The sequence below is a fragment of the Anopheles bellator genome, chromosome 2, assembly GCF_943735745.2.
Source record: "Anopheles bellator chromosome 2, idAnoBellAS_SP24_06.2, whole genome shotgun sequence".
Lineage (NCBI taxonomy): Eukaryota > Metazoa > Arthropoda > Insecta > Diptera > Culicidae > Anopheles > Anopheles bellator.
The window spans coordinates 8,615,654-8,752,355 of record NC_071286.1 but is presented as its reverse complement, the minus strand read 5'-3'; the positions used below and the strand labels follow the sequence as shown (position 1 = coordinate 8,752,355).

General features: G+C 49.9%; 16 protein-coding genes across 17 annotated transcripts; 6 read left to right on the top strand and 10 right to left on the bottom strand.

Moving 5' to 3' along the window:
• Positions 1-16,016: 16,016 nt before the first annotated feature.
• Positions 16,017-16,499, bottom strand: LOC131212409 (protein atonal). The gene has a single exon (XM_058206267.1). It carries the CDS (start codon positions 16,497-16,499, stop codon positions 16,017-16,019), a length of 483 nt encoding a protein of 160 aa, XP_058062250.1.
• An 18,311-nt stretch (positions 16,500-34,810) lies between these two features.
• On the bottom strand, positions 34,811-52,346 carry LOC131210008 (uncharacterized). The gene is made up of 11 exons (XM_058203188.1): positions 51,759-52,346; positions 51,539-51,693; positions 51,242-51,481; positions 50,992-51,170; positions 40,664-40,782; positions 39,529-40,594; positions 39,289-39,446; positions 39,068-39,224; positions 38,504-38,992; positions 38,122-38,449; positions 34,811-38,058 (listed from the first exon to the last, which is right to left on the bottom strand). The coding sequence occupies exons 1-11, from the start codon at positions 52,344-52,346 to the stop codon at positions 35,154-35,156; spliced, it is 6,384 nt and encodes a 2,127-aa protein (XP_058059171.1). The 3' UTR covers positions 34,811-35,153.
• A 2,552-nt stretch (positions 52,347-54,898) lies between these two features.
• On the bottom strand, positions 54,899-56,272 carry LOC131209817 (large ribosomal subunit protein uL1m). Its single transcript, XM_058202961.1, has 3 exons — positions 55,987-56,272; positions 55,304-55,922; positions 54,899-55,233 (listed from the first exon to the last, which is right to left on the bottom strand). The coding sequence occupies exons 1-3, from the start codon at positions 56,181-56,183 to the stop codon at positions 54,970-54,972; spliced, it is 1,080 nt and encodes a 359-aa protein (XP_058058944.1). The 5' UTR covers positions 56,184-56,272; the 3' UTR covers positions 54,899-54,969.
• A 287-nt stretch (positions 56,273-56,559) lies between these two features.
• On the top strand, positions 56,560-58,576 carry LOC131209787 (adenylyltransferase and sulfurtransferase MOCS3). Of its 2 annotated transcripts, none has more exons than XM_058202927.1 (3): positions 56,560-56,670; positions 56,734-57,000; positions 57,292-58,576. In XM_058202927.1, the coding sequence occupies exons 2-3, from the start codon at positions 56,857-56,859 to the stop codon at positions 58,501-58,503; spliced, it is 1,356 nt and encodes a 451-aa protein (XP_058058910.1). In that variant the 5' UTR covers positions 56,560-56,670; positions 56,734-56,856; the 3' UTR covers positions 58,504-58,576. The 2 variants fall into 2 exon arrangements, with proteins under 2 accessions (XP_058058910.1, XP_058058909.1); XM_058202926.1 differs by having other exon boundaries at positions 56,569-56,670; positions 56,722-57,000.
• Positions 58,577-58,942: 366 nt separating this feature from the next.
• Positions 58,943-61,137, bottom strand: LOC131210218 (mediator of RNA polymerase II transcription subunit 17). Its single transcript, XM_058203430.1, has 3 exons — positions 61,003-61,137; positions 59,157-60,924; positions 58,943-59,092 (listed from the first exon to the last, which is right to left on the bottom strand). The coding sequence occupies exons 1-3, from the start codon at positions 61,089-61,091 to the stop codon at positions 59,012-59,014; spliced, it is 1,938 nt and encodes a 645-aa protein (XP_058059413.1). The 5' UTR covers positions 61,092-61,137; the 3' UTR covers positions 58,943-59,011.
• A 402-nt stretch (positions 61,138-61,539) lies between these two features.
• On the top strand, positions 61,540-62,964 carry LOC131210044 (histone deacetylase 11). Its single transcript, XM_058203231.1, has 3 exons — positions 61,540-61,917; positions 61,984-62,456; positions 62,525-62,964. Exons 1-3 carry the CDS (start codon positions 61,585-61,587, stop codon positions 62,793-62,795), a joined length of 1,077 nt encoding a protein of 358 aa, XP_058059214.1. The 5' UTR covers positions 61,540-61,584; the 3' UTR covers positions 62,796-62,964.
• A 333-nt stretch (positions 62,965-63,297) lies between these two features.
• LOC131211140 (RIB43A-like with coiled-coils protein 2) lies at positions 63,298-64,520 on the top strand. The gene is made up of 2 exons (XM_058204506.1): positions 63,298-63,420; positions 63,498-64,520. Exons 1-2 carry the CDS (start codon positions 63,298-63,300, stop codon positions 64,518-64,520), a joined length of 1,146 nt encoding a protein of 381 aa, XP_058060489.1.
• A 206-nt stretch (positions 64,521-64,726) lies between these two features.
• On the bottom strand, positions 64,727-67,491 carry LOC131209328 (nicastrin). Its single transcript, XM_058202372.1, has 4 exons — positions 67,355-67,491; positions 67,192-67,287; positions 65,163-67,107; positions 64,727-64,904 (listed from the first exon to the last, which is right to left on the bottom strand). Exons 1-4 carry the CDS (start codon positions 67,422-67,424, stop codon positions 64,877-64,879), a joined length of 2,139 nt encoding a protein of 712 aa, XP_058058355.1. The 5' UTR covers positions 67,425-67,491; the 3' UTR covers positions 64,727-64,876.
• A 334-nt stretch (positions 67,492-67,825) lies between these two features.
• LOC131209858 (exocyst complex component 2) lies at positions 67,826-71,102 on the bottom strand. The gene is made up of 5 exons (XM_058203007.1): positions 70,903-71,102; positions 70,002-70,831; positions 68,282-69,927; positions 68,148-68,204; positions 67,826-68,079 (listed from the first exon to the last, which is right to left on the bottom strand). The coding sequence occupies exons 1-5, from the start codon at positions 71,009-71,011 to the stop codon at positions 68,004-68,006; spliced, it is 2,718 nt and encodes a 905-aa protein (XP_058058990.1). The 5' UTR covers positions 71,012-71,102; the 3' UTR covers positions 67,826-68,003.
• A 1,108-nt stretch (positions 71,103-72,210) lies between these two features.
• LOC131212397 (adipocyte plasma membrane-associated protein Hemomucin-like) lies at positions 72,211-73,777 on the top strand. The gene is made up of 2 exons (XM_058206251.1): positions 72,211-72,651; positions 72,729-73,777. Exons 1-2 carry the CDS (start codon positions 72,342-72,344, stop codon positions 73,775-73,777), a joined length of 1,359 nt encoding a protein of 452 aa, XP_058062234.1. The 5' UTR covers positions 72,211-72,341.
• A 5,792-nt stretch (positions 73,778-79,569) lies between these two features.
• On the bottom strand, positions 79,570-86,695 carry LOC131209483 (F-box only protein 11). Its single transcript, XM_058202560.1, has 6 exons — positions 86,605-86,695; positions 82,121-84,565; positions 81,806-82,050; positions 81,535-81,715; positions 80,267-81,341; positions 79,570-80,184 (listed from the first exon to the last, which is right to left on the bottom strand). The coding sequence occupies exons 1-6, from the start codon at positions 86,693-86,695 to the stop codon at positions 80,055-80,057; spliced, it is 4,167 nt and encodes a 1,388-aa protein (XP_058058543.1). The 3' UTR covers positions 79,570-80,054.
• A 5,011-nt stretch (positions 86,696-91,706) lies between these two features.
• On the top strand, positions 91,707-102,383 carry LOC131208839 (myotubularin-related protein 13). The gene is made up of 14 exons (XM_058201744.1): positions 91,707-91,761; positions 95,358-95,443; positions 95,522-96,459; positions 96,601-97,653; positions 97,738-98,864; positions 98,958-99,662; positions 99,879-100,661; positions 100,737-100,959; positions 101,065-101,343; positions 101,414-101,569; positions 101,639-101,860; positions 101,939-102,063; positions 102,135-102,223; positions 102,291-102,383. Exons 1-14 carry the CDS (start codon positions 91,707-91,709, stop codon positions 102,381-102,383), a joined length of 5,934 nt encoding a protein of 1,977 aa, XP_058057727.1.
• A 2,292-nt stretch (positions 102,384-104,675) lies between these two features.
• On the bottom strand, positions 104,676-111,639 carry LOC131210976 (uncharacterized). The gene is made up of 6 exons (XM_058204311.1): positions 111,104-111,639; positions 109,804-110,066; positions 108,626-108,745; positions 106,801-106,941; positions 105,337-106,729; positions 104,676-105,273 (listed from the first exon to the last, which is right to left on the bottom strand). The coding sequence occupies exons 1-6, from the start codon at positions 111,637-111,639 to the stop codon at positions 104,676-104,678; spliced, it is 3,051 nt and encodes a 1,016-aa protein (XP_058060294.1).
• Positions 111,640-112,096: 457 nt separating this feature from the next.
• On the bottom strand, positions 112,097-116,964 carry LOC131211845 (dual specificity mitogen-activated protein kinase kinase 4-like). The gene is made up of 5 exons (XM_058205485.1): positions 116,298-116,964; positions 115,486-116,204; positions 115,265-115,405; positions 115,102-115,187; positions 112,097-115,030 (listed from the first exon to the last, which is right to left on the bottom strand). The coding sequence occupies exons 1-5, from the start codon at positions 116,329-116,331 to the stop codon at positions 114,838-114,840; spliced, it is 1,173 nt and encodes a 390-aa protein (XP_058061468.1). The 5' UTR covers positions 116,332-116,964; the 3' UTR covers positions 112,097-114,837.
• Positions 116,965-117,518: 554 nt separating this feature from the next.
• On the top strand, positions 117,519-119,652 carry LOC131209846 (zinc finger and BTB domain-containing protein 24-like). Its single transcript, XM_058202991.1, has 4 exons — positions 117,519-118,181; positions 118,248-118,756; positions 118,821-118,913; positions 118,992-119,652. Exons 1-4 carry the CDS (start codon positions 117,552-117,554, stop codon positions 119,647-119,649), a joined length of 1,890 nt encoding a protein of 629 aa, XP_058058974.1. The 5' UTR covers positions 117,519-117,551; the 3' UTR covers positions 119,650-119,652.
• Positions 119,653-119,783: 131 nt separating this feature from the next.
• LOC131209909 (protein O-mannosyl-transferase TMTC4) lies at positions 119,784-122,344 on the bottom strand. Its single transcript, XM_058203066.1, has 3 exons — positions 122,137-122,344; positions 120,458-122,071; positions 119,784-120,389 (listed from the first exon to the last, which is right to left on the bottom strand). The coding sequence occupies exons 1-3, from the start codon at positions 122,167-122,169 to the stop codon at positions 119,964-119,966; spliced, it is 2,073 nt and encodes a 690-aa protein (XP_058059049.1). The 5' UTR covers positions 122,170-122,344; the 3' UTR covers positions 119,784-119,963.
• Between the last annotated feature and the right edge of the window lie 14,358 nt (positions 122,345-136,702).

Sequence of the window (136,702 nt, the reverse complement as noted above, 5' to 3'; positions counted from 1 at the left end):
CTGCGAGATGGGCACTTCATAGAAAACATAAACACCGAACGGGGAAACGGTGGGACACGGCTTCAGCGGCTTACCGGGCCCTTTTGTGGTCCCTTTCCTCCACTGGCTGGCTGGCTGGCTGGCTGGCGGGTGTGCGTTCAAACAAATTTATTAAGTGAGAAAATTTCGCCCCATGCGTAAATCACAACAAAGACCAACCCCCGGAGGACCTGTTTCGCCCCGTTGTTGCCCGCTTGTACGGCCCCGCTGCGGAGGTCCTTTCACGCAGTCTTTTGTGCGCGGCCCTTTGTAAGGACCTCCGGGGTGCGCCAGCCCTCCGAGACGTCGGGAAATATTAATCGTCTCCGGAGGGGTCTCCGTCGGCGAGCGAACAGCCGCGCAAACCGTGGCCAATTTTATCGCTTTATTAGACGCACAATGAGCCGAGGGACCACAAGGCTGCGTGCGGAGGGCACGCGGGAAGGTTCAAAGTGAGACCACCGCCGGTCGAGACGGTGAGGAATCCGGACTCTAGTCCGGCTTCCCGGCTTCTGGGCCTGGATCGCCGCTCTGGTAAATATTGGCAAGCAGACCAGGACACCCAAGGCTAAAAAAGGATTATTGTGGGCCAATGTTATGTCAGCACTCCGCGTGCTGATAGTGCAACAGCCAACGGGTGCGTGCCTTACGCGAAATGTAAACCAATCCCGGCCGAATCGCGGTCAATAGCTTCAGGCGATCGGAAGGATGCTGTAAGTTGTTAATCAATCTTTCTTTTCGCCGCTCGTGCTGGTGTATGGATTTTAAAATTAAACTATGAGGCTCTTTCGCTCTCTCTCTTTCTCTCTCTCTCTCTCACTCGGGCTTGAGAATCTCGAATGACTGCATGTTTATTCCTCTTCATTCCCGAGGGCTGTTTACCGTTCATTCCTCAATTAGGGTGCGCGTGTTTCACTAATTGTAAAAGAATAATTTGATGCTCCGTAAACACTGCGTCCAAAGCTGTTTACTGTGGGTCGTATCATAATTTGAGTTATGATTAACGCTCACGGCAAAAATCGATAATTCAATCCCTGAGCTAAAACATTGTATGCAAGTGTCATTCATCTCTCGACACCCAACGAAGCGAAGAAACTGAAGGACCTTTCATTGTTTTTAGCAATCTTATAACATTAACATAGTTCAAAAAGCTCTTCACCCAAATATGCACCTTATTTACGAAAGTTAAGTTAAGTTACTCGTTAAGTGAAAACCCCTCCTATTCCGATACATTAGAATTTGGTTGACCTAGATCAATCGCCGAATAATCGTTGTTCGCCGGCAGCGCTCATAGAACAGAACAAAACGGGGTTGGGTTGTTGCCCAACAATGTATGGCCCATCGAGATTGCACTCGAAATATTTTGGAACCGGCTTCAAGCCGGAGCGTCCGGAATGACAGGAATGTCTGTCGGTCAGATCAGAACCGAGCCCGGGGTTGGCCGGGCCCGGAGTCCCGGCGGACTGCTTAGCGTAATGGCTTCTAAATGTGGCGTCCACCTACCTGTGGCTCGGGCGGCCACTCCACTAACCTCACGCGCATCTCCAGCTCAAGATCGGTGTGCCGTTCGCCTTCCAGAACCTTCCGACCGGCTTCCCAAGTCCTCGATGGCGTGCGGTGATACGACCGCTTAAGGTGATCATCCTCCGCCCATCGGATCGGTCAGGAGGCGCAACACCACGCACGTACTTCGTCCGGCAAGTGCAAAATCGTCATTAGAAAAAACGATATCTCCATCCGCTGTCCAGTGTCCACTGCCCGCTGGGACCTCGCCGCGGCACGTTGGTTCCTCCGGTGAGGTGTTAAATTATCTTTTAATTTGCCAAATTCCACACGACCCGAACGGGGCCCCCGACTGGACAGTTGGCATCGCATGCAATGATACAATTTTACCACATTCTAAGTATAGAGCCATCAATCATATTCGGAACCTTGAAAGTACCCTGCGTAAGGCCTTCGGAGAAGATCGGCCCGGTGTTTGGCGCGCACATGTTTCGCACACGCCACCACGCCGGTTGCCCAACACTTGTTCACGTGTTGATTCTGACTCGTTTCCGACAATTCAGGAAACATTGTCAATCGTCAAACGGCCGGGCCAAAAATCAGTGCGGCAACCGGGCAAACCCATCAATTAACCGGCAGCCACGTTGGACGTTAGTGGTGCGCACGAAACACGAAAGCATCACCTTCTCCACTGGAACTGTGTTTACGTGGATCGATGCGAACGATCGATCGTAATTAGACCGTAATGGGGCGGGTTTTTGGACGCTGCAGTTCCAATTTCAACGCCAAACCCAACCTATCGGAACCTTTCATCTGGCTCGTTAGGCAACGTGAAACGATGACAGATGAAAAACCGAGAAAATTGCCTCACGGGGCTGAAGAAAGTTTCCATTTTTTGTTGTGCGGCTGATCCTCGGACTGACGCCGACCGGAGTGCGGACGTTCGATGTGGCCGTGTTCCGCCTCCCGATCCCTGTAGGCCGATAAGGCTTTCCGGGTTCTGGGAGGTTAACGGCTCGGCGGATTAATTTAGCGAACCAATTCGATTACAATCACCGCCAGCCAGCGCAGTGATCTAAGGTTTCGTTCTCGGAACCTGGCCACAACTAGCGCCATCAGGTTGTTAGGTCATTAGAGGAAGGCACTCGCTACGCGGCGCTGATCGGCTCACTCTGCACACACAGCACAGCGAACCGGCACTCCACTGCACTCGAGACAAGTGAAACCACTCCTGATGTCTCAATTTTGTTTGTTTTTATCCCGAACAAACCCCGATAGCGCCCGATCGCGATCGTACGCCCTTAATCCTTGAGAGCGGTTCCGTTGATTCGTTGTGTTCCCATAAAAATCCAATTCATCACCCTTTCGTCAGCTTCTCCGGCTTTCCAGCGTCTCCCGATGAAGGGTCTCCGCGCCCGGCGCGTAATCGATTAAGTCGACGTCTCGATTTCCGTTCCCCCCGTGGACCGCCAGGAGTCCGAAGGAGCCGAAGTAGCCGGCTTCGGAAATTATGAAATCCCAATTTCTTCCAATCAATCACGGCGTGAAACTTCGCGGCACTTTCGTCAGCTATGGTGCCGGATTCGGCGGGAACATATCGCACCCCTGCGTCTGCGGCGGCACCGTGGTCGAAATTGGAAGGTGCCCGGCACGGCACCACCCGAACAAAAAAGTCACTCACATTTTCCATACTGAGATGAAATATCTGAGCGCCGATTCGTTTCTCACCAAAGGCCAGAAAGAAAGCGCAACACCGAACAACTTTTTTGTCTCTGTCACGCTCATGTAGCATCCAGTCCGGCACTCCAACGCCAAACTGTTAGAAACTTAGTTTCATACAAAACGTACGACGCACGACGCAAGCAATTCGAAGAGGTTCAAATATTGGTGTAAAAATAATGTTTAATAGTGAATTCTAAGCTGTTGCTTATTTCGGTAAGTAAATTTAAGCATCGGGAAGCATTTCTTGAGAGGTATTTACTTCTAAATCGTAAAAGTAAACCGCATTTGTTTACATTTTCAGCCGACCATGAAATGGAACAAAATGTCATCCTGCTATTGAATGCCGACAACACAGCGGACGATTACGATGGAGCGAACGATACGACGATGCAAGCGGAATATCGAAAGCGACAACGCAGTGCTAAACATTTGCCAAAAAACAGTGCCATATAGAAAAGTGAAACAATTGTTCAAAAATCGTTGTTGTAAAAAACTGAATAAATGCAACACTTTGTTTACAACAGCAGAACGATTTGACAGTTCATTGAGAGGGTGTATGGGATGAGGGGAAGAGAGAATAAAAATGTAGGGGAAAACGCTCACGGCGCCCATACGATTTCTTCCGCTATAAGCCTCAGGATTCCGCTATAAGGCACTCCCTCGCATACAGTCTTCCGCTATTATTTGCCGGAACTCACCTTATAGCGGTAAAACCGGCATACTGAGAGGGGGCATCTCACGAGTCGAAATCCGCGGCTAGAAAAATGAAAAATTGAGCGATTTTTTTGTTCGGGCATTTTGCGGTGTATGCTTCGAGCGCCCGGGCGACTCGGTTGCTGCTTCTGGTTCTGGTTCCAGGCCACCGCCGCCGGCCGTTTACGATCGAACTTAATTCGTTACTCTTGTGGCTAAAACAAATACGACCACTCAATGAAGATTGCCGCGCCGGACGCGATATGAAAGGCGCACCCGATCGTCGGATAACCCTCCGCCGTAGGACGACGTGCCCTCCGAAGGGGTTACTTCGGTTCCCCGCGAGGGTCTGCCAATTGATGATGATTGTGACCCACGGTTTTGGCCACTAAATTGGCAGGTTGCTCTAAAGGATTTACCGATTATACGGTGCAAAAAAAAAAATTCTACAGCGAGGAGTGATGCCACAGGATGTAAGGATTATGCTCGAATCGATTCGGGATGCTCGGGACGGTGAATGAGGTGATTGAGTAAAACGATAAATTATACACCTTCCGTTGAATTATGGTGCTTTGGACCGTGAGCGTGTCGTCGTTTTGCTCGGAGCTGGAAGTGATTCATTCACGTTTTTATGCACGGGGAATATTGTTTTGCTTCAGTAAGTGACGCTGATGTGTTTACAGGGCTAGGGCCATGCATGAAATTGGATTGCCCTTATTAAATTCAAATAACAAACAACCGTGGTTTACTCTACACACTTGCAAAATTCAGTCGACATGGGCTCACTAAGCTGATTTAATGTGAATTGATTAACCAACTATGCATTTAACAAGTTTTACGTCCATTTATTCCTAACAACTAAAACGTGGACCAAACATCGATTAGTATTATTATCTTGCTTGTGACTTCTCTTTCGGTGAACGATTTATTTTGGTTTTAATTTGTAAAAAATATGACATGTATATTTTCTCACAATAACTCGGTTGAAGGTGAAGGTTGAATTGCCAGATAATGAACACCATGTGGCTTTACGCGTTACACACAAAAGAAACAATAATGGTTTTCCGCATAAAAAGGGCATGGAATGGCACACATTACACACATTATTAAGGCCATTCTACCACATCTATTTTGATGATGAACAAAGATGTTTTAATTTTAATGAATTTAAACATGTTGAAACACGCTCTTCTTAACTTCATTCTTACTAGTGAGTTGGTTGTGACTCTTGTGATCATATTATTTATTAGATTATTATTACTCCTTAATATCATTCCTTTATTAGATTATTTGAGCTACAAAAACCAACACAATATTCTAATTAAAAAATAAATCTAATAAACTTACGCTTAGAGTAACTTTGCTGGCCAGGCAGGCTGCTGAAGCATTGCTTTCCGTTCGAGCGATCCTTATTCCGGGTTCGCTCTTTTTATGGAGTACTATTCTCTGGCATTAAAATGTGTACCAACCAACCAGCCTTGGTACTATTATTTTCTTTCACCTCAATCTGGAATCCCCTATTCTTCGGGAATCGTTAAATGACGGACCGAACCTTACCGGTTATCGTAATGATGAAAATTCCGGAGAATTTCTTTCTAAAACCGCCCCAACAATATTACTGCCTGATCGGATCCTACGGAATACGCAGGCATCGAAAACAACGGCGGCCCTTACGCATCCTCATAGATGTGATTTATAACTCTATCGATCCTCCCCACCGGGCTCTAGAGGGTCCGTTTCGGCTGGGTATTCCAATCGAGGTCATCGATAAATTTTAACCAAATTTAGCGTAACCAGTTGATCCCAAAACGTGCCTGGTGGTCCGGGGATTGAATTTATGTTTTCTCCATCCTTTGTGACTCTGCAGACGGCCACGTCGAGTCCAATTGAAACCAATGACACGCCCGTTTAGTTCGGAACATTCGCTGAAACCCACCGTGTCCTTAAGAGGATTAGTGTTGTGGCTGTTATTTTCACACCTACCGACGACGGCTGGTCACTAGCTCTGAAGTCCCGGACCTACTTGTGGACCTACATCTCCTTGCCACCATGGACGAACAATGAAGGGCCTAAGGAAGCGAAAACACACCGACAGCTCCTTCGATCTGATACCCGCATCCTTACGCCTTCTTCCGGAAGGCCTCGGGCGGCACATGCCCGACCGCCTACTCATTACGGTAGCGGTTGCTGAAATTCTTTTACGTTTTCGCGCAACCCACAATCCCTGCCATCCGTCGGTTCGGCCTAGGGTCGGCTTTCACAGATCCGATGCGGTAGGCAATTTGTTAAAACAACACTCCCGATAGAATACTCTTGCGGTCAACCGAAGCAGCCGGAACAGGTCCCACTTGTTTGCTTTTCGATAGTGACCCACGTGATTCGACCACCGGTCGGCAAGTCGGCAAAAAGATCTGAAGCGATAGCTCTAATTAGTGACGATAAGTGGTCGCAATACTGGGCCACATCCTCAGATCGAACCGCTCTCGACCGTACCCAGGCCATATTGTCATTGTGGCGTGCCGTCAAAGATCAGAGTAACCTGCCGACCACGATTGTGGCACGTGAAAGGTGCCGAATTAGCTGCTTCCGGACACCAGTGGGATCGAACAATGGCAAAGGAAATTCGGGCACTTTCCCAAACCAGCCATTCCTCCGATTTCGAGTATTATCAGAACAGATACCTTTCCGGTGCTGGTGTCCTTGTTTTTCTAACAAATTTGATGAAATCGAATGAAGATTGATAGATTTAGAAACCAGTAAGATCATTTCGAAATTTTAGTCAGCACACATTGAGAAAAGCTTACGATTATCGAAGGGACGCAATCTTCAGAAGGAATGTTGTTAGGGCTGCTGGCTGTAGCATTTATGATCAACGAAAGATTAAGTAAAGTCGGTCATTTTTGGTATACGAAACCATTTATATACGGATTGCCATAAAAAAAAATCGGCAAAGAACATTGCTTGAAGAAAAAAAGAGTGTTTCAAAATATTCACATTCAAACTAATTTAAGTACATTCGAAAACTAAAAGTGACTTCTTTTGAAGATACAACCATTCGAAGTTTAAAATTAACTGTGATTGTTTGTCCCTTGTGATATGCAGAGCTAAAAAACAGTAAAATAAAATAAAATAAATTAAAGTGTCCTTATTATGTCTTTCTATTATAAAAATAAGTTTCCATCATTACAAACTATTTAATCAATCTTAAAAACCGTTTAATATAATCACTTTAACCACCGTATGCTTAATTATGTTAAATGAATACCAACACCGTGAAATGCTGTCATCGCTTGTCACTTCCAATCACTGCCACTGCGCACTTCTAAAAGGCCGCAGCTCCTTACGCGAGGCAGCACGCGTAGACCATACGTACGTCGTGGTTTAATGTGTAAAATCAATTTCAGCACAGGCGCCAACGATCTTCACCCGCGAAACTAGACGCAAATAAAGGGTTTATTTCGTCGAGGTAATTGACACGAAGCCCGAGGATCGTCCGCTTGGTGTCGATCACCAGCGAGCGATATCCTTGCTAGCGGGTTACCGGTAACCGATACTTTCGCTACGATCCTGTGGATCGGAATCCGTAAAAAAACGATAAAGTATCAAGCCGATTGCCATTGCTCACATCGCTGGACAGCGCTCGAGATAATCCTTCAGGACTCCAACAACTGACCGGTGGACCGGTGGGCGAAGGATCCGATCGAACGGCTACGAGGCTTAATTGCGATCGGTGAGGGAAAACAAATAAAAAGCATCAAACATATGTCAGCACGTGCTCCGAGCATACCGGCGGCAAAGCGAAGACGAACTGGGCTTCATCGGTGTTGGAAGTGGAAACAAAAACCGAACCACAGGACGAATGAGGCACCAAATGAACTAGTAAAGTGATCTAGGCCAAGGGATCGTGCTGCTTCACTTGATACAAATCTAATGACCGACTGGCCCGAGCGGCTCGAACCGTGCTGACCATACGCGATGCACACGTGGCCAGGATCTAGGGCTAGGGCTGCTGGGCTCCTTGCTCTTCATTATCCTTTTTTTCTCTCTCCTCTCGTAAAGGGTCCGAAACCGGCGTCCGGTTCCAGCCTGAGCTGCACCCCGTCAGTTGGCCGAAGCCACCGCCAAGCGGATCAAGGGAAACTGATCCTTCTGGCCGTCGCTTCAATCTTTCAGCTGGTGCCCAATCCGGAATAGCTTTTCTTTGCTTTTTTTGGTGGGTTGCAAAAACTGCTTTTGTAGGTGGCACTGGATTGCCAAAAACACGAGAGCCCCCGCCAACAGGTGATCGGAAGTGTGGCCTTAGCCACACGGGGTGAGCCACACGTTTTTTGCCCTCTTCCTGTTGCTGCGATCGGGCTACGATCTGTCTGAAATTGCTCACCCCTGGCAGTTCGTTTCCGTTTCACCGCGGGACATTTACCCTCTTAATGGTGAACTCCGGAACGATTTCGGTTCCCCCGAAATCAGGGGGCCACACTGTGCGAGCGAAGGATGGAAGGAGCGATTTACATAACCAAACTTCCGGTCCGGGCGGCCGAAAGCTTTCCACCGGCGTGAGAGTACTTTCTCATCACCGACTCATCTCATTTCTCACTTCTGGGTGCGATCGGAAGTCATAAATAATCCGGTCACTGTGTGGCTCAAAGGGTTCGCTCGGGATATAATCGGGCGTAACATATCCCCCGGTGCCACGGCCTCCCGACGATCCAGCGCATTGTCACGCCGTGACCTGGCAGCTTTAGAAGCACCTCCTACCGATCCTCAACATTTATCGAGCATCGCTAATGCCGGGCGCGCGGTTTTTGGGTGCATCGGAAAGATCGATGCGTCGATCTTTCTTTTTCGTTGCTGACTGCGGCTTCTTTCGCTTCGGGAGGATCTACAACATCTGTTATCACACTGCGAGCGAGTCCTCGAGCTTTCTACCTCCGTTGAAACGCTGCACAATCCGGAACGACGATGGACGAATCGGGACCGTAGAGTCGTCGATTTGGGAACCCGGAATTAAATTAATGCTTCCTCGTTCGGTGAATCCTTTTTCCTGTTGTGTCGGCGTGCCGGGGACCCTCGTTTTCGCCATGACACGCCGTGGCACTCTAATGATGCCACTTGCCTTTCCGTTCGATGGCCCGAAACCGGAAATCGATTTTAACCCAGTTCGGGGGTGACTTAATGACTATCATCAGGCATCGAAATCACGAGAACCCGACCAGCCCGATGGGGTTGGATTGGATCAAGCGGATGGCCGATCCCTGATCGGCTAATTTCGGTGCATTTACCAGTTCGGTGGACGAATCGGCACGGATTGTTGTTTTTGTAAACTGTTCCAATTTCATTATCGGTGAGATCGGAAGAAGAAAAAATCCTTTAATTGGTGTGTGCTGTCGTAATTCTTAAGGGTAAAAGGACATCATAATCGATCGGTTGAAACTACGATGACTGTCGATCATCGAGGCATCCAATTCAGTACGCAATCAACTACAGAAAACCTTGACGTTAATGTTAAACACATAACAAGTCAATACATAACCCAACATTTCACAATTAACTGTGAGCTGTGTTCTTTATCTCAAGTGATTTTTTGTAGTGTGAATCATCGTCATGAAAATTTTTAGCTATATTGTCACTAAATTTGGTTTAGGGTATATTCGTACAAAAATGGCCAATTAACCATAAAATTCTTTGCCTCTACCCGATCTAATGCACAATTCAATTAAAATGAACAAAACGAGTGATTCTGCAACAGACTATCGCTCACACCTCGGAAACCTCCACCGAAAGTAGCTCCGTAGCCTGAAGCTCTCACTGGGTTCTGCTTATCCTTTAAACATCCCACAAGTTCGGGATTCTATCGGGATCCTTTCGCGTCCCAATAACCCTTCTACGGCTCAACCATAAAGTCCGTGGCGTGGCGTACAACACTTTCCGTCAAGTCACGTCCGCAAACCTTGATTCTCGGTTGGGGTTTACCCTTTTACCCGAAATCAAATCCGAATAGAGTTCTCACCGCGGTGCGATTCAACTCCTTGACAGGCCGGCGAACGAGTCAATTCTCATCGCGCGCCCTAATCCTGCTTTTGGGCGCACCTCGAAGTGTCGCAGCACACTCGAGGGTGTCGGAAAGCATTCTTTGTGGCCCCGTTTCTGTAACCTGCCCAAATTGATTGAAGGCACGAGAATTTTGACGACCTATCGCCAACTGTAAGGTCTGTGGTTGGATAAATTAATTTCTAGTCTACCTAAAACAACGGCAGTCGGCAGCGGTGTTTGTTTACTTTCTCCTCGTAGGGGCGTATTGGGAAGCGAAGCATAACCCAAACATTCAATTTTTTTTTGTTTATGGGGAATGTAAACCATAGCTGAACCATCGAGGCCTCGCGCTTCAATTAATTTCTTCATACAGTCCGTCGGACCGGACCGATCCTTTTTTACGTCTTCGGCGAAGGAACACACGCTGCGATAATCACAAGCACCGACGCAATCCTTGCGTCACATTTAAATATCCTTTCCTTGGTGGGCATTTAGCCCTCGTTATGACTTCATTCTGACCGCGCGGAATCGACTGGACTGGTTTGGACCATCGCTGAAATTCCTGGAAGTCCAGTACCAAGGGGTAAGATGAGATCCGCTCGAAGCCGATCGACGCACGGGCACGCACCACCACAAGGCTCTCCCGCAACATAGTTGCGACCGCGAACTAATTATAGGGTTGCTCTGCGATGGTTGGCTAGGCCGAGGCAGGCTGTTTACAAGCCCGCACGCCGACGATTAATCTTCACGCAACCCGAAAAACCCGAGCCACGCACCTTCGCCATCGATCGTCGGAACGTATCGGCGTGTGCGGCCCGGACTTCGCCCAGACTTCGCTCGCCAAAACCAGCGTCCGCGTCTAGTCGCCAAACCGGGCGTGTTTGTCAGTAAGCTGTTTGTCTTTTCGAACGGTCACCCGGTCCCGGCCTTTGGCACTGTTTATTATGACAGTTATTTGACAGTGATTGGACCGCGGCCAGGTCCATCCTGACCCGCCGTGTATGGTGGTGCACTTCCGAAGTGGATTCCCGGGCCCACGTGCTGAAGTGGACCACGCTGCATCTGAACAATGTTTAATCAGGCGCAATGTGTGCCAAGCGATGCAGCCTTTTTCTCTGCACTTGACTTCCATGAGCACTGGGGCCCGCTCGGCCCCAGGTTGCTGCCGGGGGCAGAGAATCGATTAAATGCCCGATGTATGCCCGTTCTTTTATGCACTCATGAGTCTCATCAACGTGGTACCAGTATCGGCTTTAATATTTTATGGCGCACCTCTCATCCCGCAATGGTCGGGAAAACAATAACTCCCGGGTTCCGGAGTGTGTTTACCATCCAGCGGATCGGGAGCGGATGGACCCGGGGATTATGCAAACCATTTCCTAACGACTTTTTCGCTACATAATCGCACCGCTAATAGTTTCACCGATTGGCGCAACGAATCCGCCGAGCATAGGTCACTGCCGGGCGGCCGGCGTGGGTCAAGTGAAAAGTCAAGTGAAACCACAACCTCCGGGCCGGCGGCCGTGGTCCGGCGACGATCCAATTAGTGCGTCAATCACGGCCGCCAGCGTCGTGGTAATCGTCACGGCAGCGCGGACCGGCAGCATAGCCAAAGTCAATAGCGAGTCCGCCTTCCGGGCGCGCGTTCTGGCGAACATGGCGAGCATATTCTCGGGCCCAGGGCCCAGGGACTCGGCGACGTGTGTTTGGTCAGTGTAAATAGTGGAAAATTTCGCGTCCAACTGTTTACTTGGCTCCCGCGGGGATGAAGCGAAAGGAAGCAATTTTCGTGTTTTTTTTCGGAATAATAGGAAACAATTGAACCGGCGAGCCCGCTTTCGATTCGAGTTATGCACATGGTTGACAAAATAATTTCACCATTACGCTGTAGCATATAGGGAAAAAAAATATCAGGAGATGGTGAAAGATCACTTCTCGTTTTGTGTTGTGCATTCTACAAGGGGCATTGTTTTGAGTTCGGGTGTTTCATCCTAGGGGACGTCCGTTTTTTAACAAACCTTGTTAACTGCATATTTTAAAACTTTATATCCACAGTTCGACTATTCGAACACAATCGAACATAATTAGAATTCAATTCGATGTGGCTGAGTAATAGATTTTCTTTATTCTTTGTTGGGGGAATATAACTGAGATCTAATGGTTGCTGTTCATTGTAGGCATTCATTGCTCTTCCTCATAATGGAACAATTTCAACGTTCCAGCAAACAGTGTCGTATTATCAATTGTAGAAGAATTTAATTCGTTTAGAGGATTCCAAAAGGTCTACACTGTAAAGAAACTGAAAGACAAGCTACAACTAATCATCCGATCAATTTTGTAGACCTTCGAATCTAAATCTATTTCGTTTTTTTTAGTCTATTAGAGCGAACAGAGCTGTGTTAGCAACCAACTTTAAGTTGCTTTAAGATGCACTGTCCGGGTTCGAACTGACGTCTGTTGCTTAGAAACCGATTAATTGGCGCAGCGAGACGGATGACCTACGAGTGAGCCACACCTATTTCGTTAGTACGTTAAAAATTTGTTGAAAATATATATATTGGTGTTCTTTATGCATAATATGGCTGTCTACTTATTGGCCAAATTACATTAAACAAATTGCAATGGAAGAATGAAAGCATAAACGCGAACGAATGTTTATCAAAACTATCTACTGTTCTACTGTCCACTCGGTATTAGAATACTGGATCGATCATTCGATTGCCACTTGGTCATGAGACTGCTTCGCCGATCGAACCATAACTAAATGCTGCTTTCATGCGTCGTCAGTCGATACATAAATTGATGGATTAAACAAATTTATCAGTTCTTTTTGATATTAGCGCAACGGCACAGAGTCATTCCGGTTATCGGTTTTATCCTGTCCGAAATTGTTATGTTCCATAGCATGGCGGTCTTAAGCTAAATAAAAAAAATACAACAGTATAAAAGTAGTATAAAAGTACAAAATTTAACATGACCATGATCGTCGGTCTATGCCTGGTTCGACATACTTAAGTTAAGGAAAGTGTGTTTACGATTACATTTGTTGATTTAATTGTTACGATGAAGCGACGTAAAGCCAAGTCAATACCAGCTCCTTGTCTTCGTTAAATTAAAGTGCGCAAATGTGATTTTTTTAAAAATATTTTAATAGTTACTATAATATATAGTTTTTCACAAGTTTAGAAGCGTTAGTTCACGAACTCTCGCAATCAACGAAATGTTCCCATCAACAACAACAACAACAACAACAAGTAGGTGTAGTATTCGTTTACGTACTTTGTCGAAACACTTGTTCGCCTCCAGCTCAACGGCGGCCCGATGCCACGCGACTGGCACACGCTCCAGAATACAAATGACGGCCACACACAAGCACGCCTGCGATGCCCAGTCATGCGTAAGCATTCGTCGAATCTTCCGGACACACGGGGCCAGTATGGCGTGGTCGATCCCGCCAACCACTAAACCGCAACCGCATCGCAAAAGGATGCCTTTTTCGGTTCCTCACGCGCGCAGGCGCAGGGCCCCCATTAGGCAAACGCGTTCGTGCGCCTGCGTATGGGTAAGTTTTCTTCCTTTTCCGAGACTCCTTTCCGAGTGTTTTCTGCGCGGCTGGCGCGAAGGGATCAAACTGCGGCGAAGAAGTTCTCCAGGTTTTCTTCGTGGCGTTGTTATTATTTCTTGGCCGCTTCCTAAAGTCAGTCCTGCAGCGCCTATCCGTTCCCCCGAGCCCATCCTTGGGTTGCACCCAAAAAAGCCGATGGGGAAAAACTCATCAGGATCCGAAAGAGCAACATATGTTGCCATTCTCCGTGTGCCGAAGAACTCACAGTAAAAGCTCGACGGCAGGAAAAAAGTGCACCCAACCATTGAACAAGTGACGCCTTATGCTGTCGACAGCTCGGCGTAGTGGCAGGACCGACCCGACCCGAACCCGCCACACGGTTGACAATGGAAGCGTGGCTTCGGCGGGGAAGCGAAGGGCTAGCAAAGGGGTGTCGTTCCTATACTGTGCCTAGCTTCCACTTCCGGAACGACCGGCTGACTCGGAAAGGATCAAGAAAACCCGCGAGACTTAGCCGAGGCTCTGGAGGCGATGGACGCAAACGATGGCGTAATTCTGGAGTATTAGCACCGGAGGATGCTCCGCCCGTGCTATGATGCCCATTTTGCGTGTCGATAAATGTTGAAACTAATTTTCGGTGATTTTGCTCTTCGCTCATCATAACACGCCAAGTGATCGGGCCTTAAATTAAGTGTGCCCGTGGCCAGCGCCAACACACGTGCGGCAAGCCATTTGGTTCGGTCACTTCTGCCACAGACTTCCTATTATTTCTTGCTCTGATCGACTACATGCTGTTGAATGCTCGTCGGCCGTACCAGCTGAGCGCAGGACCAGCGACGAGTGAATCTCGTGCTTTCATCCCCCATCAGCCATCTGCGAGCCAAGAGTTGCGTCACATTAGTTCCAGCTTCCTTCGTCAGGCAGCGTAAACGCCAGGGTCCCGGGCAACCAGCATTTGGCGAACTGTTTTGGCGAACCCGAACCTGAACTACCTGATCGCACACTTATCTTATCCTGCTCAGCTCATTCCGGAGATAATACAGGCCCATCCAGGCACACGTTCGTCCTTTTTCCTTCCGATCCGATCGTGCACCATATGTTGGAGAAGCCCATACGTTACGATGATGTTTGTTTTGTTTTGGCCGCAAACCCGAAACCTTCTACACCCACGTGTCGGGACCGCATGTCGCCGCCGCCGGGGCGCTTTGAAGAGATCCGTACCGAAAACCCGCCGTTTGGCATGATGAGATATTGGTTTGGCACCTTGGGCCGATTGCAGTCGAAAGGCGCTTTGCAGTTGGAGCCAAGTGGTAGCGAAATACGCTAAGTGAGATGGATGAACGAAGGGATCAACGATTTCAGAAGTTCTAGGCTCGAATCCTATGGTCTTAATGCTCTTTAATTTATTTACAAGAAGGTTGACTAGTTATTGGTGAACTTTTCCATGACAAACACCATATACCAGTATTTTATTAGGACCATTTCGCTATTTTAAATTAATTCTACTAAAGTCATCGGTTTTATTTCTTAGCCAGACGTCTCACTTTTGAAAGTTATAATATGTTGCTCTCTAGAAAACACGCTGGTTAGTGAAAATGTTTAGTCCAGGAATCTGTTGAAAACAACATAAGATTGATTCTTTAACGCATGTGCGTTGAAACATGAAATGATACATAGTCAAATATGATAAAAATGCTTAGTACAATTCCCTTCTAAATTCAAAATAAAGATTAAACAGCTTCAAGATACATCGATCCTATTAAATGCTTTCCATTCAATTAAACTCATTGCTGATGACTTCGTTTTCAGTGGGACAACGATTTAAACTTTATAAATACGGCCCGGTCCGTCCTTCTAAGACTAAAAAAACGATTTAAACTATGGACTGAATAAAAATACTGTAAAAACAACATTAAAGGACTTTTGCCAATAACGTTCTAAATCCCTTTGCCTATTTTGCCAAACGATAAAAAAATTATTGAAAATTGTCATAACAAAGATGAAGATAAAACAAATTTAAGATTGAGTTGGTCATTAGGTCTGGGTTAGTTGGTGGTATCTGGTTACTAATTTGATGAAAATCTGCTATATTTTCGAATCGTTTTTACTGTTTTTACGGAATAGACCTCCTCGTCCCCGTCCTCGTCTACTAAGCAGTTAACAAATGATTAATTGGTTGTTGTAGTCAAAACATCGAATAAGTAATTTGTGCAATATGAAAAATCCCAGAAATATAGATTACTGGACATTTTTCTTATAAAACAAACAAAAGTTAATAAACCGTTTTAATCAGCTTCTTATTATAAGAACATTTACTTTATTTTCAACCTTTCGTAACAGATTGTTCTACTACATACTACCAATTAAATTACACAGTTTAACAGCAATAAATAACTTAACTATTGCCATGCCCTTTCTCACTCCCTCACGTTCCTTGTCTCTCTCTCTCTCTCTCTCTCTCTCGGTTCCCTCCGTATAAGAGGCTTCATTCGAGCAGTTCCACCAATGCGCTAATGTACGTCTGTGCCATCTGCAGGGTTTCGTGCTTGGAAAACTGTCGATCGTTGCTGAGTGAGGGCAGATACTGGCGCAACCGATCGAACGCCTCGTTCAGCCCCTTCATGCGCTTCCGTTCGCGTGCGTTGGCCGCCAAGCGTCGGGTTTTCCTCACGACCGTCGGAAGTGAGCCGCCCCGTTTGGCTTTGCTTTTCACGGCACCGGCAGCCCCAGCGTTCGTAAGGACGTCACTATCGGAGGTGCTACTGTCGTGCTCGAGGTTGACACTGCTCCTGCTGCTGTCCCCTTCATTGACGGTGCCCGTGTAGGCCGGACTCGGTAGGTAGTGCCTCTGTGCGTAGTGTCCTTCGGCGAACGGATACAGATCGTTGGCACCGGCGATCGACGTAACCTGCTGACCGGCGTATCCTACGTAAGGCGATTGGAAGTTGAACACGTCCGCTGCGCTCATCGTTGCTCCGTCTTTCGTTGCTTTTTTCAAACTAACCTGCCGCAGGATCGGGAACATGCTTTATATACCTGCCCCGGAGCTCGGTCGGGGCTCGGAACCGTTCGGATCACTTCGGCCAGCAGGAACGGGCTGAAACCAGAACCGAAACAACTTCCCCGCCAACACTGTCGGTCTCTCGGCCCTTCTCCAGCCGGCCGTGCCTTCGGGGCACACGTGCCGTGTCTGAACCAATCATCAGCTTCGCACCGTCGGGTGCGAGCAATTGCGCAAAGGGGTCAGTTCGGCCAACACTTGCTTCTCCCTCGACTATTTGGGTTCGAAGCTTCGAGCCATTTTTAATTAATTTACTTTCCCACGGGAGCCCCCAGGGGGAGTAAAGCCGAGATTTCATCAGCTTCCGTGCTGTACCGTGCAAGGATGGGACCAACGTGGGGCTGGAGGTTAAATTCTCACGCATCCTGCGAATCCTGTCGGTCGGGTCCTCGGACTCTGACCTCGATCGCCGATTCGATCGATCCTTTCGGACCTTCGGTTGCTGAGGGCTTCCAAAAATAAAAACCATCCCGTGGGAGCTCCTTAATGAGAAGGCGGTCCAGCAAAAGGGTCCAGCATTGCAAAATTTCTCTCTTCCCTTCTATCGTCCTCTGTCTGTCGGCGTGTTGGTTTTCTCTGGCCAAAATCGTCACGATCACGCGGAGATAAGCGAAGGTAGCGGAAATTAAATTCCTACTCGAACCCAATTTCCTGTGGTCCGGCTCGGGGATCTGGCGGCTCCGAACGCCTATTTTCCGTTTTGTTTTCGCTTTCCAATACTTGATCTTCCCGCCAAGTAGTCCCTAGCCGCCCTAGACACACCCTCGGGGGCAACCCCGTTGGCAGGTGCGCCGCACCGAGGCTACCGTGCAGGGACGAACGGGAGCCGGCCGGGACCGGAACACTGCCCTCGACTATCTGCAATCGAAAATCAAACTTCCAAAGCGGCTTTGACAAAGTTCGGGAACGTTTGCGTTCCCGGCACGAGGTCCGCGCAAAAGGGCGCAAAACGAAGGGACTACCGTTTCGGGGTAGTCCCTCGTGGCACATAAAGAAAAAGGATACTCTGCAGCCGTCCCCGTTTGTCATGCCGGCGGTCGGTGGCGATAGTTTGATACTGATACGCCTTGAGGGGATTATAATTTTATGATTATCGATTTGACAAAATATCATTCAATTTGTCCCGCGCGGGTGCAGCTTGGCCGTGTGCCGTCTGCAGGCGCGGGTATTCAAAATTCTGGGCCCACCCGATCGGTCTCTCTGTGTCACGAGGATCTCCCCCACGAAGGGTTGCACCTTTTTTGCGCCCTCGATCGCAATTTTATATCTTTATGGGGCCGTTTTGACATCGCGCAGCAGGTCCGCTCCGAGCGCATTGTCCTGTCCGTCAGGGGGGTTGGAGCATCGGTCAGCGAACTTGAGTGCAAAAAAATGCACTCACTCCGAATGCACCGAAGAAATTTCCACACGGCACCAGGGCGTACGCTAGGGCGACAGGTGATCGTCGTTTCCCCAGGTCGAGGTCGAGGCGATTCACATACACGCTGCGGGAAGGACACCGCCACCACAAACGCCCCGGGAACGCCGACGGTGACAGAAACGGTGCAGGGTTTATTTATGAATTCGAACCCGTCATCTACGGTGGCCACCGTGTAAACGGATGGCGTAGGAGTCATCCAGAGCCCCGAGCCCTAGGGCGGAGCTCTGCCGGCAGAATGACAAACTACTACGATTTCCAATTCAATTCAAATAAAGTTCAGATTTGTCATCCTTTCGCCGGGTTGCGTGCTACGGGTTGCTGTTGTGGGAAAATGCCCCCAAACGCCTTCACCGGCGGTGGTCTGGCGCCATCCATTCGCAGGCTCATTCCCACTGTCAGGGCGCTTACGTGTCGCTTGTGGTTTCTCAGAATTTATGGCAAGGTTCTGGTACCTGCAGCTTCTCAACCTGCGCAACTTGGAGAGTGTAGAACCCTCGAAGCGAACGCAACCAGACGACGACAAACGTTGGGCCGATGCCACCCACGGGTACGGCCGATCGGGAAAGGATTAAAACAAGAGCTTGTCATTCAATACCCTTGTCCCCGGGGCGCTGTTTCATGTTGCGTTAGATGGCAGGCAACAGTGGTGAGCGAAAACCGTATTAATGGCATGGCTGATCGCTGAGTGGTGTGTAGACATAATTTATGCTGCCATTCCTCGTATTAAGGTTATCATATTGATCGAAAAATGTTATTAGTTTTTTTTACAACATTTTTAAATTTTTTAACGCCCTAGTCTTAGGTGATCCCATTCTATTTTCCGAACTAAATAGGCCAACGCAAGGATCATGGTTTCGTCCATCACTGTGCCCATTGTTTTTGTTTTATTAACGGTACTCCCTAGCATTCCCCAGCAGGCTTGTAACAGGTACCCCCCCACGGGGGCGGCACCTGGGACTAGGGCCTGCCAACCTTAATTGATTAGCTTTTGTTTTGATCCAACCCAACACTTTCAGCAAAGCGTAAAATTCGCCACCAAAGCCGTGGGTCGTTGCGTGCGCGAGCTACGCACCCATATACGCAGATGTGCGGGGTGCGTAAAGTGGTTTGGTGTTCCTCCTCTTCTTCCGTGCTGTTGTCCTGAACATCAGATTTCAACATGGTTCTTGGCGGGTTTTTCTTTTCACCGTCGTTCGCCCAGTAATCGAATCCTTTCGCTCTAACGGTTCTGGCGCGGCAGCGCGGTGTAGAACCTTGACCGCGCGCTGACGGGGGTACCTTCTGGGAAAGGAACCTTCGAAACGGGGTCGTACCGTCCACACCGTGTGCCGCTGTCGGTTCCAGAACCTACCGGGGGTCTTCCACTCGCTCGCTGTGCGGTGGGAACGGTGCGTTTGGGTGAAACTTCCGCCCCAGCCGAAAGAGATGCCCTCCACAGGAAGTCAGGCTCTATGCGTTCCGAGGGACACTATTAAAATCACATCTTCCGATTGGAAGATGCGGGAGACCTCCAGCAGGATGCGGACTCACTGGCCACTTTTCGGTCCGCTCTTTACCGTTTTCGATGGCCGTAAGGTTCTGAGTGGCTTTTTGCTCCTGGGGCTGCGCGGAACCTCTGGAAGGAACGGTGCATCTAGATCATCGAAAAATTGCCCCTGGCCGGTAATCTCAAGTTACGCCTCGGCCTCGGCGTCATCTCTTTTTTGTGCCTACCTCGGAGCATCCCACGGACCCCACACACTCGCGCGTTACGCCTCGGTGTGTGGTTTGCGACATTTTCCGCCCCGCCGCCATTCGACCGGAGTGTGTGTGGTTTTGTTGGTTAAAACATTTATGGTCATAATTAAGTGATGCTCCTTTTTCGGGCAATTTCGGTGTTCTTCTTCAGCACGCACGCAAAATGTACGCCCCAAAACGCTTTGTTTGACACGATCGATACGGCAAATCGTTATTTTTTTCCCATAACTTGGGGTTTCGGTCACACCCGGCCGTATGGAGTTTCGCTCTTGCGGCAGCGTGCAAGTCACCGGGCAAGGGACAAAATCAATTTTCCACTTGTACCACGGTCCACCCGACGTGTGTTTCCGGGACATCCCGGCCGGTAGGTTTGGCAGTCCTCGAGCATAAACTATGATTAGCGAAACAATAACACCAATTACGGGCGGCGTAGGGCAGCATTGGCTTGGCTTGACAATTCCGACTGCGAGACAGTTATGATTGGCCAACCTCCTCGAGCCCGTAAGCCCGAGGGAAACCATAATTATAAATCAATTTCTTCGTCCTTGAGATTCACGTCCGGTGCCGGCGCAGGAGTCGGTTTCCGTGGTTGAGCCACGCTTTTGTCCGCTGGGAAACCACGGTGTTGTGCCAAAGCTCCAATCTTCCACTTCCTGAAGCCCTGAGCCTGAAGTGCTCTCCTTTCCTTCCGCTTCGCAATCTAACGTCCTCCCGACGAAGACCCGAGCATAATCACGGCACCTCAATTCAAACTGGCACAATAGCTGAAACAATTATTTTCAAATAACCGCTGTTCCGTGTTGTTGTTGCCTTCGGAGTCGTGTTATTTTTTGCTGCTCTTCGTTCCCGGTACCTGCTCTAGTTTGGAGTTTTTTTTTCTCTTTTCGGAAATATTCTCGAAAAATCCTGCCGCCTTCTACCTGATCCGAGCTCCGTGGTCCTTTCGGGCAGCGCACTTGGCGGCATTGACAGCAGCGGCGGGATACAGCACTTCAGACGGTGAGATTTCGGGGTGTTTTTCGATTTATGAGGTTTTCGTTCGGCGTCGTTCAAAAATAACCTGCCCAATCCCGGCCGGGCGCCCCCGGGATGAGCTTCCAATTTTCGGCCCATTCATTGCGGTGTTCGATGGGAATGTACCCGATTTTCCGAACGCTTTTGACAAGCTATATTTTTCATCAGCGACGATCAAACGCCGACCCCTAGAAGCCCCCGAGTTCCCCGAGAGGTGGGATGAAGATTTTATTTCCCACAACGAGCCAACGTTGTTTGCCAATAATCGTGGCCGGTTTGTTTTGATGTTTGTGGTTTGCAGGTCAAAGTCATTACTCGGATCGACCCCGTTTGGTTGCCGGGGTCGTTTTGAAGGCGTTGACGCCACGCACATCAAGGAAATTCGTTGCGTGTGACAAAAAACTTGAGCGACACCGCAAGCGACGAACCCACGGCGGCCGCCAGATGGGAACAGGTAGCGAAAGGATGAAACGAAAGGATGCGGACAATCCATTTCTAGCGACCGATGACACTCCGGCAGTGGATCCAGGACCTTCCCGGCCCGGTGGGAAACGAAACCGAAACGGGCCTCAATCTTCAACTGCTTGTTCGGTGGCTTGTAGACAGCGGTAGATTTTATCAGACGGGAAACCCAAACTCTGGAGGCGTGATAGTGTCCCCGGGTACTATTGCATGGTTAGAAGTGACAGAACCAGTGTCCTTCTCACGACGACCACGGCAGTAAGGAAGCGGATCGTTAGCCCGCCAACCATTAAAACCAGCCACCAGCAAGACAAGTGGCGCGATAAAAGTACAAATTTATCGACCCGTCGACTTCGGTGAGACTTTTACTTTTACCATACACGCCACCATTCAGAAACACAATTTTATTGGCCGATTCAAGTTCGATTTCATTCATGCTTTTCGATTTTTATTCCCGTGGGCCACTTCCTGGTTCATCGTCGCCTGGCTACCGTCGTGGTTTGGGCCGATCGCCGAAGTGTGTGAGAACCGCCATCGAATGGTATTCTCAGAAGATCCCGAAACCCCAGCCCGAAACGCAGTGGCCGGGGGCAGTGATTAATTCGACCCACCGAAGGGTTTTGGCCCAACGCCATGCGAATCGGTAAATTGGGAACGTGAAAAATAGCCACCGCCAGGTTGGGGCGACGATCGGCAGGAGCAACTCGGCTTGTGCCAAAGCGCTGCGCTCCAGGTGAGCATAAATCATGCTTAACTACGACCCGCCGGAGGAGCGGGTATCTGGAGCAAGTTCAAGACTTTCCCTTACATCATCGCACAGCGAATGGTGCCCAAAGTCCCCGTCCCAATGGAAGGCCAAAAGGATACACTTCCAACGTGACATCACGTTCCCCTTTTTTGCCACGGCCAAGGGACGATCATTTGCGATGCTATTGTTGTTGCAACATTATTCAAACCAGCAAGCTGAATGCAGTCGTTTCGATGGTCCCGATATCCTTCGCCGGTCGGTCGGGCGTGAGTAAGGTGAACGTTTGAAAAAGGGCTCTCCCGTGGACACAAGGAGGTCAATCAACCTGAAGGCAACCCCAACTTCGCCCCTCTTGCTGTGGTGCAAAATGGTGCAAAAATAAGATCGCGAAATGGAAAACTTAATCTAAATTAAGACGTCGAAGGACGCTAATAGGACACGCGGCTCGAGCGAACCCGGCCCGGGGCAGTTCGAAAGGTGAATCACTCATAATTCACGCGGCCGAAGCACCCATTAATTAGCACGTCTCAGCCCGGGAACCTCGCACCCCGTCGACGCCCTGCACACTGCGGTTGAGTTGTTTGTTTAACGCCTTCTAATTTGCGACCTCCATCCGACCTGCTCGGAACTCGCTGCGCTGACAGTGGCCCGGCAGTGCATGCAATTTCAAGCCCAACAAGCTAATCGGTGTGAGGCGTAGCCTGTTAGGTCTGCTGTTTTTTGCAACCTCTTACGGCCCCCGAGCCGTATTCTAGGAAAGGTTTCGATCGCGCAGCACCCAGCTACCCTTGCAGGGCTTCGCGACAAGGGCCATGTGCGACCTTTCGTGCGGTTCCGTGCCCCGAACGAAGATGCGCTTTTTTGCGTGTGTTGCCGAACTTGTCGGATCAATTTTCGGCACACCGTTGCCAAAGACAAGTAAGGTAAGGAGCACTTTTTTTTTGTCTCCGGATCAATATGCTTCCCCTAAACGGGGCTATTAAAGGTACATCGTTTGCCTATATTCCGGGAAAGGCGTAAAAATCGGAAGCGCTAGAGCGTTGCCTAGAGCGAAAAAAAGTAGGAAGCAAAATTCAGGAAGCTTTCGTTGAAGGATTTTCGTTCCGCACCAGCTTGAACTGCTTGAAGCAAATGATTGAGGATCAGTTTGATTTGGGTCTCAAGTAGCAGGTACTAGCTAAAGAGCTTGGATATCGGATTAAGTTAAGGTGTTGCCCCAGACGCCGAGTGGACGAACGAATTGTGTTGTTTTTGGAACATTGAAAAATAATAAAAAATTGATAAAATAAAAGGATAAAATCATACTAATATTGGTGATAAAATAAGTATGAAGATCATTATTTGTAAACAGTTTACAGTTGAAATCAAACAAATATGAAATAATAGACCCCTTGAGGATGGTACAATTCTCAACACCGTATCGATCAGTCGGCCCGATGTCGAATCCTTGCACTTTTTGAAATGAAAGAAACAAACATTGCGAATGAAAATAAATCTACTATTTGAACACAAATTAAAAAAACATCACTAACGTAATTAAGAAAGACCAAAGATGTTCTGTAAATCCATCCAAGTAACCTCGAAGTAATCCGGCTTGGCTAACTTTGTATTAATAAGGGGTTTGTTATAACGAACTCAAGCGTATCCACGTGCTCCAAAATCACCCGATGAATAACGATGCTGCCATGATTTCTAAAAACCTGCCTGCCGTTAATCATTCGCGCCTAACCGTATCTTCCCTTCACACCACAATCCATCGACCGGTACACTTCCGGTGCACATCCTTTGCACCGCGAGCGACGTCGGTGCATGGGTGCAATATGTAGCCAATTGATTTCACGGGCCACCGAATGTTCTATTCAACCACCATACGCTAACGGTATCTCACGAGCATATCCTTCGCATATCGTCGAGTGCCTCGGTCTCCATCACGAACGGATGAACCTTCCGAGCCGCCCGGACGGACACCTTTCGAAGGTTTCTTCCAAATATTTACCAACAGTGCATTATTAATGCACCGTGCGGATTAATTATTACACTCCCGAAGGAGAAACAGAGAGAGAGAGAGAGAGAGAGATGGGGAGTATGTGTGTTGCCTTCCGCCCGAACGGTTAATTTTTCCTCAAGAAAGGGGGCCGAACAAAAGCGGAAACCGAATTTTCCACTTATTAATCGCTACTTCCTCTCGCTTTTTTGCCTCGTTTTTTGCTGCCCATCTCTGCGGTCGGCCACATCCGGTGCCACCGCCCCGCTCACGAAAGATGCGGAAAAAGGATATTTGTTGACCTGTCGCCCTGTTGTACGGCTTTGCTGGAGAATTTCTCAGTCACTGGTTCGCTGGATGTCCCCGCTCCCGAGGACAGTATAGTTGCCGAGCTTCGGGTGCCAAAGAGGACCGAAAACAGAACACCACCAACAGAGCGGAGTCAGCGACTGTCAACGAGTGAAAGTGAAGACATAATTCGGTGACCGAAAAGAGGTAGCATGGGAATCGCGACCAAACCCGGCATGGAAGGTGCATGTCCCACACTCAAACCCTTTGTCACCTGTGTAGCTAATTTATCTCCTGTTTAGTTTTTTGTACATTTCTGCCTATTGTCACTCTTGCGTGGGTCTCCTTCATGAACCCGCCAAAGCGCTTAGGCCCGGACCCCTGAACAGTACAAATTAAAAAACGATCAAAATGACAAATGGCAGCTCATTTGTCGTGCCAAACGGCCTAGCGCCAATCCCCGGGACACTATCGGCGCGCACCGATCGGGCGTTGAAAGTGATCAAGTGTCGTACCTTCCCGGAAGCTGCTGGCCCGAGCTGACCAAAAACAAGATAACGAGGGTGGCAGGGCGAAAAAAAAAACCAGCGGCCAACAAACAAATCCGAGAGAAAGTGGCCGACAGGACGCACCTCGCCGGTGGGTCTCTCCATTGCCCAGTGTCGGTGGCGCTACTTCAGCTGTGGCGCGATCGCGATCTACAAATCGGACTTGAAGTGCTCCACTCCAGGTGTCATGTTGTGACTGCGCTGCTCCAGAAGCTACACCCAGGAGTGGATGGCTTTCAATTATCACAACCCCTTCTACCGACCACAATGGGATCACTTTTATTGGAGCAATTACGGCGTTCTCAGTCTGACACGTTCTCAGCTTCCGAAACCTCAGTTCGTGCTCCTACCGAATACATGCGGCCGACACACACTAAGGCCAGCTTATTGTCCAATCTTTCTCAGCGGTGGCCCCCGGTTAGGAATAGGGCGAAGGCGACCAATCCAATGGGATTCGTCCGGGAAGAACGGGAATCTGCCCAAAAGTGTTATCCAAATACGCCGCGCCCGACGAACACGGGCAAGGAGCCCGCGCCGGAATTTACATAATCTCGATGGGCTCCCGGCTGATGGCGGTGATGATGATGATGTAGGATGATGATTAATCGGTTTTCCAGCATATCGGGAAGAAAGCAGAAACCCTTGTATCGCTCCGATGGAACTGGCTGCGGAGTGGGAGCGCATCATCTTCACCGCGGTCAAGGTGTCGGCGATGGTGGGGCGTTTTTGTTATGATTATTTTTATTGTTATTCTAACGAGAGAGACAAGAAGAGAGAGAGAGAGAGAGAGAGAGAAAAGAGGCGAACGGACGAAGCCTCACGAATCGAGAAGATATTCTTCGATCCTCCCGGGGATCCTCGGGCACTGGGAATCAAACAGAATCTGCTGCTCTAGTGGGTGCTCGTTTACATACTTGTGGCCGCGGCAGGGCTCTCAGCGGCCCTGCCGACCCAACGCCGTCACCGTTGTCGTCATCCAGCCACCAGCCACGTACGATGCGATCTCGATCGGTGAGGCTCTTCCAGGGGCCCCCACCGGTATGGGCTTCGCTACTTGAACTCTATGGAATCTTACCATTCCCGCGATCGGTTCGTGATTGCGCGCAGCACCGAGGGGTAGTCAACATTCCGCTCGCGCCCGCGGCCAGTCATGGTGCCCGGTGGACTCATCGAAACAGTGGCCACTTTGAAAATTGCCCGAAAAACTCGTCATCGTCCGACCCGGTTCGACGTTCGAACGAATTCCAACATTGTAGGCCCACCGTTCAGTAAAGTGATTCCTAACTTCGGAGGACCCGAACGACGGGAACTGGGAACTTCCTGGCGTCCGCTGGTCCCCTCCGGGGACAGAACAGGCGCAATTTAACACAAATTTCCGACTCCCTTCCGTAAGCGGACACACTCAGGTGCTCGCAAATCGCTTCTCCGCAGGCTATTTGCTTAGCCAGTTGCCGTGCCAACTCGTGCCATCGGGAGCGTATGATGCCGATCCTAATAATTGGGACGCCGCACGCCTGCTCCGGATAACAAACACACGTCCGAAATCCAGCCACAGCGCGTTGCACGCAACCCTCCGAGTCGGCGGACCTCATTTGCATATGTAATGAAAGTGAATCAGGGATCGGTGATCGGGATCTGCGGTACGTTACCGGACCGGACCGAGAATCGGTGGCGAAGAACCGTGGCCTCTCCGTCCAACCGAAGGCGCACTCCACGCACGCTCAAGCCTGCCGCCCTGAAGAGCCCTCTTGTCTCGATTCGGGAGAAAAAAGGGAACACTGGGGGCGGGCCCAACCCATAACGAACCCGCCGAGTGGCCCGCGTCCAAGAGACGGTGGGAGACGATTAAAGAAGAAACCACTTCGGGGCCTCGCAGCGCGTCTCGTGTCGGGGAATAGAGTGTTTTACTTCATCCAAAGCCCGGCCGTCCCGGGGTCCTGCGTGATACGGACTGACGTGCACTTGTGATTTTTATTGGATCCCGGCTTCTAATCGCATCAAACGCGCCAACTCCACGCCAGATGGCTACTGTGACGCCTCCGGCATCCTTCAGCTCCGGACACCGGATTTGGGAGAGCTGGGCGAGCGTCCGAACTTGTAGTAAATCGTTCCCAGCAGTAGCAACGAAAGTGTTGCCTTGGCGACCTGCCGTGGACGACGTGGATCGGTTAGGGGTTAGGGTTCCAACACGCGCTGCGGTTCAACTTACATTCGCACGGCCCCGTATCGTGCGGTTGTTGAAGTACCGGGACCACCCGCGAATCGACGGATCATCGATCGGGATCCCGTCCTTATCGGTCCGGAGCTTCGGCTTCGGTTGCGGCTGGTCCGACATGCTTCCGAACGCGATACCTGCCGTGGTGCCGTCTCAAACGCTTCCAACCTCGTCACAAACCGGACGCTCTATGCCTAGAGAGTCTCACTTTCAGCGGCCATCGGTTGCTGCGATCGGTTGCTGCTGGTGATGGCGAACGTCCCCTACTATGCATCCTAGTCGAGCTACCCTTTTTGGCACCAGCACCTCGGCCCGGTCCGGCCGAGCAAGGTGTTTCCTGGAAATGCACCTTTTGCCCGCACAGGAACCGAAATCCGCCTCGGTGGCCGGCCATGCGCTATGACCTGTGGCGCTGACCCCCGGGCGCAAGGTGGGCGCCGAACGAGCGAAGCGTTCGCGTCCCTTTTTTGCTGTTGTGTTCCGTTGCTACTCAAGCGGAACGGACGTGTCCTACTCGACGTCGTCGTCGTCTTCCCGTTCGGGGTTGGTGGCATACTGAAGTAGCTGAAATTTGATCGATTTCTCGACGTAGCCTCACCCGGCAGCAGACGCCATCCAAACCGCTTCAGCCGGCGCTCCCAACCGGTGCGCTGACTGCTGCTTCTAATTACGTTCAATCGGTGTTCGGTTTGGTTCAGCCAGAAAAAAAAACAGGCATTACAGAGGCAGGTCTCCCGAACGCTACCAGTGCTTATGTAGCTGACGCATTTTTTTATTGTTTTGTGCTGCAGCATCTTTCTTGCACATAAGTGCGGAAAAAAATGGGCCGAATATGGCATAAATGTGCATGCGCACTTTGCTCACAGTTTGACATCCCCCCCGCCCGAAAAGCGAACCCATCGGAGCGGAGGCACCCAAACTCTGCACCAACTACACTAACACATGGGCTGAAAAATCCCTGGCCTAACCCATAAATAGCGCTAGTCTTATTGCATTTATCACTTTTCTACAGGGTGTTCCATCACGACCCATACTATTAAAAGGTTAAATAACTCCGCCATTTTTCAAACGATTTTTACAAATCAGCCACATTTTGAAATTTTAATCAACGCCGTGTTAGTCATGAATCAGTTTACGTAAAAAAGCGGGCTGAAATTGTAGCTCTCTGCACTGAAAATAATCGTTGAACAGTGATAACTGTGCGTGCTTATCAATGCCAAAATACTTCTGACTTTGTTCTATGGGGCTATTTGAAGAGCAAGGTTTATGCCAGCCATCCGAAGACCATTAAAGAACTGAAAGCTAACATCATGTTGTCAAAAACGTTGTCAAATACGATGAAAAATTGACAAAAAGAGCCGCATTTTGTGTACTTAATGGAGGCGTTCATTTGATCGGTATTGTATTTTGAGTGAATTGCTAATAAACGGCATTTCATACTGTAAAAAATTTTTGTTCATTTGTTAAAATCAACTGACAACTGACTTTTGTTAATTTCATAATAATAATTTCGTGTTTTAACGTTACACTTCTAGATGGGAAGCATTTAAAGCTTCTAGACGGGATTCATTGCTCCAGCGAAGCAATGGCTTGAAAAGTGTTATAAGTACTCCGCTCCATCACAAAATTTCGCCCAAATGAAGAGGTTGCCACTGAAACTGAGGGCTATTTCGAGGTAAACTATACATCGTTCTACAAAAGTGGTATTGAAAATGATTATGCTGCTCATGATGGAGATTACGCTGATGAATAAATTCAACTTTGACCAAAAACAATGCGATAAGCCCGAACAGCTCCTTAAGACCAGGGATTTTCAGCCCATGTATTCCACTGTCCCGCCGTAACGCCACGGGCGTATAAAACGGCCTGTCATATGCTACAGAGGGGCGAAGCAAATTTTTGCGTGACCACATTTGTTGCGGTGAAGCGTGCTTTGAAGCACGTGCGCCAGGAGGTCCAAACCCAATTGGCATTAGTCCACCAGAGGGCGGCAACATTGTAGTGCCTTGTTACGTGTCGTGATAACATGCTAAATGCCTTGCAGTCAAAACTAGAATTTGGCACCTCCTTTACCAGGGCGGCAGATGATTAAAAGCTACTTACCGCAGCGCGATTCAGCATTTCATCCACCGGGCGCAACCGAACGCAATGATTGATGGCACCGTGGCACTGGCCGCGTGGACGCTAGCGCTAATCCCAACACCGTCAAGCAAGCGAAACAATAAGAAAACATACATCTTATCGGAGGGGGGACTGCAGCTGCACCTTGCCAGATAAATCGGCCCAAGCCGACCAAAAAAGAGGGGCCACAAAAAACACCGACGTTTATCGGGGAAAATTCCCACAAAAAACGGGCGACCAGCCACCGTGAGCGCTGCTCCTGGCTAAGCCTGGCTTTTGATCGCTGAATTAGTGACGTCTCGTTTGGCAGCGTAACGTTCTAAGCCACACACAGTTTATCTGTAATTTGACACACCAACCCAAGTCCAAGCTTTGGCGGTGCTGCTGCGTTGTTGCCTGCAGTTGACTGCCACCGCTTCTTGGGCCATGTACAATTTCTTATGACGCAACGTGTGTCGATGCCCTCGTGGGGGTGATCGTCTGTTGGCTTTTCGCTTGAGAAAAGTAGCCTTAAGTTGGCCGCTTGCTAAACGGTGGCGCGATCGTCATTCAGCAAACGCAATAGAAGATATCGGGAGGGATCGCCAAGTGACACCCAAGTCATAAAACATTCGTTGACACAAGTAGTCATAAAATTAAGTAGCCATTCGTTTCGCAACAATTAGAACGAGGTTCCCACACGATAAACACAATCGTAAACCACGAAAGGCGCACGTGGTTGTTGCAGCAGATAAGTTTGTGTTACTGATACGAGCTTCGCCGATGGCATTTTTAACGGCAGACCAACCTAATTGAACGTAGATAAAAACTAATCCAAATTACACAAGTTCGAAAAAGAAGAAACCCAAAAATCGTGACACGTCGATCGATTACTTTATTACATTTCACCACTACGAACAAGTTTCTTCATAGTTCCGTTTTTTTCCTGAAAGTCATGGCGCTACCAAACAGGACATCGTTTTGATAAATCAATCGAACGGCGGTCCGACGGTCCGAGCACCATCAAAGGACGGGCGGCGCTATCTAATCGAACCCGAAGCCCTCCGGCCAGGACTATTAACGATTTCACACGACCATTACCGGGTTCTTTCCTTGTAATTTCGAGAGATGGCCGCAACACCGCCCTGACGCTCCGCAAGGACATCGGGACCACCCCGGGTTCGATTCAGAACCGGCGTGTATCCTTACGAACTTTCTCCCTCCGATCGAAAGCAAACAGCACCAATACAAATTTCATGCATGCAAGCGCCAGCGATCCCCGAAGGACGAATGTATTAAAATTTTATTATTATCGACACCGGTTGGACACAGGCACAAAGGCAGCGCGAAGGGATCGAACGACGAACAAATGATCGTGGCTGGCTGGCTGGCTGGCTGGCTGACTGGCGTATCCTTTCCTTTCGCGGTGAGGTCCTGGCCGCGTGAACCCCTTTCCGCGGGGGCTGTTCTCTTTGCGTACAGCGGTGCAGCGGCGGCTGGGTCGGGATGGATCGTAAAACTTGAGTTATTAATCTCTCCGAGCTCCGGCCGAAGCGGTCCATCATAAACAGCGAGCCGGGCGTGGCACGGGCGTGTGGGTGAGTGGAATGTTTATTTTTATTTTGGGAGCAGGATATTAACAAAACTACCCTACGGCGTCCCGAAACGATTACGGCCACACGAGAGCGGTCGCGTTGGCTTTTATCGCGCGCAGTGCGTGCGGTACACGGTCGTATAATTATCCTGCGGTTAGGGCCGCTTCCTACCTGGCGGCACGGCGTTAAGGACACACGGCGTTCCGCTAGTTCCTTTCAAATGACCGAAAAAGAGGTTCCACAAAGTACGTAATCTTGAACAAACATTCTAACCTTGCACCTAACCTAATTTTACCGCTATGGTTTTCTTGTTAATGACAAATAATAGAAATCTCTCCAAATGAACAGGTTTATTAGGCTTCTGTAGCGTTGGGCACAGCTAACAGATCAAGAGTTAACGTATAATGTAAACTTCTACTTCTGGTAACTGAGAAATACGTTTTATTGGTCGAAAGTCAATATTTGCCTCGTCATAGCGACGAACGGCCAAACGTATCAAGAATGATAGATTTTGAAGAGTGTAGATAGTGAACCGGTTCGGTCGGCTCCGAACCGGCTGAAAGCTGCACAAGTTGCCTACTTTCAGGGGTCAGCGATGCTGGCGGGTTCACTTGTCTCGCGACAGCCCGAGAGTCCGGCGCTCACATCGATCGTTGATTCAACTAGTATGAATTAAGTCGGAGAAGTAGAATCTCACTTTTCTGAAACTAAGCGATGAGACCACTACTCCACTTATTCCATATCGTGATTTTTGAGAGCGCTTGTCGGGCCCGCCGTTCAGTTTCGCCGACCCTGTGCAAGCACGCACCCAGCCTTTCCGACGATGCCGACCACGCCACCATTCATGGGTATGAAGTAGATCTGACAAATGGAAAAGCTCCGGGGGCGACCCCCTGGCACTGGCAAAGGTATGCCAGTGTCGGGAGCCGCTCCCGCGAGAGCCTTCGAAAATGGATTTGTCGACGACCCAAAATACCCACGATCGTAGCGTGATTCTTGTTCGTTGGTGCGGCCCACCCTGATCCGCTCACGAAACGGCCAAACACCTCCTGGAGTGGTCACGAGTGAATCACTGAACTCTACCGTCACAAAGGCGTTCACTACACCGCCATCCCGAAGTGTCGTTATCGCACCTCTTGGTGCCCAATTCCGACCGTGCACCACCTTCTGCACTTTCAAAAGGGTTGCCACGTCGGCACCCTCCCGGCCAATATTCCGATGACACTAATGCCGCTCCGATCCGTTCTGCACCGACTGATCCGCGGTTCTAGGAGAGTTTTAAACTTTTCATCGCTTTTTATGCAACGCCTGGCGTACGCGGTTCCGGCCGCCGGTGAGTCGTGCGTCTCCACCAATCAATGGCCACGGTTCGCTTCCTGTGTTGGTGTGTCCGTTGATCAGTTGACGAACGTTATCAATCCTTTGCCGGTGTTGCGGAATCGAACCGGCACACACCACCACGCATCACCTGGAGGGTTGACTCAATAGCTCAGGGTGGCCAATAGATAAGAAACGGCCGATACGTTGTGCGCCGCCACCGCGAACCGTGCGTCACCCATACCCGGCCGGCAATCACTCATATCTGCCTCCATCACCGGTGCGTCCCGCCACCCCGCAAACGACTGATAAAACCACACCCCAACTCACACGCGTAGATCAGCCATCGATCCCGACGGCCGCACCGTTAGGCGACATTTTCCTGAGCCCGGCGACCCGGCGAACTCCAACGGCGACGGTGACACCACCACGAGCGACTTTCGGTCGTAAACCCATCGATGGTATCGACGGTGAAGCAACGAAGGTTTCCAAGTAAAGCACGGTCGGTAATGTGATTCCCGAAAACTACGTCGAAAGATGTCCGCTAACCTTACTCAAACAAACGGTGGCGTTGCGAAATGGACCGAAATTGGAAGTCGTTATCGGAATCACACGACGAAACCATGAGTTGCAGGTTGACAGCACACACAAGCTCACGGCCATCGATAGCGGCGTTGCGCCAGAGGACATTCCGAGACCACGGTGGAGGCGACGGGTCAGGTTGAACACCGGCTTTAGCTTTAACCCTGGTTGGTTTCGGCCAGGGAGCGTGGATAGGATATAAAATTCAATCATGCCGTTGCGCAACTTCACCTCCAGACACGGGCCACAGCGACACTGCAGGGTTTCTAGGACGGTGGGAGCTTATCGGTTTGCGTTGTCGCTTTGCGATTGTGCAAGAATCGGTCGGCCTCGGCCTGCGAGAGGATAAGAAATCGACCAAAATCTTCACCCGAGTGTCCACCCAGGGTAAAGTCCGCATGAAGGTACAGGAAGACTTTGGCTGGGGGAAGACATCCTGTGAATGTGATCAGCATTGACCACCAGCTATGGTAGCTCGGCAGTATTGTCCGTTTTATCATGCTCTCATTTGCCGCATTGAATGATAAGCTTTGATGCACTGTTGAAGATTAGGTAGTAGTTAATTAGGTTAGTATTGAAATTAATGATGTGATGATAGGTGATTCATTTACAAAATACTCACAAACAACATAAAATGAACTACTTTATGAGTTGTGATCATGACACCCCGTTTCGTTCCTTCGTTCCGTGACCGCTGTTCCTTAAGAATGTCTTGAGACCGATCGTACTATTAGTACATCGGGCATTTTATTCCCTAAGCACTATGGCTCTCGTGTTACAGCAAAATATGCTGCTCCATCATTGCCACCATCGGGTTCGCGCAATTTCGATGCCGACGGCTCGGGAATGTTCCGCCGGGAATCGCAGCACCGTGCCCAACAACAGGGAATTCTTTTATCGGTCTGTAAAATGATTGATACATAGCGCTACTTTTTTCTGCCATAAAACCGAAAGCTATTCGTTCGGTCCATTTTGGGTTGCGCGCACCGATCCATTCTATTTGTGACCCCCGCCGCCCCCTACCCTGCCTTCCTCAGCTTCCACTCGCCCTAAGTAAACACTGGCACTGATAAGATAAACCGAATGTGTTCTTTTTTCACCCCGGGGGCCGTTCAAACGTTCAAGTGACAAGTTTTGCCGGAGTTTAACGGCCGCCAGTGTACGTCCTCCTCCGTGTAGTGGTGCTGCAAATATCGCTTTTTCCCAAAGCCACGGCCAACCGCTGTGGCTGTGTTTGTGCACGCGGACCCCAGCGGGGCTGGAACGTTGTTGGAAACTGTCTCACCTCAATTCCGTTTCCGATCTCGTTTCCTATTTGTCTGTCCCATTTCGCAAACCATTCGTTTCTAGGCGGCGGCCCCAGAGAAAACATGCCCAAAAGGGTGGCACTGGTCGCGAACTTTCCCGCAGCACGGACATCCGGCTCGCGTACCCGCCGCGCAGTGTGTTAATCCAGTTCTACCCTGTCGATAAGATATGGCGGTATCTCAAATCAATGGTGCCTTCTAAGTTGGCCTAAGCCAGACCTGGAGCCCCTTCTGGAGGCAAACATAATCATCATCGTATTTCGGGAACGGTATCATAAAACGGCAACATTGGGAAACCAAAAATGTTTTATATCCGGACCAAAGTTGTTGGAAACTACAGAGCGACTTCAGAGGCTTGCCCCACTACACGGCAAAATACAGCAGGTCGACCCATGGACGTTGTTGATCCTCTCTGCCCTCTCCTAGCAGTTCCCACCTGCTGATAAGCCCTGCAGCCGGTGACATGCTGTCGATAGGGGATTTTACCTTGATGTATGCATGCTTATCGGCCGCCAGTCATTCCCAAGTGCAATCGCCCCGCCAGTCTCAAGGGCGAGAGCCAGAGTTTTCGGCGTTTGCCACATCACTTGTTCCCAAATTAAACACGCACCGTACCCGGGGGATCTAAGAATGTTCGATAAGCTCCAACGTACACGAGCTAAACTGTGCTGTTTTGCCCACCGTTTGAACCATTGAACACCGCCGCCTACTTAGTTGAAGATGACAGTGGACATGACATTTGAAAAAAAGCAACCAACTCTGATAGGGTATTAACGTTTGGCTCATAATCTCATTTATTTTCCTTGTGGTTTGAACTAATAAAAACGAAACATCAACTATTCGCCCCCATTGAATGGCAAAGCACGTAGAGAGGTTGGAAGTGAAAACGACCAACGGGACGAAACGCGGCAGTGCCTAATATCATTTCCGGTTCGGTTTCGCTCCCTAACGTCAGACAAGCTAGAGTCTGTGAAAACGACTAGTAATACGCGCACCCGGCTAATTGAAGGAGCACGTGGACATCCCCACCCAATCGATCGCGTCCTCGCGTCCCACGGGATGCGCTTCAGATTGTGAGAGAAATAAGATACACAACGGAACTGGGACGGAAATGTCGCCGGTCCGCTCGTAGGGAAGTGTACAACTAACCAACCGCACCGAACGGCCATCCACGGCCTCGGCTAAGTACAGAAGCGAGATAATATTTTCACATCTCCAGGCTACAGGCAGCGCCGCGCTAGGCTTCACCCGGAACCCTTCCGATCGGGCTCCAGAAATCCCAGACTGCGGCTCTTCTTGAGCTCGTCGCTACGATCGCCGGTTCGCCGGAACCGGTTACAGATTGCCTGCACGCTGCCGGACTTTTTGAGCGGCTCACTGTCACCCTCGCGGTCCGCCTCGTCGGTGGCACCGAGGCTACTCCGCGGCGACCCCAGACTGTGGGCGCTACCGAGTTTCGCGGCCTCCCCACTGATGTCCACCATCAGACTCTGGCGGCAAAGGGCCGAGACGGCGTGCATCTTGCTGAGATCCTTGCTGCTGCGCCGTAGCTTCACCTTGCGCAGCTTCGACGCCAGGTTCGAGAGGCCTCCGAAACGGCCACCACTCGTCGTGCTGATGCTGTGGCGTGACGACGATCCGCCGCCGACATCTGGCCGCACCTCGCCGGATTCGTTGCGGCGTAACGAGACGTCGGTAACCGAGGCACCGTCGACCACGCCCGCACTGGCACTCTTCATCAGGAGCAGATCCGGACAGCCCCCCGCGTCCAGGGCACTCGAGGCCGTACTGGTGGTGGCACTGATCTGGCTCAACCGGTTGCTCCAATCGGACGCGACCGGCTCGGGCGTGGACACGGCGGACCGATCACCAGTGGCCAGTGGGGCCCGCAGGAGAAACTCTTCCTTGGCCTTCTGCAACTTCAACGCCCGCTGGCTCAGCGGCACGAGGATACTCCGGTTCTCGTCGAGCGGTGTCGTCGGCGCCGATCGCGAACACTCGCCCGCCCGCTGCTGCAGCTCCAGATGCCGCCGGCGAGCGATCAACCGTGGGCTGGGCGGTTTCAGGGCTTTCGATGAAATCAGCGCCTCCGGTGCGCACTCCTCGTTCGGCACGGACCGACAGCGGGAGTACTTTTCGCCCCGGGACACCATCGCGGATCCGCTCGCCGCAATCGGAGACTCGGTGCGCTTCTTGTACAGACGCTCCTTGCGGATCGTTCCGGTAGCCGAGGCTGGCGGAACGCTGGCGTCAACCGTCGCGGAGGGCGGTTCGGAAGATTTCGATTGGGCTGCCTCGCGGCTTCTTTCCAGGCGCGACAGCGTGTCGCGCCTTCGCAGACTGTCACACGCCAGGAAGGTGGCCAAGAGTTCGGGAGATTCCTCTTTGGTCCTTGGACAATCGCGCAGTTCGGTCCCCTTGCTGGTCGTACCCTCGATTTTGCTCGTGCTGGACGATTTAATCACCGGCGCTCGGTCCTCAGCCCCCAGTCGATCGCGCCTGCCAAGCAGAGCGCCCTGCCCAGCCGGCAGCCCCGGACCGTCTTCCAGATGCCGCAGGGACTTGCGCAAGCTGCCGGCACTGGCCGACTTGGAGAGCTGAATCGCGTCCTGATACTTTTCCGTCTGCTTGCGCACGCGCCGATCGAGAACGGGCGATCGCCAGGCGACCGGTGAGCAGGAGCCCGAACTGTGCGGCGAGGTGCCCGGCTTCTCCGTCGAGAGCCGCTGGTTGTACTTGGCGATCATGATCCGTATGTTCGGCGACAGCTCCTTGTTCGGGGCCTTCTGGTGGGAGCCGTGGTGGTGGTCATGCAGCCGTCGCTGCATGCCCGGCGACTGTGGCAACGGCGGCAGATTGGTGACGCGGCTCTGCTCGGCCGCACCGTACGGCGTCGCGACCGTTTCCGCTTCGTTCCGATCCGAGGTACCCGAGCCGGACTCGAGCTCCTGGCTGATGGCGACCTTCGGAGCCGCCACCGGCAACTCACCAGGCGGGAGTGCCCCCGGCTCGAGTGTGGTGAAAATCTTTCGCTTCGTTTTCACCAGCACACTCGTCGTGGCCGCACTGGCCACGGTAGCCAGCTCCTCGACCAGGGGCTCCACGCAGTTTCCCGGCGGCGAGACGAGCACCTCTTCGGGGCCGGCCATCGTCATGAGCGCGTTCTGGGGCTGCGGGTGTTCCAGCTGCTCGATCTTCTGGCCCGGTTTGATCTTCAGCACGTACACCACGTCCTCGGCGACGGCCGCCCGCTCACCGGTGGCCAGCCGTTCCGTCGAATCGAAGGACGACTTTTTCGCCCGGCTCGTTTTCCGTTTTGTCTTGCGCGGGACATCCAGCGCACAGTTCGGCCCGCTGTCGTCACTGTCACTTTCCGTTTTGCTGCTCTGCCGCGAGCCCATCCGCTTGATGCGCGTCTTCCGGCGGCTGCCGTTGCTCAGGTTGCGCTGCAGCTTTTTGCCACCCGTCGGCTCCCGGGCCTCCTTTTCCGGAGACTCCTTGCGCGGGACCAACTCCTTGCGCGGGGCCGATGAATCGTCCGGTGACGTCACCGGTACCGGCTCCGATTCGGAGCTCACCGGCAGTAGCCGGTGCACCGGGCTGGCCACCGCCACGTCGACGGTTTTCACGCGCACCGCATTGCACAGGAACGTCGGGGTCACGTTGATGGTGGCCATGCTGCGGAACGAGTCGTCCGTCCGCTGGATAGAGGTCGTTGCCTGCGCCCCGATGGCCGCCGGCGTAATACTGATCTGCGGTATCTCCTCGTCGTTACGTCCGTTCGCACCGCCCGTCGCGTACTTCATGTACGCGTGGAGCGACTTCTTCAGCTCGGCCACCAGCCCGTTGATGGACTGCACGTTGGCAAGCACCTCGCCCGCGTCCTTGGGCGTGCCGTCGTCGAAGCGGTGCAGCTGGCGCAGCACGTCCAGCGCCAGATCCTTCATGTAGGCGAAAAACGCGATGCTGTTCCGTGAGCCGGTCTCGACAAACTCGGGCAGCGTGGCGATCAGCGCCCGGAGCACGATCTTCAGCCGGCGCACCTCGTCCCGGTCAACCGAGTCCTGTTCGCTTAGCCGGATCAGCAGCTTGGTGGAGTCCTTCAGGATCGTGCTGCTGTTGCTGGAAGGTCTCGACGCATAGCCAGGCCTGCAAAGAGGGCACAGTTGTAATCCCGTGGGTTGCTGCCGCCCGGTCACTCCGATCACTTACTCTTTGGCTTTCTGGTTCGGGCTGAGCGTTGTCGATTGCCTCCGTTCGACGGCCGTTGCCGGCGCGGGCAAGGGATCGGCCATCTCGAGCACGTCGTCCTCCACCTCCACCAGCACGGCCCCGGGTTCCTCCCGTTCGGCGCTCAGCTCGAGCTCCGGGTTCGACGACACCCGCCGGTTGTTGGACGCGCTGTCCTTATCCGCGTCCTTCAGCTCGTCGGCATCGTTCAGCGAGAGGCTCGACGGTTGGTGCGAGATGGACGAGGCGGACGGGTTCGGCGCAATGCTGTCCATGGACAGCGATCGCACCAGGCCCGGTGACTTTTCGCCTACAAAACCAAGTGGACATTAACGCCAGCTCGTCGGAACATATGGGAACTTACGCTTCGTGTCCACCATCAGCACGCCACGGCTCTCCACCACGACCGGTGCGTAGCCCGGATGCAGCAGCGCGATCGTCGACGCTTCCGGGGCGATGTTTTTCGCCTTCTCCCACTCGAACAGCTTGCGCGTGAATTTGCGCGAGATGCCCTCGAACTTGATGAAGCCCTTCGTCGTCTGCACGACCAGCTCTTTCTTGGGCGCTTCCGAGGTGCTGACCAGCGCCTTCAGCTTCGACAGCCCTTCGGCCTTGTGCTGCTGTTGCTGTTGCTGCTGTTGCTGCTGCTGGTGCGACTGCTGGTGGGTTTTGTCCTTCTCCAGCTCGTCGGCAGTTTTCGATTTCTTGACAGCCCCACCGCACGCCTTCACTTGGTGCCGTTTCATCGAGCCGTCACCGTTGCCCGACGCCGCCGATCCGCTTGCCACGCCTGGCGACGTTTGGCTGGTGTACGATGGTACCTTGTTCGCGGCCTTCATCTGTTTCCATTCGGCTACGGAGCGAGAAGCGAGAGGAAGGCCGTATCGGAAAAGCCGTAAGGTCGCTGTGGCGGTTTGGCGCTACTTACATAGTTTCTTCTGGAAATCCTCCGGTAGGTCTTTGGCGTCGGGCAGCTGCTTCAACCCTTGGCCCTCGAGCTTGATCTGTCCCGTCTTCCACAGCTGCCAGTCGGTGATGGGTTTCTTTTTCCCGTCGGCCCCATCCTTCGACGACTGAGGCTGGTGCTGGAAAGGATGGACACCGGGGTCAAGGATAAAGGCTTGCTGTCGTGCTGGCCCTCGCACCTACCTTCGAGCGCCATTCGTTGAGCTTCTTCTTAAAGTCCGGCGTCAGATTGTCCTCCACGATCGGTGTGGGTTGCGCCTTGGATGACGCCGCGACACCACCGATGGCCGCGTGCCCGCCTCCCGGGTCGTCCTTCAGCAGCTGGTGCACTAGAAGCAATACTGAAGCGTGTACCAACCGCCGCAACCCCGTTCGCGTTAGTGGTTCAGCCACCAGGACCGCCGGATCGGATCGGATACTTACGCGGGTTGGTGTTGAGGAGCAGGGCCGCCGGGCGCATCCGTTCCCATTCCTGCTGTTTCGCGTCAAACTCTCGCTGGAGCTTCTGCTGCAGCTCCTGGTACCGCCGCTCGATTTCCTCCCGCTGGCGCTGCAGCGTTCGGTTCTTGGGCGACGGCCGCCGCTTCGGTGTCGTCTGATCCGACACGTCACCGCTCGAGTAATCGCCTTCCGGCACTTCGACCCCACGCTGATCCGCCGCACCCGCCGAAGCCGTGGGCGCTGGGACGGCACCAAAGAACGTGAAATGCTTCCCGGACGGGCTCGCCGGAAGCGATCCGTCCGGCTCGAACGTAATGCCGGCGTAGCTGCGGCGCTTCGGCGAGTGGCGGGCACCGGGCGACGACGACGACAGGGACAGCGAGGCGGGTCCGTCGGCGCTGCCGAGCGGCTGATCCAGCGGCCCGGGCAGGTCGATCGCTTCCTGCCGCAAACTGAGCGGCTTCGGGGGTGACTTTCTTAGCCTACTACTAATACTGCTGTTGTTGGTCTCGACCGGAACGCCCTCAGGTACGGATTCGATATCAGGTATGTGTTTGCTTTTGCGCGAACTTCGGGTGGTCGCCGGCGGGGCGGGCTGCGGTGCCGCCGCAGCCGGTGGTACCCCCTTGTCGCCGCTGCCACTGCGACTGGTCCGGTACTCCGGCACCGTCACCGGTTTCCAATCGGCATCGTCGCCACTGGAGATCGTCGGTCCGGTCGGTATCGAGCCGCACGGTGAGTTGGGACCACTCGGGGCACTCTGCGTTTCGCCGACCCCGCCGGTCCCCGCCGGGAGCAGCAGGAACGTCGGGGTCGTCGCCGTCCGGTGGCCGGGCGAAGTTTGACTGGACGAGAACGAATCCGAGCGATCGCGCCCGTGCGCCATCAGCTCGCAGGCCTCCATCGACTCGCAAGGACTCGCCTCCCGGCTGCAGCCGACACTGTTGGATGGTTTCGTCGCGTTCCGACGCGATTCGTTCGACTTCAGCGATCCCCGGTGGTTCTTCACGATGCCCTTCACCTTACTCCAAGCGGACTTGTTTTTGTTCTGCGAAGCGAACGAAACAGAAGTTAAAACAGTGATCGAATTCGATGGACCGAACGGCCCCTGGCTTACCTTATCCATCTGCCGGATCGGTTCGAGAATTGCTTCGCCATCGAGGGACCGTGAGCGGCGGGCGTCCTCCTCCTGGCTGCCTCGCTCCGACGCGCTCTTCACCGAGTCCCGCTTGGCGTCTGTCAACGGAGAGAGACACAGAGAGAAAGAGAGAGAGAGAGTAGAGAGAGCGCGTGTGACACCAGACTGTCTATCGGTGGTGGTCGGACGAAGATCCGTTGTCGTCGTCAGCTAGTAAACAATTAACTAAATTGACGACGATGATGAAGACACAACGACATCGCCCACAAGCGCAACGCGATCGACGATCGACCGATTCCGTCCGTGCTCGTGTTTCGTGCCCCGACTTGGGTTGGTGCGCTGCTGGTCGTGAAAATGAGCGCGTAAGGCCACGCCGGACTATATTTAGCGTGATCGAAATATTTTTATCGGATCCCCACGCAACGCGCAGCCATCGAGAGAGCGAGCGAGCGAGCGCGTGAGGATCACCTCCTCCAGAGGGATCGATGCGTGCGTTTTCTTTTCTTTTTCCCCTCCCCCCCACCTCCCTTCCTTCGAACTCGAACAATAGCGGGTTGGGTACGCGGCATAGTCCGGCGGTGGCCACGGCATCACCCGGACCGGAACCATATGTTTTCACTTTTCCAACCAACCAAACAACAACAAAAGTGTGCTCCGTTTTGCGGCCACTCTGGCGGCGCGGGCGGCACTTTGCGACTTGCCTAAGCTTGGGGGCCCCCCCAAGGCGCCGGCACCGCCCCCCACACACACAACGACAGTCACTCGCAGAATCCTGGTCAGGCCGATCAGGGATCGCGTTGCCGCGGCCGCCGTGAACATCTTCGCCGTTTCGGGAGTTTCGTCTCGGTTTTACGACTTGTTTACTTTACACAGGCCCCGAAACTGTTAATGTGTGAGCGCGCTTTTTAGTGCGATTAAATGATCGCGCATTATTATGGTGTGGCCACGCCACCGCCGCCACCGTTCCTTCGCAGCATGAGTCGGTCGGCTTTCTTTTTCACACTCCACTTACATGCACATCCGCCTTTTTTGGCAACTGTCTGGCTCTGCTCTGGTGATTCTCCTCTTGAATAAAGAATAATAACATTCTGCTGCATTGCTGTGCTCCGATTGCTGATATTTCTGAACCGTGAGCCACATTTTTGCATTCGGGTGACGTCTTTCGCATAGGAACTGATCAATGGAGCAGCCGGATTCGTAAGCAGTTTCACGATGTTGCTAGTGCAATCATTTTGGCCTGCCTCTAAATATCGTCTGGTTTAGGCTGGGACTGTCCATTTCAATATACCATAATTCCAAATTCAAAATTCGAGCACATCAACTGCTAGAAATAGAGTTCATAACAAAGCAATAATGTGCCAATTACTTGACGGATTGTTTGGACTTTTTATTGAGTCCCAAATATAGAAACGTTCCAATCGTATCAACTGACTTCAGGGTGAGCTAAATTTCAATTGACTTCAGTTCCTTAACACACCAGGCCAATGCTTGCACATATGTCGGTTTCCCGAAGAAACGGCGTTTAAAATACAAATGAATAGAGGAATCTTCGAATCTAATCGTCTGACCAATCGATTCGACACCAAGTGTGAAGAGCCTACAGACGGTTCCTGTGGCATCTGCAATCCGTTTCATTTTTATAATCCAGACCCTGTAAAAACCCGGAATCATCGGAATGTTCACATCCTGCCCCAAAAACCGCGTTCGTGATTTCGAGGGCTCTTCTCGTTAATCCATACAAGGTTCGAATGAAAATTGTTGTCCGCCGGTCTGGTAAGGATCGGAAGTCACCCCACCATCCAATACCCAACTATTCTGAGAGTTTTATGCACTTTCCACCGTCGGAACCAAGAAGCAATTGATTTAATTTCAGACCTGAGTTTCTGCATCAGCTTGACCGGTGCGTGCGGAGGTCTCAATAAAATTACATAAAAAATGCCTGCGTCTTCCTGGCCTCCCAGTGCTGTTGCTCCCAATTGCAATGTGTGTTGGAATGTGGTGCCGGAAAGCGGTCGGATGTGGCCGCCTGCTGCCGCTGCAATCGAGAAGGAGCAAGCAAACAGATGGAAGAGTTCCTGCGCGGCTTATTTATACTAGCCGCGGCCGTTAAGAAGCTACGTCGTGGTGCGAGAACCGAATAAAATGCTTCCAACAACACACCGTTCATAAATATCCGTTCGGTGCGCTCGGCACCGAAAGTCGTAAACTCGGTTTACGGTCTTTCCGCCATTGACGAAATAAGCTGTACTTTTCGATCATTCCAGCGAGCAGCTGATGTACGCACTCCGCGCACAGGAGCCGTATCATTGCGCAACCGATGCCGGTTCCGGTTAAAAGTTTGCCCCTTACTATGTCTACCGGGCCCCGAGCATGTTCCAAGAATAGTTCTCCAGTGCCCCGGAGCGCCATGATTCCGCCAATTTATTTTCCCAGCCAGGGAATGCCGGGCACCGGGTTTACGACTTACGAGAACAGGCTGGCCAGCAAATGCTCTTTGAACTGGCGAACTGGCAAGCTGACTTCGCCGAACCGATCGCTGCGGATCGAATGTCCCATCATCTGGTTCTTCTCATTCCCGTGGCAACCGAAGGCAATAACACCACACCGGAAAAGGGGAAGGATTTGCCCTCTGCGGGATCTTTCGGCCATTGTTCCGCTAAGTGAAAGGATCGCCACGGAGTCAGTTCGGAGCTGCACGCCCCGACGGCTTGGCATTGTGTCGGTTCACGGTTAGTGCTTGTCCCACGTGCACCGGCTTTGATTTATCTTTCGATTCAGGTCCAACCACCAACGCGCTTTGCTCGATTTAGCTTCCTCGTTGTTACGCACGATAGGTCCTTGCACTTTCATCTGGGGTGTGTCTTAATTCTGCCCTTACTTACGATGCTACCGATGCGGTGTACCGCAGATAACTATTTTTACATGACATCTAGAGCAATGCGTGTGATGACGTGGGTTTGAAAATCAAAGTCCCTCGGTGGCGGCGGTCTATTTTCTTTGGCCGAGGGCGGGCGAGAGGGGCGCAGAGTGGGGCCAACAGAGCCGCGTGTAATGCTAACACACTCTGCGCCGAACGCCATTTAGCATCGATCAAACGTGCTGATCGATGATGGCCTCATAGTGGGTCGACTTATTTATTGATCGAATGCATTCCTCGTCCTGCGGGGGCAGCCGGGGCAAATGGTGGCGGGAAAATGAAAGGAAGCCATAGAGAGTGTGAGAGAGAGAGATGGCGGCGGCGGGCGAAGTCGATATTGCTGTTGGCCAATTTTGTGATCGACAATGCAAGTTTAATGGCAACGCATTACAAACGGTTACACAACATCACTCGGCACGGTAACAAGCATAAACAATGCAATCCAAAATGGCATCAAGCGGCATCGTAGCGCCCGGTTCACGACATACGCTCGCCAAGGACACCTTGGAACCTTGTGTCCGTGAAGCAAAAGGGTGGATCGAACTCGGCGGTTTCGTAGTTAAAGATGGATATTTAACAATTTTTTTTAAATTATAGAAACAAAGAAATTTCGATGGCTCCAAAGATGCCAAAGAAGCTGTTATGGTTAAACTAGCTGACAGAATTAGAGAATAAGTAAACCTTAGATATTATAAGTGCTGCACATCGATTGTAAAAAACGGGAAAGAATTGACGGATTTATTATCATGCTGGTCATGGTCAAAAAAGTAGTTCTCCTTGCACAGAAACAATTAGTTGTTGGTATCAGCCACTGATTTGTATGATTCTGTTGCATGATTGCTCACACTTAGGCTTCCATAATTTACAACCTATTAAGATCCAATTTCGACACACCAAAAACACGATCAAGATCATCTCGTCCGGATCGTAAAGATCATCCCATATAATTGAGCCACTAGCTGGTGACGCACACGCCATATCGCCACATTGTTTGAGTTTTTAATATCCTCTCCAGACCCGGTGGACACTGTATCGAGAAAAACTCCCAAGGGCACGCTCGGAGTTCGTCCTCATCCGGAAGCGTGAACCGTCAGAGCCAACATGGCCGCCAGTCAGAGAGAGAGAGGGAAAGAGTGAGAGAGTGGTGACAATCGGAGCGATCGACCGCAAGTCAAAATTTCCATCCCAAGGCAAACAAACACGATCACGATCATTGTGTGTGAAAAACGGGGCAGCAGCGTGGTACGGAACTGCGCGGCGCGAAAAATAAATAAACATAAACATGTCCCGACTCACTGTCTGTCGGCAAAATGGCGAGCCGCGCTCCGAGGATCGAGCTCACCGCGGATTCGGGCGTGCAGTTTGCGGATTTTTTCCCTTCTTTTGATCAAAAATCACTAATCCAAAGTCGCGGAAAATTCGCCGCCTTCACTGTGGCCTGTGATCCTTGGTTTGCAATATTTTCGTTCGCACTTGTGGCCTGCGGTTTGACTTCGAACTTCGACGCAAACGTTTGCGTCTAAACAATGATGGCTTCACCTCCATCAGTGGAAAGTTATAAAAATCGGCTCAAGGTTTTCCTGGCTGGCCAGGAGCACCACTTGAACCATTTCACTGCCCAGTGCTCCCCGGCCCACCCCCCCACACACAACAGGGGTGCGCCCGGCGAGTGTTTATGGAGGCCATTGCGCGAATGTTGTACCTTGGCCATTTTGCTTTTCGCCGGCCCACTCCGGTCGATGTCTCGCCTCCGAAAACTCCGAGCATTAGAAAACGAAGCAGAAGACGGCAGAAAAGTTGCGAATGGCCAAAACGGCAACAGCTTCCTTGGCCACACGCGGAACGGTAACGGCAGGGAAAAAGAAAAGTCCTGCAACCATTATTTATTGCCACCGCCGATGAGGTAGCGGCGGCCGCTACGGTTCCGCGTCGTAGTTCGGGCCCGGTGGGCCGATAGCTTTGCCTTTGATTTATGAGCTGCTCGCGGACGAAAGTACTACACACAGTCTCCTGCATCCGGACCCACGCGCTCCACTCCGGCCGGTTGCCGGGTGGATTGCAAAATTTTGCAATAGCGCCGACACTTCCCGAGATTTTCTTTCCGAGTTTTCCACAGATCGTTTCGCTGTCTACTCCGCGGGCCGCGGACTCTGCGACTGACGCCTACGGAAGTGGTCCGATTGCCAAACTGGCTACGTGCAGCGCGGCCGATACACGATCAATTTGTTCTGCCACGTTTGTTTGGGGGGCAGTACCGATAGCGGAAAATTGAGCGAGTTTACCATAACTTACACATGGACGTGTATGGAAACAAGATATATTCAACAGAGATTACTTTAGAGACATCCTTGATTATCGAATCCATTAGTGCAACATTATGATTAGTCTGCATTCTAAGCTACTGCAAAAAATTGTACCAAAAACGACTTAGTTTAATAATGACTCTTCCCTTCCCTCCCTTCTTAGTTTAATAATGACTGAGTTTTACTAAATGCTCCAATATTGCTTACAAATGTAGCCAATTGTGCCAACTATTGTCATAGTCATTGTTCAGTTGTTATAGTAAAGAATAATTGTAAAAACTTGTGAAGCGTGAGAAACTTCAAGAAATAATTCGAAAGTTTGACAAGTTTGAGACCATTATTTTTCTCAACGATCGGTTGGACTTATTAAACCAGCCAGCAAGTTAGTCACAAACCCAGAGATATCAATGAATAAAAAGGCGGCGATTCTTTAAGATGCTGTGCTAGAGGATAGTGCTAGAGGAACACAACCAAAGTGTGGCGAACGATTTAAGATCGCCTCTTCAACGATCAGCTATCGACCGTGATGACCAGTAAACGACACAAATCGTGCTGATCGATGACGCGCACACGTTGCAACAATATTGCACCCAGCGGATACCGAAATGCAATCGAAATCATTCCTTTTCCAATTCGAAGCCCGGCGGCAATGGCCGTTTGGGGCGTACAATAGCGAACGAGTGTTTTCCCCACCCGCAGGGTAACAGTTGGCTTCCATTAGCGAGAAGCGAACCGGACCCGAAGAAGCCGGAAAAGCCTTTTCATCGGTACCGCACCGGGCTGGCAAATGGAAAACATACGTCCCGCGATCATAAATAACGATCGCCCCATACACACACAGACACACACTCCACCCAAGGATGTGGGGGGGAAATGTTCAAAGGTCACATAATTTTGTCGGACGCTTGGTTTGGTTGCTGCTGGTCCATTCCGCCGCTGCTCTTATTTACTAAATCTAAACCCCTTTGGATCGACTCGGATGAACGCTGATTCCCGGGTGATGCAAATGGACACAGCTCATTAATGAGCGTTACGTTTTGGCACCTTCGGAAGAAGCCCAATGTCCCTATTGTTCCTTTCGGCATTTTGTTCTAGATCCATTTTAGAGTACGATCCACTGCCGGGAAAATGCAATCACTGGGCCGTCCGTATCGACCGATAGGCTAAGCCGGCGCAAACATACCACGTACCTTTCTGCATATTATTTGCAGACCAAAAAAAATCTTCAAACAAATAACTTAGAGAAAATTAAATCATACGAAAAAACCGTAAAGCAGTTTGGATCGTTAATGTTCATCTAAAATCAGCCCGTAGCCGGAACTGCGACTTCGAACGCAACCAGCAAGATGGACTTTTCCTGCGAACCTCAAATCGCCGGCATCTAGACGGATAACTGCCAAGTATTGGCAGCATAAAGATGTTCCACGTTCCGATTGGCGGCCGCGTGTGACCGAAGTGTCGGCTGATACAAACCAGAACCGGCTATCGCTGCCGGAGAAGCTGATGATCGGTTTTGCGATTATTTTAAGTTTGTTTATTGTTCCCGCGGCCAGCCAGTCAGCGGCTGGCCGGCGAGAACGGTACCGGGTAGCAGCAGCATATTGCGCCGGGTGTTGAAACTCGGAAAAGCTCGGAAACCGGGAGCGCGCTGATCTGCTGGCCGCGGGTCCTGCGATTGACGAGCTCGTCGTCACCAACGGTTTGACCTAGTTTACCCCTAACGATGCGCGCCGGTGTGTCAATTGAAAGTAAAATCACCTGTTTCTACTCGACCAGAGAGACAGAGAGAGAGAGAGAGAGAGAGAGAGAGAGAGAGTGAGAGACTCCGGTAGACTGCTCGTGGATCGCGTCATCACACTCTTGGAGCCGCATGGCCGCACCGGAAACACCAACCTCAGGCGAGACTGAGGGGTCGGGCCCGAGTGTGTCTCGGAAAACCCAACAAGTCTACCCGACGGAGTGCACCGCCGAGCGATCACGGAAAGCAGCCAGCGAATTGGCAGCATCGCTTCTCGGCGGTCTATAAATAGCCCGATTATGTCATAGCATATTTTCAAACGCACACACCGGGCACAGGGGGCGACGCGACCACGCATGGTACGCCCTTCCCGGGGGTGTCCAGGGGCGGCTCCTCCTTCCTACTACGATTAGCCCTGGCAACGGCACACCGTGGCAACTCCAAGGCGAATCCACGGGAATGCTGAACCTCGCCGGAGTCGAGTGGGTCGAGAACGGCCCAAACCGTGCTCCCCAAACGGTGCTCGTCGTGAACCCGGAACCGCATCGCTTCGCACGCATTGCACCGAGCGTACCCCGGTCCCACGGCAGGACCGGCAAGGCGTGTTACGTTGTTGTGGCGTTCTTGCAACCGCGTTGCCACCGTGTCGCTGGTTGAGGGATTATTTATAAAATCACTCCAAACGCCCTCTCGTGCTCGTGCCGTACCGGTCAATGCCGTTGCCGGGTGGCGTTGCAACTGGCTTGGTTGCAGTCCCCTGCCTCCGCGGTACTGCATCGCCAATTCATTGCATTTCGTTCGCCTGAGAGGGACACCCTAAACGGTTTTGCCTGTCGGCGAATCAGAAGAATAGAATCATGATTCCGGGTACCGATTTGATTCGAAACCAGAGCTGGAGAAAGTTTGGACAAACAAGGACTGGGTCATTCGTCCATCGCTACAAAAATACAAAATTGCCGAGAACTATTTAAGTCTAGACATATAAGTATAAGAAAAAGTAGTATAAGAAGTATAAGAAAAAATGTTTAGTGAAAGACGAGAAACGGGTCCAGAATAAGGTGCAGCCAATACGCTACGGTCCAATGGGAACTATACCACAGGATAAATCCCTCTAGGATAAATTCCAACAACTTCAAAAGACAACGCGCCACAACCACCCAGTAGACTTGAAAGGGAAAAGGGCCACGGAAAAGGCCACTATCGGCAGCCCACGCCCGTCGACTGGCGAATCCATGCCCGGCCACTCTTACAGGTGTGGCGTACTACACACCCCGGCGTACATGAGAGCCGTGCCCGGGGGGGCCGTGTGAGAAGATTTAAAAATAGCTTCCCGACCGCTCCCCGCGCCAGGAAAATTCCTTTCACGCTCCATTCGACCTGGTATTTTGGGGTTTCGCTGGCCCGGCGGTACTCAATGTCCGTGCGGGCGGGTGCGAGAGTCTTTCCCCCTGAGCCGGTGGCCGAATTCGGGTGGCCGCGCCAGACGCAACCAGTGTGTGCTGAGTTCGAGTGCAGTCCGACCAGGATAATGCTTCGACCTACCCTACCTATGAAAGTTACGCAAGTTCCCCGACGGCAGTAGTCGGCTATCCGAACGCGGCATTTCCAAGAGCGTTTTGGTCCGTCCAGGTTCAGGACAGCAAACGGTTGGTGCGTGAAGATAATGAGATCATAATCACTGTGGCACTCGGGAGCAAGTCAATTGCATCACCAACACACAGAATCGCTTACCAACCCCTTAGTCGGTCGAGTGGAGGCGCCCCAGATTTCTCCGAGGACCGTCGGTTTTGACGTAAATCACACCCCAAATGTGCCGCGTGGCCGTCTGATCGTCGGCGGGGAACCGCCTTTAAGCACCAACGCGCCTGGCGCCAGGTAACGCTCGCCCATTAGCGCCGGGCTACTGTTTGGCGCGCTACTCTAAACAAACCACCCTGAACCGCGGATCGCGGATGGGCCAGCCCGGGGGACGGAGCGGAACGATTGGAACCGCCGAACGTGCCCACCTCTTAGCACGGACTCTCATCTCCCGACACGCACGGCGTAATTTGTGATTTTTTCCACTTTTGTGCTTGTTCCCTTTTTTCTTTCCGGCGCTGTGGCCGTGGTCTTTGTTGCTTTTCGTCCAAAAGTTTGCTTTCCCTCGTTTTGACAACCAAAATAGCCTCCCCCCGATAGCGCGCGGTGAGCGGCGTCGGACTTCTTGGAAGAAGTCCGATCGCGGATCGGTGCCTTTCGTGCAAATATTTATCCAAATTCCGGCCGGCCGGCAAGCCGGCAGACAGGAATCCTGCGTTTCCAAAGGAGCCTGCAGCGTTTCCAGCGTCGCTCGTCGTTGTTCCGAAACCCAAAAAAAGAACAGTTCAAGTTTCAACGTACCAGCACATTTTGCATTCCTCGTTGCGGGTTCCCGTGTGGGGCCAGCAGCATTCGAGGATTAATTCGAAGGCCCCTTCATTCTCTCGACAGTGTTTTGAGATGATCCGTTACTTAGCAGCGAAAATAAACAGTGCGCTTCGTGTCGCGATCGACCAGCAGCGGGCCTTCGTCGGGCAGATTTGTGGAAACAATTCCGCGTCAAATCTGTTTGTCAAATCGCACTGAATCCAACCAATAGACGGCTCAAGAGGGACAGGGCCAAAACGATTACTATAACCACGATATATGAATGCATTGCTATGTTGAAGCTTAAATAAACCGGTACACGTACGAGAAAATATTTTAAGTAACTATGAATAGAGGGACAAAAACGGGCAACGATCCATTACAACAAGCTGTCGTCGAATGGTCTAATTTCGCCAGTTGCCATTCCAGGAAAGGATACTCAGTATTGGTATGCAGAATATAGCATCATCGATCAAATCAGAAAAACGATAAGCAGATGATGAAAAATATTTCGCCGAAATTTGAAATACAGCTTCCAAACATTTGGCCGAAGTTACTGTGCGAATATTTTTGCAAGCAATCAAACGTAAAAAAGTAATAGTGCACAATAGTGTGGTTCAACGAACCTCTGCTGTTTGGAGTAACAAAAATCCACAGCCAAATGGACCATCACCCAGACGCGGTCCCAAACAAATATGAACACCGCGCCACAGTGCAGCGGTTGCGGATTTAGGCCCGGCTTCGGTTATTACACGCGCCAAAGTGTAGCTACTCCATAAATACTATCCAGCGTTTTGCAAAGTGTGGCTCTTCTCAAAAATCAAAAACCGCCTTTCGGTCGAGGCAACGAAGCTGAATGTAGGCAAATTTATTCGTGGCGCGCGCGCCAGGAGCATGGAACCGTCAGCACCGTGAGGAGGGCACAGGGAAGCAATAATAAAGGCTGCTGTATTATGGCGCTTACGTTTATCGCGGCCGGCCGGTTCCTCGTTCATGTCGGTAAGGTTTTCCGTGGAGCTGGCCAAACTGTTCTCCCCGGGCGTACCGGGAGCCGATCCGCCGCTGACGACGATCCCGGACGAGGAGCTAAACACCGAATCGCCGGAACTGCCGACACAGGGAATCGATGGTACCCGGAGGTATCTGCGGAGAGTCAACCGGTGGGGCGGGTTAAGAACATTCCGTGAGCCTCACGCACGCGCTGGACCACCTACCGGGCCACCTCGTTGTTCACCGGGATCATCATCGCTTCCGAGCTCTTGATTTCGTTCGCTGGCAGTGCGCTAGTCTTTTCCCACTTGAAGGCCGCCTTCACTTTCGTCCACTTGGACACCTTCGGTTTGAAGTCGGAGATGGCGCTCTGGCGCCGTAGCGAGTAGTTCCGTCCGCCCGACTCCTTCCTGGCCAGCTGGAAGTTGGCAATCTCTTCGTTGATCACCGATTTGCTACGCTCCCTGTAATATAACAATCCATTACGGCCCCTTCCGATGGCACGGCCCAACGGTACGCACCTCTTGGAGCTGGAACGCTTGCTGCTGGCCGTGTTGCCAGCGGCCAGGATCGTCTCCAGCAACGCCAAGTTCTGTTCGATCTCGTTGTCCAACAGATCGTTATCGGACGGGTCGTCCCCCTGACCGGCAATGAACGATTCCGGATCCTTCGCGATCTAGTGGAGGGATGCGAAAGGGGTCACCACCGGACACAACGCCAACGCCACGCCACCAGACTTACCGCTATTTGCATCAACTTTAGCTTGCGCAACGTTTCCACGTTTTTCAACTGCCACGCCATGCGCATGTTCTGCTCCTGCACGGTCAGGAACTGGCCGATCAGCTCGTGCAACCGGTCCAGCTGGTCTATGGCATCCTTCGTCAACAAAGCGGCCGCCACCGACGGTCCGGCACGGTTCAGCAGCATCAGAAAGTCGGTGGCCGACTCGAACCCCGGGTCGGCGCCAAGCCAAGCATCCTTCTCCTGCTGCTCGCCGGCCGGCACTGAGGGGGCCGCTGCCGCCGCCGCCGTCCGTCTTCCTGCGGGCTCATTATCACACAACAGGCGCAAAAATTGGGCCTCCCGTTCCCGGTACGTGTAGAGCCGCTTGAACGGATCGGTCTCGTGATAACCGCCGTACGAGTCGCACGGTGGCGACGATGCGTTCGCCGCCAACCCGGCGCAACCATCGGTGGGCCCACTGACCTCCGGCCGCCGATCGATCGTCGGATCGGGCGGTGGGGTCGGCAGATTTTCCCTCCGCACGGAATGGTCCCCGGAACGTTTGCGCTGTGCTTTCACCTTTTCCTTTTCCTCTTTCCTCTCCATAGAACGCACTGAAGGCTGCACTTTTGTCACGGGCGCCAGACACACGATCTCCTGGTCTTGTTTCAGCTCCTGTCAGGTTCCGGGCAGTCACGCAGCGTTGGAAGCTGCACCATCAAACTGGAACAGCGGAAGAGATTCGGAAGTTGGACAGTGTTCTTTTGAATCTTCTACTCAACAAAACTTCAACTGTCCATTTTCACTTCCCAAGACCTTCGATTAAGGCGTTGCAAAACGGGTCGACAATACACTAGAACCTCACCATCGAAACCATGCCATCTCCATTCCATGCCCCACATAGCCCGCTGGAAGAACTGAGATTTTTTTTGTTTTCGGTCCCCGACCGCCCTTATCGGGAGCCGCGTGCCACTTTGTGCCTTCGGAGCACGTTTGAATCGTAGACGGAAGAAACGTTGGAACTTTGCGTACCTTGCGTTGGACAGTGCGAGCCAAAAAGGCTGTTTGTATCTAATCTACGAGACAGTCCACGCTGCAAAATGCAACGTGCAGACGAGAAGACACAACGTCAGCAAGTTTCGCTCGGTGGTGTTACGTTTGATTGCGGTGCTTGGCGGTAGCATTCCCGGCCGGGAGCTCCAGTGTCAAGCCCTTGCCGGAGGCAATCACGGCTCCACAGGTCGTGGGATTGCCGTAACTCAGTCGGACGATCTCAAGACCAGGAGTGTCCATAAATTACGAACGCCCGTGGAGCAGCGTTGGCCGCGAACTAACCAAACACAACATAGCACCAGGCGGAGGAACACTACTCGGAGGTTCAATTGGAACTAGCGGTCGAAAACTAGCGTCTAGGCCGCACGTACTTTCAATCGAGTGACATAATGGGCGAACCGGTCCGTCACAAACGCACGTTTGAGTCTAACTTTAGCACATTCCTGTACGGTGGGTTCGAAACCTTTACACAGCATACCAACGTGTGCGCTTCTTGCGCGGGATGATCGCAGCTAATAAATTAACCTTTCAAGCGGCCCCAAACATTCTTCTCGGGGGATCACCGGTTTCCGGTTGTGCCGCGATGGCGGAAACCTCGCTCGCTGTCCTGTCGCTACAAGAAGCTAATTAAATCCCTCTGCCTAGAGTTCCCCTTGTGCTGGCGAACGCTCAAACACCAGGCTTCTCCATGACCTTTTCGTTGCTGATCGATCGCGCCCTCACGATCGCTTTGGCAGTTAATCCGTTAACTGGCACAATTTTCGCCCGCCAGTCCCGTCGTCATCAAGAGTGGTCAAGGCGTGGATGGTCGCTACACGCGGACCGCCCGCCAAACTGTCTCTCCGATCCTTGCCGACACCGAAACGCACACGCTCTCACGCTCATTCTCGTTCGGTTAACTCCTGCGCACGGAACCACTTGATCGCCGGTTTATTGATATCTTCTCCGCCACTCACTGGTCGGTGAGCACATTTTCCCGAACACTGTGCCGTTACACACGCACGGCTCACGGCCGACTTTTTGTGCCAGCGGGAAGTGAAAATGACCACACAACATCGAACAAACTGTCTGGCTAGTTTACTCCTCCAGCTCACCTTTGGGACAGACGACGACTCTCGATCCTCTTGATCGTTTTCTCGTGGTGTCGTTGATTTTCTTTGCGGCCGTTCACTACGGTGAGAATTTGTCACAAAATGGCCGTAGAATATCGGGCGGGAGGTCGCGAACTAGCACAGCACAACCACCTGCCCTAGAGCGCCACCGTGACCGATCGATTGCGCTCAAGCCGACCGTCGTACCGGATCAGCACTGATAGATCGAACTGCGGAACCCGTACGCGACACGTGGAACGCATGGTGCACCGTCTGCGACGTCTGTGTTGGAATTGAGCTGCGAAAGCCGAAGTGGCGATCAGTTACCTTGATCGCGCACGGATCGCAGAGCTCACAGCGCAGCGAACGAACACCCTGCGCCAACTTCACGGCAGCCAGCAGGGCCGGCACTCGTCGACGTCGAAAGTTGACCGCGCGGCGTGAAATGTGACCGCGCACGCGCCCGGCCGTTCTTAGGGCACCCTCGCTCTCTCTCTCTCCCACGCGCGCACTAATTCTCTCACTATTTATTGTTGGCCGTGGGTAACTTTAGGAGCAAGGTGGCAGTACAGAAGTGCAAAAATTTGAACATCCCGAGGATGGGAAAGAAATCGGAGAACATATTTCTAGGAACAAAGCGAATATTACAAATGCCTTGCACATTCAAACGCGCGCGCCGCCAAAGAAAAGTACAGCACAGAAAAAATTACACCCGAATGGCAAGGGACGCTGCGTTCCGGTACGTCTTCACATCGCTACCGTTCTCGATCGACTGGCCGATCCGGATCTGGCGGCGCATAACGTTGCCGCTGTCCCCCTCAGTTGCGCTCGCTGTTGGCACGATCGGAAAAACAACACGACCAATGATGACGACGATCGAGAACGATCGCACTGGGATGGTGTGAAAATGCTCTCACGGAAAATGGCATCGTTTTTCTCCTGGGGGCGGGATAGTACCTCCCTCCCGAGCGGAAAAACGTAGCCGTCGCATGTGGTGGTACAGTTTTCAGCTTTATTCAATTCCACTACAGGCATACGGTCTCCGGAACCGATCGCCGTAGAAAACGGGGTAGCCGCTGCCGAATTCACGCGGCTCCGCTGGCAACTTGCGGCTGCTCCTCCGTGTCATCGTCCTCTTCAGCGACAGCATCCGCTTTCGATGACTTTTTGGTAAAGGTGGCTTCCGCCGGGATGTACAGGAACGGATCAATCTTCAGATTCTCTCCCGATGGAGGACTTTTCAGTAGCACGCGTGTCACAAACTTTCCTTCACGCTTCGGTCGCATCGTGTTAACATCCTTGAGCAATGCAATCAAGTTACTTTCTAGGTGCTTCTCGTCCATTTCGAGCTAGAAGCGAACAAACATGAAAAGAATTGAACATGGGGGTAAAGCAGAGATGGAAGTACGCTTGGCCTACCGTCCCTATGCAGGCGACGATGGAGCCGAAGTCTTTCTGCTGCTCGTCCTTTGCCGCACTGTAGTTGATGCCGTGGGCGTACTTTTCTATCATTTCTGCCAAATTGACACCGAGCGTGCCGGATCGTGGATTTGGAAACTTGTTCTTTTTCAGCAAACCACGGATAACCACCAGTTCCGGGAGAATGTTAGGATGGGCCAGCACGAACGGAAACTCCGACAGCTGCAGATCGCCGTTTTGAATTTCCTTAATCAACTCCAGCCCACCGACCAGCGAAGCGCCAGCCACTTTGGCTTCCTGCAATGGCTCTTGGCCCTTTGCGAACACGATTATGTTTCGATTTTCGCCATGCGGGAACGGATGCTGTATCGCGACCATTCTCTGGAAGTTGTCCACGAAGCGAGTCACTTTTTCCGCCTGCATGTTCAGCTCGACGTGTGCATACAGAGGGGCTTTCGGCAGATTGTAGACAGTCGGGTGATGCGTTTCCCGGTGGCAGTTGATCGCTTCCTCGACAGAGTACACGCGCCACTTATAGTACTTGCTCACCCAGCAATTGTCCTTCGGGTCTTGCTTCCAACTGTCGTTGATGTGTTTATTTTCTGCAATTATGTTGAGCCTAGACGAAGGTGACCAGAAGGATTAACATCAAACTGAAACCCAATCAGCACGATGGTACTTACTTGCCCTTCTTCCTCAGATCATGTCGGATGAATCCAACCTTTTCGACCACCTTCTTAACTTTTGCTTTGCGTGCCTTTTCACGGGTACCTTTCCGGGCGGCCAAATCTACGGGTGTGGTATGCAGCAACCTGGCACCACTAACTAGCAGGGACGAGGTGCTCCACCGCACAAAAGCAACACTGGTAAGGGAGAGCATTTTCGTAGAATGAAAACACTTTTGCCGGATAGTAAAACCGACGAGCGGATTGGATAACCGAAATCAAGTTCTTAGCGATCCGGTTTGTTTTGACAGTGACCGGTCAAGTGAGCTGAGCAATTTGACACACTGTGAGGCGTGAGTTGAGTTTCACGTCTCCCATGCTCACTGACTTTAGCTCCCAAACTCCGACTGTTCGGGCCTTACCTGTTTTTTTCTAATTCATTTGAAGAATTATATGTGAAATTGTAGGTTTAAAAATTCCGAATATGGTAATCTTTTGTTAACGTATTATAGCATGTCCTACAAATTGACAGTACGTGCTATAATACGTCAAAGTTCAAAGTGACGTTTAGCACGACACACATACGGCCGAAATTGTCGCTGAAACAACACGCAAAGGATCGACGCAAACCATCAGGAGAAGACGAACGATTTGATCGTTTGTTCAGAAAGAGTTATTGGCCACGCAAAGCAGAATCCAATGGTAAAAAGAAACAGTTTTGTTTTTTTTCAAGATTTAATTGCTTATTTCCAGACGTTCTTCTAGACGCCGACTCGGATGCGGATCGTACTCGGAGGATCGGAGTGTTTTCGTGAGTGGTGATGAAAGGCTCGGTGTAGATCCTGAATTCGGGAAGCGCAAACGGAAACCAAATTCCAGGATAACGGTATGACGGGCGAAAATCCCATGCCGCGTTCCTCGATCGAGGAGGGAATGGAGATCGAAGTGCTGGAGAACGATATACGCACGTTGCGAAAGCAGCTGCAAGAGAAGGTTCAGCAGCTGAAGGCCTTGAAAAAACATTTTCAGAAAGTAAGTTACCGTTAGCGTTGCTATGGGTGCTGCCAGCATGTTAGGCATGAATCTCACGGCCGGCTAGGTGGTTGTTGCAAAACAGTGCCCCGTTCGCGGCTTGCAACATCGGCGCAACTCGATCGGCATGACCTTGACAGCGGAAAATTTTCTGATTTCTCGTACCATTGATTTATGTGGCATGCAAATTAGCTTACTGCCGCCACACGCACCACTGTTGCGTTGCAACATTGTTTCCAATTATGCTGTAGATGATTTTTTTAACTCCCCTTTATTGTTCTTTCCATGTAGAACTGCATTACCAAACTGAACAATGACGAAATCGCGCGCTACAGTCGTCAGATCATTCTTTCCGAGATTGGCGTTCAGGGACAGTTGAAACTGAAAAAAGCGTCCGTGCTGGTGGTAGGTGCCGGAGGGCTCGGTTGTCCATCAGCGCTCTACCTAGCCGGAGCCGGAATTGGACGTATCGGAATACTGGACTACGACGAGGTCGAGCTAACGAATCTTCATCGACAGCTGTTGCACACGGAAGCGACCGTCGGCCTAACGAAGGTGGCATCGGTACAAAACTACCTGGAACAACTAAACTCCCAGATAGAAATCGAAACGCATCACGTGCAGCTGACGAGCGAAAATGCGCTCACCATTCTTACGCCGTACGACGTGGTGGTCGACGCTACGGACAATGTGGCCACTCGCTACCTGTTGAACGATGCGTGCGTAATGCTTGGCAAACCACTCGTCTCCGGCAGTGCACTGCAACTCGAGGGTCAGCTGACGGTGTACAACCATCGGAGTGGACCTTGTTATCGGTGTCTCTACCCAATCCCACCGCCACCCGAGGCCGTTACGAACTGTGGCGATGGCGGAGTGCTGGGAGTAATCACCGGAGTCATTGGCGCCCTGCAAGCACTGGAAACGATCAAAATCATCCTCTCCAACGCGGGCGTCCTAAGTGGCCGTTTGCTGCTATTCGACGGACAACAGAGCGTTTTTCGGAATCTGAAACTGCGATCCAAGAAACCGGACTGTGCCGTTTGCTCCACAACGCCCACCCTTACGAAGCTGATCGACTACGAACAGTTTTGCGGAATGCGCGCCACGGACAAAGATACGGCCCTCACGCTGCTCGAACCACAGGAAAGGATCACCGTCCGGGAGTATCACGACGACTGGTTAACGACAGGTCGGCAGCACCTGCTCATCGATGTGCGAGGGGCCAATCAGTACGAGATGTGTCAGCTGCCGGGGACACCGATCAACATACCAATCGAAGATATTCTACACGATCGGCGTACGGATGAGATCATTGCCCAGGTTCAGGCCACGGGCGACTCGCTACCGGTGTACGTCGTCTGCCGCCGGGGCAATGACTCGCAGCTGGCCGTGCGCCATCTTGTGCCCCTCTTTAAAGAACGAAATCTTCCACCACCCCGAGACCTGATCGGAGGATTGCACGCGTGGACAAAAACGATCGATCCAACGTTCCCCATCTACTGAAGAGGGACGGGGCAAACTTTGTTGTTTATGTACTCTTTACCTGTTTTGCATTTGAAAGCACAATAAAATTTAGGTCACATATTTTGAACAAAAAACCAATCGGTATCGTCAGCTACGCGCGGTTACAACAAAATAACGAATACGATAACGAAAGAAACGGATGCACTTCTTGGCGTTACCAATTCTGACGAACGGTTTCTCATGTCCTGTGCTTTTGCAACGATTGCCGAGAATAAAAAAAATCTTTTCGCACGACTCAACATACAGCAAATGCTGTATGAGCTGAAGTACGGAGAAAAAACAACTGAGTGGTATTTGTTTCGTCAGAAGTGATATGAACATGTACAAGCGAATCATTTTCTTTTAAACAGTGTACGTAATATTACCATTAACATATGTATTTTTTGTTTAGAATTTTATGTGTTAAGCTTATTGGAGCATTTGAAAGTAGTGTGACAAATCATATTTAAAGATGTACCAACGAGTTGTGAATGATTGAATTTCTCATCTACGACTGACTGGTCAGGCTGGCCATTAGAAATTCCATTTTGTTGTGGAAATTTTTCCCCTCCATTTTGTCAAAGCGAACCTACAATCAGATAAAAATCGATGTCAGCAAATGCTATTATCGATGTAAATAATTTCGAACTTACTTCCTTGAAATGACCACCCAAATGTTCCCAGTGACGGCCCTGTACGAGCGAACCTGGGAAAAAGTCCTTCGCCGGACTCTGGGCGATGTATACTTTGACATCAATTTGCGAGTCGCAACGCACCTGTACCGCAATTAGGCGATCGCTGTTGGGCGAGGCAAGCACACACGAACTAGCGTTTCCGAGCGGCTCCACCGCCCCGATCCCGAGATGGCTGCTGCTGGAAAGAATTTGCCATGCCATACACTTGGCCAAATTTTGGAGACAAACGATTTGATGCTGACTGATCTGACAGAGGATCAAATCACGGAGTTCCTGTGGTTCGTATGACATGTGCATTATGCGACCATCGCGACAAATGCACTTTAGTGATCGTTCCTTCACATGAATCACGAGCGAGGTGCGTAGATTTGCGTCATAACCATGCGAAGTGATGTTGATTTTCACACACGACATCGTTGGGCTGTTCATCGCGTTCCAGTGTGACGTGATGAGCGGATCTTTTACGTCACGGGCCAGTGTATCCAGCACGTACTGCGTGCGGCGACGCGTAAAAATGTGCTGCGCTTGTGCGATGATCTGCTCGAGTAATGTTTGCGATTTGGTCATTTCAAGCAGCTCGTGCCGATCGAACGCGGTAGGCCCAGCGAGCATACGCTTCTTGCTCGGTCCCAGCGGACCACTGGCCGGGTGCGGGAACGGATGATGGGTATTTTTGTGGTGAAACTCGCGTAATAGCTGATGAAGACTGTGCTCGAGAACGTGATCGTGATCCTTGATCGGCTCCGAGCTGTTGTTTGAATCGGAAGACGTTGAGTGACATAGGCTGATGATGAGTTGGATGCCAGGCAGCAACGTCGCTCGTATCTGATTTCCTACCACGACGTGTGGAATCGGGGCCTGAAGCTGAACGGCTTCTCGGGCCAACTGATTGAACAGTTCTTTGCAAAAGAGCACATTTTGGGCGTACTCGAGGGTCTGCTGCCAGGCGCCGGCTAGCGGCACAAGCTGTGTTGAGCCCATCATGTTTAGTGTGGCAGTGCAGAGATCCTCCTGATCTTTCTGCGTAATCACCTTGATAAACGCAACGCCCTGAAGCTCGGTTGGAACGTTTACACGCAGTGCGGAATTGATCTTAGGGCATAACGCTGTTGCACCGACTCCAGCTCCGGAGGGACTAGCGGGTGGGGATCCCGACTCTTCGTCCTCTGCCTTCGTCACTTCAAACATTCCTGGATGCATAAACTTTGACCCCGCGGTCCTGTAGCTTAGATCGCCAATAATCGTGTTGGAAACCTTCTTCAGCCGCCAGTTGCGTCGTAAGCGCAGCAATTCTATGTGAAAGTCAGTCGAATTGCTTCGATTCACACCCTGATCACTCTGCGCTGCCTTCAGCCGTTCAACTCCGCTCTGTAGAATGTTAGCCGCACTGGCTAGGGCTTTTTTACGTGCGTACACTAGGACCATCGGTTTCACTTCCGGGGGCTCCTGTGCGATCGGATCAAGCACCATGAAGCGCTTCTCCTTTGAGATGCGCACCACATCTGCCAGCACGCACATCTCAGTCATCGCTTCCTTCAGCTTCATGCGCACCGAGTCCCACGGCCACAGGCTAGATTGGAACTGCTCCTTGGGGTCTTTCGATTCTTCCTCCTTTTTCTCGTCTTCCTTTTTGATCGACTGCTGCAGCAGATCAATGTCGCTGGAGGTTTTGCTAAAATCTATCCTGGCCGCACATTTCGCCAAATGCTCCGAAAGCGTTGGCGGCCTAAACGGGCAAAAATGAATAATGAAAATAAAAAACAGAAACCGGCAAGCCGAAGCCCGCAAGGGCACTCTCCCTTACAATTGATATGTCTCGCTACCATCGTAGCTTATTTCCTGTATTTGATTTTCTATCGGGGCCTCAACACTAATGTTTGCTGAGAGGGACATTTTCCTGCGGTTAGAAATTGCTTTTTATCTCACACACAGAAAATTTCACTTCACGGATTGGAAACACTGTTTTTTTCAGTCCTCAATAGTTATGTTTTTGCTGTGGCCATTTGACGTTGACGCTTCTTTGCGTCCGACGAAAAAGCTATAAGCTATACATGCCCAGCTGCGTAGCGTTGTATTGCATTTCGAATCGTCCGTCGTGAAGAATGTTGAATCAGTCACGTTAAATTGATTATTATTTGAACATTGGCGAGTTAAATTAGCATTCTGCTTTTTCACGAACTTGGAGACGAAAATGAGATCCACAACATTGTTTTTGTAAGATGAGCATACATGTTTTGGCAGCCAGACGATAAGAGCCGAAGAAGCGTTCCTTGGATGCGCAACATTGACCTTGAAAATCGGGTTGCAATGTTTTATCGTCTTTACTCAGTGGAAAGTGCGCCGTGCGTTGATACCGGTTGAACGGTGACTAGAAAAGGATGTAGAAATGTGCTTCAGGTCCGGCTCGGGGACAAACAACTGTTCGATGAGCAGCACCGAGGACGAAAATGATGACGAATCCTCAACGGAATCGCTAGCTGGCCGAACGGTGGCCATCAACCGGGATCGGCTGCCGATTGTTTATCGGTCCGAGTATTCGGTGCGATTCTGTGGCCTGCAGAAGCTTCACCCTTTCGATGCAGCAAAGGGTGGGAACATTTATCGGTTGCTTAAGGCGGGAAAGCTAATCCCGAACGACGAGGCAATTTACTCGCCAACCGAAATCACCCTCGACGAGCTGCTCGAAGTTCACACGAAGCGGTACATCGAAAGTTTACAGGTGAGCTAGCCATCTCCTGGATGTTCCTTGGTGGTCAGTAGTATTTTCCTTTTTTCTGGTTTTCAGTGGAGTCTTAACGTAGCCAGGATAGCCGAAATTCCACCGCTAATGTTTGTGCCAAACTGTTTCGTACAGCGAAGCTATCTGCGACCGATGCGCTTCCAAACGGGTGGGACGCTTTTGGCCGCACGAATCGCCCTCCAGTCCGGCCTCGGGTGGGCCATAAACTTGGGCGGTGGGTTTCATCATTGCAGTGCCGACCGAGGCGGTGGTTTCTGTCCGTATGCCGATATTACGCTCGCGGTCAGGATGCTGCAATCGAGCGGCAGTGGAGTCGAGCGAATATTGATTGTTGATCTCGACGCTCACCAGGGCAATGGCTACGAACGCGATCTAATGGGCAATGAGTCGGTGTACATAATCGATATGTACAACTATCACATCTATCCGCGTGATCATGAGGCGAAACTCGCCATCCGATGTGCGGTTGAACTGAAGCCCCACACGAACGACGAGGAGTACCTGAGAAAGCTAAGAAAGTAATGATCCCCGTCGGGCGGAGGACAGGACGACTAGAACATGACTATTCTTTTCTTCCACCTTCCAGATGCTTGCAGCAGTCGTTAGCCGAGTTTGAACCAAACTTTATCATCTACAATGCTGGTACGGACGTTCTCAAGGGCGATCCATTAGGCCTGCTCGACATAACACCGGAAGGTGTGACGGAACGCGATGAAATCGTGTTTCGTGCAGCTCTTGAACGATCCATTCCTCTGGTAATGCTGCTGAGTGGAGGTTATCTGCGCAGCTCTGCTAGAGTGATTGCAAACTCGATCCTTAACCTACGCGACAAAGCTCTGCTATCGACCGTACAGTAGATGAAAAAATGATGAAATTCCGTCACGTGCTTGTGCTTTTCTGCCACCCGCCAGACAAGGGCCATGATTGAAAGTATTTAACGGAAAAATGATTTGGCACGACCGTGAAGCTTTCCGACAGTTCCAAGCTTCGTTTCCTAACGTTTTATAGCTCAATAAACCATAACCAAATACTGATTGTAATTGTGATAGTTTAAATCAAAATATATGGCAAGGTTCAATCCTTCAAGAGAGAAACACTATTTTACCGTGCATTTCGCTATTTTCACAATGCAGTCTATTCTGCTCGATTCGAAACAAATGGAAGTATTGTTTTGAAATGTTAGTTGTGTGTACAAAGGCCGTTAATGAGACATTCTCAAATATCGATCAAAACTGCGACGCTGTTACCATGGTGAGGCGTTTAGTTAGCTGGTACAAGTTGGTTAGTTAGTTACCAAACGGCGCGCTAATCATCGTGGTCCGACAATATCTTTCGCACTTCAAACGCCTTCCCGGAAAGATGCTAAATTCTCTCTTCGTTAACTGTCAGGATCAAAAGGAAGCGCTGGCCATCGAGCGTCGGCGACGATTCGAAGAGTCACGAAAGCAACGCATTTTCAATGCCCGGCGCCGAGTGATTGGGGTAAAGTACAAGAACCTGAAAATGTGTTCTCGCTTTCAACCGTCAGGTTCTGCGAACTAATCAACTTTCCGCCCTAGGTTGACACGGATGCTCTCGGTTATCAAGTGCAGGAAAAGCAGGAAGCAAAGCAGGCGAAAGCTGAACAAAGTCGGAAGTTCGCAGAAGAAGTACGCCGACAGGAACACGTTCTGTTACTGAAACAACGTGAACAACGACAAGAGCGTGTGCGCCAGGAAGATGAACTGAATCGATTCCGGGCCACTCACCAGCGACCGGAACAGTCGCGTGATTTTGATTTGTTTGATCCGGACGCACTTAAGAAAGCACTGCCAGCTCGCACCGGCGACAACGATCCGCGATTGAGCGTATCGGGTGCCCAGCTGTTCGATGGCGAAGACCTGCAAGAGCGCCACAGGCGGAAAGTGCAGTGCGAACAACAGCGCTCCTGGCTGGAGCAGCAAATACGCGAGAAGCGACAGGCAGAAATTGATCGTCGCGCTGCCGAACGTTTTCTGGAAGAGGCACTGATGGCACGCGAAACTCACCTACATCAGCTCACCTCACAGGAACGGTACGCCCGTGAGAAGATCCACGATGCCGTAAACGAGTTCAACCGCCGGTTGACCCATGAACAGGAACAGCAGCGCCGATGCAAGGAGCGCGAAGAGCAGGAGGATAATTTGGCCGAAATATACAACAATCTGACCAGCGACATCCTGACGGAAAATCCGGATGCGGCCAAGAGCAGTTTCGGACCGAACCGGGTAATCACGGCCCAATACAAAGGAATGTCTCCGGAGGAGATTGACCAGATACGCCGCACGCAGGAACAGCAGCTGGAAGCGCTGGAACGCAAACGGCAGGAGGAAGCCAACACGCGCCATGCTTGGGATCAGCTGGCCATCGATTTCGATAAGGCGGTTGTGACGAAGGAAAACGAACTAACCCGCAGACGACACGCACTAGCCGAACAGATTCGCCACGAAAATCGTCTCCTTGCACTTGAGCAGCATCGCAAGATCGAGCACCTGGACAAAGTGATCTATCAGAATCGCCCAACCCAGGCCTACTTCGATCAGTTCAACACTTGTACGCGTTAAGCATGCAATCTGGCGGGACGTTTTCTTATTCAAACATTTGTAGCAATGATTATAACATATTCCTTCTCTTGGACGAATGAATAATAAATTCGGAAGGTGTGACTGAAAGATGTAGGAGAAAGTTAGTCATTTCTAGAAAAAATCACTTGGAAATATTATAAATATCAATTTTATTATAGTATTGTTTAGCATTAGTATTAGGATTCATTTTTTAAGTATTCTACACGTTAATGGAATTACGGTTACCATCGAACAGCGAAACGTTGACATGATGTGCACATGTGATGGAAAGATGATTGTTCACACACCTAATACGGAAATAGCGGCGAACCATGAAGGGATTGGGATTGATGTGTTCAACATTGCGTCGGTTGAGCGGCGATTCTAGAAAGAGGAGAACACGTTTTTTAATTTGTATCGCCATAAATGGTTGCCATGGTTACAGGAATTCTAGTAGCGACAGTCACTGCAAACATGGAATCGTTGGTCAAGAATGTTTCCGACAATCATAGCTTTAATGGCAGCGTAGGGAAATATTCGTTTATAGATCTGGTTGATTTATTGGGCTACGAGATTCGCAAACTCTTTCTGTATTGTAGTGGTCGCTCTACATGAAAGCAAAAATTGATTTCATAAACTTACGGTATCGTCGAAGTTGACCCCTGATTGAATAGCACATCCGATCGACTGTTGATCAAAAACACCAGCACGAAGGAGATCACCATTACCACGAACCCGATCGAAAGCGTCAGAGTTTCGTGGGCAGGGGAGGGACGCAGAAAGATGCGGGCCGACATTTCGGACCAGGTTGACTCGGTCCACGTCGAGTAACGGTACGACGTCCAGTCGTACGTTTCGTTCAGGAACGCGGGCGACAGCGCTAGGCTAGTGTTTTGTGTACTGTAGTGACATTCTCCCGTCCCGCTGTAACCGGCCATCCATTGGTAGGGTAGGTGTCGATCTAGACATTCATCTTTGGTGATATTTTCAAGCCGCTGGCCGACAAGCAAACCAAGCACCTGATACGTCCAGATCGTCACATCGGCCGTGATACTGTTGTGTACGCTGATGTACCGCGAGGGTGGCGCCGTGAGCCGTGCGATCGATGTTTCCGGTCGCAGTGTTGCCCGGAACAGCGGACAATCGGATGACTCGAGGAAACAGTGTAGGAACTCGTCGATCAGCACACTGTTCGTGCCATAATGGGGTTCGTACTTGTGGGCTTCGAGTAGCTCGTAGATGCTCATCGCGATCAGTGATGAGACGTTGCGAATTTGCATCTGCAACGAATTCGGACCGTACAGATCGGACCCTAAGTCTTCAAGCTGTGTAAAATCGAAACGTTTCGAATTGTTTCCGTAGCGATAACGTAAGTTTTTCGCCCCATCGTACACTGAGTGATAAAATCGGTTTCCCGGCGGAGATGTTATAATGATGGCCGGAAAGCTAGCATTCTCACGTAGAAACGACTGTGCCGACACTGGCGGCAGATTGGTGGTTTGTATCGGCTGACCAGTAGTGATACCGAACGAGCAATTCTTATTGATTTTATCGAACAACGCAGACATTTTAAGACCCATCGGCTGTGGGGTTGCTTGGTAAATCTGCAAGTTGGTGAGATCGTCCAATGTACCGATATCTATCATCAACTCGATGTTGTCCATCGAAATCGATTTCGTTTGGGTTAGGCGCGTCGGGAACGCACCCGTCTGCAGGTCATACACAAAGCGTTGCGAACCGATATAATCATATGACTCTCCGTTGAAAAACACGAACAACACATTTCGGGCACTGCTTGGCAAAACTTTGGCTAAAAAGTGTGCTACGGACATGAGCACAGTGAACGGAACCACCGAATCCATCGCTCCTAGGCCCATTCCATCGAACATGGTCGTAGTGTCCGTGCGGGTCGACACTAGTACGATCCGTTCGTTGGCATCGCGCTCTCTCCATCCCTCCTCGGTGGTGCTCTGTGTGGGGCGTGGGAACAGTGTAGCATACACGTTTTTGCCCTGCAGCGGATCGCAGTATTTCGTCGCCGGGATGAATGAGTTGTAAAAATTCGACCGTCGGATACAATTGGCACTGCTAACTGCTGCCGACATGAACGATTTCACTTCAATGCTACATAAACTGCGGTCACGCTGCCTCTCGAGATCGTGCGCATTGAATTTGAAGTAACAATCCCGCAATTTGTCTATTTCCTCCGCTTCAGAAACGTAGTAAATGGGAAAGGGAAAGTCTTCCTGTAGCAATCCGCTGCCCCAGGGATTCCAACTTTGCTCGGGTCGAGATGCGCTACAACGTTCTTCATTTTCACCAGGTTGCCCAACAAGAAGACTGCTGAATTCGTTGGGGCACGCTGACTCTTGACTAAAATGCTCCAAGCCGGTCACGTTGTTAATGAGCACAAGCACCGAAATATATTGTCCGGCCTGATCACGTAACCGAAGGATGTTTTCGCGCGTGTAGAGCGCCGGTGGAATGATCGCTGCATACGGCGGGGACGGATGGCTGTTGACGAGGAAATCGATATCCTCTGGACCTTCGATCAGATGCAGCACTCCAACAGAGCCACCGTTTTTGGCTGTCAGTGAAGAAAGGAGAAAATTAAACCCCTTAGTTGGTACATTTTGCGTGTTCTTTGTTACTATTCTCTTGTTTCACTTACAACTGCATCCCGTTACGTGTGTCCCATTCAGTCGACGAAAGCAATGCGCACCCGTCACCTGTGTGTACATGTCGTCCTTGATACGCTGTCCGCTCACTAGGAAACCAAAGAATTGATTTAGATTTTGCCGTAGCCGTGAAAGACATTACTATTGCTGACTCACCTCCAAGTGCCAGTACCAGCATCACAGTAAACAGATTCCAACTACCGGTCCATTGTTTTGAGGGAACCATTTTCGACAGACACGCGCAAGTACACGGCAGCAAATTTAAGGACTACAATTCCTGGCACACCGACGACCACCAAGGACGGAGCAATAGGAAAACACTTAGTGAAACGCCCAAACCACAGATTGAGAACCTAGATTTCCTAGGCCTCGGTGTTTACATTCCTGCAAAATCCTGGGAAAACGACCCTCATTGACAGCTGTCATTGCTCGTAGGGTTCAAGTAAATCAGCTGCGAAAATGGCTGCGTACGTCCGAGATTTAAAAAAATGCCTTAACCCTGTCTTTCGCAACGAATATATTTTTGGATATTTTACAGCCAATTGAAAGCGGTTAAACAACTTGAACCCCTTGAATTATATCATATTGTCATGTTATATTTAATCGGTTATTTTAAGCCATTGGTTCACGAATGTACGATTTTTGTATTGTTGAAAACGGATACGACTAACACCGGTTCACGGCTTCAGTCAGCACGAGATAAACTTTTTGCACCAGATACCTTGCAGACATTTGTCCCTGTACCTAAACGGTCACGTATGGATTTTTTCGTTGAACGATAGGAAATCCACACAAAAGCATCACATCAAGGATCCACCACCTGAAGGCACATGATCTGCAAACGGATGTTGTTCTTGATCGTTTTCACCGCCTCCATGATTCTGCAAAGTTATTGTTGAGGTTGAGACCGTTGGCATAATTATACCGCAAGTTTGGAGCTGTATCTTACCTTGCCTCGCTTTCCGGCACGGCAGGAATTGTTTCGAGTGCCTCAACAAAGAAAGACCTAGCGATCGGAGGGAGAAAAACAAAGCAAAGTGTAAGTGCCAGCCAATTGTAACGTTTCATTTACTGCATACTCACTTGGCCGTTTCGTTGCTGTAAACGCGCACTGCATCCCGAATCACGTTAATGTCGACGCGTGCCTGCAACGCTCCGTTTACGTTAAACTTCTGTACACACGTCATCAGTCGGGCCAGCTCTTCAGCGACCGTTTGCACGATTGGCTCCAAGATGGGCCGCAGCAGAAAAGGTGAAACGGCGAAAATCTCCGAGTAAACCGAAACGAGATTATCCAGACACTCGTGTGCATAAGGGCTGAGCTTCTCCGAAGGCGCCACCTGATCCCACTGGAACCGACCCAGATACATCGACGGTTCGATAGTACCGACCAGGGGATCACTTTTATGTTCCACGTACATATCTAGCAAAGTGCCAAACAGTGCATTAACGGTTGAGCGAGAGTTTTCGATCGCTAGCGTCGGTACAGGGAAATTGTGGCGCGTGAAAAGATCACCCAACTGCGGGAAGAAGTGCCGATTGCAGTAGATGCAATTCGAAAGACAGCATAGCAACCGTTGTTCCCAGGTGATGGAAGCGTTGCTGCCACGCTTATCTTCTTCGGTACCCAAATGTTGTTGCTGTTGCTGCAATAGCAGTGTTCCGGGGAAACCGATCAGCTGTGACAACATCGGGGCTTGCTGCGGATCCTCATCTGAGCGCTGCAAAGCGAGCGTTTCGAGGACCGTACAAAACGATCCCAGAATATCTTGGAAACGCTTTGAAAGTTCCCGTTGGCCATCGGACTGCGGTTCGAGGAGGGTTGACTCACGCACCTCCGGTGTGAGACAAGCCGCTTGTGCATCGTCGATCGCTTCGACCAAGATTTCACGTAATTTGCCAGGCAAACTGGTGGCTCCCGCAAATTCGGTTACCGTTAGCTCCCACGTTTCCCGTTCGTGTAGTTTTTTCACGCGCTCGTTTGCCTTTCGCAGTATCGTGGAAAGGCAGTACAGCCGTAACTCGTCGATCAACTTCATAACGATGTCAAGCGCCTCGTTGGGAAGATCGAGTCGAATGAGAGTAGCGTACGAAACCCGAACGTATCGCAGGCAGTGTGGGAGCCAGGTGATGAGAAAGTTTAACGATGGATTAACCGATGGCCACGACGGTAAGCCCTTTGGGGCGGCAACTGTGGCCAATGATCGGTGGGCTCCGGACGAAGAAAGCAAAGCTGATCGCAGGTATGAGCAAAACTGCTCGATCGCCGTTAGAATGATGCGTTTGAAATTTCCTGGCTTTGGTTGGGCTGCACCTCTTAGTTCGCCTGTGAAGTAGGCTTGGCCGAGGCGCCACAGATCCGGGAACTGGCTCGCAGCGATTTCGGTCATTTCCTCACAAAACTGTACCCTCATTGGAGTAACGGTCGGATCGATGCGAGACTTTGATTCGTTGCCGTGCGTTTCTTTCTCCGAGTACTGTTCATACGCTTTGAGGAATGTTTCCTCGAGATACTTGGCCCGCGCATCGATTGCGTCCCAAGCCGGATCGTCTACCTTCAGCTTTCCGGCTACACTCGTGCCGGCCTGTTGTGCTTCCAGACTGATCAGTGCTTTGATCATTCGCTTCTGCTGATCGACGCCTTGTGGCATTTCTTTAATTTTTCCGTGCAGCTGATGACGGATGCCCAATATTTTTATGTCCACTTCTTCGAGCACCTTTCGGAAAATCTTAAATGGCAAGATAATTTTTTTAAGGGGAGTAAGAACTGGACACTAAAAGCAGTTGGCGTTTGACGGCTTACCGGTACGTCCGTTTTACCAAACAGATTCTTAACGCGTGCATAATCATTCACCACTATGTCAAACTCGTTCTTTGTTGCCGCCTTCTCCACCGTGTTGGGAAGGCAGAACAGAAATTTGTGCCGTGACATGGCCGAAAGAGCAGCCCGCGTTGCATCCGCCTTCTCCTTGCGCACCAAAACATCCTTAAACAGCTCGTGCGATGCATCGATCGAACCATGGATGCCTTTGTCGAGTTTCGCCACCGGTTCCTTTCCATGCACCCGATTGTCCTGCGTAATACGATCACGCAATGTCATCAGCGTGTCCAACTGGTCGATCACCGAGCCAGCGTTCGACTTTAGAAACGATAGCTGACCCTCTTTCTGGCTCTCGACACGCCGTCGCAGATACGAGAGGCCCGCCTTCAGATCCTCGAACGAGGTGGCATGATGATTTTCCAACAGAAACCAACCAGGCATAAAGTTTTCCTGAGACAAATCTCCCGATCCGTCCGGAAAGAGGTCACGCAAATCTTCCGGAAACTTTTTCTCGTTACCCTCGTTCGAAAGACCGAGCGGGTCTTCCTGGGTATAGCCCGTCGGAGCCAGAGAACGTCGGCCCCAAGCTAGCGATTGCATCGGAGATTCTTCGATCCACACTGCAGATTCTTTCATCGGGCCGATCGTTTCGTAATACGCCCGGAACTGTACCGTAGAAGTACCGGTTCCACCGTTCCGTGTGCTCACGATAATGTCACCCTTACCTTTCGCCGCACCGGTGCGAGCAATGATTTTCTTATCCGACTTCCATTCCGCTGACAACAAACAATCGCACCCACAAATCGTGAGACCTGAAGGAAGGTAAGGAAGGTGAGTAGTAAAACAAGGGCTGTAGTTTTCATTCGCAGCTGACGGAACTTACCGACAAGATCTGTTGATTTGTTGCCCAGAAATTCGCCACGTATCGTAACCCGGGTCCCAGGCGGTCCTTCTTTAGGCGAAATACCCGTCACTACCGGACTTTTCACCATCTTTCAATCGTAAACCGTCAGCGAAAACGGGGAACGAATATGATTCAGAGCGGTCGAGAAGGATATTTCCGCAGAAGTAAGCGAAAACACGATCACCGTTTACGAGAAGTGTTTTCTTCTACGATCTGTTTCTGCTGAAAAATATAAACAAACAAATTTGACTCATTTCCCCACTGACAGCAGCTGTCAGCTGTGAGAAATTCAATAGCACGTAATGCTGTCAGATAGCAAAGTATATCTGGGAGGCCACACGAAGCGTAAAAGCTAGCGTAAAATTAATTTGTAATGCCAAATCGTTATGCTTCGTCTGGCTTGGCCCATCTTCGTTGGTATTTTGGTAAGGCGGTCGAATGTTTTTCCATTTTCCGAATTTTTTTTTCATTTCAAAAATTAGTTTCAAAACTTTTATCTCGTAATTAATTAAATCTTTTAGTCGTAATTTATAATCATTTTTGATTTATGATTTACACGTGATCGTGATCTGCAGTGAGCATTTATTGTGTGAATTTGATATCATATCATATCATTATTATCAGCTGTATCTGTAGGACACATTTGAACACGCGACTTGGACATGTAATAGAATACTGACCTTGGAAGTTCTTTGGAGATTCATTCCACTCTGGAGGAAAAAAATCAAAAATATCGTTCAATGAATCGATCCACAAGCATAAGTTTTTAAATTCCGATTCCTTCCATTCCTTCCGATTCCCATCCATTTCCATCATCCTCTTTTGGAACGGTCTGAACTTGAACTGCTGACCGTAACAACTAGTTACGCACACGACTGGTCGTCGAGTGGCTTTTTGGTTTGAAGAGTCCAACCGGTACTCATTACCTTCACCATAAGATGTTGAGCCTACACTCTCGCACACAGCCCAGCGTCGAAGACGACCTCGATCTTCACCGCTGCATGCTCCGCTGGTTAGAACCCGCTCTGGGCCGCCGCACCGACGACGATCGGTGGATAAGTAAGCAACCCGAAGCAACGACAGGTACCGAGCATTGGCCACCCCTTTCGGTCGGTTAGTCCGTTCGATGCGTTTCGGCAGCGAGTTGCGTGGGTCAAGTGTGCGTTCAATCCGCGCACGCATATCGATTATTTATCGCACACCACACCCGGTGATGTAATTAGTCCAAAATAACCAGCAGCCCAACAAACACAGCATCCCGCAAGCCGGCTGGAAGAGAGGTTTAAAAATAATAATTACAATCGAAACAAAGCGCATACCGCGTCGTGTGTCCGCGCAGTGCACATCCTGCAGCTCCAGCGTTGACCGTGTGTTCGGGTAACTGCGTATTTGTTGGAATCTGCGCCACCGGAAGCGTGATGGGTTTCAAAAGAAAGCTGCTCAAGGTGGTGCTGGTGCTGATGCTGATCGCGGTGCTGCCGGGGCTGCCGCCAAGGACGGTTTTCCCCTTTCGACCAATAGCGATCGGTCAAATGCGGACTCTGAGCGGGGTGCTGGCCCCGAACCAACTACTCAACGGAGCCGAACGTCTGCACGAAAACGTGGTGCTCCAGCCGGAGTGTGTGTTGGTACGTGGTAACGCTACCTACGTCACCGTTTACGGTGGCGAGGTATTGGAGCTGATCGACGGTACCGTTCGTACGGTTGTCAAACTGGGCCCCGAGTGTGGTAAGCGGGAACCAGCGGCGGAACAGGTGGGCCGCGGTTTTCTAACTAGCTTTCTTATGCTTTCAACCCCCCACTAGTCGGTACTTACTCGGAGCGTCTTTGCGGCCGCCCGCTGGGGATGGATTTCGACACGAAAAGTAACGCGCTGATAGTGCTAGATCCGTACCTTGGCATCTGGCAGGTGCACATAAAAACGGGCGAATCGAAGCTGCTGGTCTCGATGGAGAATGCCCTCATTGAGGACGGAACGGCCCGGAAGGCGGTTGACGAGCGCCGCAAGGCAGCAGTGGCCTCCCGGAAGCCGAAGATTCCGAACGGGGTGGCCGTGGCGCGCAACGGCGACTTCTACTGGACGGACACGGCATCGGACTTTAGCTTCGAGGATGCCGTCCCGGCATTGTTGTGCAATCCTTCCGGTCGCCTGTTGCACTACTCCCGGGCCGAGGGGAAGAGCCGTGTCCTGCTCGACGAGGTGTACGGTGCGAACGGCGTGGTTCTCAGCCCGGACGAAAGCTTCGTACTGGTTGGTGAGCTCGGTGGACAGCTGATCCGTCGGTACTTCCTGAAGGGCGCTCAGGCCGGAACACACGACGTGTTTCTGGACGGTCTGCCCGGCTCGGTCGACAATCTGAATGGGGACGCAAATGGGTTCTGGGTGGCCTTGGTCATTGCGGCGGACGAGAGTAATCCATCGTTTGTCGCGATGCTGGCACCATTCCCGAACCTCCGGCAACTGATCGTTCGGATGTTTGTGCTGGTCGAGGCACCGTTCCGGTTTCTGTACAAACTCACTGGCAGCCTCTGGGCTCTCTGGGCGTCCCATCACATTGGAAATTTGGGGGGGCTGGTGGGTCTGTTCCCCGACCGGGGCACCGTGCTGCGGGTGGACTGGGAAGGGAACATTGTGTTTGCACTGCACAACGACGACACTTCCAGCCACGTGATTTCGCAGGCCGTCCCACAAGGCAAGGAGCACCTGCTACTCGGTTCCCCCGTCAATCCGTGGCTCGGAAGGGTTAAACTGTCGGCCGAAACGCTGGCACTGTTGAAGGGACAAACGAACAGATCTCCGGAATCGAAACAACCCTCTTCACCGACGGCGCCGCCAGCACGGGAAGAGCTATAGTCGTTTGTGCTGGTGTGAGTTGATCCCTCATTTTTTCTTCAATAAAACCCAAAAGGATAACACACAACACGCAAAGTACAATTTACATTTATTTAGTTTTCCTTTGTTTTAGTTTATAAATACCAGTTTACCATTGCTGCGATCGTCCCCGTACCGGTTTTGCTTCTACTCTGTTCGGTGTTTGCGTGTTTCCTATGTTTGTCTCTTAAGCCATTTTCTCACTTTCCCTTCTTCGCTTTCAGTGCTTGTTCGGGTGAGCTTCCATCGGTTCCGTCCGCTTTCCTTCCATCTCCGGTTGGTTGTTGAGCCATGATGCACATCGCAGCCATTCCAATTTCCTTCCATATTTCTCTCTGTTGGGTTGCTTGTTTTCCATATTTAGTCTTCTTGTCCAAGGACGCTTCTCCAACATATTTTAATTTCATTATTATAATCCATCCGTCATCAAATTCTGATCGAGTCACATGCCTACTAGACTTTGAGGGAAGATCCCGGTTTCAGAGCGCTACCTCATGTTTTACTTTCTGTCGGCATATTACTGGTTGATACATATATTTATTCGTTTGTTAAGCTTATCTATTTTTGTTGCCTCATTTGCGACGCTCCCAAGTTTACTAAACCCGGCGGTCCATGTTGTAAAGGGTCGGGCTTTTGCACACTATTGGCATTTTTAAGTGAGTATTTGCTTCTTGTTGCCTGTTCTACTCTTGCTCATTTTTCGCTCTATTCCACCTTTGGCTGTCCGTCGTTGGCTAATCACTTTTCCGTTCTTCTCTTGAGTTAATATAAGAATACTATTTGCAGTTCGATCAATTCTTTCATTATAGTGTATCGGTTCGTGCAGTGTCTTGGCGTTCGTTGGTGCTTAGGTTTGCTTTGCGTATCAATGTTAAAAATCCGGTTTCGCTTCCCGACTTTACCATCTGCTGGTACTTTCGCTCCTGCTCTTGGCTTAGATACTTGTCATGATATAATTGTTTCGATCACGTGTATGGCCTCTTACAAAGGGCTCCTCCTCTTCAGTGCCATTTCTTTCTATCAATTCGGGTCACCGCAGCTCTTACTCCCTGCTTATTCGCTTTCTCTTGCATTAATGTTTATGTGTGTAGTTTTGCTTTTCATTATCGTAGAATAACTACATTTCGAACGAATCCATTTTGTGTTTTTGGTTTATTAATTTTATACTATGACCTGTCAAAGGTGTAGAGAGGATCCCTTAGGACCGTATTTAATTTGCTTTCTGTTATCGATCATTCAAACACATACACATTTACAATGAGGATATAGAACCATATCAGTAATCATAGTTAACCCTAGCTTCGTTAGATCAAGTGAAACGTTACCTCTAATACTTGTGTTTTTCTTTGCGAAATACAAGAAGGGAGCCGCACATCGTGTTAGTTCGGAGTGTCCATCAACACCCGCAGAATGTGGTTGTTTAGTTGTTTTCTTTTATATTTAGTATTCTCTTCCACTCCCTGGAAATCACTATTGTGTATTTACAAAATAGTTGAAAGCGTTACACAAAATGCTGGACAGATATCGCAATACCCACACACAGCGGCTACGGCACTCAGTTTTCTATTAACTAGCAAACATTTGTAAAGTTTAACGAAACAGGGAACTACTGCAAGGTGAATGTCAGTGCCGCCTGGAGACTGGGCAATTGACCGCCGTACTCCCGGAAGAGGAATTACAGAAATCCGTGCGTCGGTATTCATAGAGTGTTCCGGTCGAAATAGAGTTTAAAAAGTCGGTTGATAGTTTCAGCTGTCCCGATTGTTACATCAAAGGTTGGCTCTGTTTCCGGGGGGGGGGACGCTACGTAACAGATTGTGACCGTCACATTATTTTCAAATGCAACTTTCTTTCGCTAAAATACGACTCTTTAGTGCCTCCATCTCCATTGTGTAAGCTTCACGAGGCGGCCTTACGCTGGTTGTTGGTTCCATTTGTTTTCTTTGAAATATTTTAAACGATCGACAGATTTGACCCACGCTGAATAATATACCCCAGAACTATTTATCGAGTCATTGGTTGACGTGAATCACTGATCAAACAAATGATTAAACGTATGAGCAGGGTTACAGAATGTGAATAAAATTGGCGCTTTTTGTCGCCCCGTGCGCATTGTTCCTTTTGCTTACTGCCAAAATAGCCCAAGGGTGCAGTACTGTCTTGTAATACGTTTAGTTGATTTTCTTTTTGCTTCGTTATGTCGTTTTAAAGTGTATATGTGCTTGTGCAAGTTTCTGTTTTTACTTTCGAAACACGAAATTTAATTTCGTTTCACCGACGGCAAATATGTTTTGTATGCATTTTTTGTTTTCTTCGTTATATTGTTTTATATCGATTATGTGCGATTTAAGAATTGCTTATCTGGATTTGCTTGTAGAACTCTGCGTAATTCAAAAGCACACTGTTTGCAAATTGCTGCCATTGTTTCGTTTGGATGCTTGTGATATCGAATATTAATGCCGCGTCCACAACGCCTATCGGTGTTGCGCATTGGGTCGCTCTTCTTGTGTTATCGGTGATAATTTATAAAAATTTCTTTCAGTGCATGATCGTACATTTTCCCACCCATCTATACCCACCATTGGAAACGAAATGAAAGTGAACGAAACAACAAACCAACCGAAGAACGAATTTAGGTGTCGAAGGAAAAGAGAAGAAAACCAATACACACGACCAGAAAACTAACAACACCATCCCAAACAGCATGTATAGGAAAGGAGTGAAACCAAAGGCAACAATAAAACACAAGATTTGTTTTGTACACAAATATAAAAAAGTAAACTGATAAGCGATTTATCCTTGTTTTTGACGATCGAAACACGCTTCCACTGCATTCCTCGCGTCGTCATCGCCTCTAGTTGCGCGTGCTGCACACGTGCGGAGGATCAGTTTACATTACAGAATACGCGTTAGAGAGACAAAGTTGTGGTGCACATGCGGGATGAATGGTCAATGCGGGTATAATGTAGACGTTTATCTCTATGTATCTTTATGTATAAAACGGGATATAAATGAACGCGAGTCTATAAATATTTTTCCCTACGCAGTTCGACAGACAGAGAAACCCAAAAACTCACGGAAGAAATAAAAACAAAAAACGCAAGAAAATAATTTACACCGTTGGTTTCTCGTGCTAAGTCGCTTGTTGATCGTCGCGATCGCTCTCCGTTTCTTGCATCAACCATAAAACGAGGCGCGCACCATTAAAATTTAGTGAATGGAAAGAATAAAAGCGTAACACATTACATACACGTTAATACAATGGCGATCGCCGGAGAGGATCGCTCTCGATGGCGCAAAGGTGAAAGCTAATGAAGCAACCGACCGACGGTGGTCGCTTTTGTGCCATTTTCCTCTTACGACACACGCACGTGGAACATTAAGGTTAAAATCATTGTAACACAGTAGTAAAAACACCTAAATACCATTCGAATTACAGTTCAGCAGCCACTTGCGAGCTCGGCTTCGTACGGAAGTAAGTTTACAGCTATTACGTTCTATATTGATTTTTGTTTCTGTTTTGTTTGCTGTTGCCCTAAACACGTTCGCCATTTTGCTTGGTTGATGGGTGCGGAAATCCTTTCCAATCCCGTTTACCGTTCGCTAGTGATGCGAACGGACAGGAAGTATCGCGGAATAGAACAGAAAGGCGGAGCCCTTCGTGGTCAGTGTTAGCAATAAACCCTAATGAAAAACAAACTATCAATTATTGAAATACATCACGAATTGTTCGCAAGATCCTGTAGTAACACAGATAAATGCACTGGGACGCAGTTGATTTTTTTATGCCATTCACGTTCGTTCCGCTTCCTGTTTTCGTCCGTTATGAATTGTTAGTGTAGTTTGTGTGTAGGTTGATCTCCGTTGATCCTCTCCGATTTGTACTTAGAGAAACTTAACTTGTTACACGGTTGTGCGAGAAGTGTTTTCGCTTCCGATAACTATTTAACCAGGGTTGAATAGATTTTTCATGTTGCGAATTAAAGAGGCATTTTCTATCTTCATTTACACCACGTTTTCCATTCAACGTTACTGCCTGAAATACACCAACATTCGGGATCCTTTATATGCAGCCGAACACCAATACACGTAATCAGCATTAAAAATATGCATCCTGTATGCAACCTATCAAACTACAAAAAAATTAATAAACACCATCAGTTACGATGGTCTTGAGAGTTTTTATCATGAATCGAAAAATCGATACAAGGATTATTGATTGCCTGTACGTAGTAAAATAACTTCAAACCAGTCTTATTGAAGGGGAAGCCAGAGAATTGTAGGCTACCAAATCGTGTACGATGGTCGCCGTATCCAGAATCAGTTAATTCCAGAGCTGCTGGATGGATTGCTGATCGCTGAACATTCATCGGCATGCACTATGGCGCGAGCTGCCATCGCCACAACGCCAACAAGGGGTTTCATATTTTGTTTTGCGTTTACAGTCGGTAAAGAAGCAAGAATTTTTTAACATGATGTGTAAGAGGCTTGAGCGTACATGCGGTGTGTTGTTTTGTGTAACCGGCGCTACTAATTAACTTAAAGGGAGCAAATATTACGTATACATAATTCCTGATTCGTCTCGTTCCAACCGTTTGCGGGAAGAACAAGTTGTTGGCGAAAAGGTCGTCATTTGTAGCAATTCCTGACGCGGCTCCGGACTATTTGGGCAAAGTAACAGTAAAGCTTGTTGAAAAAATGCACATCCTGCCGGAGGATAAAGTGTAGTAACGAAAACTAGCCGCTGCCTGGACACAGTTGTTGACCTGCTGGCAATGGGAGATTCAGTCGAAAAGTTGTCCTATCGGGATTGATGCAAGACAAAATAATGCTATTAATTGTCCATCATTTTTCGTGGCCATGCAACGAAGACTGCACGACCAGCAAAAGCTGCTCGTCGGGTGGCAAATAATCATTCAGAATGATGAGGATGCAGTGGGTTAAAATAGTATCAGAATTGAGGAGCTGCCGTTTACTGCGCATTCAATGCAAGTTCTAAACCACTTTCACGAGGAGAAAGCATCTGTCTCACTAACGTTCCACTCGTCTGATGGGGGTCCAAAATTTGCACTGCATTTTCACAGATTATTTACTTATCGCTTTTACCAACCAGTTAGAAACTAAACTAACTAACAAAACAAATAAAAATACCTCTCTGTCTAGGTCTAACTTTTCATTTGTGAATAATATCAGTTGTGATCCACTTGCGATCATTTGGAGAACCCATTTCTGGAGCGCATCGTTCCTCCGCCGAAGGCTGGTGTTTTCATTTGAATATTGTGTTTTTTCTCTTCCGTTTTCTGCTAAAATAAAAAAAATGAAGGAACCGGCCGGCCGTTCCGTGCCATTCATTTAAGTTACAAAACTAAATAAAGCAATAACACAATAATAATACTACGGTGCACGGTGCACGGGGCGCGCGAGCGTTCGAACGACAATCAACGAAGAGGTAGAGGGAAGTAGAGAGAAAGAGAGACAACCCGTATGGGGAAAGGAATCATTGTTTGCCGTAAATGGTTGCGATCAAAGGAGCATGCGGTTTTGACTTAGCTTAATCTTAGACGTAGTACCACACACTCTACAGAGAAACAAATTTGATTACCACACGCACGCACGCACGTACACAGTGAAATGGCCACAAGCACAGGACACAGGTTACTAGAGCATAGTGGGGGACGGTGGATACCCACACACCCCTGTTACGATCCTCGCAGCTGCTCTTTCTCTCCTTCTTCTGTTCGTTTTCGTTTATCGACGACTACTTGATTGAACGCGTTACTAATGTTACGATAAAAATACTTTCACTCGACTTACTGCTATCATTATTTCTACTACTACGGCACTACTACTAAACACCGGCCTATCGCTTCATTTGCCATGCTGTTTTCCTTCCCTGGCACTGCCAGGAATCTATTTTCCTCTCCTCACGCCTCTTCCCTCGCACTCTCTCTGGTTTTCATTTAAATTAGCCATATTCCGTTATCATTGTTGCGGCGCGTTCAATGTCAGTTCGTTTAATTTGAAACGTTTCACAAACGGAACCTGGACTGTACACCGTGGACCACACGCAGCAGGTAATTGCCGCGTGCTGCATCATCAGGGACTGTTTCTGTGCCATTCTTCGGTATCGTTACTGTGAGGCTGCGGGAGGACCACCACACACTCGGCATTCGATCCATGCACGGCAACTGAAGAATGGAACATGGAACGGGATGGCCACGGAAGTTTAGCAGCGTACGATGAGCGCAGCAATGTGCTTCTAGTTAACCATAAGCGTGTGCGATTCCATCGGTGCGGCCGAATCGTAAAGCGTGTCAGTGTCCTGCGTCGGTTCACCCTGCAGCTGGCACTGATTAGTTAGCGTTCCAGCGCCACAATCGCAGAAAAATCTGTCGAAGAATACACGCAAGGAATGGAAGGTCAGTACATGGCTAAGCATTGAGCGGTTCCCGGCTGGGTCCCCCTTCTTACCTATCATGCCGAATGAACTCGACGTCGTGGCCAGAGTGGCAAGTTTTGATGCAATTCACACAAATCGCATTCCGATCGGTGGTGTTGCAGGTATGGCAGCGATAAAAATCATGCATCGGGAACGATGTGTACGACGAGATTTTGTACAAACACTGGCTTCCCGAAACGGCCTTCTCCACCTCGTCCTGGTTGTTGAAAATCTTGTTGCCACCAACGATCGGCTGGACACCGCTCGCCAAGCACAAACCGCCGAACTTGTTATTGAAGATCTGATTGTACTCCAGCGTGGCAGTGGCATTGTTCGTGATCTCGACGCCCGCCGCCAACCCATCGAAGATCCGGTTGCGCTTCAGCACCGGGTGGCTTTGGGTCGAGATGAGTACGCCCGCCTGGGTGTTCCGAAAAATGTCATTCTCTTCCAGGATACCCTTGCCACCGTTAAAGATGCAGATGCCTCCGTCCCGGCCATCGTAGATTTTGTTCCGGCGCAGCGTTGGATTGGAGTCCGTCTTGATCCACACGCCTGCCATCGCGTTGTCGAAGATTTCGTTCTGTTCCAGCAACCCCAGGCCACCGTTATACACGAGCACACCACCGTTCTGGCCGCCCCAGATTTTGTTACCCCGTATTACCGGATTACTACCGGTGCGTATCTGAACACCCGAGTACAGATGGTTGAAGATATCGTTGTCCTCGAGCTTGCCGTGTCCGTTATCGTAGAAGTAGACGCCAACCTGTTTCCCGGAATGGATACGATTCCTCCGGAGCACGGGCGTGCTGCCGGTAGTGATCCATACGCCCGCCAGTGTATTTGCATACACTTCGTTCTCCTCGATCAATCCCTGGCCCTTCTCGTGTACGTAGATGCCACCATGCTGCCCATGGTGAATCTTGTTGTGTCGCACGATCGGATCGCTCGTCGTGCGTATTTGAATGCCGGCTAGCGCGTTGCCATAAATGTTGTTGTGCTCAATTAGGCCGCGTCCCTCGCCAAAGATGTACACGCCGCCTTGATGGCCATTGTAGATTTCGTTTTTCCTGATCGTCGGATTGCTGTTTGACGTTATCCACACACCTGGCACGATCACAATAATAGAATGGATTAGCTTAATGAATTATCATTTTCCTGTGCTACCAAAAGCTAGGTAGAATTTCTTTTTAATCCTGCAGTTCATCTGTTTATCATTCATCTACACAACATTAGGTTGGCAATAACACGGCCTCGGCCTGATCCAATAGATACCATCGAACTTAACCTGCGTACTTACCGGCAAAATTGTTGGAATGGATTTTGTTCTCTATAAACTGGCCTAGTCCGTTTTCGTGCACGTAAATACCACCCGTTTGCCCGTGATGGATTTCACATTTAACCACCGTCGGATTGGCGCCCGCCTTCACCTCGAAGCCGGCTATTCGATTGTTGTGGATATCGTTTTTCTCAAAGTAACCCTACGAATGTCCCAGAGCAAGGATTGATACTTTAGAAGACCGTCCAACGGCAAACTGAAAGAAACTGGAGCTCAGAGCGAGCAGACGTACCATGCCATTGTCGAACGTGAAGATGCCGACGTCGCGCCCATGATGGATGTGATTTTCGCGCATTATGGGACTAGCGTAATTCTTTACCCAGATGCCGGCCAGCGCATTGCGACTGATCTCATTATGCTCGTACGTGCCCTGCGCATAGTCCGTCACGTACAAACCAACGTTCTCGCAGTCACTGATGTCGCAATATTTAATCAGCGGGTTCGCTCCGACGCCACTAACGCAAACGGCTGCCCCAACTGTCAGAGGGAGTGTGGAAATGTGTGTCATAAAGGGGTCGAAACAAAACACAAGATGCCCGACACTTACCGACTGATGTGCTCCGGATGATACAGTGGTCGATCGTGGGACTACAGTTTTCACTCACTTCCAAACAGTAGTGTTTGTGGTGGGGCACCGTGGACGTGACGTCCGGGGAAAACTTTAACGTCATATGGCCCACGTATGCTTGCTTTGCGCCTTCCACGAACATTACGGTCGATTCCGACTCACGCTCGAGGATGATCGACTCGGCCACGTTGCCCGTTGCAGCACCGATCAGTGCGACATCGGAATCGATCACCAAAAACTCGCCCCGGTAGGTGCCGGCATGTAGGAAAATTAAGCTTCCGCCCAGCAGCACCTCTGCCGATCCGAGGCCGACACCGGACCCGCCAACCATCCCACCGGCGGCGGACGTTCCATTGTCATCGCCATTATTATTGCTACCTGCACCACCAGCAGCGCCATTATTGCTGCCACTGTTATTGCTATTGTTGGCCAGTACATTATTGTTGCCACTCCCGCTGCCACCGTTGATTCCGCCACAGCTGGCTGCCCCCAAGGCGCTGTTACTGGCGGAGCTTTTCTCGTCCGCATAGTCCAGCGCCCCTTGCACCGTGTTGAAGTACGCAATCGCACGCCCCTGACAGCGCCGGTCCTGGTAGCCGGGCCGCACGTGGATGCCGCGGTACAGCTGCCGAAAGCTTTCCTTCCACGGATTCGCGTACTCCGATTCGTCCGGTTTGACGAAGCTGAATTTGCACGGCTCCGGATGGAACAGTGGCTGATCGTACTCGTACACGCTCTGGTAGAGCCGCTTCCACAGCTCCTTGTCGTTGGCGATCGTTTGGAAGCGCTTACAGACAAGAGCCACGCGGCAGAGGTCCTGTTCGTACAGGTAGGAGAAGATCGTCAACAGCACCTCGTCCGGCATCTCGTACTGCAGGTAGTGGGCGGCTGATTGCATGCACATTGTGCCGGCAACGGCTACGGCAGCCACTGCCGCGGCGCATGCCGCCATCGGAGGTGACGGGGTGGCGGGTGAGGTAAGCGAAACTACCGCGGCCGTCCCTGTGCGACCGAAGCCCGCCGAAGGGGAAGCAGCACCGGTTGCCGGCAGCGGTTGTTGAGGTTGCATTGTGACGGCGGCCATCGAAGCGCCGCCACCGCCCAGTCCTCCGCCAATCTCATTGCTCGCGGAATAGGTGCGTCGGGGCCGCTTCCGTGCCGGGAGCATATAGGCGGCCGCATTCGGATCGTACCCCATCGACTGATAGTGTGACGGATGGTGGTGGTTGTGGTGATGGTGGTGCGGATGGTGATGAGGATGTAACAAGCTGCTATTGGTGCCACTAATCGCTCCACCGCTTCCTCCTGCCGGCGGTCCAATGCCGTTGCCGGAACCAGAAGAGGACGAACCGCTCGAACATCCGATTCCAATTCCACCTAGCGCCCCACCCGAGGACACCGATGCTGGCACAGTTGACGTCGAGGACGATGATGCCGACGACGACGACGAAGAAGAAGTGGCCACGTTCGTGCAGCACCCCAAGACTACCGATGAGTTTCCGGCCACCACAAGACCCCCTCCTACGGCCGACGGTGAAGAGGTTGTAGTCGTCGGCGTTGCTCCGCCACCCCCTAACCACCCGCCGCTGCCCGCACCAACGCCAGTGGCTGAATCGTGTGCGGTTAGTGGAGACTTTTTGCGCAAATCGTACGGCGAGTTGGAACATTGTTTCACCTCCGACAGCGTCACCGAAGAGACGGCGGCACCGGTCGAGGAGGACGATGCACCGGTTGTGGTACATGTGGTCGAAGATGTGGAGGAGCTACTTGCTAAACAGCCGAAAGCTGTCGTGATCGATGTGGAAGATCCCCCATTGGCTCCGAGGCCGTACATTGAGGCCGACATTGCCGATAGGGACATCGAAACGGTTGAGGAAGATCCGGTCACCGAGACAGATGCGATCGACGATGGATCGTTGCTGCTGGTATTGGTATTGGTGGTGTTGGCATTACCGTAACTATTGAAGGTTCCGCCGGCACCATATCCATCGCCCAGATGAAGCGCCAAGGTAGCAGAGCCGGCCATACCCGAGGACGACGCCACACCACCAGCTCCGACGGTCAAAGTTGACGAGGAGCCGCCCACCGAAGAAGCAGACGAAGAGGAGACTACAGAGCCGAGCGGTGAGGATGACGTTGCGGTGGCATTCGTGGAAGAAGCGTTCGTTGTGGAAGACCCGCTACTACCGCTGCTAGAACTGCTGCTGCTACTGCTGCTGGAGGAGGAACTACTGTTCGATCCACCGACGGAACCGATCGTAGTGTTAACGCCTGTCACGGTGCCGGCTGTTCCACCCGGAGCGGGCGGTGCCGCAGCTGTTACGGCGGGCCCACCACCACCTCCACCACTGCCTCCCCCGTTCGAAGACAGTGCTGCTCCGACATTGGGGGCTGGAATGTTCTGTCCCGGAGGCTCGCACAGTGCTACGGCAAAGAGAAAGGAAAAACCAGAACGACAATTAGTAACCACTCCACATCTGACAGACATTATAAAAAAGGACTACATCTTCTCGCATCCAAACACGTGGCAGCAGAGCCCCAATACATTCCCACGTTACATGCTGGAAAGCGATTCCGGAGGGGGAATCCCGCCACACTTTTCGCTCTCTCCCTTAGGAATCCCTGTGATCGTTGGTGGGCGCCTTGGTCGTGCGTTGGAAGTTGGAGTTTATTTTTGTCTAAACACTGCGGAGTGTCCGAAGATGTAGAAGATGCTCTCCCTTCTTGGTCGTTACCGCGCACACCTTCAGCTGTTTAAACGCCGCCCACTCATAGCGGTCCATCGGGACCACGGAAGCTTGCCGGTAGCTATCGTAGTGGCGGAATAAGGCACTGGTTGCGACTGAGCGTGCACGCGTCCGGAAACTATTAATAATGAGCGTTCAGCGCCTCGCGCTTTGCTGCTCGTTGGACTCGTTCCCTGGTCCGTAAAAACCGTTCAAAAATGCAACTTTGCATCCAACACGAACCCGACTTCCTGCACTGCGATCATCGTGCAACGTTTGTGTTGGGTCGGTGGTGTTCCATTCCGACAAACCGGAAATGTACAAAACGACGTCCCATAAGCAATGTCAACGATGAGCAACTATATCTTAAAAATAATACAACTCAAACCGTTTCTTTGTCAAATTTTTATTGTTATTTATTAGTCAACATCGACCAAATGGTACACCTGGCATGGATTCGTTTTTGCCCACAACGGATCCGGAAAAAAGCTACTTCGTTTCGATAGCACGACTTTCGAAAGCTTATCCTTCGGTATGTTTAATGGTTTTTCGTTTCAACGACGCCGCTTGTTACTGTAATGTATCGGGCGCCAGATTCCCGAGACACTCATTTTCACCGTGCTACGACGCGATGCAATTTTCACACTTTTCCTTCGCCGCACCACCAATAGGGTTGTCACCTCGGTGTCCCATGTACGAAGGGCCACTCTGACAGGAAGGGGGTCAGGGAAAATCCAAGGCGGGGAAAGATAGATAAGTTCATTCCTCTCCATTTTGCATGCTCTATTTTAAAATCTGTTTAAAACTGGCCCCACTCGCTTATGGCCTCTGTCAGTAGCACACTACAGCTGCTGCAGCCCCGGCGGTGTGTACCAGTTTCTCGCTGTGCAAACTGTATATCCGTTTTTATGACAAATATATTTAATATACCGACCGCAGCGTCATGCGCGGCTCGGGGAGCGGTTCGGCTCGGGAGCTGCAGGCGGTGGGTGATGTGAATCAAAAGAGGGATAGAAAGTGTAACATATTTCTTGACGCATACGAATCTCAATTTTCAGTAGCATCTGCCAATGCGAATGGTCCTCAATTACCATCATTTTTCCCCTTACAACCATTGTATGAACAACAAACATCTGTGGTGACACCACTGCCACAAACCCCAATTTACAGGCTAATCAATTGGTTATCAAATTAGACTAGGACACATTAATAATTGTTTTTTCGCCATACAATGAACAAGTATCATTTTCACTTTTTCATTAAATATCATCAGATCTCGTGAGGCATTTTACATTAGAGGGAGCAGGTATCCAGAACAGAAATAAGAAAATCGTAGATCTTTGCTCCACCGAGGATAGGTTTTGCCCATTCATAGATTGCAAACCATTCGAAACAGCTCCCGATGGTCTGCCCGGCGGACCACTAATGTATCGTAAACTCCAGTAATCCATGGCATTCGATTGTCACATGCGAATGATAGTGAAAGATACACGGGCAATAAATGTGTCCAATTAGTGCTTAGTGCGAAACTAGAGAACGCAGTCGGCCAGATAATGCCAATTGCACATGATCGTCCACTGAAGATCAAAAAAAAAGTCAGTTTTTTTATTGTTGTGCCCGATACGAGAGAACCTACTGATGTCCCACCCAACCCGGCAAGGATCCCTGTGGTCACGCCATAGGGGCAGGAATGCATACACAATCTACCTCAGTTTAAATGGCGTTTATCGTACTCACCGGAAGTCCTGGATGGTAGCGGGATTCGATTCCCCTTTCGCCGGGACCGCCGAACGTAGGATCGTGAGGATGAAAACGAGGCGCTAGGCATCTTCTGATTATTTGTTGTTTTACAATTCGACAAATTACGACTTATCCAACCTTGCGCGATTGGACGTCGGATGGCAGTCGATTATGTTGGGTAACGCGTATTATAATCCACGGTGGTGTTGATTTCCGTTGGCGGATTTCCTAGCAAACGTTTAATAAATTCCGGCCGATTCTTGCAATGCTTGCCAATGTATTAAGCAAACTTTCTCGACATCCACTGCTTTCCGTGTGTGTACATCCTGAATTCACCAGCTTCGGATCGGTGTTATCTTGCTCTTCGTGACCGAATTATCTGACAATGATGTGTGATACCAGGCAAGGGTGTTTCTTGGGGATACACGACCAGAAATCAATATTTTCAGTGGAGTGGCCCGGTGTCCCGTACAGATCACCGGCGTTGTTCGATATGGAAACTTGAACTGATGCTGGTTACACAGTACACCTCTCAATGGTCACTGCATTAGTTGGCATAGTAACGGTCGAACAGATCGGTCACCAGGTAGTTTTTACAGTTGAGACGTCTTGCATGATTCCACATCGATTCACGGATTATCATGAGATTGGGCTGTTATGCGAACGGTGAGCTGTTGGCACTTTCCGACATTGCTACTCCGAAGTGAATGCCACTTGGTTTCTCCAGACGATGCTGATCTACTTCGCAAGCTGCTGATGAAAACGCCCACGAAGAGTGCCTCTGCTGCGATTGTTTAACGGTGATATGTTGTTTCAATGTTCGCACGCGAAATGGGAACAAACCATTTTCACCGAACAAATTTACTACGTCTCCTCAACGCGAAGGTGTGCCAATGTTGATTGCTGAAGGAAAAGGCTGGCCTTCCTACAACTTTCCGGATGGAAATTTCGTGCAAAAGGCGACTTTTGTTTGCAGTTGGAACGGGCAGAGCTTTTTTGCATTTGTCCGTTTTCGGTAGCCTTGCCACAGTCGCAGTCGCAGATAGTATTTCTTTTCTCCATTAATTTTTTTGGGTCGTTTCTCTTTCACAGCTTCACCGAACAAAGGGCACAATGCGATGATGGAAATGACGTTTGCAGTGACAATGTTGCCATCGGCGCGGCCATGTTTTAATTTTTAAACATCGTTTTGTTCAGCTGCTCTCGGATCCTGCTCCAGCTCCTGATTCTGCTGTCGCTATTCTTGTTGGTTGCATCCGTAGATCGTTGGCCTTTCTTCGTAGGAAATTTTCATTGATCCTGTCGCTGCGGTCGCTGCGATGCGATGTTGCACTGCTTTCCGCTGCTCCCCCGCCCACCTGTGTACCTCCGCCCGATACGCTTTCCTTCACCAATCCATTTTCACACACAACTGGCTCCAATTATTCGTCCCGAAAACGACTATCGAAATCGAGATGAATCGTACTGTCAGCCAACCCTCTAAACGGAGTATGCCGTGCCGTGGAGAAACATACGCATGTACGTACAAAAGGTGCGCACCGTTACACAAACACCAACGAAGCGGAGGAAAATACTTCAGCCTGCACGATGCGCTTGGCAGCCACACTCACTCGCTGTCTCTGTCGCGCGGGACTCGATCGGTCTCGTTTGCGCTGTGGCAACCCTACCAGGTCCATGCGCCCGTTGCCTTTCCAAAAACACAAATCATAGGCACGCACACTTCGAAGCAGCAGTCACAGTCCGTGTGCCCGTAAGTCCTAGCTTTCATTCCATCCCCGCAGTCGCACACAGTCTCGCTCACTCGGTCGGCTTCGCGCTGGCTCGCCTTGTTTCACTTCCTCATCGCTCTCATTGCTTACTTCCCTGCCCTGCGCGGCGATGCCCCACTTCCTTACTCTGCCCCTGGCGATCCCTTCTTCCACAAGCGCACTAAGCCCTATCCAGACACATACCATACACAAAAATCTTCCTCTGTTTTCGCCCAATTTTAGGCCCTAAATTCACAGTAGCACGCGCGAATGACACCACAATCACACGCCCGACATGTTTCTGCCCCGGTAGCCGAACGGTGCGAAAATCGTGATGCAAATTGCATAATTTTCCACAGACTTTTCGCACACGACTTTTCAACACCTTCGGACAGAAGCAGTCAAACACAAAAGATTTTCAGGCTGAGGCACCGCTACAACGGCTACCCGTCCCTTACGCCTACCCGCAGGGGTGCGGTTAATTCCAAACGCCACTTTGACGTCCGGCATCAGCGTGCCCAACGGCTGTGGACGCGTTTCGTTTGGTCCGTCGTCGAAATTTTTGAATTACGTTTCGTCAAAAAAGAACTGTTGATATTTGGGTTTGGTCTAAAAAGAACTGTTGATGACGGAACAGTTCCTTTTTTCCCTCAGTTTGCTTTTGGTTTGATTTGGCTTCCAGCTAACACCCTTTCGGCACGTGTTGCGGTAGTTTCCTAGTAGTTGGAAGTTCTCATTCCGAGGATCCCGACAAACTTGCACTTGTTTGAATTTGTTCAGATTTGTAGATCTGCGTAAGTGTAAAAATAAAATATAATTTATTGCACTTGAAGTACAGTTGTGGTTTTACATTCGAAATTATTTATTTTCTATTTCTATTTATTTTCTACAGAAGCGCAGCTGTTTGGCATTAATCTGTAACGTCAAAACCATTAGGTTACGCCTCATGTAGCCCTCCAGTAAGAGTTTTTTGACACCCAACTCAACGAAACGAAGAAAACTCAACGAACGAAGGTAAACATTAACGAAAGAGAACGCTAGGGATGGTCATGCAGCAAATCCATTATTTTCGCGGCAGATGCTCGCTTTTCGCTTTTCGCCGTTATCTCGTGAAGTATCGATCGCACAGTTTCAAGTTTGGGTTTATTTTAAAGCAGAAACTTCACACTTTAAGAAATGCTGTCACTATTTGCTGTTTATTCCGTTCAGTTGGGAGTTATCGCGTACTAACGGTGAACTAAGAGCAAATTCGGTACGTTTTTACTACGCTTTACGGTACTAAGAGCAAATTCTACAGTTTTTCCTTGAAGCTATTTGAGGCGAAAATTCAAGCTAGACCGCTGAAATTGTGCAAGGTGATTACGGTCCCGATACTTTACCAGTTAGCTACATGGCATTTTTGGTTCGTTGACCTGTTTCAGTTATTTTTTATGTTAAAGATGCACCTTGCGCCGGCAGCATCACCGTTGAAAATGTCGCTAAAATCACAGAAATAATCAAAGTTCATCGGCATGTTTCGAACATCGGCCAGGAGCTAAAGAGTAACCATCAAACAATGTTGAGCCAGTTGAGCAAACCTGGATTCACGAAGAATGCACTCGCTCCCGTAGGTATCACTCGGCGGCCTGGACTGAGAAAAGCAAAATATTCGAAATTGCGGTTGACAAAGTGCGATGATTTTTTTGTACTATAACTTTAAAAGTAGAATTACCTTGATTTTAGCTAGAATGCCTAGTTTAGGAAGAACATTGTTTTGCTGCGCTACCAAAGTTGATAAACTGTATTTCTCCGTAGCGTTCTATACTGATTCCCGATGAAAATGTACAAGCAATGCCAAACGAGAATATTTGATTTTCACAGAGAGCGAGGAACTGACTGGAGCTGTCAAAAAGTGCTGACCAAGGGAATCGTGCGGTCGAGTGTTGTAGAAAAGTGCGAGTTCGAGTCTATGGTCAATGGAAGGACATCCGATAACGATCGCTCAATAGACCTGTGCGGTTTTGGGCAGTTCTGCCCCCTTTGCCTCACGGCCGGCCGCCTTATCGTCGAGCATCGCAAGCATCATCGGCCGGCTGTAAACGCCTAGGGTGCGGTCAGGGCCAAAAATACCAACAAACATTGCGGAAACAAACGCTCTCTGCTGCTCGGTTGCCGGAGCCGGACCTTCGCCTCAGCTCGCCGTTCCACTTGGCAGCCAAACTTTCGCCACACCCTGCCTTGCACACCCTGGGGAGGCTCCGTGCGCCGTGCGTGCGTGTCAATAGTTTAGTGTTTGTGTTGCCTGTTCCTGCTGCAGTCAAGCGACCAAAACCGCTCAATAGGTCAAACCACCTTATCGAACAAGCGGAACATGAAAACACGCTCGGTCGGTTGGTCGGTGCCGGAATGAACGCGGAAGGCCGCAGTGATCGAATTATGAAAAAACATAAGCACCGTTCGTCGAGCGCATCCTGTTTCTGGCTTTCCTTGTCTCGCTGAGCCATTAGAAAGGCGTGTGTCTGTGATCTCAGTGGGTGTTTCGGGAGCAGTGTATAATGTCTGTCATTTTGGTGGCTAAAGTCAGATGCCTGTGAAGGATGTGTGAATTAATTGTGATGCCTCTTCGTGCGAGCTCCAAAATATCACGCGTGCATGCGTGAAGCGTAGGCTTTGCCGTGTTTTCGGGCGATCAACGACGCTGCATAGCAACGGGGAGCCCCCCTGCCAATTCTTCAAGAGCTGCAGTCTGCCAGCGGAGTGCAACGAAGGGTGAAAGCCAGCCCATTCGTATCGTGAAATTATGCCGTGAATTTTGAGAAGTGCGTCTAGATAATATTCCGCTGTCGGAGTGTGCTGAGTGCGGAGAATGTAGAAGTCGCCCCGTTTAATTTGTCTACGCGCGAGCGCGCGTGTGTTTGTGGACACGCCGTTGTAAAGGGCAGATAATTGTGGCAACAAGTGCAACATCGCGACGGCAACGACGGAGCACGAGCGCCCGCGAGATAAAGCATCGACTGCGGTCTGCATTAATTATTGGACCGGGCGTGTGCGCTACTGTGTCTACTCACCCTTTCCCTTCTTTGTGCTGCTGCTGTCTGCGAAGCACGAAGGAGAAGGAATTGAATCATCATTAATAGGATTCGTCATCGCGCAACTTCGCATCTAGTGCTCCTCCTCGGTTGGGTGCTCCCGGTTGAGAAAGGGACCGCTTCTCGTCGCGATAGGCCATTTGTCGCCTCCCAGATGCTGCTAGCTTCGGAAGTGGAACAGTGATCAGTGGGCAAGAACCCGCGCCTGGGAGTAATCTGTTCCGCAGCACCACCACCATACCCAGTGCTGTGCGCAATGGAAGCCTCGCGTAATGAGTCGAAAATGTCGCGGCTTGCCGATTACTTCGTCATTGTCGGTTACGATCACGAGAAAGAGCGTAAGTTGAGTGAGGAATTTGTGGAATGATTTATTTTTTGCTGTTGCTGAAGCTTAAGTTATTCGTATTTCTGTTTGTCCTCCAACATTTGGCGTAAACACTTATCGATAAGGAAAGATTAAAGCACCGCAGCTTTGTGTTCCGCATAAAAACTCCGTTAGCTAATCGTAGCAAGCGTAACCATAATTGCCCCGTTTCACTAACAACCTTCTCCGGGAAGGATGGTTGCGTTTGTGCTCCACAATCGGCACGTTAGTTGGTGGCGATCGTTATTTGTGCAACCGTCGGGCAGCTGTAGATACATTGGTGAGGACCCGCGTGAGGGGCTCCTGCAACACCATAGAGAATCCACAAAGAGTGCACATTCTTTTGGCTTCTACGTTGCTCAACTGTGAAAGCTTTTCAATTTCTGTCGATCTTTAAAATGACGTTGTAATTTTATAAACCCTTTGAGAAGTCGTTTTGGCACAATCGCTGAAATCATCTTTAATCATGTCTAATCATCTTTATTAAATGCACCAACAACTACAGGAAGTGAAACAATTTCTGTTTTGTGCAAACATAGTTAAATATATAGATTTGTCGTCACTTCAAAAAATGTAATGCCCTCTCAAAATATTTTTAATTCCGATAACGATAAGTAACTGCTCTGATAGAACTGCTCGTTCATAAGAGACGGAGGTCAGTCAACCGAAATGATTTGGTATCCGTTTTCTATCTACTGTGGTACCACTTCATAAACGGTGCTTACCTCATCTCGCAGGAACGCACCATACCGAGGAACATGGCATTGCGACTGGTTCTATTTGTCGACCGCGAGAGACAAGTGCATTTGAATTTGACCCCTCAACTGGTCACATTCTATCGGCAACGAAGGCGATGGACTGTTCGACTGCGCACCCCGACAAGCCAAACTAACCAACTAATCAATCCAATCTTCCCAGCATCACTTCCAGCTGACCCACGGTAGCACCCGAGCAACCGCAGCATATCATCACACATGGGTCTTCTCCGACGGGCCAGTAGAAGTCGAAGAAGAATGTCTACCCCGAGTGGGGAACGCCTGGGTCTGTTGGCCACATTCTGTACGCGTGTTTCTCGCGCTTTATTTAAAATCAACAAACGATCAACTCACATGGCGCAGTGAGTGAGAGCTGATCGCGATCGCATCTTGTGCTTACACGATCATAACTTTTCTTTTCTGGCCACTCTAGAAATCCGCCACACATACTGGCGAGGAATGTTAGGAAAAGCAACATTTTGTCTGGCGCACGGTGGTGGCCGCCTCTATCTCTATCCACCAGTTGGAAGCGTCGATACTTCGGAAAATGATCAATAAAAAACGATCGGTTCGAGCCTCGGCCAATGTGGCGCAAACGTTTCTCTGGCTCAAACGTATCGCCCTCGAGCGTCATAATGGTGTTTTCTATCGTGGCGCAAAGTATCGTGGCGTTTGGCATCATTTGGGAAAATGTAATAACAAAGCGAATCGTGCGCCCTCAAACGCCACACGATCGGGAATTTATGCGATTTACGCGTGCCCGCTTGGAATTTTCTTTTCGCGATCTTTCGATCGTAACAATTTTCAGCTTGCCCGGTCGCAGTGGACTTTTCTCTATCCCGCTGCACGGTCGAACCGTTTTTCTTACATAAAGCACTTCTAACACACGCCCAAGCGGTGCAGATGGTTGAAGCCGAAAGTAGGAGTTGTCTCCTACTCGTTTCGGTGTGTTGTTTTTGTTTTTCGTTCACAATTTGAACGCCCAAGGTTTCACCCAAAATCGGTTGACCGAAAAAATAAGTGGAGCGAATGATGGCTAATTATCCAATTACCCAAGGTTTCGCTGTATTTATAAACTAATGATATAGGTTTCAAACCTAATTAGCGAACGGGCCAAGATTTCATCGTTTCTTTGTACCGTTTCATAATAAAATGCTGTACTGTAAACAAAAACAGAAACATTTAAAGTATACAACAAAAGATGAAAGCATTATCGGTTACCGGAAAAAAATTAAAACAGCCAAGACGGGAGATTTTTTGTGCCATTGTCCTCGACACAGCAACGCACGTCGTTTGCAATTTATTGGGGCTTCTAAATGATGCTTCAGTTGCTTTCGCCGGCGATAAGCGGCCAGATAGGGTCAGCCCGCCATCGTCAATCTCGAATGGTCAGTGCTTCATCACCTCATCAAGCGTAGCTACACCGTGGCGACATCCAGCCTCGGTGCCAGTTTGGCCTCGGTTACTTTCGCCATCGAATGTGCACCCCACGGCGATCGGTGCGAAAAGGATGGATCGCTTTCGTATATCGTTGGAAAATGAAAGAAAATCCTACCCGCAGTGTCTGGTGGGCCGGTTTTGATGAGCGCAACGACGAGGTACGGGTAATTTGAACCATGAATCCCTGCAGCCTTACGGTGGTTGGCTGGTGCGAACGGCACGATGAATCATTCCACTGCGCCGGTGGTTTGCGTAGAAAGTGAAATCCATCCTTCCGTGCGGCTGCCTGCCGGCTGACCGCTGTGACCACCCATGCGATGTTTGACTTTATTTGTCCGTTATTTCAGGAGGATAGAGCGCATTCGAGGGAACGTAATTGAAGAAACGCTAAGTTTCAAAACTAGTTCCCACCAGATTAGTGTGCAGTAGCGTCTCCGGAGCGTTTGTTTGTTTACAGCAGCGACGGTGTGCATTCCAGCAAACGGACACACATTCAGGTTCTTTACGACCGGTCGTCGCTTTTCGGTTGCGGTAATGCTTAGACCGAAAAACCGATCATTAAAGCAAATGTTTAAGAAATGTTCTTCAATTATGGGTGCTGGATCTGTTAAATTGTACAAAAGTTTCATACTAATTTGTGTCTTTCTTCTGCCACCTGCAAACCCGGGTTCCGTTTTCTATGCTACGGTTGGTTGTAGGAAATGATTTCGCTTCGTATAACGCGTGCAGCCTCCCTACAACATCACAGCATCTGCCTGTGCTGCGTGTTGCGGAATTTGGCTGTTGCCCCGGGCAGTGGCAGTAGTAAAAATACAAACCGCTGCTGTACTATAATTTTGTGGCTGATCTTCCGCGTTGTTCTAGGCGGAGAGTGCACAACCGCGACCCGTGGCGGTGCGATAATGCGCCCGAACAGCGAAGGTTAATTATAAGCCAACGGTGCGCCGAGCACGTGCTCCGCGGAGGAAGATTACTTCGAACATGAAGCTGTTTGCCCATAAGTTGTCGTCTCTTGAACTGCTCCCGTGGCTCCCGATAGCGCTGAGAATGGCACGCTCTTCACTTTTTGTTGCATCCAACTTACACTAATCGGAAGACAAGATTGCTCACTGTGCGCCAGCAAAAACAGAACCTGACTGGCTGACGTAATTGAGAGCCCTGGCGGAGAAACGGTGAACGTTTTTTTATTGTTATTTGTTGCTGCTTGTCCGCCCAAAGTTCACGTTTTTCGTGAAGGTCCTTTTCGTTGCGCTTGATTGCGAACTACGCTGGTTTTCGAAGCTGGTTCATTTGTGTTACAGTTTACTATAATCCTTAAAATTATGCAGCTACAATAAAGAATAATATTCTCAATGAATGTTTCTTGCAATTGCAGGAACCGGCTCGAGGACGGGAAAGATTCTACAGAGATTTCCCGAGAAAGACTGGCCCGACACACCGTTCATCGAAGGAATAGAATGGGTAAGGAGAATCCGTAGAATTTGTCAAAGTCGATCATGTTGTTTATTTTGTTTTTTGTTTGTTTCTTCGCCATTCCAGTTCTGTCAACCACAAGGCTGGGCCTTGTCGACCGTGCGCCAGGAGCCACAGTTTTTCGTGTCGGTACTAACCGACATGGACGGTAATCGGCACTACTGTGCCTGCTTGTGTTTCAACGAAACGATTGCCATCACACCCAGCAAACCGATCGATGAGGAGGAAGAGGACGATAATCTGTCTCCGTCGGCCAGCGCAGCGGTACTGTCCAGTGGTCCGCCGTCGATCACTCACCACAGCATCATGTATGCCCCGAAGTGTCTCGTAATCGTGTCGCGGCTCGAGTACATTGAAGCGTTCCGTAACTGCCTCGGCACCATCTACACCGTGTACTTGGAGAGCCTCAAGTTTCAGCTCCACTACCTGATCGGGAGCATCCTCGGTTGTATTCAGGTCCCACCACCCGGTGGCCCACCCGTACGCTTTTCGATCGGGGCCGGCGATAAACAGATCCTGCAGCCACCGCTCTCCAACACTCTGCCGGTGACCGGTTCCTGTGTCAGTTTGTTGTTTCATCAGCTCGGCATCAAGAACGTGATGTTGCTGTTCTGTGCGGTAATGACCGAGCACAAGATCCTGTTTCACTCGACGAGCTACACACGACTAACGGATAGCTGTCGGGCACTGACTGCCCTGATGTATCCGTTTCGCTACAGTTTAGTGTACATTCCGATACTGCCTGCGTCGCTGCTTGAAGTACTGTCGATGCCAACGACGTTCATCATGGGCATTCATAGCTCGTTGCGGAGTGAGATCAGTGAAATTTTGGACGTGATCGTAGCCGATCTCGATGGTGGATCGATACACATTCCGGAATCGTTGGTACCGCCCGTCGCCCGACTTCCGGCCTCGCTGTGGGATGCGACGGAAAACGCGTTGCGTACGGTACTGCACCCAGAGCTGGCGCTGGCTGATTTGGCCTTTCCCTCCGCGATACAGTTGTTCCATCATCAAGCCGGCCATCATGCTTCACATTCCCATATCCACCACCACCATCACCATCCACACCACCACCCGGCAAACCAGGGCGGCAATCCGAATGGTGGCGCTGGCCCAACGAATGGTCCAACGAATGGGTACAGCTTCCGGGAGCAGCGAAACGACGTGATGCTCGATAAGGAGATCCGGGCCGTGTTTATGCGCCTTTTTGCGCAGCTGCTCCAGGGCTATCGGTCCTACCTCACGTTGATACGTATCAACCCGAAACCGATCATCCAGTTCCATCGAGCCGGCTTTTTGGGGGCTCGTGAGCTAGTGGATTGCGAATTTTTGTCCCGCGTCCTCGACAGCATGTTCTTTACCGGGTTCGTGACGGAACGGGGACCACCGTGGCGGGCGTGTGACGCTTGGGACGAACTGTACAGTACGATGAACGATTTGCTCAAAACGGAAGCGAACGATGGGTCGCTGGTGCTGATACACATCCAGGAACTGGCCCGGCAGCTGTTTACAAACGAGTTCCCCAACCCGCAACCGTTTCAGCAGAAAGTGTTACGACCCCCCGAGGGGGCCTTTGCTCGAATCCACCAACCGCCGATGCCACTGATTGATGCTCAGGACGTGCAGTGCGTGATCGACGATGGGTTGAAGGCGAACGATCTGCAATCTCGTATGCAGCCTGTGCGGGTAAAGTTACGGATCGTCCCGATGGGCCCTTATCTGAAACCGGCCCCACAGGAGATGCGGCCGATCGTTAATAACAGTGCACGGAAACTCGAGGTGCTGCGGAACTGTATTAGTTGCATTTTCGATAACAAAATCACCGAAGCCCGTAAAAGCTTTCCAGCCGTTCTGCGGATACTGAAGCAGCGGGAAGCGCGCCTCACGATGTGCCGCGAGCTGGCAAAGATCGCCCACGGGAACAAACAGCTCGATCACCAGCAGTTCGACCTCGTGATCAAGCTCATGAACCGCGCGTTGCAGGATGACTCGGTGAAGGATGAGTACGGTGTGGCGGCAGCCTTGTTGCCCCTTTCGTCCCTCTTCTGCCGCAAGCTGTGCACCGGAGTGATACAGTTTGCGTACACCTGCATCCAGGACCATCCGGTGTGGAAATCGCAACAGTTCTGGGAAGACGCTTACTATCAGGAGGTACAGACAGCGATCAAGGAGCTCTACCTGCCGCTAGCGAACTGGCCCCGCAGTTCGGTGGCTGGAGCACTGACGATGGGAGGAGGTCCGAGTTGTCCCGGTGATACGCCACTGCTCGCGCACTCTAGTTCGCGGGACAAAGTTTCGATGCTGTCTCGTGCGCAGGAACCTTCGGCACTGGAGATCGCGGCAGATCAGATGCGCGAGTGGGTCGCCATGGACAGCGTTGGGCAGCAGGAGCTGATCAACAAGGAAGAGAGCACCCTCTACAGTCACGCTATTTACTATGCCAACCGGATGGTGTACCTGTTGGTGCCGCAAGATGTCGGCGGGTTGGTTGGTGGCCGGGCGCCACGGGCCGACGGTCATCGTGCGGAGGACGATACGAGCGTTTCGAACAGTGTGATCGAATCGCGGAGCCACAACAGCGATCGGAACAGTGACGAAGGGTTCGAAGAGCAGCACGACCCGGGCGAAACGGGTAGCGCGGTAGCGAAGATGGTGTGCAAGTTTATCGATCGCGTGTGCACGGAAGGTAACGTGACGGCGGAACATGTTCGCAATCTGCACCAGATGGTGCCGGTCACGATTCAGATGCACATCGAAACGCTTGAGGCGGTGGCACGGGAAGCGAAGCGTATCCCGCCGATTCAGAAGCCGAAGCTGCAGTACCCGGTGCTGCTGCAGGAGGAGAAGATTATTGGGGAACTGCGGGCGTACTTGTTGGCGGACGGGCGCGAAGATAAGGAAGGTGGTGGAAGTGGCACACTGTTGCCTGCGGAAGGCGCCCTTTTCTTGACCAACTATCGGATCGTTTTCCGAGGCTCGCCGTGTGATTCGTACTCGTGCGAACAGAGTGTCGTGCGAGCGTTTCCGATCTCTTCGCTGACGAAAGAGAAGCGCCTCACGGTCATCTACCTGCAGCACCTGGAACAGGTGCTGCCGGAGGGTATGCAGCTACGCTCCGGGACATTCCAGCTGATCAAGGTAGCGTTCGACGAGGAGGTACCGCAGGAGCAGGTTGAAGCGTTCCGGAAAGCGGTGCACAAGATGCGCCATCCGGAGGATGAACTTGGCCACTTTGCTTTTGCCACGCACGGACTGGGACTGCACGTTGGGCTGGCCGGTGGCCACAAGGTGAAGGAGAAAAATGCCACGTTGAAGGACTTTGCGAAGAAAACTCTCCTTCGGACGGCGAAGAAGGCCGGTTTCAAGCAGAAAAGTGGCGCCACGAAACGAAAGTACATTCTACCCGGTGCGGTCGAGTATGACGATTCGGCGTACGCTGGCGGTAGTGGTGGTGGTGGTCCATCGCCACCCTACGGAGGCTCGAGTGGTGGCCTGCCAGCCGTTGGAGGTGGCGGTTTGAGCGAACAAAACAACAACAGCCACCTGATGCTCGACGATGAGAACGTGTCGGATGAAGGCAACGATACGCTGCCCCGGGTGCAAGTGAAGGACGTGGAGCGACTAAAGGAGCGTAGCTACGTGCGGGACTGGTTACGACTGGGATTGGGCGACGTGCAGACGACCGGCTACCGGATCAGTGCGGTCAACAGCAACTATAGCGTGTGTCGCACGTACCCAGCGATGATGGTGTGCCCGAAGGAGATGTCGGATGATGCGTTACGCTGTATGGCCCGGTGCTACAAACAGCACCGGATACCGGTGGCCACCTGGAGGCACCGGAATGGGGCCACCTTACTCCGTGGTGCCGTTCCGCAGGCGAAGGGCGTGATGGGAATGATGCTCAAGGGGCACCCGGGCTCGGCAAACACGTCGACCGAATCGACGAGCTTCCAGGAGCAGGATCGCTACTTTGTTCAGGTGATCAAAATGACGCCACACACGCGTACCATTCGCCACCAAACGTGGGGTTTGTCGGACTCGAATATTTCGCTCGACTCGTTGGCCCTCGCTGCGAGTAATTTGATGAGCCGCTCGGATATGTCCACCCTAACCCCGGACATTGCACGCAAGCAGCAGCACCACGGTGAAAGTGGTGGTGGTGGCGGCGGCGGTGGAGCTGGAGGAGGTAGTTCGGGTGGCGGAGGTGGCCTTTACTCGATCAACAATTCGTCCTTCTCGAGTTTCGGTGCGATGCGATCGAACATAGTCAAGTCGAACAAATGGGCCTCTCTGAAACCGAACCGAGGCAGTGCGGCGGGTGGCGGTTCGTCCGGAATGAGCGGCGGTCCCGAATCGTGCAGCTTACGGGACGTGAACCACTGGGAGCGTGAAGCGGCCGGTCATCATGGAGCTGGCGCAGGTCAATCGCAGCCCCATTACACCTTTCAACGCGTTCCGTTGTACTTTTTGGGCGAAAAATCACAGTCAAAATCGGCCAAACTGTCGGAAATGTACGCCGAGTTCATTCCGGTCGACTACACGGACGTGCGGCATTCGCGTACCGCGTTCAAGAAGCTAATGCGGGCTTGCCTACCATCGTGCGATACGAACGAACCGGATCAGACGTTTGCGAAGCTCATCGAGCAGTCGGATTGGTTGCAGCAGATCCGTGGATTATTGCAGCTCTCTGGGGCCGTGGTCGATTTGATGGATCTGCAAGAGTCGAGCGTTACGCTGGCACTCGAGGATGGATGGGATGTTACGGCACAGATTTCATCACTGGCGCAGCTCTGCCTGGATCCGTACTATCGCACGATCGAGGGCTTTCGGGTACTGATCGAAAAGGAGTGGCTCGCGTTCGGGCACCGGTTTGGCCATCGGAGCAACTTGAAGCCCAACAGCAGCTCAGGGTCCCCGTTTGCGCCCACCTTTCTCCAGTTTCTCGATGCAGTCCAGCAGATACAGCAGCAGTTTCCGCTGGCGTTCGAATTTAACGAGTTCTACCTGCGCTTTCTGGCGTACCACCACGTGTCGTGCCGGTTCCGGACGTTCCTGTTCGACTGCGAACTAGAGCGGGTCGAGTTTGGTATAACGGCGATCGACGATAAGCGCGGATCACTCAACTCGCACCACAAACACGTAGTCGAAACGCTCACGATCTCCGACGACGACAACCACATCTACCCGGGCATGGTGGTAACCCGTGACGGCATGAACGGAGGCTCTAGTGCGGGTGGGGCCGGTGGTGGTGCGGGATCTTCTTCGGGAGCGGTCGTAGGCGCGGTTGGCGGGCGGGCGAATTCCAACACGCAAAAGTTTGGTCCTTCGCTGTTCGACTACATCGAACGGCAGCATGCCAAGTCGCCGATGTTCTACAACTTCATGTTCACCCCGGACCCGGAGCGGACTGTGCTCCGGCCGCAGAGCGCTATCTCGGTGCTGGAGATCTGGTCATACTACTTGGGCGAGGAACTTGCCCAAGGGCCACCGTACGATCCCGAGCTGGTCGGAAGTGACGCAATGGAAGACGATTGTGACTATCTCTGTGCTATGGGTTCTGTGGGTGCGATGGGCGGTGGAGCTGGGAATGCGGGCAGTTTGGGCAGTACGACAACGGCCATTTCGGGCCCACTCGGTGCCATGATGCGACAACCGCGACGAAGGGTGGTCACGGTGAACTATGACAGTCTTAGTCGGTACGAGGCGGATGCATTCACGAAGCTGCTCGAGGAACTAAAAGCGGCGGAAGCCGAACGGGGACTGTTGCCACAAAAGTGGCGCCAGGTGTGGGATAAGTTGGAGTTACCGCATTCCGACTCTTTGACCAGGCACGCCTCATTCAGCAGTGCCCTGGTGCGTTCGCACGGGCGATTACTTCACAAGCGGTGAGTAAAGGGAGCCAAAAAAAGGCCCACCAGAAGGTTCTTACGTGTGCAACATTGGGGTGTCTTGCAGCTCGACACTCGAAATTCTCATGCGCGGCCGGCAAGCTGGTTTCCATCAGGAGAACTTCCTGCATCCGCATCGCTTCGAGAAGCATGTCTACTCCGCACCGATCAACTGCAACCATTGCGGCAACGTTCTGTGGGGTCCTCTATTGAATGGTTTAAGGTAAGACACCCTTTTCCAGGTTGATGTAGGTTTTTCCCCTCATGTCTTGCACTTCCCTTTGGTCCGTAGATGCGTTGACTGTGGCAACACGTATCACGAAAAGTGTGCGGAATCGGTTCCTAAAAACTGTACCAAATACAAGGCCGTCGAGGGCGGCAACCAGCCGACTCTGGCACGAACGCAGGGCGATAATAATAGCGTGTCCTCGAGCGTCAACACTACTAACACCAACAGTCAACACTACTACGAGCAGTACGATAGCAAGGTGGCCGATGATCGCACACATGAAGGGTGAGCTATAGGCTGAAGACGAGAATCTTTAAGACTGCATCTGATTTACGGTTGATTGTTTTGCTCCCTAAACTGCAGCTATCTGTACAAACGCGGGGCCATCCTCAAGAACTGGAAACAACGCTGGTTCGTGCTGGATTCCCACAAACACCAGCTGCGATACTACGACACGATGGATGATTGTAGCTGTAAAGGATACATTGGTAAGTCCTGAGCCACGATGGTTGGTGCCGATCAACTACTGAGCGACGTTCTTTTTCTTACTCACCTCCAGAACTCGCAGAAGTGCAATCCGTCGCTCAAGCCCCACCGCAAACTGCACCAGCGCCCTCAAAGAAGGTCGATGATCGTGCATTTTTCGATGTAAGTTACTGGCGCATTGGTTGATTAGCTTGAGAATTTTATTCCTTTTCCCGTCTTCCTCCGGCAGCTCAAAACCAGCCGCCGTACGTACAACTTCTACGCACAGGAAGCTTCCAGTGCACAGGAGTGGATCGAAAAGATTCAAGCCTGCTTGCAGTAAAATGCCATCCGCCCGCTCGGCAGACGCCTGTCGGGGACTGAACGGATCCAGCGATAACGTAGTTATCAAGCTGACACGTCCTAATCACTTTATCATTCCCGACCATGTACCGCCTTTGCTCTTTGTGCCTGTGTCCCTCGGTAACTCACTCTCTTATATTCAGGATCAGCGGTTTGTTTTGCTATTTATTGTTGAATTAATTCATTTTGCGCGTTTCGTTGCGATTGAGTGTTAAGCAAACGGCCACGAAACAATATGCGTTTGCACCCTCTCGGAAACGATCGCCGTTTTAAACCAACGGAGAGGACACAGGACAGCCATGGGTATTGAAGCGCTGGTCTGGTTAGTGATGTATCGTGTTGCTCAATGGGCGCGCCTGCGTCGAGTAACGAGACGTATATGTGTGTAAGCAGCTTTCCAGTACAATGCGGGTATAATCTCATGCTCATTTTAACGAAGGCTCCGCCTTTACGCTTGCAGTACTAGTGGCGTTCGTTCCGCTTCGTTCTAACACTGACTAGTTCTTGATCATCATGGTTCGTCATAATGCCGCAAAGTGGCATGAAAAATATGTAAATGAAAATATGGTAAACGTTGCGTCGGTGGTGCTCTGTGGCTCCAATAGGTGACATGAAAGCGAACACGTTGACGCCGCTTGTGTTCCGTATCGAATGATGTTCACGATAGTTTCAATGTGATATGTGATGTAATGTTAATAACCCGGACGGTAAGGTAGAGAAATATCGACAAAGCAATGGTACCCACGTCTTAATAGCAAACAATGAATGTAGTCGTTAGTGCTTAAGTATACACAAGTCCTTCTTCTCTATGAACTCAGACAGGGACTGACAGAGACAGAGGCGCACAGAAAAAAGGGTACGCAGTTGTTATCGGTGTCCTCGGAATGAATATAACCCCAGCAAATTTGTGGGACTGAGTAGTGTGGTAAGCTGTGCGTAAAAGTAGGTAAATAAAACGCAACTTCATTAGCACTGAGCACAGGTTCGAGGGAGGGTTCTTTACATGTTATATTTATCGCCCCGCAAAAACCTACACCATGAGCCTGCAGAATGTCAACAGAAGAAGACGCTCTGTGCGGTGCCATCCAGCAGCGTTTGTGTTATTCTGTTGCAGACTATCCCAATGTGATCGCTAAGCGATTGTTTCCGTTTCGGTTTTAACAAAGCAAAACACTCCTATACTGCCAGCGGTCGGTAGCCGGCTGCCATCACCCATCGCCAACCCGTGCAAATCCATGGGATTGTGGAATCATGTCATAGGCACTGCGATCCTCTGCAATGTACAAGAAGCCACAGTTTTCGATGCACCCTAAAGTGAGGTCGAGAGTAAAATAACACGAGAAAAGAATAATTGTTTCCGATTAAATTTTTACTAGACCGCCACATGGTTGGCGGACCCCACCGGATCCGCGAGACAAAAGAATGAATTAAAACTTCTTCGGACAGTCACCTGACCAAAGCAGCTAGGCGACAGACATATGTTTCTTGTCAATTGTTTTGCGTTAGTGTTTCAGCGGCGGTCTCTGCGTCTACTGGACCATATTCTTAGAGCTTTACCGGAAAATGTTCATATCAGTTGGTGGTCCAAAGTATGTACCCTTCAGTAGCGCTTTAGGTGGCATAATTTTTATCCAAAACTGTTGTACTCTGTTGTACATACATCTAGCAGTACTAAAATGTTCCCATCAACCAAATGCCGATCTTCGATGATTAGAAAAATTCCGGATTTTGTCGCTTCCGCAGAATTTACGACACTTGTAGCTGATGCGAATGCGAATGTTTGTTAAAAAGGTGTACTAGCCGCAAGCAAAATAAATTAGAAAATGGAATATGGCTAGGTATCGATAAAGATATTATTTAGTCTTAGTTACTGGCCGTTTACTGGCTACTCTTTGCCGTTTGTACAAACTCACCAAGATGCGCTAGACAAAACACTCAGATTCGCCTCAGAAGAATCGTTGCCCTCTCGACTTAGTACTCATGGTGGTTCAGGCATCTCGCGCAATGTCGGAGGGGCCGATAACGAATAAATAAATAAATGTATGTTGTATAAAAATAAATAAAAATATTTTCCATTTCATTCCCAAATAATACTGCAACCGTTTTTGGCACGATTTCTCGGTTTTCTTTCACTGATAGAAACGTTACCACATTTACCATTTATTGTTTCGATCTTAATCGATCAATTCGCCAGCGCTTGCAGTGTGACTTCCTGAGGGATTTCACGGAGGGAAGAATTCGAACACAAATCAATCTACCGTTGGTCCTTCCCCTAAACTGCGGTTCCATTCACGTAATCATACTGTCCTGCGGCGGTGTTCGAGCTACTGGCGGGGCTGCTAAGAAATAGTTGCGAATGGGATTTCCGGCGCTCGAGCTCGATACGATCGAGATCGAACACGGGCGAAGGAAGTGACTGCAGAAGTGGATTGGATGGCACGGACTGCTGTTGCTGCTGCTGCTGATGGTGCTGTTGTGGTTGCTGCTCGTGTGTGCGATGGTGATGGTGTCGATGCTGTGCCTGGCCCGGTGTTAAAATAGATCGTACCGTCGTCGGAGTGGGGCTGAGGGGCGAGAACACTTGTGGAGAGAGGATCGTTGGACGACGGAAGTAATTCGAATCCGCCAGATCCCCGTAGCTTCGGTACACCTGCGAAGCGTTCGAGTGATGCTGCTGACGCGGTGATGCGATCGATTCGAGCGCCGTCGACATGTAAGTGGGTGGATCAAGATACTTTGGACAGTGGATCGTCACCGAACGTCTGACAGATTGCGGTTGGAGCAGTTTTCCCGCGCCCTGCGGCCACTTTCCAACACCAGGGGAAGACAAAGATCCCTCCGAGGTTAGATCGCCATGCGAGGAGTTAAGCCTGCAGAAGGGTCAGAAAAAAGTTAGCAAGGCCAAAAGTTCGTCAGGAGTTCGACTTGCTTACCGTACGGGCTCGAGCAGAAGACCGCTGGCCGACACACGCTTTCCCTCCAGCGCCAGGCGCTCGCCAAATCCACCGGTGTCATCTTCCGGTTCCGTGTCTGACTGCAGGTGACGATGCTGGAAGTTACGGGGCAACGTTTGCCAATAGTCAACGGAGCGTGCCCGCCCAACCAGGTCACGCCGCCGATAGTGTCCTCCTTCGCTTCGTTCGCCATGCTCCGCCGGTTCGAAACGGTCCAACGCGTCGTCCGATCGTATCCGGTGGCGATAGGAAATGCACCCTGTCCCCGGGATCTGTTCCGATTTCCGTCGCATTTCCGCCATTGAGTTCCTGCGACGGTGCTTCAACCCGCGCCCACCGACCGGCGACGATGGTTCCACAACAAACACGTTCCGATAGCTTTTGTCACCGTTCCGGGGCTCACTTTCGATGTAGTAGATGTTCTTCGGCTTCGGTCTCGGGCCAACCTTCTTACAGAACTCGTTGAACAGCTTTTCCTTCGAAAGCTCTCGCGAAAGGTACTGCCGGGAGAACCCGCAAATTTTGCCCCCCTTTTCGTGCCCGTTTCTATCGTCATTGTCCTTCAGCTCACCGTCCGAGGTGTTCGTCGAACGAGTCCTTCTTCGCCGCTGGTTGAACTCGCTTTCGTCCACACCGTTACCGGTGTTCAGCGGCATCAGGTCCGTGTAGGTTGACACACTCCGTGTGAGCTTCGCTCCGAGTGACCAATGCGAACCGTCGGCATGGGACGCGATGGACGGTGATCGTATGGTTTCATTCCCCCGATAACCACTTCTGTCGCCGTCGGGCTGACCGTCCTCCGGGGCCAGCTGAGCTGCTGTTGGTTCGGTGTAGAGCAGGTCTGTGAGACTCTTCGTCATACCGCCGCCATCTTCCGTGTGTCCGAGTGGTCGACGGTGACCATGATGCACACGGCACGGATCCGGCTCCACATCGGGCCGAGTGCTCTCAAAGTAGTACCTCGGCGATGATTCACACTCCATGCCATCGAAACGGTAGCGATAGTCGGCGATCGGTAGTCCCGGGCTCACTCCGCCTTCCGGTTTGAGCCGTTCGTGCTGTGGACGCGTGTTCCACTCGCGCCGGTAGTGCAAACCGACGTAGTCCGAAAGGTTCTGATACGTCGGGTACAGAGCGCCATCATCGCCGTACTCGGCCTGCTCCTGTTGCTCCTGTACGTTGGAGTAGATCAGCACGTTCAGTATGCCGGACAGTTCCGTGATAATGAATCCGAACACGTACAGCAGGAAGCTTTGGCCGTATCGGAACGTAAACTGGGGGGCCTGCAGCGATGACCTTGGCCGCAACTTGGACCCTATCTCGGCCTTCAGTATCGAGATATACATAATGAACCCAATCAACATAAGCAATCCTGGTGGAAAAAAAAACAGGGCGCGTAACACACTTACAAACCGGGACCGGAAATGGCCACTACTTACTTACCGGATATTATAAATAGCACCCCGGAGATAAAGTAACAGATTTTGTGCTTCGCCGAGCACATGGCCACCAGAAAGAGGCCGTAGCTGACGATGAGCACCGCGTTCGAGGCGAGAAAGAAGGGTGACGAGTGCGTTACGGTATCTGCAAAAAGGTGGTGGTCGATAATTATTTCCAGCGACCCCTGGCACCCCGGTCGGTGTCGTGTGTTGACCTCCCCACCAACCGTAACGCTAGCGGCCACCGGTTGGGACGACTTTGAAATGGAAATGGCTTGCGTACGGCGTGTTAGGCACACAATTCGGTACAAGTGTCCCGCAATTTTGGGTAACGCATCCACCTTTTTGGGCCTAACGGGCACCCGGAAGACACACCAAAAATTCAACGTTTCGAGCATAATTGGATTATCGGTGCATGCGACACGGGCAATATTAGGCCACCGTGTGTTGTTAGATGTTGGGTAAGCCTTCGACACGAAGGGTGGGCAGCCGTTGAATGCTTCGCGCTTCGTTGAAAGTCACACTTTTGGCCGAATCTAAGGTGCGTCTCCAAAGTCCACATTTCTTTGATCGGTGAGCAGTTGGCCGAAAATAGTGTGACACGGCGCAATGACCAATTGCAGTCAAGGATGGAAAATTTGTGTGCTCAAAAACTTCAACCCCCATACATGGGGCCGCCATCGACTCAAATGCTGACAACAAACCGGATCTTTGGCCTTAAAATAAGAGCAAATTTATTGAATAAAAAGTAGGCAACATAACCAGAAGCGAATATGCGCCGGAAACCGAAAACGAGATGGCTCCGTATCGGCAACGTTCGTTCAAATTAATTTCCATAATGGGTGCCACCTAACGAGCTTTAGTCGAGCCGTGCTGTACGAAACAGCAAACCTATCACAGAAAGAGCGTCTATTGAATGCTCTCCCTGGCCTCTTATCGTCTGAAATCGTACACCCACCCGCCCGGCTAGGAAAGGAACCGCTTTTTCCCACGGATCTACGAGCTCCATGTTGACCCAAAATGCATGCTTCATTTCGAGTGCGAAACAACCACCACCCAGCCACCACTCTGGTCGTTCCACTTCCGGTTCCTCCCGACTGCTGGGACACGAGCTCGGCGGGCGCTTCGCGACGCGGATGTGGTGCTGGCACCTTCTCGCTTTAAACGCGCCATGCCAGCGCCACGCCATGCCAGCGCCGCGCCATGCCAGCGCCTCGCCATCATCTTACGTAGCGTCCGAGCCGGAAGCCAGGAACGATTAGTTTCCAGTACAGAGCTCTCCGGTGCTCCGGGCAGGGGATTCCCCCTGTGCACGGAGCGGTCCCGACCTGACACACATAAACAATCATATGCATCAAATATTTTTCCTGCATCCCGTGTACCCGGGCAGTGGCGGGAAGGCGAAGGGCAAAACTGTATCCAAAGCATGGTGAATGAAAATCTCGGTCATCTCGGAAGCCACCTCGGCTTTGATTTACCTTCTGCAAATCAGCTGGTGCCGGCTGTGGAGGTAACATACTGGCAAACAGAACCATAAGCGCTATCCTAGACCTGATCCCTCCACCGATGTGGGGCACATTGGCGAGAGCACATCAAAAGGAGATTGTTCATTGATAACTACATTAACCCATAATGAGCCCGGAGTGGTGCTTTCCCGAGGGACTAAGCGCATAACCGAGGCGTTATAAGCTTAGTGGAGCGGTGCAACATAACTTTTTCCCCCACTGGCCTAGCTCCCGGGCCGGAATGCGCAATCGAAGACGACGTACGAACGATGGATTGAATTCAATTTCCCATCCACTTTGCCGGCAACGTGTCGGGACACTCACAGGGAATCGCATTGGTCGAATCATTCGGGTCCGGGCTGTAGCCTTCGCTCGGGAAGTAATCGATGCTCGAACACTGGAAGTCGTTGCCTTCTGACTGCTGCTGCCCGGCGCTGGTTCCACCTGTGGAAATTAATGATGGAAGGGTGCAACAAAATTGTGAAGAAAAATAGAATTAGGGAACGCATTCGACCGGCTTCGGTGCCGAACGTTGGCTGCTAGGCGGCGAAAGGCAAGAAAAATAAAATCACCACTACCAATTCCGATCGTCAAGTGTCATTTCCGATGTGTTGTAGCTCGGCATCCTGTGCCACGGGCGACATCGAGCGTGAAAATCTGTTCCCAGTGCTCCGCCCCGTCGAACGTTTCCGGCTGCTTCGTCGGTTCGTCCTCCGGGAGTAGCTTCGTTGCACCACGAGACTGACGAGGCCGCGTGGCGTTAACGGCTTTCGATTTCTTTCTTCACCACGGTTTCCGGTGATTACACGCTGGGCGGGAAAGCGAAACTCCTCGTGTTCCGTTCGCACCCTCCGGAACCGGCCGCAGAACCCGTTCCATCCGGTCGATGTGAATTTCAACGGAATTTTAAAGCTCTGGCTCGTGGGGTTCGAGGCAGTCGGTGACGGTGATTTGGCGAAACAAGAAACTATAGCAATCCTTTTCGGGGTGGAATGTACTGGCATTAAATACCGGGCCTCTGCTATCGCTCAGGCCGGAAGTGGTGCTCCAGAAATCGATTGATACAATAATAGCTGGGCGTGACGGAGGCTAACCATTCTTCCTGTGCGTCGCGAACGGCAGCTTCTCCGTTGTGCGACTAATCCCAACGATGATCGTTGGATTGTTTCGTGGATCGCCCAGCACGGTGGCGGGAATCGAAGAAAATTAAATCGAAAAATCAATTTTCTTCTAATGATTTTCCGGGTCCAGCCAGGCTTGGGGCGTTCCGTTTCGCTCGTCGTTGTTGGGAGGGAGCGGTTGCTGATGCCGATGCTTTAGGCGACCTATTCCAGTCGCAAATCAGAAATCGTTGACCAAAGCCCGAAACCATTCCCTTCACGGTAGAACTAAATTCATAGTTCATTGCTTAGTTCTGCAAAAAATGCCTATCTGGCTCTTGTCCACCTATATGAATATATGTGTATATCTTTGAACATCTGGATTTAGCTTACCACCATTACCATTTAGCTTGCTGCACAGCGTCCAGAGGGAGGACTTGGTATACTTTGTCGCGAAACCACTCGCTGCGTCGTCTTTGCTTGCGGGAATCAGATGGGGGTGCAGGATGTTTAGCTGCTGTTGGTGTTGATTTTTGAATCCCGTCGTTGTGGAAGGTGTCGCACCGTGGGAAGTGTTGTGGAACGAAGGTGTGTACGGTATCTTCTCTTCGGTTAGAAGCCACTGCGGACCCACGACGGCTGCAATGACGAGGGCCAACGAGAAACTGCGAATTGCACTAAGCAATCAGTGTCGCAATCGCAAACCTAGGCTCTTTTACATTGCCAGAAACGATAACATAACTTAAGAAAGCCGTTCTATAATAAGCAACTGTTCTGGATGTTGAAAAAATGTAATCTCTCATTAACTTTGAAATCAAAAGGTGCTTTTAATTTAATTTATTTATGGATTTGTGCAAAATGCTTTGAAGACTCTGCCCAGGCCGTTTCAACAGTTCCTTCACAGAGCTTTTGAGTGGAACACTAAAATATTATATTTAATCGGAATGAATCAAACGAATAGCTTTAAGTCGACTATAATGATCTAGATAACACACATCTTGTGAAGTATCCTTTTCTAGTTGACGAACACCTCTAGTTGACGACTATCAGAGGATATAGCCACTCTTAGGGCATTAACAGATTACTTCAGAGCTTAGGGAATAGTCCAGTGGTACATGGAGGCCCCGATAATGCAACCAAAAACTGCATGCTCGCATTACGCTTTAATATTCGATGTGGTAATCTCTCCACGCCGAGTTTTAAACGCGAAAGTTATAACAATTCCTGCCGAAAGCATGCCCATTTCTTGGATCGACCGTATACTTTTTGCTAAACGTCGGCTAAACGTTCAGTATGGGTTACTCCCCACATTTGACAAGGCATTAACCGACCAGCACTCACTGGATAATTTGTCGAAATGCCGAAATGGAATGGTTAAAATTTATTCTAATTAAAGGTTATATGGCCAACGTAACAATATTCCTGATCACATTTTACTTGAAGTCGGATCTAAAGATCTTTGAAATAAACCCTTTTTCCTCACGTAATCGTGGCCACGATGCTTTTCCTTGAACATATTGTGTTTACACAAGATCGTTGTTAGTCAGTGATCACCGGTTGGAAGGGCTGTAACTATTTATGTTGAAATTTCTTTTCACTACAACCTGCTGGTATAGGAAGTCAATCTATTAGCCACCTCGTGGATGATACGGAATTTTGGCACGTGGTTGGAATTTTCGGAAAATTTGCGAGCTATACGCACCTCGACACAACCGGTGTGATCATCAGCATCCAATAATGGGTGCGGCTCGTACCACCGGATCGTTCCGTATCCGATCCCGCACTGGACATCGTGCCGAAAGAGCATATTTTCTTGATCATCTGAAGCCGGCCCTCCGGTCGCCCGTCTTCACATCGGCGGACACTGTTCACACTGACTCTGGATCCTTCATGGCAGAGCCGATTGCCGATGAGTGTCAGATCACCGTTCGCCAACTGCACCTCGATTCCATTCTCGTCGTAATTAGTGCGCCTGCCGTAGCCACCGAGCCGTTCGGAAACGCTAGGTATGTGACTGGGGCCAGTTCCGTTCGGCCGCTGCGAGAAATTGGCTGGTGAGCTGGAACTTTGCTCTCCGTAGTCATAACTGTCCACCGCGGCTATGTCGTGGAAAGGGAACCGTCGCACGGCCGGAGGATAGACAGCTGGAACACTCGTATCCATCAGGGTCGGATCGATGGTGTTATCCAGGGAAAGGGCGGATGGAACGCGGCGCGTTTGGACATTGTGCACACGCATGGTCTTAAGATTTTCAATATCCGAACACTTCCGTCCGTCACAGTCCAACACGCCTTTTTATTAGCTTGCTGGAACTTTGGTATGGCCACTAATGGCACTTGACGCGTCCACGGTCACCGACGGAAAAGAACTAAACGGAATATAGATTTGCATCGCTCCACGAGCCAACACGTGGCTAGCAGCAGGATTATCTGGGAAGCGCGCCAAAGGATACGAACGAAAGTATTTGTCATCGGTCCGAGGCTCGTTCGCTGCTCGTTCGTTCGGCTTCGTGCAGATTCGTGCAATTGGCGCGAGAAGTCCTGTTGAGTCGTGTTCAGATGCAGGGAGGATTCGGAATCGCAGGGCCGTTATGCCCCATCGTCCATGTCAAAAAGAATAAATTGATGGTGCTTTCTCAAAATTGAAACCAAATTCCGAAACACCTTTCAGTACAGTGCTGTATTTTGTGTATTTGTATGTGATTTTTTTTATTTTACTCATTTTCAAGTTGCTTTGAAATCTTCGGCCTCGCATCGTGCGGCAAACTAGTACACTACTACTCATAGATTGTTTAGTTTACTTAAATCCTCTTTACACCCTACTCGCTCGATCTTTCTCTGTAATACATTGCGTTTTCCAGAACGGTCCCGGTTGTTCGATGCGATACAATATCTGTTGTTTTCTTTTATTGTTACGTTTGCGTGGATGGTATGTGTGGTGTTACAGTGCACCTTGTCTACATCCTGCGCCGTGGCGAGGATATTGCTTGTTTGTTTCAGGCTCCCGTGAAAAGGACTCACGCGACGTCATCCCTGCGATGGCTTGTTCCGTTCATGCATATTTTATTAGTGGTTACTATTGATTTAGTTACTATCATTATTATTATTATCGTATTATTATCCTCTGCCACTTGTCTTCCGCACATTAGTTCGACTAATAGCTCTCTCTTTCGCTCTCTCGTTATGTCTCTTGCTTCAGGGATTCTTTTCATATTTCTCTCGAATATTAGCGGTTAAAACTTACACACAAAACATATTACTAGACAACGCGTATTCGTTCCCACGTACCAAAAGAGCATTCCGCGTAGCCCAGGCTCTGACTTTCCGTTTCATTTCTTATGTCGCCTTTACTGTCGTTCACTTCCGGCACTACAAAACAACTACGGTAAAGCTCATCGCAATGCGTACCTCTCTTCTTATGTTTTATCACTTCGGTGTAAATAGAATGGAGTCAGGATTCAATCAAGTTGCTTGCAAAATGAATGCTAGTGAAGCAGGAAACTGTAACACTGCGGGACGATCATACCTAGCCGTCGCCTTGTCTAGGCTCCCCTTTTCCCGGTGCTTTAACTTGCACAACGGTTGGCGCCGGAAGCGGAATCTAATAGTAGAAGGGTTTTGGATTGCTAAATATAAATGTTATCTTCAACGGCCACTTACTCCTAACCCTTTTGCTATTTCTTTCTCTGTTTCACTCTGTTCGCTCTCTCTTTCTCTCTTCATAGCTTTCACGCTCTTCTTATTTTCGTAAGGCAACCACAGTAGAAAAAAGCGCGGATAAATAGTGTGCATAAAAACGCGCAACATTACCTAGGGTTAATAAAGGGCACGTTTAGTTTACGGAATCGAAGAACTAATATAACACAGCGCACAAAACATCAATGTTACCGTCGTGGTGGTGGCCGAACCAAACACGGTGCGAACTCGAGCTAGGCTGACTAAGACTGAACCAGGCACATGCACGTGTAACCCTATGCTAAATAAAAGAAAGCATCGTATCAATGTAAATAAAACAAAAATAAACGTATGTCTAAAAGGGAATCATGAAAGCACATTGAATGTTACAACAAAAATTGTCCTACTAAATAGTAATAGTTTCAAGGTAGACGGTTGGCAAACAGCCATTACGTTATCGACGTCTTGTGGAACTTTGTGATTTTTTTACTCTGTCTTCCCTTCCGTGCAACGGTTTTACTTTTTATGAACTTTTTTTCTAGTTACTAAAAATCCAACTAACATTTCCACAATACGTTATTTGTTCTACTATAAGCGACCTACTCACAGGTGTGACATTGTGTGCTTACGGAAGGTTTAGCTTTATAAAGAATGTTCATAAATTTTGTTACGGTTCACTGACACTTCCTATAGGTCGCTTTTTTCTTTTTGTATATAACTAGTGTTATTGCCCGCGACCCACGATGCTTGCGTTCAAAGTGAAAAGAAAGTGAATCAAAAGAGATTGATTGATCTATTTCACTTTTAACAACTAACAACAACCGCCTAGTGGGTGTATGTGTATGACAGTGGTTAATTTGTTTGTTGTCCTTCGCGTCTGGGTTAATGTTCTCCCAGTATGCTTTTCTGTTCCCGCTGCCGGGGTTTGTTGTAGAGTTTCTTGTAATCAACACTGTTTCGAGTTCCTTATGGAATCTGTTTCTGGAACTATTTAATTTTGTCGCGTTCAAAGGTTCGTTTTATGATCACCACTATTTTCTTTGCAGTGTGTGTTGCCAAATGTGTGGAGCGGAGTTTACTTTCAATGTAGGAATCGTTTATTGTCGTCGATACAGTGGCAGGGAACTGGTGTTCGGCTCGTTTCTTGTCCTATAGACGAATAAAAAGGAATATGCATTGCATGACCTGCCACATATCTACAATACATATCTCTTATGCATAGGGAACCATGCTATGGTTCACTACTCTCACCTACTGTATAGAGAAAAAGATAAGGTTCTACAAGTAACACTACGGAGTCAGAGATCACCGTAAGGTGCAATATTTCACATACGGTGTGAGCCAACAGACACGGCTCTACGTAGAACAAACGACGAAAATAGCTAAAAACATTTCGAGACTTTTGGGAAAAAAAACGCATCAATATCAATCTTCAACAATTACCAACACAGTTACTAGTTTCAAGTGGAGAAGGATTTCAAATTGCTACGGCGAAAGACGAGAAGCACGGTGCGGTTAAGTAAATTCTCAATGGAGGAAAAAGAGAGCTGACACAAAGAGGCCAGTTTTGCGTTGAAATAAATTTCATGGAGGAATGGAAGGAACCTATTTTCTTCTCGCTGCAAGCCGATCCTTCATCTGCTCGCTCTCATCTACAACCGTACCGTAGACCACCGGCGATCATCCACCGCCGGCTGAAGGAGGACGGTTGGAGGACGGTTCGTGGATCAGTAGGATCAGTGACCTCAGGCTTGTCGATCGTTCAGTTGAAACTTTCGTTCCACCCTTCCGCCGGAAGGTTGGTAGTGAACTGCGTTATTCCATTGTTGGCCATCGATTCTAGCACTTCGCTCACGTACGCCGCCACATTGGTGTCACTTTTTTCCGCGAACTGAATGAACGCGTGCTGCAGCAGCTTGCCGTACTTGGGACGGTCGCGTTCGTCTTTTATTAAGCTAAAATACAGGTAATGGGTGTTTTGTGTCTCCTTGAAAAGCATCTTGAAAGATCGATCGAATATACTTACCAAGTATTTACAAAATTTACAAAATCTATCGAAAACTCCATTCCATTAGAGGAGGTAGATAGTCGCGGCGGGTCCCCCTCGACAACCTATGGAATGAGGTGTTAGAGCGGAGCAATGTACATGAAATAGGAACGGCTTCTAACATAACGTTTGCTCAAATTACCTGCTGCAGCTGTTCGAATACAGAACCCCACTTCGGGTAGGGAAACTTCCCGGTGGCTACTTCCATCAACGTGATTCCCAGCGACCATACATCGCTTCGCACGTCGTACCCCTTGGCTCGCTGGGGATCAATACGCTCCGGCTGAGGTGTACAAAAGAGGTAATGTTAGAAAACTCTAGTCAAACCGTAAATTATAAACCCAATCTTTCGTGCACCCTCACCGCCATGTAAGGCCGACAGCCCGCATCCTTTGTCCGTGCAATCGAGTCCACCAGCTGGCCGGAAATTCCAAAATCGCACAACTTAATGTCTCCATTGCGCTTCAGCAGTATATTGCTCGGCTTCACGTCCCGATGGATGATGTTCAGCTTTTCCTTCAGATAATTTAGCGCCCGCACCGTCGCCAGTGTAATCTGCGCTAGGATGGGCTCCGGAATGCGATTCTGTTGACACTCACAGATAAATTTGTAAAACTTGTCCAGCGACGTATCCATGAGCTCCATGCAGATCCAACAGTCACCCTCTTTGAAGAGTGCGCCATAAAACGTGACGATCGTGTTGCAACCGTTCGATTTCATCACGACATCCAGGTCCATCAGCAGCTGCTTTTGTTCCTTTTCGTCGACCGTCGATCGGATGCGCTTGACCGCCATCACCGTGCCGGTGTGCGTAAAGTTCATCCGGTTAACTGCCCCAAACGCACCGCGTCCGATCTCGCCCTCATCGAGCAGATCGTCCGAAGTGAAATCGTACGTTTGGTTCGGGGCGATTTGTAGCTTGCCGGCGGCAGCCTGCATCCGAATCCGTTCCCTCGTCCGATCGCTCACGGAATTTGACACATTCTGGCCTAGGAAGGTAAGCCGTTTCGCTGGTTTCTTCCGATCCGCATTAAGATCCAACGGGAGTGGCATGAAGGGGCGTCCTGAGGATGGTGTGGTTGCTATAGCAACAACGCAACGCAAATAAGCGAAAATCGATCATAAGTAAACGAAGTCGATCGCTCTATTCGAGTTACCAAAAGGACGACCATTACCTGGAGATGATTCGGGCGTCTGTTCGTCGCACATTAGTCTGACCTCTATCCGGTTGCAATGAGCAATACGTTAAAGGAATCCTTTATTTCCTTTCTTGTAGAGTTACCGTTGTCCGGTGGATAAAACCGTGGACTGGTTACTGTTTTTTTTTTGTAGAACTTCACGGGGGTCTCCTGACCACAGGCGTCCACTGGTACGCAATCACGGTCAAGAGGTCACGGGGAAACGAAAACTGATTGCACCGCACAGTTCCTTGCTCGTTATCGTTATCAGTGCGTTAGGTCATCAATGTTTACATCGATGATACGCTGCTACCTGTGTGAGCATACGATTGCCAACTCACAGTGAAAATATTTTGAACAATCGGGGAATTCACGGTGACCGAATACGGATTAATCCTTCTATCTTTTGTGTGTTCGCCGACACGAGACGGAACGCGGTGTTAAATCGCAATTGGTACCGATTGGAGAGCACGAGAAAGCAAGCCCTTTCGGTCTCCGGCGAGCTTTAAGGTGAGTTGTAAGTAGAAAAAGACGAAATAAAAGAAGTGGAACCCTCGAACACCCACTGGCAGGAGCAGGTTTCCGTGATCAGAAACCCTTCCGAATGCCCTTCCGAATGCTCCTTCGGTTTGAACACTGCTCACTTCGATTTCACTCCATTCACTTTCGCGGTACTATGGCCGTTCTGAGACACTGGCCTGGGAGTTTTCGTTGCTCCACAGCTACCCGATTTATCGAAATGATGGGTTTTCACGGCTTTCGTGATTACATACAGAAAAAAGTTCGCTTTTATACTCGCACGCACCGCAGAATGTCCGAATGTGACGTGCGAAGTGTTTTTCCTTTGCTGTCACTTTGGTGTTGGCTTTTTTTTGACAGTCCTACTTTATTTCAGCCAGGGTCGGTTCGTATGCTAGCAAATAAACGAAACAAAACTCAAAACCCGTTGCGAATTGCCACGGTTTAGTTTGCAAAACATCTTCTAATCTTTTTCCTTAATTTATAACGACTATTGTTGGGGAGGTTATCGCAAACCGTGCAATTGTGCTGTATTTTGACTGGGCTGGTCACCCTGTGTTTCTGACAAGAATGTGTTTACGTTTTTAGGATGTAAACAAACCGTCTGTTAAACGCGGCAAAGTGAAAAACATTTCGATCGTCGATTAAAGAATGTGTTAAGCCATGGCGACACTCGAAATATGTTCCGAGACCGGGAGTCCGCTGAATCCGGACTGGAACGAGTGTGTTTGTATGTGTCGAGTGTGTTTGCAAAACGCCGAAACTCGATCTCTATTCGACTGCGACTCCACCACGTCACAGCTTCGGTACGCGGACAAAATAATGAAATGCTCGAATATGTTGATCTACGAGAACGACAGTCTACCGGATCGAATCTGCCTCGAATGTATCGCAGAGCTCGAAACGGCATATCGGTTTCGAATGAATTGTGACAGCTCCGATGCGATTCTACAATCATACCTAACGAACAAGGACTGTGTAGAATCAGAACCTTCAACTCCTAAACGGCTTAATGGCAAACAGGAAACCATCACGTGCAATCCGGATGGAACGGAAGAGATTGCGATACCATTGGATTCTGGTGTACTGTACACTTACAAACCACCCACTGGGTTAAATGTGAAGGTGATTCCTCGTCAGAAGCTCACAGAAGATGCGACAGACGATCGGCTCAAAGAGGGGGCGGCGAATAGCGGTTCGTTGGGGGACTCATGGGACGCCGCAATGTCCCACGATAGTCCCGCAGACGATCCGATAGTTGATCATTTGGATGAATCGGAAACGAATACGACGGACTACAGCTACGAACGATTGCTCGATTCCAACGACATTAACATTCTTAGCGCTGGCGATGGAAATCTTGTGAGTCGGTAGTGCAGCGTTCCTCCGTCGCTTGTCGTAATATTACTTTATACTGTTTCATTCTAGCAGGCGGAACATCACCCCGGAACTGGAAACGATAATGAAGGTTACATGGGACAGGACCTAAACGATATACAGGTTGAATCACCAGAACCATTACCAGAGTCAGAGAACTCCCTGCGTACGATACGATCCATCCGCAAGACGAACACTCCGAATGAAGGAAAACCTACGATCGAAACCGTCATGACGCAGCAAGCAGCTGACGGCAGCGGGCTGGAGACGGTCATTCGCGTGAAGCGCAACCTGTCGACCACCAAGCAGACCCACCTGTGCAAAATATGCAACACCACTTATAAATACAAGCACGCTCTGGAAACGCACCTCCGACGACATCGAGGCGATCGACCGTACAAGTGTGAGCACTGCGAAAAGGCTTTCGTAGTGCCATTTGAGTTGCGGCGCCATGTACGCACTCACACCGGCCAGAAGCCGTACAAGTGCCGGTTTTGTGACCGCAACTACTCGGATTTCGGCAGCAAAACAAAGCACGAACGAACGCATACCGGAGAGCGGTAAGTGGGTCAAACGCGTTCGAGAAGATCATCGTATGATCCTCGGTTTTCTCCTTTCAAACAGACCCTACAAGTGTGAGTTTTGCCGGAAATCGTTTTCATACTCGCACGTCCTTAGTAGCCACCTGCTCACTCATACGGGAGTCAAAAAGTATTGGTAAGCTGCTGCACGGTTGCTCGTGAAATGGAAAGGAATTGAAAACAAATCCTGATGTGTTTCTCTCTACTTAATTAGTTGTACAATCTGCGGTAAGCGCTGTACGAAGTCGCACCACCTGAAAGCACACCTAAACACACACCAAAATTATGCGAATCGTAAAGAGGAAAGTGGTGTCTGGATCAACGCACAAGCCGCCATTTCTCCCAGCAGTGATGCTATGCTGGGTGGCGCGCTTCCGGATTGCAGCATTACGAATTCGAAAACAACAACGTCCGCTGTTATTTTGATGGATCCAGTTGAGCAATCGTTGGTTGAATCATATGTTGATACGACTCGGTTGGGCAACTGGACTGCATCCGATGACAGCCTGTCCGATGCACCGGTAACGGATGCGGCTCATTCTAACTCATTGCTATCGCACGGGGAAGTCTGCACCAATGCTAAAGAAACAGTCGCTGGGGTAACATCTAAAACGACGGTCGTCACAATAGGTGCCGAGGAGCTGGGTAACGTCTCGATCGTCAGCTTCGGTGATTATATTATCAAAGGTGAAGATACGCTGGATAGTTTAATCGAAGGGACCACGGCTGATGCGACCGAAAGTGTCTTGTTGCCGCGGAGTGGTGTCGTCGTTAATGGGTTACAAGATTACGTCACGGTGTTACTGCCGAAACCGGAACAAAGTGGACTGGTTGATAGTAGTTTTGGTAGCATCGCGATGATCGATGGGTGAAGAGTGCCCTGGCGATCATGGACAATATAGTTTCTCTAAGGAATTGTAATATACATTCTAAGAAATTCTTTATAAAGCATTTTGTGTAAAACTTGAGATTTTGTTTATGTATTTCGTCTTGATTCTTTCGATGTATAAGTTATTGCTTACTTTTAATAAGGATATGCTGCTTTCGATAACTATGTCGTGTAAAGATAACGTTTAAAACATGTCTCGATGAATGCCGTCGTTGCTACCAGTTCTCGGTAATTTCTCCACAACCGTTTAAAATGTAAATGCTTCCACGTCTCAGCTGATTCGGTTTCCCTAGAGCTTCACGTGGCGTCCATCAGCTTGAGCAGATTTGTTTTCGCGCTTCGCAAATTGGGATCGAGCCGCAGCGCCGCCCGATACTGTTCGATCGCCTGAGCCTCACGTTGACCCCAACGGTGATAGAGTACGCCCAAGTTAGCCCGATACACGGCATAGTCTGGTCGTGCGGTTATAATCTGCCGATAAAGGGCTTCAGCTGCCTCATACTGCGCAAGCTTACCGTAAGCATTTGCTCGTGTAAACAATATCGCCGTATCGTTCGGGAGAAAACCGAGCGCCACGGTGGACGTTCGAATGATGTCTTCCGTCCGCCCTCGATTGTCGTAAAGAGCAAGAATATTGGCCCACGCTTTGCTGTGACGGGGGTTTTTCTGAATCGCTTCTCGCCAGTAGCGAAGCGCCATCGTCGAATTATTCATATCGATGTACTGAAAAGAGATCGAAAGGCGGTATTTAGATTATGATCAAATAAAAATCAATCCCTTTGTGCACCTACCAAGTTTCCCAAGTTGTACAAACAGTTCGCATAGTTGGGCTTCAGTTCAAGCGCTCGCTGATAGCTTGCAAGGGCACCATCGTGGTTCTTTTGCGCCGCCTGTACAATGCCGAGATTCATCCACGCTGAAGGAAAAGGCTCGTGTATTTCAATCGCCCTCCGTAAGTGCTTTTCGGCCGTGAAGAGATCGTGTGTTTCGCGATACAAATTACCAAGATTCATGTGGGCCGCCTCGTAGTCCGGGTGAAGTTTAATGGCGTGACGATAGAACACGAAGGCCGTTTCTCGATCACCCTGATCGGTCGCTAAGCGAGCAATATTGTAGTACACTTTGGCATTGCGTGGACACACCCGAAGTGCCGAGCGGAACAAAAGATTTTCCGAAGTCCATTCATGGGATCGGGATTGTGTTTTAAGGATAAACATTGTGCAGATGAAGCAAAGCGGCATATAAAAAAGAAGTGAACGCTTGATCAAGCGCCGACATCCTGCCGCAACAAGATAACAAAAGCCAATGGATGGAAGATACAACAGCCTTTCGGCTATCACGAATCCAACGCGCACCACACCGCAAGCAGGTAGAAAAGGAACGATGGTAAGGGCCAGAGAGATAGTAATTTCGTTGCGATTTGCAATCGATGAACGAATAGCAAGTGCGATGATCAATCCGTAAAACAGTATGACTAGGGAAATTCGATAATCCAAAAGACTTTCTACAAGCGGTACCGAGCCCAAGGCCCAATCGAAGCTCAACCAGTCTGGACAGGCAAGCAGCCACAGATTGAGCCAGTAGAGATAACTCTGGGAAAGTATTCTTGTCATGGTGCTGTTGCTCGCACCAACCGGATTATCCATTCGATGGAATCGTGGGCTTTCAAAGTCCATAATCCACAATCGCAAGGTAAGTGCAACGAAGGAGAGCAACGTCAGCACAGCAACCCTTGTCAGACAGGATCGATACAGGCTAGCTAGATCACGAGCAGAACCACGAAGTGGCCACTTAATTTTCTTTAGTAGATCTATTGCTCCACAAGCGGCGAGAGCGGTCACTCCAGTTTCTTTACAAAGCATCGACACGCCGGTCAGGGCGAAGAGCAAAGGGTAAACGAAGATACCGAACCGATGGCCACCGTCTACCCAACGCTGGTAGAGCAGAAGCACAGTGATGTAGCCAAGGGCCGCAAGTAGATCTGCTCTACCCACAATTCCGACGACGGCTTCTGTGTGCACCGGATGGACGGTGAATAGGAAAGCGGCCCAGAATGCTGTCCGAAATTGACCACTCTCACGCGAGAGTGTTTGATAAACCCGCATCACTAGCAGGCAAATCACTGTATGAAGAACAAAGTTGACTTTCTTCATGTGTGCCGCATTGAGGCCGAGATAGCGGCTTTCCATCTGGTAACTGAGCACGGTTAGTGGACGGAATGATCTGTGGCTCGTCGGGTCGGTTAAGTTGTTGCCCCAGAAATCGTGGCGTAGTAAAACACGCAACGGAGTAGCCACGTTTCGCACGTCCATATTCTTTACGATTGCCGCAGAATCATCGAAAACAAATGTACCGTAGAGCGATCCACCGTAGGAGAGCAGTGAGGCGGCAATAAGTATTGCATACTGGAATCGAAAAGGGAGCGGTCAGTATTACTACGGCAAATAGCGCTAACACTCAGGCGGACAACCTGAACGATGGTTTGCTGCCGATGAGAAGACATTGTTCGGTGAACTAGGTGGAAGAAGTGCTTTACGACCGCGTCTCGTTAAACTAAACTATGGTTCACATTTTGTTAACGATGGAGAAGGTGCACGGACACATAGGACAGGTTAAAAAATAGTATCTCCCGGGGTAATGGGGATTTTCCATTCCGGCTCGAAGGGCGGTCGCCCGTACCGATTTTGTTAGCGTCCAGCGAAACTGACAGATTGTTGTTTAATGTTTTTGGCGATGTTTTGTTTGTGACAGTTTGCTAATTTCGATGTTTTAAAAAGGGACGTTCTATGAAAAAAGTCCTTTTAAATGCCGATAGATTTTCATTCGCATAAATCATAAATGTGCTGTAGAACAAACTATTAGCTTTTGCTTTCTGTACCCTTATTTGTCGGTAAACAACCAAACAATCTCACCACTAGAGAAATTTCATACAAAACTTCCTTTGGTTGTTCATGTGAAACGATTTTTCGTGCAATTCGTGCACCAACACACGAGCAAACAGTACACAGATCGCGTGTGTGCGTGTGGCCAAGCGACTGATGAACGCAGAAAATGTTCAGACAAAAAATACATTTGTTTCCGAGAGGACGTTTTCCCTCTAGTTCCTGGTACCGTGATTTTTCCTGCCGGAGTTTCTTCGCTGATTGGAACCTTTTTTCGCTATCTAGTTTACATAGTTTTATTTGAAATCGTTTCACTTTTGCATTCACACTGTGTGCAGTCCGGGAAACCTTTTATTAGTGTGCGACAGAGAAAAATAATTGTAACCGTAGCAGCAGCAGGATTTTAAGTGCCTGTCTTTCGTTTTGTCCTTTCTTGGGAAGAATTTTTCTTCCCGTATCTTTATCCTCGAACGGTCGTCGAAAGCGTGTACAATCTAATCTAGTCTTCATCAGCGCGAATGCCCTTTCCATCGCACTGGACAGCACCCCAAGGAAGGACAACAAAACGCTTTATGTGCGACGGGTGAAAATTGCCGCTCAGCTCCGGTAGATTGCTTTCGGAGCAGAAAGGAAACGAAAACTGAATCCCCTTTCGGCTGGATGTAAGGCACGGCACGGCACCAATGAAGCATCAACGAGGTGAGCCAAATCGTTTAAAGAGGGTTTTCATCATCGAGAGGCGGATTGTGTGTGAGGAAACCAAGGCTGCCGCGACTGGGAGTGGAGGTGCCGGGGAAAGGTTGTGAGAAATAGAAGGAAATGGCGAAAGTGAAAAGCGGAGGTCAATGGAGAAAAGTAGCGCTGTTCGTTTGTGTGTGGTGCTTTGGTTTGCGTTTTAACTAAATATTCCAATCCATCGTCGTGTCGCGGAAAAGCGCAACGTATAATAGGAACGCCTTTGGATCAAAATTTGCACAACGTTCCGCAGTGCAACCAAAGTGCGGCCCCCGGAAGTGCCGCTTGAATGGTGGATTGAACTGTCATGCCCGACTGTAGCGGTATAAAATCAGAACAAAGCCCTTTCTCCAACCCCACTCGTTGGTTGGACAATTTGAAGGAAATGGCTACCAGCGCCGGGGGCTCTGTCCTCGGATGAACGAAACAAATCGTTCGCTCACGGTGAAAGTCCTCGAGCATCGCAATGTTCGCAGGAAGAGAACAAACATGCTGAAACAACTCAAAGGACACCTTCGGCGACCGTAGTGAGCGTGACGGAAACTATCAGAATCGTCGTCGTTGCTAGCCAAGGTAAGTAAAACATCGCTTTTTTGTAGTACAGCTACGTACCTTGGCGTGAGGTACCATGCGTTTCCATCGACGCAAATAGTTGGGGCTTTGAATAAGAAGTTGGCGCTACAAACTGCATTTATTACGCTCAAGGCGCGTGTCGGTGGAAATGGGACATGCTGGTAACTCTACAACAGGATGATTATAATCACTTGTGTGCTTTGAAACCCTTTATTTTTTTCAACATTGTGTGAAGAGTTTTCAGTTCCGATGAAACCCACCAATAGTGTTGTAAAGTATTATTGAAACATTATAAAATAGGGACATATCATAAGTCCATAGGCTGTGTACCTTTTATGTTACTTCGTAGCAAAATTTAATTTTTTGTTTTAAGCGCTTATTAGAAGTGGCCCTACCAAAGCATCCGTTGTGAGACCTCGGATTCTGGGAACTATGAAGGGGTCACGTCCAATTGATTGCCTAAAACTAAATGAGCTGGGTGCGAATGATTTGAAATGCTATAGAGACGATAAAGCTAGTGATGCTTGTTGGTCGCTTATTCGAAAATATCCCCAAAATACGGTGTGCGGTGGTCCTTTTCGCGCAGAGTGTTGCGCGAATCACTGAATCGCGCCAACCGTTGGGTTTTTACGATCACCGTTCGCACCGTTCGTGTGGTAAACGCGACTTGGCCTAAAATTAGCTCGCCAAATATTTGCATGTTATTCACGCACGCGCCAGCTATACACGAGCGCCCAAGGCGCTGACTATCACAAACCGGCATACTCAGACTACGCGCCGCGTGAGTTTCGCCGACACCCGGCGGCCACTTTGAGATTTAAGAAAACAACCAATGTGTTGCGTGCAGGATTTTTCATTAAAATGTTTCCTTTCCACTTTTATTCGCCTCTGTTAAACTGGATATTAGCGACAGACGGTGGCGAAGACGAAACGATTCTAACGTCCCGGTCCTGGACATATGACTGTGCCCCTAGGCGTAGGTGCTCTTTTATGCCCTGAAGGAAAGAAAAACTCTCTTTCGCTAGGGAGAACGCCGTAATATTTCCCCTGTGGCAAGACAAAATGTAGCCTTTCTCGAGAATTCGCGACCACGGTAGAAGTCGAATAAACTTTAGAACAAAAGTCGTCCATTCAAGATTTTAATTTGTAGCTAGAAGAGAGAACTAAATATTAATGTGCTATCTTTGGCCTGATAGGACGGCGGCCAGCTAGTAATTAAGAAAGAGCAACGTTAAACGGCTTTTGTGAATATTTTTTTAATGCTCAAAAAAGGTTGCTTTTATCATTTATGGCAAACCGGAAAGATGTGTATCTGCATGGATGCAACGGAATTCGACACTTGCGTACTTTGGCGAAGCACGGAAGAAGGTTTAGAAAAAACAAACACCATGAGGATTACCGTTCTTGGAGCCAAGAGATTGGTGATGCTAGATAATAACGGGAAAAGATGGGTATCACTTTTATTGCTCTGCGCTGTTGGTGGGTGCGGCCATATTTATGGGTTTTTGCCTATTGAAATGATCAACGATTCCTGTTGGTGTTCTCGTTCTTGGAAGGAAGTTGGTTTTGGAATAGCGAACATTAGTTTAAATGTTCCAAGTTTAGGAATAAAAAAGTGGAACATCTTCTCCGGAAACTCCGCATTTTTCAAATAGCCTTATTAACCTACTTTAACTGGTCGAAGGTAGAAAAGGTTGAATTTTTCTCACATCGTAAATGAGCACCATGGAAATCCATTTCGTCGTTGCCTGTGTCGGATGTAGTAGCGCCTTCATTTACCATACGACCTTGGGCAACGGATGCCAAGGATGTCCGGAGTGTGCACCGGAACCGAATGGAGCCGTACGGGTAAATGGGGCACACTACCGGTTCCGGATAGTGATTGAATGTTACTTTTGGGTCGCAGAACCTAACGGTGAATCTTAAGGAAAAAATCGGGCCAACCGCTCCTTAAAAACTAATAAAAGGAAACGGGTTCGGCAAGGGACTGCTTGGCGATGGTTCCCCTTCATAGTTCTAGGTTGGCGTGGCTTGACCCGATTTTTCTTCTTTCTTTCCGTGTGCCTTCCCACGATGGAAAGCTCTGCTCGCCTTAGCATAGAAAAACTCAGGTGTGGTAATGGCGTTTCCTAACACGTTTGTATATTAATTTCAATAAAAGCTCGTTCGTCAAAATGGCTTCCCCTTCAGAGTTGCAGGGTCGGTCAGGTTGGGATGGCTTTGCGATAACCTTTTTACCGATCGAGCACCGGCTTTTTGCAGAAGCCTTACGAACGGACATGCCTCTCCTTATTTTTCGTCATCCTTGAAGAAAAGTGAAAACATTTTTGCCAACCACCAGCCCAGCCGGATGGATGATAAAAATCTAATTAGTAATGCAAAAATGGGAACAAAACCGTTGAGGCGCTCCTTTGAACCCACAATGCCGCCGGGTGAAAAGTGGAAAGAAATGGAATATAATTTTTCACTTAGTCCCCATTTGCTTAACGAGCCATAAATCACGTACGTGTATCGTATCGTTGAAGATCCGTTCGATCGATCAAAAACGACAGGTCTGAGCCCAACGGTTAACGTCAACCAGGAAGTACATCTTATTAGGAAACCCATTCTCGTTGGCGAAGGAAGTTTGATGACGAAAATGAAGCATCGTAACACTAGCCGACCGTTAGCGGGAAAGATCGAACGCGGAAAGCATCTTTCATAATGGGTGTTTCAAAACTAATTAACTTTATGCAGAATAGAGACACATTTCAATACACGCCAAGAAACCGTAGCACGGGAGTTGCGGGAGTTGGTAATTAACTGAACCCCCTGAGCCCCACGTCGAAAGGGTCGAAAGGATGGATCGAGATTTTGCGATCGACGAGAGTGATGAGCGATGGACGGCGGCACGTGATTAGATTGAAAATAAGTTACGAAAATCTAAATTTATCTGCGCCATCGGAAAGGAGGATGGTGGATCGCCGCGAGCCCATTACTCGTGGTCGTATTTGAGCTTCGTGATCCGCTGTATTTGGTTTGCGCGCTTCGAATTGGTTTGCTGCCGTCGTCACTTTCGATTTCGGTTTCGCTTTGGCTGCCGATTTGCTCGATGGTGGTACGAAAGCTGGGCCACATCGTAATTGCTTCTGTGCACCCCGATCGCAACATACAGCCTCTTTTTGCACATTTCGCATGCACTGGTCGCGTTACGTTGCGTGCGGAAGGTTTCGGTCGGAAGTTCAGTATGTTTGGCCTTGTTTTTGCTGTCGTGCTTGCTTTGTTCCGCAAGTATCCGTGGCCGCAGTGTTGGTCAAGTGAGCGAATGCCAAGAATTTGTGCGCAGCTAGTGACGTACAGTACCGTACTTTGAAGTACAATTTGATTAAACATTTAGTTCGACTTGCAAATACTGTCAACGCACAGTCCCTTAAAATGCCTATATCCTTTCTGCTTTTAGCAACAGCAATGGTGGTGTGCTTTGAAGCTGACACGAAATTTGAAGCTACTCGCGACAGCAGAGTGAGCCATTTCACCTTCGCCAGGTGAGCAATGCAACAAGAATGAGATTATATCCTTAGCGCAATTACCCAGTGCCGAGGATGATGGGTGCCCTCGTTTGGTTCGGCGTCCCTAAGCGTAGCATGCTGGTGGGACACGGCCGTAGCCAGAGCCGTTCCACTTCGTGCTGTAAAGTGTTACAAGGTTTTCCATTTGGGAAAATTAACCACGCGCGCTTAACCAGTTGCCGCGCCGCTTGCCGTCCGTTTAGATTGACGTGTTGGCGAACCCGCACGGTTTCGTTTTATTCGCCAGAATCAGGTGAATCAGGGTTGAACGGCACAAAGCGGTAACGTGCACCGAGGAAATATAAAAAAATAGTCAAATGTGGGATTTTGCAAAATTTTGAAACGGCGAATTGATAACAGACAAGCATAACGGTCAGGAGTGATGTGCCGGCAAATCCAACCGAGCGGATGAACTGCCCCGAGTCACGGGTAGAGCTTATAAATGGGACTGTTGAGCCGTAACGGATTTCCGCAAAGAATTTGAGGCTTTATTTTATTTAATGCACGATTTGTTAGTGTAGTACAAAACGATCTTCAATCTCTAACTCAACATTGGAATGAATCCGAATGTTTCATCTGTTTCATCCATTTCTCGCCAACTCCATTTTCATTGGACACGCTGTGGGTTGCCAGAAACAGAACGATGTCCTGCAGAGTGGTATGGAATTCCGACGATTAGAGCAACATCTGTGTGCTGCGGGAATAGTGCCAAGCGTCCGTGCGGCTTTTCCTCTCTGTGAAATGTTTATTGTTTCATTTTCGGTAAATTTTTATTGGCCACCAGTGGGTGGTGTACGGGAAATATTCGCTCAAAGAACGCTGTTAGCGTTCGGATCGATGGCTCAATTCGACTCAAGTTCGGTTATTTTTCACCTTGCTCCCACATATGTGTCCACCACTGTGTACACGATTAATCACTTCCAATAAAATTACTTTTTCGTTCGCTCTCTCTCTCGTTCTCTCTATGCTTCTGTCTCTCCAGTGAGAGAATAGAATGGCAAGAGAGCGGGAGCCATGTTTTGACCACCCTTTTGTGCTCTCTTTTTTTTGGGATTCAGGTGTGCTCTCTTCTCCACCGATCTCCATTACCCGGAGCAGCGGGCGACTCTCTTTCACTTTCCGTTTCATTATCTCGCGTTTTGCTCGCGCCGCGTTCTGCGCAAAGTCGCGCGCGCGCGCAACCCGCTCAGTTTTCGATCAGCCGTTCGTCGGAGCCGATGTTCGGGTTTTGTCGGGATTGATTAATAGCGCGCGTTTGTGACAATTTTGAGCGAGTCCGTGGGTGGGTGCAACATAGTGGGTGTGTCGTTTGCCTGTGTGTGCAGTAAGAATCTCATATTATTATTTTAATATCTGTTTATGATCGTTCGTCGCCGCGGAACAAGCGATCGTGGCGAGCGCGGACGGCAACTTTTCGAATGTTGTAGGCGAACCGTTGGCGGATGATCGAACTCCGCGAATGGAGTGGGCCAGTGGGTGTGTGGGACGACTCTGTCGATCATGGGCCAGTGGGTGTGTAAGTGTGTGTGTTGTTTACATCGCTCCTTCGGTTGAGAGCACGAAGGAGACCGCCATTGGTTCCCCTAGATGAGGTGAAATAAAGTGAACGCGGGCCTGGTATTCCAGATACATTCACATTTCCTCGTGGGCCTCAAGATGGAGATCCTAGCCGCTGTGAAGGGCTTGAATGAAGGGAGCAATGAGATCACAGAAGTGAATGCGGTGGCACTCCTTACGCCTAACCGTGCGAGCGCAAGCGGAGGCCAACCAATGTTGGCGAGTGTTGCGTGCATAAATTGGTGATGCAAAAGTTGAAACAAAAACAAACGTGAAGCACTTCCACCATCATCGACAGCCCACAACCCACCCGATACGAGAGAGCCGCAGCATCCCTTACCGCGGTGTGATTGTTTGTGCTGGGGTCGCATTTGTTTCTCTTCGTGCCTGGAGCATAACATTATGCGAGGGTTTTATGTACGCAATACTTTGATTGCTTGTTTAGAAATATTTGTCTTAAAACGGATAAATCATGCTAAAGTAGCGCTTTCGCTAGTAGCGGCCAACGCGCGGCTTGCAGCCGTCCACGAACAAGTAAGAAATGTTCTTTTATTTAGTTGTTTTTAAATTTATAAAACTTATAACTTTTGAATTGTGTCTTCCCATCGTCGAAACATCCGAGCCGAAGCATTCTTGCGAGAAAATGGGTTCGTTGATTTTTTCCCGGACTTTCTTTCCTACCTTCGCTTCGGCATAAACCCACCATCACCATCCGCACGCTCGATTGGTGTTTGTTTTGCTCACCATGTTCGTTTCGTTTTCAGTTTCCATGTCCCGTCCCGTGTCGCCCGCCTCTCGTTCCCTCTCGTCAGAAAATACCAGTTTACCGACCGTGGATCGAGCGCAACTCATATACGCTCCGGCGCAGCATGATCGCTGCTGCTGCCCCTGGGCGCGTATCATAATTCCACGCCGTTCGGCTCACGGGCCAGTAGGGTTCGACTAAATGCTTCATTTTGAGTCGGTTGTTTCCCTGTTTTTTTTCTCCGTTTTCCGCTTCCCTTCGTAACTTCTGCGAGGAAGAGATTAATAATGTTTAATTTATTCGACGCCTCCCGATTCATTCCATTTGTCGTCGTCCGTCGTCTTTGCGCTCACTCGTCATGCCAAACGTACGGTACCGTACCGTACCGTGAAGGAATTAATGTTAAAATTAAACGATTGATCACTTACTTTTTGTGACGCACTGTCACCGATTGCGGGCCATCGCAGATCGCCGATCGGCGCGGGAAAAAGCTGGTGGCGCACCAGAATGAGAAAGTGCTGCTGTTGCCGCTGTTTGCTCCAAGATCTGAGAGCAAAATCCGACCCGAGTTTTCTACGTTCATCGTGCCCGTGCCGGTGAAAAAAGCCTCCACCAACACAGTGAGCGACAAAAAAGAGAGACCGCGACACACTGATGGACGGTGAAAATCCACCTCCGAAGCATGTTGCTGCCCGACGTGAGCCACATAATCAATAGGCGAGACAGGAAAAACACGCGACACCCGGCCGAGAGAGGGAACCGCCGGTGGACAGAACGGCGGCCAAGCGGGTGGATGCGGGCCGCGTTTGTAAAGGGTGGCCCCGCTTACAAGTTTGCGAGGCAGGAAAACGTCTATCCACCGCGTTGGTGACGGGTGAAAGTCCTCCAGTTATTGGCCCGGCGGGGCGAGTTCTGTGGGAAAAGCTACACATACACATACGGAGTCGTGCCCCCGGGGGAGGATTGGGAAGAACATCTTCTCTGTTCACCTGATGTAACGGTACCGTTCTGGGCACATGTTGGTGGTGGGGCCGGAAGAGGTGAATGTTGACCATACGCCGGTGCGGCCGGCCTCGACCGGAAGAAGCACGCACTTGCGATGTGCGCTGCAGTCCCGAATCGGCGGCTTGCGCTCATATGCGTAAGGCGAATGGTTTACTGTAGGGTGGTACTAGGCTGTTCAATAAGTTCTGCGCCTCGGTACCAGAGGGCGCTGCTACGAGTCTAATTTTTGTTGTTGGATTGGTACACTCTTCAAATGAACGTATGTGAAGTTTCATTTAATTCGGTCACTTACTTGTTTTTCAACAAGCCATTTAGTATCGACATGTCACAGTACGTTTCCACAGCTGTTATGACGTCATCAATTGATGAAAAATACTTTCCGCGCACGATTTTTTTTGGTCTGATAACAGATGGAAGTCGCTATAGGCCAAATCTGGTGAAAAGGGTGGATACTCCAACAATTCGAATGGATTAATGGATTTTTGCCATTTTCGAAATGCTCTTCTGACAGGGTGCATTGCCCTGATCAAAGAGGATAATTTTCTTCTTTAAACCGGATATTTTTTCACGAATTTTCGCTTTCAGTAGGTCTTAAAGGTTACAACAAGAATCGAAATATATTGCTTTATCAGTTTGCAAGTAATCCGGCAACAAAAAATCCATTCACATCGCAAAAATGAATGCTTACACCTTTTTGGGCGATTTCTGGACATGAACTCGTTTCGGACCTGAAGAACCGGGTTCACACCACTCTTTAGCCACTTGTTTAGATTCAGGATCATAGTGATAGACCCAAGTCTCATCCACAGTGATGATTCGATGCACAACATCGACTTTATCATATCGAAAACGCTTTAAATGTTGCCAAGAAAGATGCATTCGAATGCGTTTTTAGCAAATGCGGCACCCATTTTACAAACAGCTTTTAGGAACCCAAAACTGCAGTCATAATAGAGGTTATACGGCTCAATGAGATGGCTAGGCCTTATACTAAATCTCTGTAAGTGATTCCACGATTTTCCAATACGATATCCTGAATTTTTCTACGATTGCAGGTGCTGTGTCTGTTTTTTGACGTTTTTGACATGGATCATCTTGAAGGCTAGTACGACCCCGTTTAATCTCAGAAATCGCCCTTTTAACCCCCAAATTAAAGATGAAGAGTCCTTATACACATTCAACATTCGTTCATAAATCTCCTTTGCTTTTAAACCTTCCAAAAATAAAATTAATTCAATCACTACACGATACTTGATTTTTCCCATTGTAAAACATACTGTAACACGTCGATACTAAATGGCTTGTAAAAAAATGTTAAGTGACCTGTTGAAATGAAACTTCACATACGTTCATTTGAAGAGTGCACCAATCTAGCAAAAAAAATTAGACTCGTAGCAGCGCCCTCTGGTATCGAGGCGCAGAACTTATTGAACAGCCTAGTATGTTACGTTGTTCCGATCTGACACGACTTTTACGAAAATTCGTTCTTCGTCCATTTGATTGAACAACCATTTTATGTAAGTCAATAAAACAATCTTCAAAGTCAGAAGGCTGCACAATTGCCTTTAATTGCCAACCCATTCCCACCGCCCGATCGGTCGGTCGACCGGAAACACGGTCAACATTCGTGGCCGAACCGGGCACCGGAAGCGCACGCGGCAGCGGCGACGGCGCGCGGTGTACGGGAATACGTCAAATACGCACCCTTTCCACCTGTGTGACCGTCCGGCTGGTTCGTCGCGCACGATGGACAAATCTAATTTGTTGATTGTGTTCGTTCGTTGCGTTCTTTCGCTCTCTCTTTCTTTCTCTCTCTCTCTCTCTCTCTCTCTCTCTTTCTCTTTCTCTTTCTCTTTCTGTTGGTTGCGTGTTGCGAGCGATGGCGGAAGTGTGCCCTTTTTGCCCTGCGTTTCGTTCGCTGGTTTTGTTTTTTATCCTCCTTTTGGCTGGTTGCTGGCGTTTGTTGTTGTGGATTTTCTAAACCTTATTCTCAGTGTTGTTTTTATGCTTTGTTTTCCCTTTCCCATGGGCGCATAGACACCACCACACACGATCGATGATCGGAGGTTTTTGCATTCTTTTGTTTAACGGAGCCTCACCACCGGCGTATGGGTTTTGCTTGCGGGTTTTCTGGCGGATGTGAAGCGTCGCTTAATTGTGCTGTTCTGTTGTCGGTTCGGGTGGTCAGACCGTTTTGAAGTGGCGGAGGGTGGAATAGCTACTATTTGTTCTGTGATACTGTGGCTGGCCAATGATTTTATCAGTCACTTTGGGGAGATGAGCTAATGGCGGCGGCGTGTGTTTGTATCGCCCATTGTGTGGTCGTCTATTGCGGTCGGCACAAAAATCTATTTTTAGTTTAAATATTGAAGAGAAAACAATGAATTTCAATGTCATTCGACTTATCATCTTACTTTATTTTTCTGCTAATTTTTCCTTATCTACCCCGTCGTCACCTAATCGCAAGAAATACGCACACTTGATTTAATGCTCCCATTAACATATAGTGGTGTTCGCAAATGCTGGCTTTTGTGATAAGAAATGTATAACAAAGTCGTTCAATATGTGTCACACCACGCCTCAAGGACACCTGAGGCGGCACTCCGCTTCCAGGAACTCAGTGAAAGGAATGGACACTTAGAAACTTGACAACGCATAATGCTTGCGTTTTACACCGTGTCGCCGGTTGATGCGGGTCGCAAGGAATCCGATTATGCTGTTGGTCCCCATGTAGTTTCCCGGTGTGCCATTTCTTGGCAGAAGGTAGGGATCACCTTTCACTAGAGGAAGGCTTGGCAAAACCACATCCGTTCATCCGTGGTTGAGTTTCTTCGCGCTCTACCGGACTGTTCATTTTCTCAATCGTACTGGTTGATGGATCGACTTGAAGAACAAAAAAGGAAACAGGAGCAACCAAATGTGTTCTATAATGAGATCAATGTTCTATGTAATAATTCATTTAGGCAAACTACAACACGATCTGACTCACATTTTCCTTTCGTCTCGTTTTTGTGGTGCTTCTTTGGTAGTTATGTGACTTTTTGGGCAGGCTCTCTTGTAGATCTCCGTGTGCACTATTAACCCACGTGCCCGTGCCCGTGCCAGGGCTGGGTGGGTGTTTAATTTCTGAAGCCCCCGGCGATGGGACACCGTTACTGTCACATGGAGACACTGTCGTGAGCATGTGTTTTCACTATATCGTCATCGCCGTCTAGCAGCGAGTATTTAAATTGCGTAGTAACGTCTGATAGATTGGACCATATTTGATCGTTGTGTGAGCGTGCATCGCTGAATGCCTTCGTGTCGCAGTCTTCGATTTATGCTGACAACGAAGTAAAAATTCTTTAGATAAACTGCTGGATGGAGAGCAAGAATGTAGGAAAACATAAAAATGAATGTGTGCGTTTGGGTGTCTCTTATATTTTATTCGAGTGCCAGCTGTAAATCGTCTGCCAGGCGACCCGTGGGTCGATAGTTCCGTGCGTGGGATGGCTTCTGCCTATGTGTATGGGGTTTGTGTATCATCATCATCGTCGGTGGAGCCAGCCGCCAAGCGCCGAACAAAGTCCCTTCCAATGTACGGATTCCCGCACAAACTGTGCCAACACAGCATCGGGGAAAAGAAAGCAAAGGAATATTAACGGAGGCACAACTTTAGGCATGAATGACCGATTTCGGTACTTCTCGACCCCCACAGTACAGACCCTTCGTAGATTTGTGCCACTTCAGCACCCCGAGGCACCCTAGTCGACAAACGTAGTAGCTGACGCATTCGCAGCCACTTGGGTTTTGATCTGTGAATTAGTAAAACGCTGACGAGCACTTTTTTCTCTGCTCTTCCGTAGCTCGAAAAAACGCGATCGAGCCTTTTTGGTGGATTTCATCGATTCTTCGAACTAGCATTCTGTTCTTTCTGGTCTTTTCAAACACGCAAGAAATGTCAGAACGGTTGCCGCCAACGCACACATACGCAACCCACCCCCAAAAACCATCTGTTCCACGGTACTTCTTGGCCTGGGTGCCGGATCTGTCGGTTTAGATTAACGGTTGGTTGGCGCACGCCGCCGGTCACAGCATAAACCCGCGGCAGTTCATTGGCGCACGGTCAGAGACCGATCGGTAGGAACAAAGAACCCGCAGCCAGCAGAACCTCCCATATAGGTTTGTGGTGTGGAGGCGGTGTGTAATGAAGCCAAATCAGCCGTCACCCATCGCGGGCCCTGGCCCCCAATAAGGAGGCCCCCACGTCATGGGTGCACAGACTGAGACAGAGGACAGAGGGCTGCCGCAAGGTAGCCGTCGGTTCCACTCTTTCTTGAATTGCCTGTCAAAGACCAGGCCTCTGTCGAGCCCTTCCGTGGGCTGTGCACTCCGATGTTCAAGGTTAGGTGCCCTCCTTTGCCACATCGTGTGTCCGATGGCAGATCTTATTTTGTACGCATTCGGGTCCACTTCGAAGAAGGTGCCATTGAAATCGCTTACTTCCGCTGTGTCGTTGGCACGCAGTCGCCGGCCATTACTGCCACGGATTGATCTGTCACCTACTGCAGTGCGCCGGCGAGCGGTACTACAATGCGTTGTTTGGCACCGTTTGCTAGTGAACCGTGAATCTTGGCTTGGCCCGGGGCACGTTAAGCCCTTTAAATATTTTTATCGCTTTTTAATGGCACCAAATAAAGTGGGCAACGGATAATCCTCTCGATGGACGCGACGACCGCTGTGTGGGACGACGACAGTGAGTAGCGACATCACACTTTATGTGATTTTTCTCACGAACAGATGGGTCTTTGTGTTGCGCACGGCTTTCCGGGGGGAACCGGAGGAACAAATGGAAACTTACTTTCGGTGCGCTCTCGAGGAACTACGCGAAATCGATAGATGGGAAACCACAGTACGTGGTATGTTTTAATAATTGATTGGATTATTGATTGGTTTTTGAGTCATTTTTTAGAATGATGGTACCATAGCCGATGGTTTCTGGTTCCCGTTCTCAGCCACAGAACCCGTGAGCTGTAGTTTGTGTTAATTGCGACCAAATCTTCGACTTTATTTCGTACCCTCTAGCACACCCCCAGCCGCACTGCAGCATTTAACGGTCCATCGACGATCTAGCCCCCGGGTGGTTGGTGTATTTGGCGGACGTCCAAAATGTCCGCCGATGTCAGAGCCATCCTTTCCGCGCACAGGTATTCATCGATCCGTGCCGGCTGCTGTGTAAACCTATTTGCATGTTCCGTCGTGACAGAGAAACACCGTAAATTAACTACGGCCCCACCGTTGGGACCCGATGATGCTGACAGATGGTGGACGCTCTTGATGACACCAGCTCTTGATTGATGCACCGCACACTATCGGGCGACCGAATCCAATCACGATCGCCCACCGCGCCGGTGCTGGGTTTTTAATTTCAGCGTGTCCACGAGGTGTAATGCTGCGTGCCCGAATTTCGGCGGCATCAGGCACGTGGTGGGAGGCTCTCCCGGACCAAGGTCAACAGCCAGAGAGCAATCTGTGGCCGCCGACACCATGGGCCGGGTTCATGAGTTTGTGTTAGCGTACAGGAGACACCAGGACTGACCAATCTTCCAGTTCAGGTTCCGGTCGATGGTGGGTAAAATTAATTACGCTCGTCGCCACACACCGTGGTTTGGTAGCTGGCCCACTGGCCTAAGTGCAAGTGCACTGGTCGATCGTTGCGTTGTTGCTGGTTGCGTGGTTGGTTGGCAGCTTTTAAGAAGCTCGCTGAAACCGTGCCAACGATGCGTCCCCGGAGTTCGTCCGGGGGACATTGCGTGTCGGGTGAAAAAGACACGGGGATTTAATGAAATTATGACCAGGAGTGCCCTCCTCTATGCGGCAGCTCTGGCGTTTCCGTTATTGATACTCGCTGTGTGCGGTTTTGGTGGGCCGTGCGGACAACATTATCCATTTATGGTAGCCGATGAAAAGGTGAATTGAAAACTTAATAACCGTCTTTCGATGGCGCTGGTT

What these genes read in the sequence shown, in the direction of transcription:
- LOC131212409 (XM_058206267.1), bottom strand. Translation starts at nt 16,499, where the DNA reads ATGAGCGCAGCGGACGTGTTCAACTTCCAATCGCCTTACGTAGGATAC.
- LOC131210008 (XM_058203188.1), bottom strand. Translation starts at nt 52,346, where the DNA reads ATGGAGAGGAAAGAGGAAAAGGAAAAGGTGAAAGCACAGCGCAAACGT. An exon ending in AAGCGTTCCAGCTCCAAGAG is followed by an intron (nt 51,482 to 51,538) that starts GTGCGTACCGTT and finishes GTTATATTACAG; the next exon opens with GGAGCGTAGCAAATCGGTGA. An exon ending in GCTGATGGTGGACACGAAGC is followed by an intron (nt 38,450 to 38,503) that starts GTAAGTTCCCAT and finishes TTGGTTTTGTAG; the next exon opens with GCGAAAAGTCACCGGGCCTG.
- LOC131209817 (XM_058202961.1), bottom strand. Translation starts at nt 56,183, where the DNA reads ATGCTCTCCCTTACCAGTGTTGCTTTTGTGCGGTGGAGCACCTCGTCC. An exon ending in GATCTGAGGAAGAAGGGCAA is followed by an intron (nt 55,923 to 55,986) that starts GTAAGTACCATC and finishes ACCTTCGTCTAG; the next exon opens with GCTCAACATAATTGCAGAAA. An exon ending in TCGTCGCCTGCATAGGGACG is followed by an intron (nt 55,234 to 55,303) that starts GTAGGCCAAGCG and finishes GTTCGCTTCTAG; the next exon opens with CTCGAAATGGACGAGAAGCA.
- LOC131209787 (XM_058202927.1), top strand. Translation starts at nt 56,857, where the DNA reads ATGACGGGCGAAAATCCCATGCCGCGTTCCTCGATCGAGGAGGGAATG. An exon ending in TGAAAAAACATTTTCAGAAA is followed by an intron (nt 57,001 to 57,291) that starts GTAAGTTACCGT and finishes CTTTCCATGTAG; the next exon opens with AACTGCATTACCAAACTGAA.
- LOC131210218 (XM_058203430.1), bottom strand. Translation starts at nt 61,091, where the DNA reads ATGTCCCTCTCAGCAAACATTAGTGTTGAGGCCCCGATAGAAAATCAA. An exon ending in GGTAGCGAGACATATCAATT is followed by an intron (nt 60,925 to 61,002) that starts GTAAGGGAGAGT and finishes TTGCCCGTTTAG; the next exon opens with GCCGCCAACGCTTTCGGAGC. An exon ending in TGGGTGGTCATTTCAAGGAA is followed by an intron (nt 59,093 to 59,156) that starts GTAAGTTCGAAA and finishes ATCTGATTGTAG; the next exon opens with GTTCGCTTTGACAAAATGGA.
- LOC131210044 (XM_058203231.1), top strand. Translation starts at nt 61,585, where the DNA reads ATGTGCTTCAGGTCCGGCTCGGGGACAAACAACTGTTCGATGAGCAGC. An exon ending in GGTACATCGAAAGTTTACAG is followed by an intron (nt 61,918 to 61,983) that starts GTGAGCTAGCCA and finishes TCTGGTTTTCAG; the next exon opens with TGGAGTCTTAACGTAGCCAG. An exon ending in TACCTGAGAAAGCTAAGAAA is followed by an intron (nt 62,457 to 62,524) that starts GTAATGATCCCC and finishes TCCACCTTCCAG; the next exon opens with ATGCTTGCAGCAGTCGTTAG.
- LOC131211140 (XM_058204506.1), top strand. Translation starts at nt 63,298, where the DNA reads ATGCTAAATTCTCTCTTCGTTAACTGTCAGGATCAAAAGGAAGCGCTG. An exon ending in CCCGGCGCCGAGTGATTGGG is followed by an intron (nt 63,421 to 63,497) that starts GTAAAGTACAAG and finishes TTTCCGCCCTAG; the next exon opens with GTTGACACGGATGCTCTCGG.
- LOC131209328 (XM_058202372.1), bottom strand. Translation starts at nt 67,424, where the DNA reads ATGGTTCCCTCAAAACAATGGACCGGTAGTTGGAATCTGTTTACTGTG. An exon ending in ACACGTAACGGGATGCAGTT is followed by an intron (nt 67,108 to 67,191) that starts GTAAGTGAAACA and finishes CTTCACTGACAG; the next exon opens with CCAAAAACGGTGGCTCTGTT. An exon ending in GGGTCAACTTCGACGATACC is followed by an intron (nt 64,905 to 65,162) that starts GTAAGTTTATGA and finishes TCCTCTTTCTAG; the next exon opens with AATCGCCGCTCAACCGACGC.
- LOC131209858 (XM_058203007.1), bottom strand. Translation starts at nt 71,011, where the DNA reads ATGGTGAAAAGTCCGGTAGTGACGGGTATTTCGCCTAAAGAAGGACCG. An exon ending in TTGGTAAAACGGACGTACCG is followed by an intron (nt 69,928 to 70,001) that starts GTAAGCCGTCAA and finishes TTGCCATTTAAG; the next exon opens with ATTTTCCGAAAGGTGCTCGA. An exon ending in GTGCCGGAAAGCGAGGCAAG is followed by an intron (nt 68,080 to 68,147) that starts GTAAGATACAGC and finishes ATAACTTTGCAG; the next exon opens with AATCATGGAGGCGGTGAAAA.
- LOC131212397 (XM_058206251.1), top strand. Translation starts at nt 72,342, where the DNA reads ATGGGTTTCAAAAGAAAGCTGCTCAAGGTGGTGCTGGTGCTGATGCTG. An exon ending in CAAACTGGGCCCCGAGTGTG is followed by an intron (nt 72,652 to 72,728) that starts GTAAGCGGGAAC and finishes ACCCCCCACTAG; the next exon opens with TCGGTACTTACTCGGAGCGT.
- LOC131209483 (XM_058202560.1), bottom strand. Translation starts at nt 86,695, where the DNA reads ATGCCTAGCGCCTCGTTTTCATCCTCACGATCCTACGTTCGGCGGTCC. An exon ending in GCTACCATCCAGGACTTCCG is followed by an intron (nt 84,566 to 86,604) that starts GTGAGTACGATA and finishes TCTTTGCCGTAG; the next exon opens with CACTGTGCGAGCCTCCGGGA. An exon ending in CATCCGGAGCACATCAGTCG is followed by an intron (nt 82,051 to 82,120) that starts GTAAGTGTCGGG and finishes TCCCTCTGACAG; the next exon opens with TTGGGGCAGCCGTTTGCGTT.
- LOC131208839 (XM_058201744.1), top strand. Translation starts at nt 91,707, where the DNA reads ATGTCGCGGCTTGCCGATTACTTCGTCATTGTCGGTTACGATCACGAG. An exon ending in GGGCCACCGTACGATCCCGA is followed by an intron (nt 100,960 to 101,064) that starts GCTGGTCGGAAG and finishes CAGTTTGGGCAG; the next exon opens with TACGACAACGGCCATTTCGG. An exon ending in GATGATCGCACACATGAAGG is followed by an intron (nt 101,861 to 101,938) that starts GTGAGCTATAGG and finishes CCTAAACTGCAG; the next exon opens with CTATCTGTACAAACGCGGGG.
- LOC131210976 (XM_058204311.1), bottom strand. Translation starts at nt 111,639, where the DNA reads ATGCGTGTGCACAATGTCCAAACGCGCCGCGTTCCATCCGCCCTTTCC. An exon ending in ATCACACCGGTTGTGTCGAG is followed by an intron (nt 110,067 to 111,103) that starts GTGCGTATAGCT and finishes TGCAATTCGCAG; the next exon opens with TTTCTCGTTGGCCCTCGTCA. An exon ending in GGTGCTATTTATAATATCCG is followed by an intron (nt 106,730 to 106,800) that starts GTAAGTAAGTAG and finishes TTTTTCCACCAG; the next exon opens with GATTGCTTATGTTGATTGGG.
- LOC131211845 (XM_058205485.1), bottom strand. Translation starts at nt 116,331, where the DNA reads ATGTGCGACGAACAGACGCCCGAATCATCTCCAG. An exon ending in GACGCCCGAATCATCTCCAG is followed by an intron (nt 116,205 to 116,297) that starts GTAATGGTCGTC and finishes TTGTTGCTATAG; the next exon opens with CAACCACACCATCCTCAGGA. An exon ending in GTAAATTTTGTAAATACTTG is followed by an intron (nt 115,031 to 115,101) that starts GTAAGTATATTC and finishes CCTGTATTTTAG; the next exon opens with CTTAATAAAAGACGAACGCG.
- LOC131209846 (XM_058202991.1), top strand. Translation starts at nt 117,552, where the DNA reads ATGTGTCGAGTGTGTTTGCAAAACGCCGAAACTCGATCTCTATTCGAC. An exon ending in GCGCTGGCGATGGAAATCTT is followed by an intron (nt 118,182 to 118,247) that starts GTGAGTCGGTAG and finishes GTTTCATTCTAG; the next exon opens with CAGGCGGAACATCACCCCGG. An exon ending in ACGGGAGTCAAAAAGTATTG is followed by an intron (nt 118,914 to 118,991) that starts GTAAGCTGCTGC and finishes CTACTTAATTAG; the next exon opens with TTGTACAATCTGCGGTAAGC.
- LOC131209909 (XM_058203066.1), bottom strand. Translation starts at nt 122,169, where the DNA reads ATGTCTTCTCATCGGCAGCAAACCATCGTTCAG. An exon ending in GGCAGCAAACCATCGTTCAG is followed by an intron (nt 122,072 to 122,136) that starts GTTGTCCGCCTG and finishes TTTCGATTCCAG; the next exon opens with TATGCAATACTTATTGCCGC. An exon ending in TGTACAACTTGGGAAACTTG is followed by an intron (nt 120,390 to 120,457) that starts GTAGGTGCACAA and finishes ATCTCTTTTCAG; the next exon opens with TACATCGATATGAATAATTC.